This window comes from Lissotriton vulgaris, chromosome 8 (genome assembly GCF_964263255.1).
Source record: "Lissotriton vulgaris chromosome 8, aLisVul1.2, whole genome shotgun sequence".
NCBI classification, from domain to species: domain Eukaryota; kingdom Metazoa; phylum Chordata; class Amphibia; order Caudata; family Salamandridae; genus Lissotriton; species Lissotriton vulgaris.
This window is the reverse complement of record NC_141696.1, coordinates 1,545,797,242-1,545,941,420: the sequence shown is the minus strand read 5'-3', so window position 1 is coordinate 1,545,941,420 and position 144,179 is coordinate 1,545,797,242. Positions and strand designations below refer to the sequence as shown.

General features: G+C 47.4%; 2 pseudogenes across 1 annotated transcript; both read left to right on the top strand.

The window, feature by feature from the left end:
• The first annotated feature begins 38,807 nt into the window (after positions 1-38,807).
• Positions 38,808-111,581, top strand: LOC147700332 (uncharacterized; annotated as a pseudogene). Its single transcript, XR_015299401.1, has 3 exons — positions 38,808-38,932; positions 61,449-61,588; positions 106,363-111,581. The product of XR_015299401.1 is annotated as an uncharacterized LOC147700332 (transcript).
• On the top strand, positions 99,449-100,634 carry LOC147700333 (endoplasmic reticulum protein SC65 pseudogene; annotated as a pseudogene).
• Positions 111,582-144,179: the final 32,598 nt, after the last annotated feature.

Below are 144,179 nucleotides of genomic sequence, written 5' to 3'. Positions count from 1 at the left end.
GTTCCGTACTCACCACCAGAACCACCGCCAAGCCTTCCACAGGAACATCATAGCCCGCAAATGATCATGCACCGCAATGCGACTAAGCAGCGGGATGTCCACGGCTTGTGCCATGACTGCACAGGAAAGTGAAAAAACAAAGAGTACTTTGTAGCACAACTGGGTAGTAATTCAAGGAAACCGTTTTAGATAGATTCAAGCTTGAAAAGACCTATTTCAAAAATAGGTAGGTTTTTCCGACACCACCGTTTTCCGGAAACGGGAATGAAGCGGTTAAGGATTGAATGATATACTACTTGAGTGTCATGATATAAGGCCAACAACGTATGGGCGCCATGTAGCAGGGATTCCGTTCTCTTACAGAACTGTGATTAGAGATCAGGAACCTCAGTGAATTAGGGTGACCCAAAACTCATCTCAGTATCCAAAATCCCCTTCCCGAGCTAGCTACAGTGTCTCATTGGTCACAACAAACTCCCAATGACTTAGACAAACCAGAACATGAACTTAGGGTACCTCAGGTATCGTGGAACACATGAACACTCTTTCGCTCTATAATCATTTCAAACCAGAACGTGGAGTAAAAGAGGACACGTGCAATTTTGAAATATTTATTATTCAATGCAAGGTTCTCAAACGCAGTATCTTATATAATACAAGAAGACATATTATAAAAATCAGAGTTATCAGCATAGTCACTAATCCATAATAAGCAAACGGTGATAGCATATTATAATGCAAAAATCAATAGAAATTTGTATCACCTATTTTTCGCGCTCCCTATTTAGCATACTATATTATATCTAAGAAGGTCTCATTTGGGTTTTAGCAGGGCGGGCCGTTACCTCTAAATTGCAGGAGGAGACGATCACATCATCAACTACCAGCTCTCTGCATGCGAAACACCATCAAGTGTGTTTTTGCATTCTCAGTAACTCTATCTTAAACCCGCTTAGAGCCCAATGTTGGCAGCAACTGTATTTGTGTTATGTCTAGTGGTGCGAGGATCAGAGCTCCCAGCAACCTTGTGTTAGGTTATTCTTAGAGGGTTCAGCACTCACTGTTCAGACAGTGTACCAAGCACGACTGATATCAGAGCAATAACATATTATTCTCAAATAAATCACATCTTTCGTCTGGGTTGAAAGCTACAATAACAATTATGTGTTGTATGCAAACTGAAGCCAAAGGAAAATATGTTGTTTAAACACTTAATAAACTCATGCTAACTTACCACAGTATATAGAAAATCAGCATCTATATGACACTCTAATCTCATAAAGAGATTAGTAGAGAGTGTTTAGTAATAAATACATATTTTGTATAATAATACTTGTATGATTCTCCTTTCATTTGGTCATTCAGGAGGTTATGATCTGGTAACAAAAGCTGCTTTACATTCCTTCCAGACTTAGCCTGAAGGCTGCTCTCCATAGCTACCACTAGTAGAGCTTTCAATAAAGGTTATTATCTTTGACCTAAATATCAATAAGGGTTGTTTGGACTGGTGCAAGGTACCCACTTTATTTAGTGGACAGCATATACTATGCCATCTTCTCACACTGGGGTGCAGCAGTTGGGATTCAAACTTGCTATTGTTTTACCAGATAATTCCATTGAATGACTGTCTGAAAACCGCTAAAGGTATTAGGTACATATAAATCAAGACTAGACTAAGTAAGTTCTACTGAACTTGGAGTTGAGTAGTCAAGAGTCTAGCACACCCTTTTTCCAACTCCAGAGAGTTTAGTTCCCACTAGGGTAGGTAGGTACCTACACCACATAACACTAGTATGTCCTCTAGGCCAGAAGCAAGTGGGTCTCTGACAACTTGATATGACCATGTCACCTTTCAGGAATTGAGAAATATGTGTACATCTAGGAAACTGAGGACAGGGAGAAGGGCAAGCACTCAACGTCTCAAGGAAATGTTGCTTTTAGATGACCTCAGAAAGACCCCAGGATCGGATGAGGCAGGCAAGTTGGGTGGAGCAGCAAATGAGGACAGACCAGGAAGTGAACACTTCTATGATGCTGGCCAGTAGGATCAAGATGATCCTAACCTGGAAAATCCAATTCTTCCTACAGGTGGGGAAGAAGGCCCCAGTGGTCCCCTTTTTACTCCACCAGGAAGAGTATTGGAATTACCTAGAAGATCAAGATCTCCTTCTCAGGAATCCAATCATTCAGGTACTTCTGTGGGGACCTCTGTTTCTCATAAAAGGGATTCCTCTTATGAGAGGAAGTGTCAGTTTCTTGAGTATGAGAGGACCAAACTCGGAATCAAGAGGGAACACCTGGCCTTAGACAGGGAATCCCTAGCGCTCCAGAGAGCTTCCAGAAGGTAGGGGCAAAGCCCCATGGTGGCCGCAACCATGTCCTTAGAGGTAGAGAACATACTCATGACCATAGGAACTTGAACAAGATAGTCCCTCCCTATCAGAGTGGGAATGACATCCACAAATGGATCAATGCACTGGAGAGGGCCTGTACAGTACAGAGGGTCCCTCAAGAGCAGTGGCCAGCTATCTTGCGGCTCTCCTTTGCTGACAGAGGTAAAGATAAGCTTCTCATTGTTAGAGAAGAGGATGCTTATAATTACACAGTCCTGAAGAGTGCTCTTGATGGGTTTAGCTTAACCACTGAGCAATACAGAATTACGTTCAGAGACACCCAGAAAGCACAGACTCAGGACTGGGTTGACTTTGTAGATTGTGCTACTAAGGCTCTGGAAGGTTGGATACATGGCAGCAAGGTGTATGACTTTTTAGGAGTGTACAATTTGATTATGGGGGAGCAGATCTTTAATAATTGTCAAAATCAGCTTGTACACCAGTACCTGGTGGACTCAGGTCTGACTTCTCCCCAAGAATTGGGCAACAAAAGCAGGTAAATGGGTCAGAACCAGAGTAGAGCCAAAGAATCAGGGTGGTGACCAGAAGAAAGATTCTTCCAAGAACCAAGAGAAAGGTGGGGATAAATCAAAAGATAAATCCACTACAGTGCCCAAAAAGTCCTCTTCGGGGGATGGGTCCCAAACTCCTTCCTCTCCTGAAAAGAAACCTTATTGCCATGCCTGTAAGAAGCCTGGCCACTGGAAAAATGACCCCATTTGCCATAGGGCCAGCAATAGGGAAAATGTTCCTCCCAGCAATACTACCACTCTTCCTGGTGCTACAAGAGGTAATCCCCCAGGTGGTAGGAGTACACCCAACAAGTTAGGTGGGTTCTCATGGGGAACTGAGGTGGACCATAGTTTACAAAGGTCCCCCTCACAGGCCTCCTCAGTCTGTAATGGTGGCATGGGATTTGCCACTTTTACTATCAGTCCAAATTCGTTGGGCAAGTACAGACAGGAGCCACTAATAAGTGGTCGGAAAGCTGTGGCACTCAGGGACACAGGGGCTAGTGTCACCATGGTGACAGGGAGCCTAGTCCGCCCTCGACAGTTTTTACCTGCGTTTAAGTACCAGGTGACCAACATCGATGGTATCAGGACAGATCATCCCATTGCCATAGTCAATCTCAGCTGGGGAGGGGTCACTGGCCTAAATAGAGTGGCAGTGTTCCCAAACTTGCCTGTAGATTGCCCGTTGGGCAATGATCTAGAAATTTCAGCCAGGGCTGAAGATTAATACCAGGCCCATTTAAGAATGTTAGGTCTCCCTGAGAAAGTTGGTGGGACCCATATGGCATCAGCCAAACCCCAGGGAAATTTCAGAGTGGTGGAGCCTGAAAGTATGGCCCACTCTACTCCACCAGACAGCACAAGGAATGAAGAAAAGTCTTCTTCCCCCCAGACTATAGGTAAGGATCAGCTTCTACCTCCCAGACAGGCTTTAGTGTATTTGGGCTAGGTGGGTGAGTGTGACAGGACACCTTTTGTCAGGCCTTGTTCTGCTTGAGTTTCGGCCAGCAGCAGAAGGGCAGACTCGTGTCTGTGGCTGGCAGCATCCATTTTCTGATGCCCAGGCCAAGAAAGCTGGTACCGGGTGTACCGGTGTTCACATCAGTCCCTCTAGTAGGGTGGAATCATACCCCCCACACCAGTTACTGGTGTGGAGGTATGATTCCAAGCTGTTTGACTCCAAACACAACATGTTTCTAAGCAACCGTTTTAAAGTGGCATTTACCGCAAAGTTATAATGCACTTAAACATAAATGGTTGGCTGTATCACAGACAACCCCGGAGAATAGGTTCCAAATGATGCTGAGGGGTTCTGTTCATGCATGAGCACCCTCTCACACAAAGCCCAGCCATGCTTTAGTGTATTGGGGCTGGGTGGGTGCACTGCCAGCCTGCCTCCGGACTCAGCGGTTGCTCCCCCTCGCCTCCTGCAGCTTCTGGTATCGTAGCGCTGCTCTCCTCCTCAAGCGCCTCGCACTGCTGTTGTTTGATTGACTGATTGTGCCGAGTGTCTAACTTTGCTAATCTTAACCCGGATTTGGTGCCTGTGTGCTCAGCAGTGCCCACGGAGTATTTAATTTAAATGTAACATTTCCATTACAATTATTGTCTTCCTTGTGCCCAATATCGGCGTGTTAGCCTGTGTGTTGTGTATTTTAACCGATCGCCATTTGGTTGTGCCTTCAGCCCGTCCCTCCCCCCATGCTCCCGCCTCCCAGCCGCCCCGCCACCCACTGGCTATCCTCAACGTCCGGTCCGACATTGCCCTGTGACCAGCCTGTCTCCGGACTCAGCGGTTGCTACCCCTCGCCTCCTGCAGCTTCTGGTATCGTAGCGCTGCTCTCCTCCTCAAGCGCCTCGCACTGCTGTTTGATTGACTGATTGTGCCGAGTGTCTAACTTTGCTAATCTTAACCCGGATTTGGTGCCTGTGTGCTCAGCAGTGCCCACGGGAGTATTTAATTTAAACTTAACATTTCCATTACAATTATTGTCTTCCTTGTGCCCAATATCGGCGTGTTAGCCTGTGTGTTGTGTATTTTAACCGATCGCCATTTGGTTGTGCCTTCAGCCCGTCCCTCCCCCCACACTCCCGCCTCCCAGCCGCCCCGCCCACCCACTGGCTATCCTCACCGTCCGGTCCGACATTGCCCTGTGACCAGCCTGTCTCCGGACTCAGCGGTTGCTCCCCCTCGCCTCCTGCAGCTTCTGGTATCGTAGCGCTGCTCTCCTCCTCAAGCGCCTCGCACTGCTGTTGTTTGATTGACTGATTGTGCCGAGTGTCTAACTTTGCTAATCTTAACCCGGATTTGGTGCCTGTGTGCTCAGCAGTGCCCACGGGAGTATTTAATTTAAACTTAACATTTCCATTACAATTATTGTCTTCCTTGTGCCCAATATCGGCGTGTTAGCCTGTGTGTTGTGTATTTTAACCGATCGCCATTTGGTTGTGCCTTCAGCCCGTCCCTCCCCCCACGCTCCCGCCTCCCAGCCGCCCCGCCCATGCTCCGCCCCCCTCCATCCTCCATTTATGACAGCTGGACAATCGCGCAGCGTTCACGCACAGCGGTCGCGCCCCAGTTGCGCCGAAGGTGCGCCAAAGATAAGCCCGTCTACGCCCGTCCGCGCCTGGTCCGTGCCCATCGCCAGTCCCCCTGGCCCCTGCTCCACCCATCCCCCCCGCATCACATACGACGCCTCCACCCTCCTAGCCCTTAACCCCGGCCGACTCCCCAACTGCGCCCAAGTCGCTCCTGGACACACCCATGGTCCCTTCACATGCTACTCCTGCAAGTTCGACGGCACAAAGGAAACCTCCTCATCCACGAACACAAAACAGATATCTGACTCCAACCACCTAAAATGCATCCTGCTCAACACCCGCTCAGTCCACAGACACGCCATCGACCTCTGGAACTTACTAGACACCATTTCTCCCGACGTCGCCTTCCTAACTGAAACATGGATGAACGCCTCCTCAGCCCCAGACATCACCATTGCCATCCCGGAAGGATACAAGATCATTCGTAAGGACCGCACCGACCAAACAGGAGGAGGCATCGCTATCGTCCATAAGAACTCCATCCGCATCTCAACCAGCTCAGACGTCAACCTTGCCAACGCCAAACACCTTCACTTCCAGATCCACACCGACCCCAAGACCACTCTCAGAGGCACCCTCCTCTACAGGCCACCAGGACCCCGTGCACAATTCAGCGACGATATCACTGACTTTATCACCCCACACGCCCTCCCCTCCGAGGAATACATTCTACTGGGAGACCTCAACTTTCACCTGGAAAAGAGCAACGACAGCAACGCCACCTCCCTTCTGGACAATCTCACCAACCTCGGACTCAAACAACTTGTCACTACGCCCACCCACATCGCAGGTCACACACTCGACCCTATCTTCACCTCCAGCAAACATGTCTCCTTCAGTCACACCACAGCTCTCCATTGGACGGACCACAGCTGCGTACATTTTATCTACAATAAGACCACAACTCACAACCATCCTCAACCTTCTCTGCGAAGAAACTGGAACAAAATCACCACCGACCAGATCTCCTCATCGCTTCTTCAAAACCCCCCTGCCCACTCCTCAAACCCCGACCAAGCAGCCACTAACCTCACCCAATGGCTATCCAACAGCGCCGACATCCTAGCACCGTTGAAAAAACCTCAAATCAAACTAGGCAGCAAAAACGCCTCCTGGTTCAACGACGATCTTAAGAAATCGAAGAAACTCTGTCGCACCCTCGATAAGGCCTGGAAAAAAGACCCAAACATCAGCACCAGAGACGCCTTCAAAAACGCCACCCTCATACACCACCAACTAATCCGGTCTGCCAAGAAAGCCGCATTCAAAGACCGACTAGATAACAACGCCCACAACAGCAAGGAATTATTCAACATCGTCAAAGAATTTACCAACCCCTCAGCCAATTCCAACGACATCACCCCCTCTCAAGCTCTCTGCGACTCCCTAGCTTCGTTCTTCCACAACAAAATCGCAGACATCCACAACAGCTTCGACAACCGACCCGGAGACCAACCCACCCAACCTTCTGCAGGACCTTCACTCCCATTGAACATTCTTAATAGCTGGAACCCAATCTCCACTGAGGACACCATCCACCTGATGAACTCCATCCACTCAGGATCCCCCACAGACCCTTGCCCTCACCACATCTTCAACAAAGCTGACTCCATCATAGCACCGCACCTCCGAGACGTCATCAACTGCTCCCTCAACTCCGCCACCTTCCCGGAAAGCTGGAAACACGCAGAACTTAGCGCCCTTCTGAAAAAACCCACAGGGGACCCCACCAAACTCAAAAACTACCGGCCCATCTCGCTCCTTCCAATCCCAGCCAAAGTCATCGAGAAAGCTGTCAACAACCAGCTCGCCGCCTTCCTCGAAACCAACAAATCCCTCGACTCCTCACAGTCTGGCTTCCGAGCCAAACACAGCACGGAGACCGCCCTCATCGCAGCAACAGACGACATTCGAACTCTACTGGACAACGGAGACACAGTCGCCCTCATCCTCCTTGACCTCTCTGCAGCCTTCGACACAGTCTGCCATAGCACCCTTCTACAGCGCCTCAGAAACATCGGAATCCAAGGAAAAGCACTGGAATGGACCTCAAGGATCCTCACTCAGCCCCACCCTCTTCAACGTATACATGAGCCCCCTCGCGGCCATCGCACGCCAACACAACCTCAACATCATCTCCTACGCCGAGGACACTCAACTGATCCTCTCACTCACCAAAGACCCTAACACCGCCAAAACCAACCTACATGAAGGAATGAAAGAAGTGGCCGAGTGGATGTAGCACAGCCGTCTGAAAATAAACTCAGACAAAACAGAAGTCCTTATCTTAGGTACCTCCCCCTCCTCCTGGGATGACTCTTGGTGGCCAGAGGCCCTTGGAAAAGCACCCATCCCAACGGACCACGCACGGAACCTGGGCGTCATCCTCGACTCCTCACTCTCTATGAACAGACAAGTCAACGCCGTTTCATCATCTTGCTTCAACATTCTTCGCATGCTCAAAAAAACATTTCGCTGGATCCCCACCGAAACCAGAAAAACGGTCACCCATGCACTGGTTACAAGCCGCCTGGACTACGGAAACACCCTTTACGCCGGTATCACCGCAAAACTCCAGAAAAAACTCCAACGCATCCAGAACGCATCAGCCAGACTCATACTAGACATCCCACGTAAAGACTACATCTCTAGTCACCTGAAAGACCTTCACTGGCTTCCCGTCAATAAGAGGATCACTTTCCGCCTCCTAAGCCACGCACACAAAGCACTTTACGAACTTGGACCCGAATGCCTCAACACACGACTTTCCTTCTACACCCCCACCCGCCAGCTACGATCCTCCAACCAAGCCCTTGCTACCGTACCTCGCATCAACAAAACCACCATGGGAGGTAGATCCTTCTCCTACCTCGCAGCTAAAACCTGGAACTCACTCCCCACTCACCTTCGTCTCACTCAGAACCACCTAGCCTTCAGAAAGCAACTTAAAACTTGGATATTCGGCAAGTAATTCCCCACCCTCTTCAAGCGCCTTGAGACCCTCCGGGTATGTAGTGCGCTATATAAATCTTTTGACTTGACTTGACTTGACTGCTAGAGTGCCAGAAAGTCTGCACTGGGGACACATATGATGTCCCTGTGCATAGTCCAGCTCAAACTGGTTGCAGGAGCCATTTGTTCCTGCTCAGGCATGAAACCGGACAAAGGACATGGATGTAGCCACCCATCTGTCCTGACCCTCCCATAGGTGGGTCCCCAGAGTATGTCCCACCCCTTCCTTAAGTATAAAGTAGGAACATCTGACTTCAAGAATTTAGATTTATCTGGACAAAACTCTACCACAGAAACCAAGTTCTTCGACTATCTACACTACGCTGGATGACTGACGAATCTCCCTTGGAGTAAAGGAGTTACTCCCCTGCAAGGTAGGCACCTTAAACACCTCTGACCGGTTTGCATCTCCGGAGCTCCTGAGGACTCCGAAGATTTCTGCAACACAGGAGGTTGATTCCCAAGTGTCCCCGAGGTCAACTGGTGCTCTCAGCAATCCTGAGACCCACATCCCTCATGGGGACCGTGCAACCCATATCCCTGTGCACAGTGTTCATTTGCTGTAGCATATGCTTTTCGGAAATCCCTGAGGCTGTGCTTTGGGCTACTTGTAGTCCTGACCATGAGCAGATTTTGCACCGAGGATTTCCGTCCTACACTCCACAAGTGTTCCGTGGGCTGGTATTTTGTGATTCAGCTCGTGGTCCCGTCGCGATCCGTTGTCCGTTGGCCTGTGAGTCCCTGTGAAGGTAACTTTGACTTTCAGGGGCTTTCCTGGTTGCTACGGATGTGCCCTGGCTCTCCATTGCTTGGAGAGTCCCAAGGACCTTGCTAGTCCTCACCAAAGCTTCTTACTCTGCCTATATGGGTTGCAGTTGCCAAGGTTTGATGGTGTTCATTCTGGATACTGACCCCCCTAGCATTCGACATCCTTTGTCATCCTTGGTCATCGTCCACGTCTCCTGCTCCCCGTGGCTGCAGAGTCAAGCATCACCTCATCTCACCTGAAGCACCCATCGGTGGGCATTCATCTATCGTGCCCCTAGTCACCCTGAAGTGACCCAGACTCTGTCCCCTCTGCTTTCAGGCTCTACTCATCTCCGAGCCAGGCTTGGATCATACTGGACACTTTTGATCTTCCCGGCAACAGCACTTTTCCGCATCACACCATTGAAACTGACAAGGGTTTGCGACACCACTTGACCCCTATGCACCCGACTCCACTGGTATAGGTAACATGGGTATCTCAGTACTCTCAAGGGTGCTGGCCTTAGAACCTTCTATGTTGGAAAGGGTTTGCTTAAAGTCCTCTCCAAAGTGTCCTTAATCTCTCATTTTCGAAACGCGACTTTCCCATAGAGTTGTACGGAGCTCGCTCCTGTGTTCTCACACTGCACACGTCCTCCATGGGTCCCCTGTGTCACTACCTTGGGTGGTTACTTGGGCTGCCAGCAATTCTACGTGCTCTAGGCACTGTGTCTAGTCAAGTCGTGGTTGTTATACCACTTTCTTAGTCTATGGTTCAGTCTCCCCCCTGGAACCTGCTGTGTATTGTGCAATTTACTGTCGTTCTAGTGATTTAATATTGTGTGCTTTGTACTCTATTCTCATAAAGAGAGTAGTAGAGAGTGTTTAATAATAAATACATATTTTTTATAATAACATTTGTGTGGTTCTCCTTTCATTTGGTCATTTAAGAGGTTATGATCTGGTATAACAAGCTGCTTTACATTCCTTCCGGACTTAGCCTGAAGGCTGCTCTCCATAGCTACCACTAGGATAGCTTACAATAAAGGTTGTCTTTGACCTAATCATCAATAAGGGTCATTTGGACTGGTGCGAGGTGCCCAATTTAATTAGTGGACAGCATATACCAGGCCAACTTCTCACAACTACAAAAATATCAACTCGCATACCTACACAGGTAAGTACGAAAAATTTGATGTAAAAAATATCGATTTAAATATATATATATATATAAAATACTATATAATATATATAATAAATATTAATATTAATTTTAACAAAATAAATTACACGTAATTAGAAAAAGATAAACACACAAACATGGTTATTTATACATAAATATATTTTCTTTAAAATAATTAATACACTATTATCTTTAATTTATTCTAAAACTTTAAAATGATATAAAAATAAAATATATATATCTCAATACTTTAAAATATAAAAAACTGATTTAAAACATGAAACTATTAAAAGTTTCAAGTTTCAACTATTAAAAAATATTTGAACTTATATTTCCCAATACAATCAGTGCAACAGTAGGGACAGTGTTGGATAGCGGAGGGGTAAACATTACTATACCTACTCCACTGAATGCTACAGTAGAATAACTATTGGATAGCGGAGGGGTAACATTTTTAATTCCCACTCCAGTGAATGCAACAGTAGGAAAAGTGTTGGATAGCCGAGAGGTAAAAATTACTATTCCCACTCAAGTGAGTGCAAAAGTAGAGAAAGTGTTGGATAGCGGAGGGATAAAAATTACTATTCCCACTCCAGTGAGTGCAACAGTAGGGAAAGTGTTGGATAGCGGAGGGGTAAAAATTACTATTCCCACTCCAATGAGTGCAACAGTAGGGAAAGTGTTGGATAGCAGAGGGGGAAAAATTACTACTCCCACTCCAGTGAGTGCAACATTCCCTCTACGTCCCTCGTCCTCGACCCAGTCATCACTCATGAGGTATTCCACAGACAGGAAACTCTTTTAGGCTCCACCCCCCCCCCCCCTCCTGCCAGGTGCTATATCATACCAAACCACCAGAAGCACATCCTGTTTTGTTTCCTGTCGGTGATTTACTTGATGGGAGACGCTGGGGTGAGTGCCGGGCACTTACCTGCTTCATTCGTCCTGTGGGTCCTCCTCTGCTGGGTTCTGGGAGGCTCCCGTGGACCATCATCGGATTCCTTGGAGTGGGGCTGCTGGGCTTCCCTGTCTCCTCCTGGGCTCAGGAGACCTGTGCTGCTTGGCTCCGTGGGTCTTCCTGTTTTCTTTACTGCCCCGGTTTTCTGTTCGCGCTGGAACTGATTACCGGTGTCCTAGTGTCGGTCCTGCTGCACGTCAGCGTATTTGGAGGCGGTGTCCTGATACCACTGGTGTCGGAGTGCAGGTAGGAGTGTGGGGCGGTGAGCGCTTGGCCGTCTCTTGGGGGCGCTTCTCCCCGTTTGCTTCACCGCTCGCACCCTTGCCTTGCCGTAGTGTGGGGGCCCGGATGTGGGCTCCTCTGTGTGTGCTGGTGGCGGGGTATTGCTCACTTCCAGCTTTGCTGCTTCACGGGCGGCTCCTGCGATCCCCTTCGTCAGTCGCTTCCTCGGCCCTCCAGATTGCTCACCTGCTCTGTGTTGGGTACGCAGGATTGGGATTTACTCACGAGGGCTGCTTATCGCTAGAGGGGAGTTATACGGGCGCCTGGGTTTGCTCCGGGCGCGCCAGTCTTTGGGGGTGTTTCCGGGCGGAGAGTTGTGTTTGGGACCCGCGCTGGCTGTTGGGACCACGGTTTCGCTTTGGTCCCGCCTCTCCCCATTACATGGCTTTGTTTTCGGCCTCGTTGATGATTGGCCAAAAATTGGCTTGCCTCCTTGGATGTTACATGTGGGGGATTGGTCGTTTTGTACTTTGCTGGCCTCTGCAGTTTTTTCTCCATGGGGTGCTGATTGGCTGGGTGTGCCCTATTTATATGCCCTCTGGGGGGGAGGTGTTTCCTTGTATTGTTCCTGCTTCTTTGTTACTGCTACTATGAACCTGTGTGAGTTAGTTATGGGCAAGCACCATCGTAAGAGGAAGCATTCCTCTCCTGTGCCTTCCTCTTCCCCTGGGTCCAGTGGGGACTCTGTTCCTCCTGTGAAGCATGCCAGGAAGGATGATGATCGGATTAAGTGCCTTATCCTGGAGACTTTTTCTGGTCTTAAAGCGGACAAGAAGGCTGCTGTTGGACTTTCTGGTTCTGCTGCCTTTTACTCGGATATTTCCTCCTCTGATGAGTCTGATGGGTCTTCTATTGCTGCTGTTGAGCTTCAGGGCAAGTACATTTCTCGAGAACTCTTGCCTGACGTCCTTTCCCATGTGCGAGTTAACATGGGGGTTCCTGATGATTCTGCCCCCGGCTCCTCTCAGGATGTTCTCTTGCCGCAATTTAGGAAGCCTGTTGCATCTTCCCTGCCGGTACATCCTTTTGTGACTGATGTCCTGCTGAAGGAGTGGAAGGACCCGGATCATATCACCATGCCCAGGTTTATGTCCAAGCTTTATCCATTGCAGGATATGGCCTACTCGTTGCCTGATTCCGTTTCCGTGGACTCCGTTGTGGCCATTCTTGTGGGTTGTCCTTCCATGGCAGATGATAACATTCTGAAGGATGGTGTGGATAAGAAGGTGGATTCGGCTCTGAAGAAGTCGTATGCCGCCTCTCACCTGGCTATTCGTTCTGGGATTTATGGGGCCTATGTTGCCCAGTCTTTGCTGACCGATCTCAAGTCCCTGTTTTCTACGATGCAGGAGGGTGGCAGTTGTCCGGAATTGCTGGAGTCCATGGAGCACCAGGCGGTATTTCTGTCAGACATCGCTTTTGATTCTGTGAGAGCTTCTGCGATGTCCTGTGGTTCCTCTATTGCTGCCCATCGGAACCTGTTGCTGCGGGATTGGAAGACGGACATGGCCCAGCGTTCCATGGCTTTGAGGCTGCCTTTCACTGGTGCCCGTCTGTTTGGTGACTCTCTGGAGGAGAAGCTGCACAAGGTCTTTAAAGAACACAAGCATTCTTTGTCTTTTCGTGACCTTCCGCCCCGTGGGATTCCTCCTTCTCTGGTGCCAGGTCTTTCCACCAGCCTTCCAGGTTTCAACAGTCCTCCTTCAGGAATCAGCATGGCACTGGCCGGTCTTTTCCTCTGAAGTTTCAGAAGAAGTCCCAGCGGGGTGCTGGGTCTGGCACGCAGCGTTCCTGACTATGCCGTCCAAGAGGTCGTTCTCGATGGGGGTCCACCTGTCATTGGTGGGAGACTTCGCGTGTTCCTTCCGGCTTGGCGCTTAGGGTGCTGGATGTTTTGTCTCACGGTTACCAGATCGAGTTCCTCCCCCCCCCCCCTCCGGAGTGGTGGTGACCCCTTCTCCTCGGGATGCCTCCCGCCGTCTGGCCTTACTGGAAGGGGTTTGTCTTTTGGTCGGCAAGCTTGCGGTTGTCCCTGTTCCGGAGAAGGAGCTGGGGATGGGCTTTTACTCCATCGTCTTTGTAGTGCCGCAGATCACGGGAGGTTTCCGGGTGGTCATTAACCTTCGGGGTCTGAACTTGTTCGTGAAGAAGATCCCGTTCAAAATGGAAACTCTCCAGAAGCTGATTCCGCTGATCCAGTCCGGATGGGTGTTCTCCACTCTCGATCTCCAGGACGCGTATCTTCACGTCCCTGTGGCTGTGAGGGATCAGCGTTACCTGTGTTTCTGCCTGTAGAGTCAGCACTGGCACTTCTGCGTCCTTCCTTTTGGTCTTCAGTCCGCCCCCAGGGTGTTCACCAAGGTGGTCGCATCTCCATCTCTTGGGGGTGTCTGTGTTCCCGTATCTGGACGACTGGATGGTTCAGGCTCCGTCTCTGGAGGTCATGTCTCGCCACCTTCTCTTGACCATGACTACGCTCAGGGAACAGGGATTCTTGATCAACTTGCCGAAGTACCACCTGGAGCCTGCCACCCGGAGGACCTTCATCAGAGCAGTGTTTGATTCTGTTTTGGACAGGGTGTTCCTGCCGGACGCCCGGATTCGTCGCCTTCAGTCGTTGCTGAGGAAGTTGTTGTCACAGGCTTCGGCTCTCCTCTAGCAGTGGCTGGAAGTTCAGGGTCACATGGCTGAGACTGTTTTCACCGTACCCTGGGCCAGGGTTCATCTGCGCCCTCTGCTGTGGCATGTTCCCTTTCCTGTCTTGGACTATGCTGTTCCTGTGCCTGTGTCTCTGGACATTGTAGCTGCTCTCCAGTGGTGGCTGGATTCTTCCCACCTTTCCATGGGGATGTGTATCCATCTGCCTCCTCCTCTGGTTGTGACCACGGATGCCAGCGTTTCAGGCTGGGGTGCGACTCTGGATCATTGGGCAGTGCAGGCTCGTTGGCTCCCATCGGAGTCGCACAGGTCGTCCAACTGGAGGGAGTTGTCTGCCGTGGAGAGGGCGCTCCGCTTTTTCCATCTTCATCTGAAGGGTTGCCATGTCCTGGTGAGAGCAGACAACACAGTGACTGTGGCCTATATCAATCACCAAGGGCGGACCTGCAGTTCATCCCTGAATCTGGTGGCTTGTTCCATTTCAGATTGTGCGGAACGACATATTCTTGCCCTGTCTGCTCAGCACATTCGGGGTGTGGACAACGTGGTGGCGGATTCATTGAGGCAGAGGTTTCCTCAGTCTCTGTCCCTGTGTCTGGCTCCCCGGACCTTTCGGTTGCTTTCCCTGAGTTTCGGGACTCTGGATCTGGATCTGTTTGCCTCCCGGTCCAATGCCCTGGTTCCCCTGTTCTGCTCCAGGTCTCCGGAGGTGGGCGTCCGGGGTGGATGCCTTGTCTCTCCTGTGGCCTCCTTGGCTTCTTTATGCCTTTCCTCTCTTTCCTCTGATTCCTGCATTTTTGCTGAAGGTCCAGCGGGAGGGGGATCAGGTGGTGGCTGTCCTTCCACACTGGCAGAGGAGGTCTTGGTTTCCTCTTTTGCTGGGCCTAGCAGTGGACCCTCCTTGGCTTCTGCCCCGCTACCCCTCTCCGTTGAGGTCCCCATCCCCCCTTCTGGTTCCCCTCACCTTGGCGGTCTGGAGGTTGAACGGTTGTCTCTTGGGGTCCGTGGTCTGCCCGACCACATCATTTCTGTAAGGCAGGCCTCTCGTAGGCAGTCTACCTTGGCTTCCTGTTCGAAGCACTGGTCTTCTTTTTCGGGGTGGTGTTCCTCCTCTGGTCTGTCTCCTACCTCTTGCCCTGTGTCTTCTGTTCTTCAGTTTTTTCTGGATGGCTTTCAGAAGCGGTTTGCTTTGTCTACCTTGCGGGGCCAAAGGGCTGCTATCCGTGCCTTCCGGGACCCAGATTCTTTTCTTCCTTCGGATGGCTTGTTGGTTTCTCGCCTCTTTAGGAGATTCTCTCTCTCTTTGCCTTCTGTACGTTCTCTGGTGCCCCCTTGGGATCTTTCCTTGGTGTTGGGTGTTTTGCAGTCCTCCCCTTTTGAACCTTTGGAGTCTGTGGACCTTAAGTTCCTGTCCTACAAAGTGGCTTTACTTGTGGCTTTAACCTCTGGAAGACGGCTGGGGAGCTTACGGCCTCTAGTTGTTCTCCCCCATTATTGCGTTTTCTGGATGACGCTGAGGTGCTCTCTTTGGACCCTGGGTTTGTCCCCAAAGTCCGCTCTTGTTTTCATTCTTCTCAGGAGCTGGTTCTTCCTTCTTTGTGTCCTTCTCCTTCTTCTCCTTCTGAGCTCTTGCTTCATTCCTTGGATCTGAAGCGTGCCTTGTCCACTTATGTGGCTAGGTCTGAGGGCTTTCGCTCTTCTGACTCCCTCTTCGTGACCTTTGGTTTCGCTGGTAAGGGTAAGGCTGCTACCAGGCTTACTTTGGGTTGCTGGATTAAGGCTGTCATCACTCTTGCTTACCTTGGTGCTGGTTTTCCTTGTCCGGCGGGTGTTCAGGCACTTCCACTCGGACGTGTCTGCCTCTTGGGCTGCTTATCATGGTGTGTCTCATGATGAGATCTGTCGGGCTGGGACCTGGGCCTCCGAGTCTCCCTTTGTGAGGCACTACCGATTGAATTGTGCCCTTTCTGACTGGACCAATTTTGGTTGTGGGGTGTTGCAGGCTGTGGGGGTCCCCCCCCCCGCTCTGATTCTGTGTGTTTTATTAAACTTTCACTTGCTGCACTCCTTTGTGTCTGGTCTGTGTACTGCTGTGTTTGGGTTGCCAAAGGCCTGCTTGGGCATTGCTTTGGTATGCCTCATGAGTGATGACTGGGTCGAGGACGAGGGACGTAGAGGTAATGCTATGATTACTTTGGGTAATCCCCATTACTCTTAGCCCTACTCGTTTTCGACCCAGTCATACTTCCCACCCTCCCTCCCTGTCCAGGCCTTAGTTGCCTGGTGTGTCAGGATGTGCTTCTGGTGGTTTGGTATGATATAGCACCTGGCAGGGGGGGGGGTGGAGCCTAAAAGCGTTTCCTGTTTTGTTTCCTGTCTGTGGAATACCTCATGAGTGATGACTGGGTCGAGGACGAGTAGGACTAATAGTAATGGGGATTACCCAAAGTAATCATAGCAGCAGTGAAACTGCTGGATAGCGGATTGGTAAAAAATAAGTATTCCCACTCCAGTGAGTGCAACATTAGGGAAGGTGTTGGATAGCGAAGAGCCAAAAATTACTATTCACACTCAAACAGTTAAGCCAAAAATAAAAAACAACATTAACAATTATAAAAAATCATAATAATAAACACTATTTATAAATGAAAAATCAAATATATTAAATATATTTAAAAAAAATATTATAATATTAATTTCATATAAAACCTACAAATAATATATAATATAAAATAATAAATACATTAAAAAAATCTTTTAAACTAGAAAATATTTACAAACAAATTAATTAATACATAAATGTATTTATTGTATTTCCTACCCTATAACACCACACCAATAACAAAACACTTCAATATTTCTTAATAAATTTCCCACCAAAATTAACATAATTAATAATCAATTAAAAACATATTATTAATAAAATAATCTAATAAACTTCAATTGACTACACACTTAAAATATAACACAATAAACACATATTTATAAATTAAAAACTATTACTAATAACAACTACTAATAAAGTAATTAAAATATAATTAATACCCACCCTTTACTCCTTTAAAAGGAAAAACAACAGACAAAAAAATAAACAATTACTCAAAATACATACCAAATAATTAACAGTAATGAACAACTATATATTAATTACATAGACATTACATCCCACCCTTTACTCCTATAAACACCAAACCACACGCCTAAAATTAATTACACAAATACCATAATTAATTACCAATTAAATAATTAAAATTAGTTAACATCCAATTATTAATTCATCAATTAAAAATAAATTACTACCCACCCTAACACCTATAAACACCACAACACACACCTAAAATTAATTATAGAATTACCATAATTAATGACCAATTTCTTAGTTAAAATGAATTACCAACCAATTATTAATTAGTTAATAATAAATTACTTTACATATTTAACACTATAACATCTCAATTAAACAAGATCAATAAATAGAAAAATGACCTATAAATGTAATATACTTAAATGATTTCCCACCCTATTAACCTATAAACCCACAACCCGCTAATTTAACACATGTATTAAAAATACAAGCAATTCTTATACAAAAAAACATACAACACATACACATAAAATATATACTAAAATACATAACATTAATAAATAAACAATATTTTTAACAACTATATTTTTGCAATTGATATTAAGAACTTTGATATTTTTTAAATTGATATTATTTACCTTAAGTCAATATTCTTGACCACGATATTCTTGCTGTCAAAATTTCTGACCCATGATATTTGCAACTCGATATTTGTGCAACTCAATATTTTTGAATCGATATTCTGTCTCTGTACCACGTATCCCAACTTAATTGGCAGATTTTGTGTGCAACTGAAGGAGTTTTAGTGAGAAGTGGTTTTGCAGTGTTTACACTGTAGTCTTTTCAACACCGTTTTAAATATGTTTTGTTTATGTTTCCATTTTGTACTTCAAGTGTTTAACTTTCTTAGTGTATTTGTATATGGCTTTGTTTGCATTAGAATGGGGGGATGTGTTGTACGTTCACTCTATGTTCCCAGTAAACACGCTATTCAACAGTTTGGCTGTGAGTGTACTTCCAATGTAAAACAGGGCTTTAAAGCTAGCAGACCTGACCCTCGTTATATCCAGCCTCAACACTCAGAGATAGTTACTACCTATTCATTAGAGAAACTGTGCCAACAATAGTTGGAACATTCCACACTGTCTGCAGTAAAACAACCTCTTTCTCTCCTTTCGGAAGACATGGATTTGCAAGACTTCTTGCTAGGCCCTAAGTCTCCCCACTCCAAAAGATTTGCATTTGCTGCCTATAATGAAATTTGGAAAATATCACAAATGGAAGCTGCTGCACGTTTAAGACAAATAGATCAAGATAATTTAGAAGAGGTGCTTGCTGTCAATGATAATTGCGATAATATGTTATCTTCTCGTATTTACAATTTGAATACCATTATGTCATCTGTGATCAATATTATGCAAAATGACGTCTTTATTATAGTATGAGCAAAGCCAGCTTAGGTCAATTATGCAGTATGGTACTTCTAGGAGACTGGGCTGGTGGTAAAGGCAAGGAGGCTTATCATGTTTCACAATGTTGTCTGTTTTTCAGATATGTTTGCGATTTTTATAGGCATGTATGTCAAACAAAACAGAATATTCGCAAATTATGTTTTTCTTCTTTTCTACTTCTTCTATGTCTTCAGGTGTGGCTGGAATTCTCCGGGGCACTCTCGGTGTAAAGAAGAACGAGCGTTAAGTAAGGGGTTCAGATGCAATACTTGAGAGTATCCATTACCAACACCTTAGGGTTTTGGGTGGGAATAAAAGAGTTACCCCCGTAAAAATACAATCAGGGTTACAGGTTTAGCCCTCACTCTAATAACAAGAAAATATATGTTCCCCTTCTCGTTTGGTTTGTCTTGATTTCCTCCTGCCGGTGCAAAAGAGAATGGCATAAGAAAAGGAAATGTAAATATACATATGTGTTGTAGACTCAAGGCAGTTCGTTTGCAGAATCTATTTTCTGATATAGGTCTTACTCCCTTCTGGTAAGACCCACAATATGGGATTCCAATCTCCCTTGTCATTATTTAAGCAGTCTGCAGCATTATGGGACGTGTAGTCCTTCTCAAAGTTATGGCTTGAACAGTAGACAGTTAAGGCTTTCTCTTTTACCCTCAACCAACACCACCCGTGTCCTGTATCCCTCCTGCACCCTCTGCTCTCTCCTCGGTATCCCAATCCGGCTCTGGGAACTCACACACTGCCACAACTCTCTTGAGTTGCGGCGACTACTCAGAAACCTCCAGGGCAATCCAACACTCGTCCAGTTCCGACTCAACATCCTCCACCTCCTGGTAGGTTCTTTCCAGACTGCAGCTTCTGCATCGATTTTCCTTCCGGGCAGACACGTCTTCCTCTCGAAGGGAGGATTCCAGGCAATCCATCCTTCTTGCTCCAATTCCATTCAGTCCTCTTGGGACTTTGCAACCTCGTTCCCTCCTCCTCCTTCAGGGGTCTGAGCTTCCTTTCTCTCCTTGCAGGCGTCTTCCCATTATGTCAGCTTGGTGGGCCTGTTTGAAGAGACAGTCCTTTTTTATTGAATTGTGTGTTCGTTCACCATCGAAGGGACGACCAGGAAGAGGACCGACAGGAGAGGATCCCCAGGTGAGTAAATCCTCACATTCAGTTTAGTTAGACACTGCAGGTCTTGAAATCAAGTAGTGTGCTCCCCATGCGTTACTTGAACGCTACACATTGTTTCTGCCTTTTAATCTGAGACAACAATCGATGGCCAAGAAAGAAGCGACATACACGTTACACATCGAGAAGTTAGGACGATTGCCTTTCACAGTGGCTGAACCGCCATTAGCAGTATAGTTAATACACAAAGTGATTTTATTGTCAATATCAATATTCCAATTTACATCTTGCCTGAGACATTTTCCAGTTGGAAGATATGACGTTTTAGGCGGGAGTTTCATACAATGAGTTGCGGTCATTACCCTTTGATTACAAATGTGTTAGTGTTGAATGAGATGTGTTTTTTTACTGGAAACAAATGCGACTCTTCAATGGGCCACTCACTTGTTTGTAAACAAATTACATTGGGTAAGTAATACTTCAGTACCAAATTTAGCTTTGTTATTTGGGGTGAATACCAGTTCCTTCAATACGTCCAATCTCTAATTTACTTTCAAATGGAAGCTATTTGATGTTGATTATCTGGATTGCTGTGGGATGAGAGCAGGTGCTCATATGTGCTTTCTGTCTACCAGATAAAGACATTTTGAAAAAACATGCTTTGCCCTCCTGCGCACAAGTTCAAGTTCAAGTTCAGGTATTTATAAAGCGCACTACTCACCCAGAGGGTCTCAAGGCGCTTGGGGAAGGGGGGTTCATTTTATGTCGAATAGCCAGGTTTTAAGTTCTTTTCTGAAGGAGATGTGGTTTTGAGTAAGGTGGAGGTGAGTGGGGAGTGAGTTCCAGGTCTTGGCCGCCATGGTGGATTTTCGGATGCGCGGGACTGCGGCGAGGGCTTGATTGGACGATCTTAGTTGGCGGGTGGGTGTGTAGAAGGACAGTCGAGTGTTGAGGCATTCGGGTCCTAGTTTGTATAGGGCCTTGTGTGCGTGGGTGAGAAGACGGAACGTAATTCTCTTGTTGACGGGAAGCCAGTGGAGGTCTTTTAGGTGTCCGGTGATGTGATCTTGGCGAGGGATGTCCAATATGAGTCTCGCTGATGCGTTTTGGATGCGTTGGAGTTTTTTCTGTAATTTTGCTGTGATTCCTGCGTATAGTGTGTTACCATAGTCCAGTCGACTTGTGACCAGTGCGTGGGTGACAGTCTTTCTTGTCTCAAGGGGGATCCAGCGGAAGATTTTTTTGAGAATACGAAGTACGTTGAAGCAGGAGGATGAGACTGCATTGACTTGTCTGGACATCGAGAGAGAGTCAAGGTTACGTGCGTGGTCCGTGGGTATGGGTGCTGTGCCCAGAGCGGAAGGCCACCAAGAGTCGTCCCAGGCCGAGGGGGAAGATCCTAGGAGGAGCACCTCCGTTTTGTCTGAGTTGAGTTTTAGGCGGCTATGTTTCATCCATTCGGCTACTTCTTTCATGCCTTCGTGAAGATTGGTTTTGGCGGTGTTAGGGTCTTTGGTGAGGGAAAGGATTAACTGGGTGTCGTCGGCATAAGAGATGATGTTAAGGTTGTGTTGGCGTGAGATGGATGCGAGGGGACTCATGTAAACGTTGAAGAGGGTGGGACTGAGTGAGGATCCTTGTGGTACGCCGCAGATGACTTCAGTGGCCTCTGAGATGAATGGGGGAAGTCGGACTCTTTGGGTTCTCCCGGCGAGGAATGAGATGATCCAGCCCAAGGCTTTTCCTTGTATGCCGATGTTGCTGAGGCGTTGTATAAGGGTGCTGTGGCCGACTGTGTCGAAAGCGGCGGAGAGGTCGAGTAGAATGAGGGCCGCTGTTTCTCTGTTATCCAGTAGTGTTCGGATGTCGTCTGTTGCTGTGATGAGGGCGGTTTCGGTGCTGTGTTTGGCTCGAAATCCTGACTGAGAGGGATCGAGGGAGTTGTTGGCTTCAAGGAAGGCGGAGAGCTGGCTGTTGACGGCTTTCTCAATGACTTTGGCGGGGAAAGGGAGGAGGGATATGGGTCGGAAGTTTTTTAGTTCAGAGGGGTCTGCTGTGGGTTTCTTCAAGTGGGCGCTGAGTTCGGCGTGTTTCCAGCTTTCTGGGAAGGTGGCAGAGTTGAACGAGCAGTTGATGACATCACGGAGATGGGGTGCGATGATGGAGTTAGCTTTGTTGAAGATGTGGTGGGGGCAGGGGTCGGTTGGCGAGCCAGAGTGGATTGAGTTCATTAGGCGGATAGTGTTTTCAGTGGTGATTGGGTTCCAGGCGCTGAGGTTGTTAGTTGGCGGTGTAGGATCTGAGGGGGGTGGGGAGTGTAGTTCGCAGGAAGTGTTCTCGAAGCTGTTGTGAATGTCGGCAATTTTGTTGTAGAAGAAGGAGGATAACGCATCGCAGAAGTCTTGGGAGGGAGTGATGTCGTTAGATGCTGCGGTGGGGTTGGTGAATTCTTTGACGATGTTGAAGAGTTCCTTGCTGTTGTGGGCGTTGTCGAGACGATCCTTGAATGCTGATTTCTTGGTGGATCGAATCAATTGGTGGTGTTTGCGGGTGGCTGCCTTGAGGGTGGCCATGTTGTCGGTGGTTGGGTTTGAGGGTGGCATAGCTTCTTTGATTTTTTAAGGTCATCATTGAACCAGGGAGCCTTTTTGCTGCTTGATTTGATCTGGTGCTTTTTCAGGGGTGCTAATTCGTCAGCGCTGTGGGTGATCCATTGCTTGAGTTTGGGGGCCGCTTGGTTTGGGTCCAATGAGAGGGTGGGAGGGTTTTGGTTGAGTGATGTGAGGAGTTGGTCGGAGGTGATTTTGTTCCAGTTTCTCAGAGGAATAGGTTGTGGGCGGGTGTGGGTCAAGGTGGTTTTGTAGCTGAAGTGAACACAGCTGTGGTCCGTCCAATGTAGAGCTGTGGTGCGATCAAAGGAAATGTGCTTGCTGGAGGTGAAGATAGGGTCGAGCGTGTGTCCGGCTACATGGGTGGGGGTGTCAACAAGTTGTTTGAGTCCGAAATTGGCAAGGTTGTCCAGAAGGGAGGTGGTGTTACTGTCGTGTTTGTTTTCAAGGTGGAAGTTGAGGTCTCCTAATAGAATGTAGTTCTCGGAGGCAAGGGCATGTGAGCTGATGAAGTCAGTGATGTCTTCGCTGAATTGTTTATGGGTTCCTGAAGGCCTGTAGATGAGGGTGCCTCTAAGTGTGTCCTAGGGTCGGTGTGGATCTGGAAGTGGAGGTGTTCAGCGGTTGCGAGGGTGTTGTCGGAGCTGGTCGTGATTTTAATGGTGTTCCTATGGATGATGGCGATGCCTCCTCCTGTTTGGATGGTCGGTCTTTTCGGATGATCTTGTAAGTGTCCGGTATGGCTATGGCGATGTCGGGTGCTGATGATGTGTTCATCCAAGTTTCTGTAAGGAAGGCGATGTCCTGTGAAGCAGTGTCGAGTAGGTCCTAGAGTTCAGTTGCGTGTCTGTGGACCGAGCGGGTGTTCAACAGGATGCACTTCAGGTGGATAGAGCCGGAGCTGTGTTTGGAGGAAGTGGGTTTGGTGTGGGTCCTGAGGCAGGTTACCTTGCAGGTGTTGCAGGCGAATGGACCGTGGGTACGTCCAGGGGTGGCTTCGTAGCATTGTGGTGTGCGTCCAGGGTTGAGGGCGAGGAGAGTTACGGCATCATATGTGAATCTAGTGGGCTGGGTATGGTGGGGGCCAGGGGGTCTAGTGCTGGGCGCGGTCCAGGCGCGGACGGGCGTAGACGGGCTTACCTTTGGCGCACCTTCGGCGCGCATGGGGCGCGACCGCTGCACGTGACCGCTGCGCGCAAAAGCATCTGTCATATGTGGATAGTGGAAGGGGAGGGGCGAGGGAGGGTCAGCAGGGAGGCGGGGTGGAGATCAGGGGAAGGAGGCAGGACCACAACAAACAAAATGGCAGCAAGCAGTAAATCTGAAGACAACACTGGGGCACAAAGTAGGCGATCGCAATGTTAATGGCGTTCAGGCAAATACAGTATATTATAACAGGCGCTAATACAATTACAGGCAGTAAAGTACAAGAATTGCAGTCGCACAAGCGCACTTTGGTCGTCAAGCGAAACGATTTCGATGGCCTCAGCAAATATAAACAATACTGCGCGGCGGGCGGGGCAATGTAGCGCTACGCTCTAGCTAGAAGAAACATTTCAGATGTTAGTTTGTGGCCTTCCATTCCAACTTTGAAGTCTAGATTTGAGAAGCTGAGTAGACTCAAAGCTGTATTGTTTCAGTAGGAGGTGGCACTTACATCTGCCCAAGAAACCTTTGAGCTACAAGTTGCAAGGTCATCCTCCGATATAGAGTTGCTCCTGTGCACCAATCTCCCCCAACATTATGGTGAGGTTGGCCAATGCATTTTTATGTTTCAAATAATACTGGTTTCGCACAACGTTTTATTGGGAAACCTTTTTTACTATGACATTATTAACATTATTTTTTCGAAGCTTGTGAATTTTTTTGTGAATATGAGCATTTTAGTGTAGGATTTTATTTAGTCAGAAGCTAGGTTCTTTGGCAGCCAAAGGTAGGGTGTAGAGATTTTCCTTTTGGTCTCACTTTTGTTCTCCCTTAGTTTCACATTTTAGACATTTTAGGCTACTTTGTTGCAAAAAGAGACTGCTGATGTACATCACGCTGGCCGCCTGTTCACCGTATCCAGGTATGGGACTAATGCTAATCTCAGAGATCACACAGACAACACTACCATTATGCTCTCAGAGTTGTGGTAGATATAGATAGAGAAATAAGATTGCCATGGTTGGAATATTCATTCTTTTTACCATGTTTACAATGCTGGTCATCTTGTTATGTTTCATCTGCATAATAATTACAGCTCATTCTTTCTTAGCAAGATTTCCATAGTTTCAATAAATATATTGTAAACTATCTTTGTATCTTTCTTGTGTCTACCATGGGCGAGCATGAGTATACACTGAAAGGGGAAAGATCTGTTTCCATGATTCCCATGGGGATCAGAGTGTCATGTTCGAAGTTGCTGAAATCACTTGTTACTCTGGAAAGGTAAGGGTCAGGTGAGGCACTGTGAGCCTGTAAGGAATTGAGCAGGCAGATTCTGATGGTGCAGATGGACTCAGTCCCTGCATCTGACTTTCTGTCATCCTAGTACACAGTTCTATTTTTCCTAGTAGCATCCCTGCAACAAGTACATCCACTAAATTGCTAAATAGTTCTTCTGTTTTACATCAAAGGTTATTGCTTTTACTTTCTTTATCGGCACTTGAGGTTAGAGCGTGCGTAACAGGCAGAAGCCACTTTAAACTTCAGCTAGTTTTGGGCTCTTGGAGCCAAGAGGACCTCGAGCTGAGCAGGTATTAGGCTTGAGTCTGGCTCGGGCTTTCAATGGGTTGCTCATCTCTCAGCAGGACAGAAAATCATATTGCACTGGCATGTGTCAGCAGAGAAGGAGAAAAAAAGATTGAGAATCACACAGTCCTGAATGCAGTACCAATGACAATAACATGTTTGGCACCACAGAATCTGTCTACTCTAACTGCCAAGTACATCAGAGGAAAGGGGAATTACACAGCAGACTATCTGAGCTGCACATTCTCTACATCCCAGGATCTATGTATCACCTGAGCTGTCTTTCAGGAAATATGCCACAGATTCTGGAATTCCCAAATAGATCTCTTTGCTTCTTCACAATTCAAATCTCGAGTAATTTTGCTCTCTGTTTCCAACAAACGGCACATGGCGAGTGGATGTCATATCTATTCTTTTTTATGCCTTTCCTCTTTTACCTTTTATTACTTAACTGCTTCTAAAAATTTCAGAGGGGTGCAGCAAAAGTTGTGGTGGTTCCATACTGGCTGAAGAGATCTTGGTTCTGTCTTCCTCTGTCCATGCACATACAACCCCCTTGGAGGATTTCTCCTTTCTGCTCTGGTTCTATCCCTGTGGTCTCTTCCTCTTCAGAATGTGCCTCCATCTGCATGATGCTTGAAAAGTGTAGGCTGTCAAATAAGGGTATTCCAGATAATTTAGCAGGTTCAATTCAGAAATCCAGACACCCTTCCATTCTTAAGGTCTATTACAAACGATGGAAGTATTTTCAGGTCTTGTATTCTGCGAAACCTATTTTGCAAGTAGAATGTAACACCAACATGGTCATACAGTATTTGTTTGATGGCTTTCAGAAAGGATTATCTATAGCTACTTTGAGAGTTTATTGGGCAGCTATTAGAGAAACTTGGGGTGGGTTCCATAAGGATAAGGTCCAATGGTTAAGGTTTCTCACCAGATTGTCACTGTCTGGGCCTTCAATTCCTCCTTTTTTCCTCCTTGGAATTTATGCCTAGTCTTCAAAACTCTTCGGAAACTTCCCTGTGAGTCTTTGAAATCTATTGAGTTGAGGGTCTTTACTTTAAAATTGATGTTCTTAGTTACCATTACATCAGCAAAGAGGATTGGGGAACTAGGAGCTCTTTTGTACAAGTCTCCTTTTATTAGTCTTTGAAGAGGAAATTGTTGTTAAACCTACTCCTCAATTCCTTCCAAAGGTTTTTTTTTTAACTTTATTTATGTTTTTTTGTTTCAGTGTACATCTCCAGTTTAGTAAATCCAGCAAGGTACAAAGTTACATTGGAATCGCTCAAGTCATGGAATAAACCCCTTAACAATTCTAGCAATCAGACAGTTGCATAACAGTAACGAGGATATTGTAGTCCCCAGATGCCCCTTGCGTGGTCAATATGTAGTTACACGTCTTGTAAATCGTATTGAACTCAGTGAAAACTCCCTCCACCCCCTTACCCCCCCTTCCCCCAACTCTCCCCATCCCTACCCCCTCCCACTGCCGAGTCCGCAACATAATTCCTTCCAAAGGTTGCTTCTCTATCCCATAGAGCTTGCAAGGTTTTCTTCCCGATTCCTGATTTACTAAAAAAAAAGGACCTTAAGAAAGTCTGATCAACTATTTGTTACATTTGGGAATTCAAACCATGACCATAAAGCCTCTAACATCTTTATCAGTAGATGTAACAGGGAGGCTAGTTCCTCTGCTTATGTTACAGCTGAAATACCTCCCCAGAAAAAGGTTACTGGTAGATAACCAGGGGTGTTGCAGACTCTTGGGTGTATCTGTATTAGAAATTAGATGGGCAAGAACAAGGACATCTCCTCACAATTTACTGAATCATTATGAAATGCAGGGGTCGGGGTTAGATGATGGAAATTGCAGACAAAATGTACTGAAGACAGTAAATTATGGGAACTAAATGATGCTATAATTTATCTTCTACATATTGACATCGTTATTCGCTATTAAAGTTTGTTTGTATTTCACAGGGAAGACTGATGAATTATTGTACTGTGCACCAGCACAACAGAAAATAATGAGATAAGGAGATGGTATAATGCTCCAATTACTTACCAATAATTTTCATTATCCTTATGTCCTAATGTCCTCTTTACAGTCATTATGACCCACTTCCCCTCCCTGGGCTGCTGGCCTCTTTTGGCTTTGTAGGATTAGGAGGAATTGTGGGTAGTCGATCCACATACAAACATGCAGGAATAGGCGGGTTATTCTATCGGCTGCACCAACATCCTGTTTTTCCCCATAGCTGCCAAGGTTTAAAATTGCCATGTGTGATATTTTTATAATTCCGGTGTAATTATGAGTGACAAGTATGAGCGACACCCAGCTTGAAAATGAGTTCAGCCGCCCAGCCCCGCATACAGCGGCACCAACAATAACACAAGCAGGCTGTCACATACCTAGTGCTACTACACTAGGCTCCCTCTCTGCTGATTTATGTGAGGCTGCTGCCGGCAGCTCTTATAGTCATTTGCTGGACCGGCACCACTAGTACACTGTGACCCACGCACTGGGGCTAGCACCAAACAGCAATGTAGAGCAAGAGTTCACTCCATCCAGCCACTACTCACTTACATTAGTTGTTGAGCGGCAATAACAGGCTGCCTCTTCGTCACAGCCGCAACGACTCCCGAGGCAAACCCTAGCCTGCATGATTCCGAGGCTCTTCAGGCCTGGCTGCACAGGGCGTAGTGTTTACTTAACCTTTGGTGGTGAGGTGAGTCGGCTACATTCACGGCTGGGCCAATAATACGGCATTGCGAGCAGCACTAACATTTAGTCTCCCAAAACCTTGTGAATTGCAGCTGCCCGCCCTGGCACCATCGCGGGTGGCAGAAGGAAATCCCACCTGTGCGCTAAAACTCATACTGACCTCACCCCAGGCCTCTCATTGGGTGGCACTTACTCTCACGTTAGTTATCATGGATGTATCAGATCTGCCACAAGGCCTGCGGTGTCTGGTTAATATTTACAATTGTTCATTTCAGTAGCTAACAACAAGATCTGTGGACTCTGAGCCCGCCCCTCACCTGGGAGCAACGCACAAAGCACGCTTCAGTTTCAGCTTTAGTTATTCTTAAGCAAATACTAGCACTCCTCCTTGAAGGCACAGGCGCTGTGCATTATGCGTGACAATGCATTTCAGTGCAGTGATGCGGACCACCACAGCGAAATGTGTTAGTCTAACGCCTGATGTGTGGTACTTGGCAGGGCTGTTTCCCTATCATGATGTGGGACCCACCTCAATAGTAATGACTGTGATGAGGATGTTATCAGGGCTGGAACAATCTACTCGTTCGCTCGCTATTGCGAGCCAGAATTATTCAGGACGAGCAATTTTAGGGCCTACTCTCCCTTTTAGGCGAGCTGAAAATACTCAAACTTCAGTCACAGAAAGAAAAGTAAATGCAGGAAGAGAAACTGACTTTTGACCGCTGTCTCTGAAAGACAAGCAATTGTAACAAGATAACATGATTTAAAAGCATCTTTATTGCTCACCAAGTGATATTATGTTATGTTTACTTATAACCGCGCGGCTACTCAGGAGTGTCCCGGCACGATACCTTGCTGGAGGGTGGGAGTCAGCCAGAAGAGATTATACAAACAGCAGTGTGTTCAGCCATTTCCTGAAAAGCTTAGCATCTTGGATACAACGCAGTACCAAAGCGAGTGTGTTCCAGTCCACTGCAGCCTTATAGGCCAAAGAGCTGCCGCCCATTCTCACCCGGCAGAAACGTGGAATCACTGCGAGGAACCATAGACCGCAGGTTTCTCGGAAGCACGTAGAATTTTAAACGCTTCCTGAGATAGCCAGGGCCAGACTGATACAAGGCTGTGTGCACCGTGGTAAGAGCTTTAAATCTCACTCTTTCCGCAAACGGCAGTCAATGGAGATCACACAGATGTTGTCGTATACTTGACCTTCGAGGGATATTCAATAAAACCCTGGCTGCTGCATTCTGGATAGACTGAAGTTTTTTTTTAGCTGGTATCCAGGAACGCCCACATAAAGAGCGTTTGCGTAATCAATGCGCGACAGTATCAGGTCGCGGATGACCATCTCTTTGGCCGGCAGTGGTAAAAGTGGCAGAAACTTCCTAAGTGATCTTGGGAGACCAAAACATTGGCCTGCTAATTTTTTTATCTGGATTGTAAACCTGAGATCCTCATTAATCCAAATTCCCAGATTTTTTACAGGTTGGCCCTTTGAATTGGGTACTGGATATTCGGCTGTCCAGAGGAATTCTTTGAATTGAAAGATAAGGTGCCATACAGGAGGATCTCGGACTTATCCTCATTGCACTTAAGCTCCGCAGCATGAAGCCATTTAAAAACGGCCGACAAACAGGCTCTGGCCTGAACCGGAGAAGAATCACCTTTACTCCAAGTGAAAAGGAGCTGGGTGTCATCAGCGTACGCGATGACCTTAGCCCCCAGCTTCTCTGCCAAATAAATCAAAGGAGTCATATAAATATTGAAAAGGAGAGGGCTCAGGGTAAAGCCCTGAGGGACTCCAGTGGACAGAGCTTGTGGCATAGAGGCAAGCGGGGTTTTATCCAAACTTGCTGAGAGCGTTGGTCCAGAAATTAGCCAACCCAACTCAGCGCGGAACCTGTCACCTAAGTACATTAGTTAGGTCAAGTAGATTTTTCAAGTTACTACACCTGCAGGTCTAGTAACATTTTATATGATTATTCGAGCCCTGGTTAAGGATGAATAATAATGAAGGTTACGGGGTTACGAGGTGCTCGTGGTGGGGGGGAACCCATCTGTGTGGTCGTCGGCGTGGTGGCCCTCTTGCCTAGGCGAGGCTCCAACTCCCTGTCAGGAAGCTAGGAACCTCGGAGTCTGGCTTGATGCTGATTTGTCCTTTGGTCCTCAGATAGGCCGTGTGGTGGGTGTTTGCTTCAGCTTCCTAAAAAGTCTGCGGAAGGTTTTAGATCTCCTTCCCACATCTGCCCGTAGGACGCTGGTGCATGCCCTCGTCACATCGCGCCTGGACTATGGCAACTTACTGTACCTGGGAGCAACCAGTAAGGTAATAAATCGCCTCCCGGTATTGCAGATTGCGGCAGCTCGCCTCATTCTGAAGTTTCCTAAAAGATCGGCCTCTAAAGCAGCCCTTCAGACTCTTCACTGGCTCCCAGTAAAGAGTAGGGTAGAGTTTAAGGCCCTTTGTACCTGCCATCGAATCCTGAATGGGAAGGCACCAGCACCACTTCAGAGTCTGGTTACCAGGTACGAGCCTATGTGCGCTCTGCGCTCCTCCCATGGTGGCCTATTAAAGGTCCCTAGGACAAGAAAGGCTCGCATGGGAGGTAGATCTTTTCGCTACTTGGTGGCGAAAAGCTGGAATGCCTTACCTCTGGACCTTCGCCTAGAACCGTCTGAATCCGGCTTTAGGAAGAAGCTAAAAACACACCTCTATACACGGTAAACTGAGCTGACTCTGCGGCTTGCTTGCAGGAGTTTTTCATTCTGTCTTAGCGCGGGGACACGCCATCTGAGCGTAACCAGACGCTTTATAAAATTCCATTATATTATTATTATTAACTCTGCTGCTAAGCTGCACTTCATTGTTTAATTTATATATTGTTGGTCTTCCTGACAACATGGCCCACTCTCTCCGTACTCTTCATAAGTGAATCACAAACTATAAGTTTGCACTAAGTGATTCATCATTCATGTACTCGAGCACTCATCCCTACACTCATGCATCCATTCATCCAACCATTGGCTTATTCTTGTATTCACCCACTTGCTGATACACACCACTACTCACAAACTTGCTAATCAATGAAAAAGTGTTTTCAGTTGTAAGTCAGAGCTGTTGGCTTTTCCATTGCTTCTTTCTGAAAGTAAATATAATGTTAGTGAAAGGATTTGGGCAGCAGATAACATTAAAAAAAGAGGTTTATTTGGATCTCAGTTGAGGTCAAGAATAATTATGGAATCAAGGTACTGAAAGCGGATGAATCATTGGCTGCTATGATCCATTAGGTTGTTTCCCAGGTTGGTTTTAAAGTTGCAGCTGTAGTTGTCACTCCAGTCTCACCAGGCCCTTCTTCTTTCTCCATGCCTCAAAGCCAGAATTTAAAAAATGAGGTTCTCTAGGAATCAGTAGCAACTGAGGTACACATACACAGTGCCCCATCTTGATATTTATCTGATTTGTGATTCCTGGTCGGACGTTGGTGTTCTATCACTACCAGAAGACACTGGTTTGAGGGCTGGGAATGATGTCACAATTGGACGGTGTAGTACTAATTCCTCCAGAATATAAGAGCTCGGCTGAGCCCACATCTGCCACTCTTGTGTGATTAGTGAAAAGTAAGCACTGCATCTTGCCACAGAGCACGAAACACAGCTAGCAATTATTTGAAAACCTTACAATTGTATTTGTTACACTCACAAAAACCTTACAGTTGTCGTTTTAAGCTCACAGCCCTTGAAAGGAGCATGGCGTTATATACCAAAGAATCATAAGATTGTTAAGATTTCTGAGACCTCGAATGGAAGATATATATCTCTCTCTCAAATACATCTTCCCAGTTTTCCTCGGTTTCAGAGGCTGCAAATTCAGCACAAGGTCACAAGTGTCAAACCCTATGCATTGGTGTTACTGTTGGGATCCTCTTCCTTGACACCCAAAGCAGACACTTACATTGAAACATCAGTTTTTATTGATGTGGGCTCTGATGTGAGAGCAGCAGCATAGGAGATCTGTAGACTCACACGGCCAAACAGTGATTTGGATTCAACATTAAGTCCACACCTGTCTGCCTTTCCACCTGAAGGCTACATCTCCATGGATGAGTCTCAGGAGTTCCTCACAGGATCAGTACATCAGCAATTAGCCCACCTTTTCCAAAAATGCAGTTTCTAACCATCACCTTGTTGCCAGCAGCAACCGCAGTAACATTTATATGGATGCAAAGGTAAACCACATGCATTTTTGCAATTCCTGCTCATGAAATCAGATGAGGCTGTAAAAAAGCATGACTATTATACTTGACACGTCTCTTTGGTTTGCCGTGGTCCTAACTGTAAGGCTAAAATACCTTATTTTATGACAGTTGTGAAGAGGAAGGAAATTACACGAGATATGAAGCTAAAGGATTTCAGAAATATGTTGGGAGAAAAGTGTCGGATTGAGAGTCTGCAGAATAAAGTGGTGTGAAGGGGAAATCATGAGACTGTGAGGCACTGCAAAGGCCACTGCCCCTTTCCTCAGACCCAGTAATAAGAAATTCACAATCCAATTACAGAATTGAAACATTATTACTCACTGATCTGACCTGCCAGGAAGCATTGACAGCACCAATAGGTCTGGCTTGTTTTAGGCATTTGGTCATCTTGTGTGACATCTCTGGATGCAGTAACAGAAAATTCACGGAGACACTCGCACACTGGCTCTTGCTTTGATTTACCTCCCAGAAAGTTTTACTTGAAGATCACACATTTAACAGCAGAATGTCGCTTATACACCAGCTGAAACCGTAGAAAGATACTGCAACGCACAGTCCTAGAAAGGTTGTATGTATTACTTTATTGTGCACATTTTTAAATTATTTACAATAAAAACATAAGCAAAGTGTAAATATAATTTAAAACACCAAAGTTATTGCTTTCTGTATTTTACATGTATTACAAAACTGTTTAAAAACAATGTTGTGCTAAAGTGCAATCAGTGCACAGTGTGCTTGCTGTAGAGGTGCCTACCAATCCGGTGCAGTATGCGCCACACAGTCTTGTTGTTGGGAAGTGTGTGCGTGTTGGAAGCACAGTCTGTGACACTTTAAAGACGCGCATTTTTGGGAAACTGTTCAATACTTTGTGTTGCAGTGTCTCCCTCTGTCATGCATGCACATTTTTCACGTTTAATCCACCATCTGTTAGTATAGGTAAGAAACTAAAAAAACGTTCAAATGTATTTTTAAAAAATGTTAACTCGCTTTTTTGGACCAGTTTGAAATTGTTTGTGGAAAGCACTTCACAGTTTTTGGGAAAACCATTGTTGGTGTCTGAAAGAGCTTTTTTGCCTGTGCAATTTTTTTAACTCATGTTACCAGATTATCTATCTGTAAATTACATTTTTTAATGATGTTCATTTATAAAATAACAACTTGACGCGGAGATGAGTGAAGGATGTTTAACGGTATGTTTTAAAGGGTTTGTCGAATTTGTAATTTTAAGCTGATATATTCTGTTTGTCTATGTGGAAATGTGACCTTTGCCCCTGCCTGCAGGGCCGGTCGCTCCACACACTGCGCAGCTTCCTCCGTGAGTGCCGGGACCCCCTGACCCCTCCGCTGCTGCCTCGCACAGCCGTGTGCCTGGATTGCTGTTCTCCCGGCTCTTGCCTGTCTGTGTTTTATTTTTCCTTGCCTGTGCCCCTGATTTTGTATTTTATTGTGCCTTCCTGTGCCCTGTATTTTCACCATTCTTGTGCCCCTGATTTTGTTTTTGTTGTGCCTTCCTGTGCCCTTGTATTTTGCCGTCCTAGTGTCCTTCCCGCCGCTTCTTCGCCTCCCGCTCCCCGCCGCTGCTCCCCTGCGGCCCGCCCCTTTTCTCTTCTGTAGCCCGCCCATTGGCCACCCCGCTCCCGCCTCCCAGCTGCTCCTACCTCCCACTTCGCCATTTATGGAGGTCGCCGCACGGGAGCGCAGCGGACGTGCGCAGCGGGCGCGCCGATTGTGCGCCGAAGGCGCGCCAAAGGCAAGCCCGTCTGCGCCAATCCGTGCCTGGACCGCGCCCAGCGCCAGAACCCCTGGCCCCCGCAGCTGCCAGCTCACCCGCCGGACTTACGATGCCGCCACACTCAACGCACTCAACACCGGCCGGATCCACGGCTGCTACCCAGCCACCCCAGGACGCACCCACGGACCCTTCACCTACCAATCCTGCAAATTCTCCTGCATCCGGACCTGTACCGCACCCGCAAAACCGAGCACCAGCAGCAACCACCTGAAGTGCATCCTGCTCAACGCCCGCTCCGTCCACAGACACGCCGTGGAACTCTGGAACCTGCTCGACACCACATCTCCAGACGTCGCCTTCCTCACGGAAACATGGATGAACGCCTCCTCAGCGCCCGACATCGCCATTGCCATCCCGGACGGATACAAGATCACCCAGAGGGACCGCGTCAACCAGACAGGAGGAGGCATCGCCATCGTCCACAAGAACACCATCCGCATCACGACCAACTCCGACGACACCCTCACAGCAGCCGAACATCTTCACTTCCAGGGACACACCGACCCCAAGACCACACTCAGAGGCACCCTCATCTACAGACTCCCAGGACCTCGCACACAATACAGCGAAGACATCGCAGACTTCATCAGCCCGCACGCCCTCGCCTCCTCTGACTACATCCTCCTAGGGGACCTCAACTTGGAGAACAACAATGACAACAACACCACCACCCTGCTGGACAACCTCCCCAACCTCGGACTCAAGCAACTGGGGAACACCCACACCCACTACGCCGGACACACGCTTGACCCAGTCTTCTCCTCCAGCAAGTACATCTCCTTCAGCTGCACCACTGGACAGACCACAGCTGCGTCCACTTCAGCTTCAGAAGAACCACGACTCACCACCTCCCGCAACAGGCTCCCCGCAGAAGCTGGAACAAGATCACCACCGACCAGCTCACCACATCACTGAGCCAGAACCCTCCCGCCAGCTCAACGGACCCCAACCAAGCAGCCAATAACCTCGCACAGTGGATCACCAACTGCGTTGACGACCTCGCACCTCTGAAAAATCATCCCAGTAGGCCCGGCAGCAAGAAAGCCTCCTGGTTCAACGACGACCTCAAGAACTCCAAGAAAAACTGCCGTACCCTCGAGAAAGCCTGGCGCAAAGACCCGACTACAGACAACATGGCCGTCCTCAAGCACGCCTCCCGCAAACACCACCTTCCCGGAGAGCTGGAAGCATGCCGAACTCAGCGCCCTCCTGAAGAAACCATCAGCAGACCCCACCGACCTCAAGAACTACCGCACCATCTCGCTCCTCCCTTTTCCTGCCAAAGTCATCGAGAAGACCGTCAACAGACAGCTTGCCGCCTTCCTCGAGACGAACGGATCCCTTGACCACTCGCAGTCCGACTTCCGAGCCAACCACAGCACCGAGACCGCCCTCATCGCAGCCACTGACGACATCGGAGCCCTGCTCGACAACGGGGGAAACAGCTGCCCTCATCCTCCTGGACCTCTCCACAGCGTTCGATACTGTCTGCCACCGCTCCCTAGTGCAGCGCCTCAGCAACTTCGGAATGCAAGAGAAGGCACTAGAGTGGATCATCTTGTTCCTCGCCAGAAGAACCCAGAGAGTCCGCCTCCCCCCATTCAGATCCAAGGCCACTGAAGTCATTGCGGCGTACCACAAGGATCATCACTCAGCCCCACCCTCTTCAACATCTACATGTGCCCCCTCGCAGCCATCGCACGCCAACACAACCTCAACATCATCTCCTACGCCGACGACACCCAGCTGATCCTTTCCCTCACCAACGACCCAGCCACCTCCAGAACCAACCTACACGAAGGGATGAAAGACGTAGCCGAGTGGATGATGAACAGCCACCTGAAGCTGAACTCAGACAAGACGGAAGTCCTCATCCTTGGATCATCACCCTCTGCCTGGGACGACTCCTGGTGGCCCCCTGCCCTGGGCAATGCACCCAAACCAACAGACCACGGACGCAACCTGGGCTTCATCCTGGACTCCTCCCTAACGATGACCAGACAAGTCAACGCCATCTCATTATCATGTTTCAACATCCTTTGCATGCTCCGAAGATCTTCCGATGGATCCCCACTGAAACATGGAAGACGGTCACCCAGGCACTCGTCACCAGCCGACTGGACTACGGAAACACCCTCTACACCGGAACCACAGCCAAACTACAGAAAAGACTCCAACGCATCCAGAACGCCTCCGCACGACTCATCCTGGACATCCCCCGACACAGCCACATCTCCGGACACCTGAGAGACCTGCACTGGCTCCCCGTCAGCAAGAGAATCACGTTCTGACTCCTCACCCACGACCTGGGCCCCAGGTACCTCAACAACCGCCTGACCTTCTACACTCCCACCCGCCAGCTACGATCAACCAGCCACACCCTCGCCGCCGTTCCACGCATCTGAAGAGCCACCATGGGAGGAAGATCCTTCTCCAACCTGGCAGCCAAGACTTGGAACTCCCTCCCAATCCACCCCCGTCTGACCCAAGACCACCTCTCCTTCAGGAAGCAACTCAAGACCTTGCTGTTCGAGCAGTAGCGGACCCCCCCAAGCGCCTTGAGACCCTCCGGGTGAGTAGCACGCTATACAAATACCCTGATTGATTGATTGAAATGTAAATAAATAAATATGTCAATGAGAAATACTGTTCTGCCAATGAGATTCACATGCTGTGAACAGCTTTTCCAAGTCTACCATATGAAAGGCCCATGAACGATATCAGTTTTCTGATTAAACGGTTTGTAACTTAAAGCACATTTCAGTTGCTTCTCTTACTGTGCGAAGGGTTAATTTTCAGAATATTGACAGAAGATACTTGCCTGTAGTTCTGAGTCTACGAGTTATGTAGGCCAGTTGATGTTTGCTCCAAGACCATTCTTTCTGGTTCACTACTAAACCCTTTAACCAAACAACAGTGGGTATCGTTGTGTAAGAATCTACCCACATACCGCATGCGCAGATTTGTTGTAGCAGCAGAAATGTATCATTTAAAAAGCACAACTTTTAACGTTTACTGCAGAAAAAACTGAAACAAGAATGTTTTTCCTGAAATAAAATTCAACAATTATAAACACAAAGTTCAGCTAAGAAAAATGACTACTTTGCCTACTCCTACTAAGAGTAAACTAGCAATGCTGTAGCAACAAAAATGCACAACTTATTAAGAATATTATTATTTACACAAGAAACTAATGTTAAGTAGAAGAAATAACATAAAGCAAAATATAACACTTTTACACAGAACATCAGGTTCAGCAGAAAGGAACAGTTGGTATATTTTTTCAAAAAGAGAGCATGAAGGATGCAGAAGGCAAGGGAACCCAAAGAGACCTTGGTATGGCTTCACACCGATGGAACTCCTGCCAAGAACACTGCCTAAGGCAGTAAAACTCGTACAAGGCCAACGATGGCAAAGTCTTGCACTGAGACTACAAGTTTAGCAGCTGTTTGTGCATGTTTCCATTTATTTGTTCACAGAAAAACATTCACATCCCTCACCAATCACAGGACTTTATACAAATATAAAAGACACCAAGCATTGGGATCTGTATTTGCAAATGTACTGAGTAGATATTGTCCATAAGACCGGTTTTCACTGGCTCATAATTAGTCAAAACCATCAACTGCTGAAGACCATCTATGCAGTATCCAGCTTCCATCCTTTACCTTATGCTTTCAGAGGGGACAACAGTGGGCAGAAAGGCCTCAAAGAAATTTGAAGAAATGTTTGATTGGTCACAGAAGCGGTGCGAGAGCTCCTGCTTCCATGTTGGATAGTTGGGCATTGATGAAGCACGAATAAGCAAAGAAGGCGAGAGGCCCATTCACGTTGGCAATGGAGCATGGGTGAGACACAGTAGAAGAGTGGGGTTTGCGTCAGACCCCTCTGGAGCTTCAAAGGGAGGTCTGTGAGCCGTGGCGGCTGAACTGCAGCGAATGGGGGAGCATTAGCATTGTGTTGTCTAGGATCAGCGAGCAGAGCAGAAAAATGAAAGGCAGCTGGATTGGGCACTCGTACCAGGTCTGTTGGGTGAGATTATAGTTCACAGAGTCCCACCCAACATAGGATCACAAGGGTTAGCAGCTGCTACCCCTAGCCTTGTTTGACACCTCCTCGAGCCTGGGCAGTATTTTCATACCAACACAGCTATAAAAATATTTAATTAAAATCCCGTACTTTTTAAATGTAAATTGAATGCAACAAATATAAACCCGCCTACAGAATTCCAGTGCAAGTCAGTCCGAAAATAAAGGGCAAAACCTGGGACTTGGGTTTTTACACATACTGTAGCACTTCCAGAAGCACACACAACAGCCCCAATTGGGGGGAGGATGTGGCGTTACTACCAAACCTGCCGACTTTCATGTTAAGGAATCGGGCTCTAATCTCGGATTCTTGCCAAATCTTGTAATATCTCGTGCTTAAAAATGAACCTGCCCGTCTGTAATTCACCTGATGGTCGTGTAAAGCGCCCGATTCTACCAGGTCCAGATCTAGGAGCTTCAAACTACAAAATAAACACACGAATGGCCAGGTGAGAGGCCGCCTCCTACTGCGCATGACACAGGGAAAGTAGCCTCCGTCTGAGCATGCGCGAAAGGCAGTGTTTCATCCCCGAGCATGCGCATTTATAATATTTCTTGTCCGCGCCTGCGCACTGGCCCCTTCTCCATCCTGCTCTGCTGTCGGTGCTGTTCCTCCTCCTTCCTCTGAGCCGCTCTTGGGCCTCAGTTCAAGCGGAACAAATGACAAAGAAAGGACCGGAGGAATGAGGGGCAGGAAACGAGAACAAGTGAGTGAGAGTGAGTGCTAGTGTGTGCAGAGACTCTCAGGGCTGTACTGCTGAGTTCAGAGGTCTTTCAGGGGTTTTATACAAACGGTGGCACTTCTAGGGGGGAGGGGCAGGAAGGGGGAATCAATCAATCAATGATAGCATTTTTAAAGCACCCTACCAGGGGCGGCTGGTGACATTTGAAAGTGGTGAGGCGTAAATTAATTTGCATATTGCATATTGCACCACAGCGAGCAGTTGTTTTAAACAAATAAAACACTTTTTTCCACCTTACTTGCGTGTGGTCACTCTTTTGCACAGCTCGTGTCAACAGCTGCCATGTCCGCACTAATTGTTTTCATAGTTTAGACAATACTGGCGCTGCAGGGGCACAGGTTACTCTACGCCCACAGCGCGCCCATTAGGAGACCGAAGGGCTCCTAATGGGCATGCGCAAAAAAGCACGAACACAAGTGCGCATGCGTGGGCACGGGTAAAGCATTAACCCTCCGTCCCCACGCATGCGCACTCGTGTTGCTGCCTGCCTGGTGACAATCATGTCAATCAACATGACGCCTCCCAACGTCATGCTGACTGGCATGCATTGTCAGTTCTCCCTCTGTGTCTCCTGCGGGCGGGGGGGCTACGCCCCCACGCCCCTATGGACGCACCACGCATGCACCCTACATACTCGTGAGGGTCTCGAGGCGCGGGGGAATGCTGCTTATGTTCAAACAGCCAGGTCTTGAGGAGTCTCCTGAAGGTAACAAAGTCTTGGGTCTGCCGCAGCGAGGTGAGAGAATGATCTGCCACCGAAGGTCGCTCTTCGGAAGCAGGGGACTGTGGCGAGAGTCGGCTGTTGAGGTACGCTCGTCCGGTGTCGTGGAGTGCTTTGTGTGTGTGGTTGAGGATTGGGAAGGTTATCCTCTTGTTGATGGGGAGCCAGTGCAGGTCTCTCAAGTGGGGTGTGATGTGGCTGCTGCGAGGGATGGCGAGGATCAGGTGTGCGGAGGCGTTCTGGATGCGTTGGAGTCTTTTCAGGAGTTTGGCCGGGGCTCCTGCGTAGAGTGCGTTTCCATAGTCCAGTGTACTGCTGACGAGGGCCTGGGTGACCGTCCTTCTTGTTTCGGTGGGGATCCATTTGAAGATCCTGCGCAGCATGCAGAGGGTGTTGAAGCAGGAGAAGGAGACGGCGTTGACCTGCTTCGTCATGGAGAGAATGGAGTCGTGGATGACCCCTAGGTTGCGTGCGTGGTCAGTGGGTGTAGGGGGTGCTCCTAGTGCAGTCACCCACCAGGAGTCATCCCAAGCGCAGGAGGTGGGTCCAAGGATGAGGACCTCTGTCTTGTTCAGCTTCAGTCGGCTGTTTCTCATCCAGGCGGCGACGGCCTTCGTGGAGGTTAGTTTTGGTGGTGTGGGGGTCTTTGGTGAGGGAGAGGATCAGCTGAGTGTTGTCGGCGTAGAAGATAATGTTGAGGTTGTGCGACGTGGGAGAGTGGTGCCATGTAGACGTTGAACAAGGTTGGGCCGAGGGATGAGCCGATGATCTCTGGCTTGGGAGCAGAAGGGGGGAGGCGGATGCTCTGTGTTCTGCCTGAGAGGAAGGAGGTGGTCCAGTTAAGGGCTTTCTCTTTGATTCCGGCATCTTAGAGGCGTGTGCGGTGGCAGACCATGTCGAAGGCGACTGACAGGTCCAGGAGGATGAGGGCTGCGGTTTCTTCGTTGTCAAGCAGGGTCCTGATGTCATCGGTGGCAGCGATGAGGGCAGTTTCGGTGCTGTGGAACCCCGACTGGGACGGGCCCAGGATGCTGTTCTCCTCGAGGAAGCTGGTCAGCTGTTTGTTGACAGCCTTTTTGATGACCTTTGCCGGAAACGAGAGTAGTGAGATGGGTCGGAAGTTCTTGAGGTCCTTGGGGTCTGTCTTGGTTTCTTGAGTAAGGCGTTGATCTCTGCATGCTTCCAGCTCTCCGGGAAGGTCACTGTTTCGAAGGAGATGTTTTATTTATTTTTTTTGTTTTTTTTTGTTTTTGGTAGACCTTTATTGCACATTATGAATAAACACAGCGGAGTGCCTACAACCCACTGGCAGGGCCGGCCGCAATCAGTGCACCATACAGTCACAGTGGATCTCAGTAACACACATCTTTGGTACAATTGCAGTCCCAGACTGAGCTCCTGTAGGCACCATATATGTTCCAATTGCAGTGGTCAGAGCACACGATGATGTCGGCCGTATAGCCCTCATGTGATCTCGGTCTCATTTTCTGATTTTGTAGAACAAAGTCAACCGACTAACAATTCCAACTCCCTCCCACCCCTCCCACTCCTGGTCTTAGTGAGCCTTACTATTTGGACATACACAACGCTCAAGGTTTAGCTGTTGCAGGCAACGGCCCAGGGTGCGTGGCCATCGTAAGTAACGTATCGCAATTCTTACATCGTATACTCGGATCACAGCTGGGTAGCAGAAGGCAGTCTGGCCTGGTCAATCTATCATAGCAAATGTCCAGTACACATGAAGCACAACAGCACGAGCACATTGCACAACGCAGCCATCTCCACCGCTTTCGAACAACATTCAATCCGATACATGATCATGTTCCGGTAATTCAGCAATCGTATTCCTTTCGCTATCTGAATCTTCTAGAGACAAGACATACAGCGTAAATGGAGCCCATATGTCTCGCGGGCGAGACCTCTCCGGCAGACCCTCATAATAACAGTGCAGTTGGTCTCTGCAGTAAGCCATATCCTTCAGCCATAGTTGCACGTCTGGTGCCCTCCTTCCCCCCCATCCCATAGCGACTCTCCTCTTGGCTAATTGGAGCGCCAGTACCACTAGTCGTCGTGATTGTGCTGCCACCCCAGAGGCTATACCCAACAGGCAGAGCCGCACATCAAGTTTAACCTCAACTGAAGTCATAACCGTCAGACACTCAGTTACCGCCCTCCAAAAGGCATACACTCGCGGGCAACCCCAGGCAAGATGTATAAAGTCAGCATCATCCGCACCGCATCTCACGCAACGTGCAGCAGTACGAAGCCCATACCTCACTAGTTGAATCGGTGTGTAGTACCACTGATGCAGAAATTTATAATGTAAGAGACGGAAGTTTCCATTTATCACATATCCTCCCGTCATGTTGCAACACTCATGCCATTCGTCATCATTAAGAGGGTCAGGAAGACTTCTATCCCACCGTGCTCTTGCCAGGTCCGCCCCCCCTCCCTCATCCTCCTGCGCAGCCTTGTACAGTTTAGAGACCAATTTAGCCCTGTCTTTAGCTGTGTAGAGTAACTGCAATGCCCCGAGTGTCGGAGGCTCCTCTGGGTATGTTGGATACAAATCCTTTATCGCAGCCCGCAGTCGGGCATAAATAAAAGTAGGCATGCACGTGTTAGTCGATCCAGCCGTCATGGCCTGCAAAGAGAGAAACGACGCCCCGGGAAAAAGGTCCCCCATGGATTGCAATCCGGCTTCCCTCAAGACTTGCAACCCTCCGATCTCACCAGTTACTGAAATATCAGAGTGGTAGAGTAACGGCATAGCCGGTGCATATAACGGCAGGCGGGCCGCCCTTCGACCAAGGTGTTCCCAAGCTGTCGCCATAATCCGCACTGTGTCTATCTCTCCCTTCTCAAAAACCGAGTGTTCGTTAACGACCATGGCCCTCAGCGGATACGGCAGAACCGCACTCGCCTCAAGTGCCACGTGCGGGGTGTATGGCGGAGCATTCAACCAATAACTCGCAAAATGCGCCTGTGCGCAGAGATAATACAGCCTCATGTCCGGCAGGGCGAACCCTCCCAGTGCATACGGTTTGGTCAGCACCTCCCAAGTCACTCTTGGTTTCTTGCCAGCCCATGTGAGAGTTATCAGGAGCGATCTGATCCTTGCAAAGAAATGCGACTTCAACAGAATAGGAATATTAATGAAAAGGTAGAGAAATTTTGGTAACACCACCATTTTAATTAAGGATATTCGGTCCGCTAGAGTCAACGGGAGTCGAGTCCAGCGCGCTACTTGATCTTCTAGTTTAGATACGGCAACACCATAGTTGGCCCGGATAACCTCCTGACAGTCCCTGTGCACCCAGACCCCCAGATACCGAACTGACTCTGTTGCCCATTCCAGGGGGAATTCCAGCTGGGTCTGGCGGGTTGCCTCTGTGAGCGGCATGATCACAGATTTGTCCCAATTTATAGCGAGACCAGAGTGTCGACCATACTTAATGAATTCGCGTAGGATGTTCTCCAGGTGGAGAGCCGGTTCCCTAACATACAGGACCATGTCATTCGCGTACATTGACACCGCCAGAGCTCGAAGCGGGAATTTCAATGCAGCTTCAGCATACCGTTGACGCAAAATACAGGCCAGGGGTTCCATCATGATGGCAAACAGTAACGGAGACAGAGGGCACCCCTGTCTCGTTCCCCTCTGTATCGGGAACGAGGAAGATACGTGGCCGTTGACCCTGACTCTTGCCGTGGGTGCAGTATATAAGAGGGCGATGAGTGACGTGAAAAAGAACGGTACCCCCATCCGGTGCAGGACAGCCATCATGTATTTCCATGCCACCGAATCGAAGGCCTTAGCCGCGTCCAGCATGACCGCGGCTGCAGGCAGTTCTGGTTTAAGCAGGTGCAGTACGGCAAAGAGTGTCCTTAAATTATGTGTAGTGGATCTGAGTGGAATGAAACCCGATTGGTCCGGTAAGACCATGACAGGCAGCAGTAACCGTAACCGTGTGGCCAGGACTTTTGCAATTATCTTCACATCAGTGTTCATAAGTGAAAGGGGGCGATATGAGTCACACTTATCAGGCGGTTTTCCCGGTTTAGGTAGTGCCACCAGCAGTGCCTCCCTCATGGTTGCCGGCAATTGTCCGCAGTCAAACGCTTCCTCCAACACCTGTGCTAGCTGCGGGATCAGTAAATCTGCATATGTTTTATAGAATTCGGAGGGTAAGCCATCCGTACCAGCCGCCTTACCACTAGGGAGGGCTGCTATTGCATCCCTGAATTCGGCCTCAGTTACGTGATGCATAAGGAATTCCTGCTGCACCCTAGATAGCCACACCAAGGCTACATCTTCCAAATATTGATTCACTTCTTCCTCATCTGCTGTGTCCCTATGTGCATAGAGTTGCTCATAATGTTTGGAGAAGCAGGCCAGTATACCCTCTGTGCTAGTAACCACGTTCCCCTGATCCACAATTTCCTGCACTGTGCAGTGTCGTGCCCATGGCTCCCTGATCCGATCCGCCAGGCCCTTGCCTGGTCTGCCCCCTTCGCCATAATACCTAGCTGTGGCTTTCTTGGAGAGGAATTTTACCTCCTGCTCTGCCAGATCGTTATATTCGTCCACCTTCGTTCGAATGTCAGCAAGGACCGTGCCATCCACCCCCTCCTCTAGTTGCCGCTCCAGAATCAGTAACTCTCTTTCTAACCTGGTCATGGAGCCCCTAATGGACGTGAGCACCCCTGACCTCAGCCCAATGCACGCACCCCTCACCGTCACCTTGAAGGCCTCCCAAACCGTACCCATTTTGTCTACAGATCCCACGTTGTTAGTAAAAAACTCCTCAATTATCTGCCTCAGTCTCTCAGACAACACCTGATCCGTCAGCACCCCAGAGGAAAGTCGCCAGGTGAAAGGAGTGGGGATATGAGATGGGAGCTGCAGCACCAGTGTGACGGGCGCATGATCAGAGATAGTACGAGGTAGATGGTCAGCACTCACCACCCAACCACTGACATCTCGTGTCGTTAGCCAGTAGTCCAATCGCGACCATGTATCATGTGCTGAGGTGTAGCAGGTGCCCTCCCGCTTAGTCGGGTTACGTAGTCTCCATACATCCAGCAGTCGCAACCCATCCATGCCCTCGCACACCGCATCCACTGCCTTCTTACGCACAGGAGTTCTGTCTTGTTTCCTATCTAGGTCTGAATCCAGAGTGACGTTCCAATCCCCCCCACAAATGATAGCCGAAGGTGCAAGTGAATATAGCTTGTTCCAGAGAGTTACATAAAAATCAGGGTCATCCACATTTGGTCCATAAACATTGAGCAGAGTTATCAGTGTGCCACATAATTTACCCTGTATTATGATGTATCTACCATTCAGGTCAATGTCTTCATGCATAATTTCAAATGGAACATTTCTCTTTATCAGGATCATCACCCCTCTTGCATAGGAAGAGTATTTCGTAGCCAGTCTCACCCCGCCCATTGTTTGCCCACCTTTTCGGCCGCCTTACCCTGAAGGTGCGTTTCCTGTAGGAATGCCACCTGTACGCCATGTCTATTCAGAAAGGCAAGCATTTGTCTAGTCTTTTGCGGCCTATTGAGTCCCCGCACATTCCAAGTAATGCATTTAATCTTACCCCCCCTCTCCATAACACCAATCCCGCAATCCACCCTCAATGCAATAGGCTTTCCCCGGCTTCCATCTCAGAGGCCCATCCACAGCCACCATCAGCACATAAAGGACATAAGACCCTCCACTACGGAGACCGATCCAGTACCAGAAATTCCAAGCACAGTCTAACAGCAACACAGATCTCACTTCCCTGAACAGGAAAAAGAACAGTCCCCCAACATCCCCCAGAAACTCAACCCCCATCCCTCCACCCACTTCAGCGTGCCCAAAATGCCAAAGCAATCCCATTGTCCCCCCTACCCCAAACCCCAACAATACCAACAACTGCGTGTGGGGATCTCCCGTCCTGGGGGGCGTAGTGGCACTCCACTCACGCCAGGTATTGACGAGAGCGTAGACCTAACATTTAGAACTACATCCCCATACCTGCAATCCTATTCCGTGAATAAAACAGTAACAGATAATCGAGTAAACTCCAGCACATTGTTAGATTTGCTCCAGCCCGGGCCCTCAGCAAATAGATCAGAACTCACAGGTAAAGGGGTGCCGCATGCGCACCGCAGCACGTGCACACAACGCACAACCCCAGTGGTCCTCAGCCCGGCCTAGCAATGCTCACACAGGTGAAATGACCTATAAAGGGTCAGTGCCGCACAATCCACAGAGTCCCCATCAGTTAGCATGCCCCTCCATCCACAATGTACATAGTCGCTGAGCAGGGCAAAGCAGACCCCATTGGACCCCGAGTCCTAGCAGCTATAACAGCCCAAGCAACAGTGGAGGTGGCATATCGCAGTGACTCGCAGCAATTCCCCCTCCACAGGCAACTGCACATTTTTAGATCAGGCGGCTTCTTCCTGCCCGCCATCGTCGTCGTCCCGACGGTCCCTCGGCCCTTTAGCTCTTCTTTTCAGTTGTTTGGCGTAGTCCATGGCCGCCTTTGGGGAGGAAAATATCTTATTGTCCGCAGGGGGCCCGATCCGCAGGCGTGCCGGATAAAGCATGGCATATGCTACGTCCTCAGTTCGCAGCATCTGCTTCACCGCAGCAAATTCTTTACGAGCCGTCTGCACCGCCATGGTGAAGTCAGGGTAGAACTCGAGTTTGTTGCCCTGGTATTCGATAGCCCCTTTCTCCCTCGCAAGCCGAAGAATGGTATCTCGGTCCCTATAGTTTAGTATCCTGGCTACTATCGGGCGCGGTGGTGCTCCAGGCGGAGGCCGTTTGGCTAGAGAGCGATGGGCCCGCTCCACTATAAAGACTCTGGACAGTTGATCAGCCCCGAATATATCAATAATCATACGTTCCATGAAGTCTTCCATACGACCCACATTTGTGGATTCCGGCAGGCCCGTGACCCTTACATTGTTCCTTCTGGACCTCCCTTCCAACTCCTCGTTTTTGGCCTGTATGACCGCCAACACCCTCTCCATGCTGAACACCTTAGAAGAGACTGTGGCCAGTCCATCTTCCGTGGCAGAAACTCTCTGTTCTACCTCCCCCATGTGTTCGTTTTGGCGGTCGAATTGTGTCGCCATTTGATCGAGGCGGTGGTTGACAGATTCCATGGTGCCTTCAATTGATTGTAAGGTCTTTTGCATGGCCACCAGGGTGGATTCCAAGTTTGGGGCGCCCCCCACAGCCCCCCCCTGATCAGGGTCAGCAGGCGCCTGGGAAGATGTGTGCGCAGTCTTTTTATTTGCTTCAAATGTTATTTTTGGCTGAGTCCTGTCTGGCCTGCCCATGGTGGCGGTTAGTTCAGCCCAAGAAGAGATGCCAATCAGAGACGCAGCTATTTCAGGCTATGCTCACAGGTCGGGTCCAGAACACTGCCCAGTGCTATTTCCAGCCTCTTACCGTGCACTGCAGTATAGCGCTGGCAGGCCAACCGCCCTCCGTTTAAGGAAGCAGAAGCTCTCCTCGTCGCAATTTCAGGCTCTCCGCAGCTTCATGTGCTACAACCAGCACAATTTCCGATGGAGTTTAGCATAGCCCCACTATCGCGTGTACAGTCCGTACAGTCTGTGGCTACGTTGTGTAAGGCTCCCCTCTAAGGCCAAGGTCTTCCGATCTGGATGTTTGCCCCTTGAAATGGCGGACGCACTTCAGGTCGCCAGTCCTTCAGTGCAGCTCAGGGTCCCAGCGGTTCTGCTTTACACGGGACGCTCTACCGCTACAGCCCAGGGCGATAAGAACACCCCTCAGGGTCGCAGCTCTGCCATCTCTGCGCACCGCAGCTCCTCCGCCCTTCCCCCACCAGCCCTAGCTCGCGCGGCGCGGCCCAACCATGCCCGGCGCCACCTCCGCAGCCCCGGGCTTGCGTAGTGCCCCGCCCCACTCACCAACGCCGGCAGGCCGGGTCCAGGCCGTTCCGCTGCTACTCCGGTGTCTCTCCGCTGTCGTGCTCCGCCTCCGTCTCCCCTCCGCAGTCCGCCGACTCCACGCCTCCGGGACAGCTCACGCAGGAGGCAACAGTGTCCTCAGGTCGGGCGGCAGCGGGGCGTCTCCTCCACGAGGTCACCAGACCGCACTAGCGTGATCGCGGTGCAGAGCGTCCCGGCCCCCAGGGGCTCACCGAGTCACCGCAGGCACCAGAAAAAAGCGTCGCATCCGACCCCCGATGACAGTGGGGTTCTCTCGGCGTCTTTGCAGGGTGCAGGCATGAGAAATGTAAGGATAAATGGGCAAATATTACTAGGTCTCGACAGAGCCTCACGCAAGTGCGGCCATCTTGTCCGGCGCCCTCTAGCGCCCCCTTCGAAGGAGATGTTGATGGTTTTCAGGAGATGGGGTGCGATGGTGCTGCTGGCTTTGTTGAAGATGTGCTTCGGGCAGGGGTCTTCCGGGGAATCCGGAGTGGATGGTGTTCATGATCTTGATGGTGTTGTCATCTTTGATGTTGGTCCACGCGAGTATGCGGTTGGTGCGGGCGGTGGTTGAGGGGGCGGGGGTCTCAGTGGTTGCCGGGGTGGTGGCGGAGTTGAAGCTGTCATGGATGTCTGCGATCTTGCGATGGAAGAAAGGTGGCCAACGAGTCGCACAGGTCTTGTGACGGTGGGATGTCGTTGGTGTTGGAGCTGGGGTTGGAGAGTTCCTTCACAATGTTGAAGAGCTCTTTGCTGTTGTGTGCGTTGTTGTCTAGGCGGTCTTTGAAGGAGGTCCTTTTGGCGGCTCTAATGAGGTGGTGTCTGCGGATGGCTTTCTTGTGGGCTGTGTAGCTTTCCGGTGGTCATTCAAGGATCCAGTTTTTCTCGAGTTTTCTGCAGGTTCGCTTGGAAGCCTGGAGGTCTTCGGTGAACCATCTGGCTCTCTTGCTGGTTTTGGAGGGCTTCTTGAGCTGGGCGAGGGTGTTGGCGCAGTTGGCACAGGGATGTGGTGTAACGGCCAGGGTTGCCAACCTCGGAGCTGGGGAACTAGGCTCAAGGTCCTGTGATTCTGCGCAAATCACTCCATCTCCCCTGTCTACAAACAAACGTGTTGGTGTGTAATCTAACTTGTGCGCATGCTTGCAAATTGGCATTGGTTTGATTTGATTGATTTGATTTGTAGTTTTGTAAAGCGCGCGTATGCCCTTGGGCGTATTGGCGCTGAAGAAAGAGACCTTGTCCTGGTGTCGCGGGATCAGGATTTAGCGGAGGTTGAAGAGCCATGTCTTTACTGATTTCCTAAATGGCATTAGGAGGTGCAATTCTTGATAGAAAGGGGAAGACGATTCCAGTCTTTAGCAGCATGCAATATAAAGCTCCTGCCTCCCCATCTTGCCTGTTTGAACCTAAGGACTTGTACCAGTTTAGCCTGGCTTGATCTTAGTTCTCTTGAGGGAGTGTATGACTTTAGGTGGGTTCTGAGGAACAAGGGTCCCGTGCCCTAGAGTGCCTTATATGTTAGACATAGAGATTTAAACCTTATTCATTTTGCCAAAGGGAGCCAATGTAATGTATCCAGATGGTGTGATATGTGTTCTGTTCTAGGGATGTCTAGGATTAGGCGTGCTGCCGAGTTCTGCAGGCGTTGAAGTTTGTTTAAATGCTGTGCCTGTTTCCCAGCGTATAATGCGTTCCCGTAATCGAGTCTTGACAAGGCTAAGGTGGTCACTACGGTTTTACGGAAATACAGAGGAATGTAAGGCACTAGTTTCCTGATCATTTTTAGGATAAACCACATAGTAGATGCTAGTTTGCTGGTTTGGGCATCAAAGGTGAGCCTGTTATCTAGCATGATGCCTAAGTTTTTGACTTTCGTTACGGGTGACGGACAGTTTCCCAGATCCGCCGGCCACCAAACTGGTGACCAAATTTCTGCATTTGTTCCTAGTACCATGACCCCACTCTTGTCCCCATTCAGTTTTAAGCAGTTCTGCTCCATCCACTGGCTGACCTGTGTCATGCAGCTTTTAAACTTGTCTGCGGTATTAGAGCTGTCATTTTTGATTGACACAACAATTTGCGTGTCATCCGCGTATGATACTGGCAGGAATCCCGCTGCCCTGATAAATCCAGCTAGTGGTGCTACATATAGATTAAAAAGCGTAGGGCTTAATGATGATCCCTGCGGAACCCCACAGGGTGAGTTGAAGGGTTTAGCTCTTATCCCTCCAAGTTCCACTGTGAAGGTTCTACTGTCTAGGAAAGATGGCAGTAAATTTCGTGCATCCTTATGTACTCCTGCTGATGCTAATCGGTTCAGGAGCGTGTTGTGATTAACCGTGTTGAAGGCCGCAGAGAGATCTAATAAAATCAAAGCGGCCTTCCCCCCTGGCGTCCAACACGCCCCTGAGTTCTTCCATCGCCATCAGCAGGGCTGTCTCAGTACCGTGTCCCTCACGGAAACCGTACTGGGACGGGTCAAGGATGTCTGCCTCGGTGATAAACTGGGCAAGTTGTTTGTTCAAGAGCTTTTCGACTACCTTGGCACAAAAGGGAATCCTGGCAATTGGCCTGTAGTTTCCCGGTTCTTCTGGGTCTAGGTTGTTTTTTTTTAAAAGCGGTAAGACTGATGTTAATTTCCAGAGGTCGGGGTAGGAACCTGAGTTCACTATGTGGCCCAGAAGTTCTATCATTTTCTCGCTGAGCAGTTCTGGGAAGAGGTGGAAAATGTTTGGTGGACAAGGAATTGAGGAGGTTTAGGTGTTTTTCTGGGGACCGAGTTTTCGTTTTCGTTTATTTTGTCTAGGGCGGGGGTCTGTGGATTGGTTGCATTAAAGGATTCATAGACCCGAGTCACTTTGTCGACAAAGAACTGGCCCAGAGTATTGCAGAACTCCGTACTGGCTGGCAAATTCTTATTTACATTTATTTTTGATAATTATTTTACCGTGGAGAATAGTTCTCGGCTAGAGTTTTTTGCCTCTTCTATTTTTACGGTGAAATACTGACTTTTAGTTGTAAATATCATTTTTTTATAGATGTTCAGGGAGTTTTTATATTCGATTTTACTATCTGGGTCGTAGCTTATTCTCCATGTCCTTTCTAGTTTTCTGCAAACTCGTTTCTGGGTCCTTAGAGTTTCTGAGAACCAGGGTTGGGAAGGTTGTTTTTTCCTGAATGTATCTTTTTTCAATGGTGCAGCTATATTTACTGCTGCTGTTATCCATTATGATATTTGGTCAGTTGCTTTGTTACTATCTGGGTCCAAAGTAGGTACATGAGTTACAAGATGTCCTTGTAATTTAGAAGTGTCTAATTTTGACCAGTCCAGATAAGAGGTAGGTTTGTCACGATTTTGCGAGGTCTTAGTTTCCTCTATATGATTCAAAGTTATAGAGAAAATTATGACTTTGTGGTCTGACCATGGGACGGGGAGACAGTCTAAGACTTTAATATCTTTGTTAGATGTGAATATGCCGTCTAGGGTGTGACCTGCTTTGTGCGTGTCCTTATGCACTAGTTGTACAAGGGCCATATTGTTCATTGCTTCGGTCAGCGTTGCTGTCCCTGGATCGTCAATCTTTTCCAGGTGGAAATTAAAATCCCCTAAAATAGTGAAGTCAGGGTATTGTACACTAGTTTCTAGAAAGGGGTTCAGGGTGGCAGTCAAGTTGGTTTTGGCTTTTGGTGGTCTATAAATTAGTAGGCCATTGAAAGTATAATTTTGTGTTAATTTGATATTGAAGAACAATGTTTCGCAATCAGGTGTGCTGCCTAATTCGCAGCCCTTCATCTGAAGTTCATTTCTAGCAATGATTGCTAGTCCACCCCTCGTTTCTTTTTTCTGTCTGCTCTGGTTATTGTATACCCTTCCGGTCTACATCCCACTCATACCTTCACCTCTGATTGAGGAGCAGGGCTCATTTATCGCCTGTGACTCTCTATAACAGTGAAGAACCATATATAGATATGACAGTTGTTACTCAGTTTAGCTTTAGGGTCACAATAGACAAGGGTACATGGCGATGAGAAATAAATGTCATAACTTATTTACAAACTTCTTCTTAAACATTGTAACTACAACTGGCGAAAATAAAACAAATGCAAAAGAAAAAAAAATATTAAGTACATAAAGGATCGTGTGTCTAGTGTGTCCTGCGCCTTCCAACTGCAGTCGTGCCGAGGGCTATGTGTATAGACCAGATGCGGATTACTGTTTCCTGTTCTGAGTATGGTCGCATGGACACTGAGGCATCCTGCGTCTGGAGTTATGTCAATGGGATATCATGGTCGAATGTGAGGTCATTGCCTAACTCAACAGCTGCGGCCGAGGCACTCTGTGTGTATAGCTCATCTATTCCTCCCAGGTTGCATGCTAGGCATCGCTATCTGTCTGCTGTGTGGGAGTCATGTATGATGGAGCAGTAGTTTGTGTAAGGGCTTTCCGCATATCATCCCAGGTTTGTGCGATGGGAAACTTACGTAGCCCAGCCGTTTCTTCCCTATGAAGAATAGTGCTTTCCGCCTGTGCCCAGATCTCTAGGGATTTTAACCAGTGGGATGCCTCCGGGGGGTCTTTGTGCTGCCACCAGTTAGTTATTAGTCTTTTCGCGGTTATTAGACCTAAGTCACAAAACCTAGAGCTAACTTTGTTGACTTTTGTTCGCTTGTAAAATCCCAGAATGCAAACTTCCCATGTGTTTGCAGGGCTCGAAAATTCCACTTGACCGCTCGCATAGTCAAGCTAAATTTAACACGGTCGAGCTGTTTTAAGATCCTACTCGCCCTATCTGGCGAGTAGATAAACAAACCAACTTTTGTCCTCTGTCTGTGAAAACGGAGCAAATGTGACAAGATAACAAGATTTAAAGGTATTTTTATTGCTCACGAAGTTAATGAGCAATAAAGATGCCTTTAAATCTTGTTATCTTGTCACATTTGCTCCGCTTTCACAGACTGAGGTCAAGTAGGTTGCAGTTAGGTCGAGGACATTTTTTAAGGTACTAGTCCTGCAGGACTAGTACCACTTTTTTGATTTTTCGAGCCCTGGTTTGGTACCTCGGTGCTAATGCTACTCGTGAGAGTGTCTGTTATCTTATGCCAGTAGGACAGAAGTCGGGGGCAGGACCACAGCATATGTAATAGGTCAGCGTCCAGGAGATGGCATCTCGGGCAATCAGCGGTGGTGATGTTAAAGTATGCATTGATCTTATCTGGCGAAAGGTACGCTCTATGCAATATAAATGTTTGTATAAGCTTAAATCGTGAGTTGCGCGGTATATGTGTGGCACTAGCTAAAACTCGCTTCCACTCTTTATCAGTCCAGGGGCGACCTCTGTCTTCAGCCCAACGTGCTAGGAGCCGCTGTGGTGGTTTTAATACAGGAGTGAGCAGGGCCTGCACTAGCCAGTGGATCACATGTGACCCCTCCCCCATCACATGTAAATAGTGCAATAACTGGTGGGTCGGCGGCTCGGTTGACTGGTCCCCCCATGTTATTGTCAGCGACCGTATGATGGCTGCATGTAGAAGGAACTGACCCACCGGCAAGCCAGCATCCGCCGTTAGAGTTGCGAAGGGCAACAGGGCACCATCCGCGTACATGTCTCCTAGCGTCAGCGCTATGTCTGTTACAAAATCTCTACCTCTGGGTGTCCCGATAAGTGGCAATATTGGGGCATAAGGAATTATGACTTTGGTAAGTTGAAGGCTTCTCCGGTAGCATCTAAGGGCTAATTCTACGTGTATCTGTGTCGGGCGGGGAAGTTTCGCCAGTGGGTGAAACAACCTATAAATTTGAGTCTATGTCCATGATGATGACTCGGGTCGCGGTATCCATCAGGTTCTTGCCGCTCAGCCATTTTGCGACCCATTGTAATTGTGCAGCTAAATAATATAATTCTAAATGCGTAGCTGCTAAGCCCCCGCACTCTGGTGGTGCATATAATGTTTGCAGTGCTATCCTGGGCCTCCCCGCATTCTAGATTAGACCTCTGACTAACCCTTCTAGCTCTCGAAACAATCCCACCGGAACATATATCGGGAGGTTAGGAAAATAATATAACAGCCTAGGTAATATAATCATCTTGGTTAAAGTAATACGGCTCATCACATTGAGTGATAGAGTCTTCCAGAAGTGTACCTGTGCCCTCACAGAGGAAATGGCGCTTCAAGTTGCCATCCAATATGTCTATTGGAGATCTGTAAATAGTTATGCCCAGATACCTGAACATTGTTGGGTACCAAGCAAGCGTAGCTCCATTGATAACTATGTCTGTCAAGGCTATATCTTCGCGCAATGAATAGGCGCCCGATATAGCCCAATTCACCTTAAGGCCTGACACTTCCTCAAATTTACGGAATATTGTGGATATGGCAAGCGATATAGCATGTAGGTCTCGTATGTACAGCAACAGGTCGTCGCCATTGTCCAGGGGGATACCCCAATCTGTGCCACTTTCCCGCAGCAGAGCTGCCAGGGGTTCCATGGCAAGGGAGAAGAGCAATGGGGATAGTGGACATCCTTCTCTAGTTCCACGTCTGATCCTGATTGCGTCAGATATGAGCCTACCCGTACGGGCCCGTACTGTGGGTCTCTGATATAGCAATTGCACCAGTTGGAGGTACCCGTCTCCCAGCTCGAATTTGCGCAGGACTGCTGCAAGATAAGGCCATTCCAACAAATCGAAGGCCTTCTCTAGGTCTAGTACCAGGCATCCAGATCGTGGCCAGTGAATCGTTGCGTATTTCTGAACTCTCAATAATCTACGTATATTGAGAGAGGTGCTTCTGGTTGGGACAAACCCATTTTGATCACCATGGACCAGAGCCGGTACAAACCGGGCTATTCGTTTAGCTAGGGCGGAGGCTAGTATTTTATAATCTGTGTTTAGCAGAGCCAGTGGACGATAAGAGCCAAGGATTTCAAGGTTCCTTCCCAGCTTCAAGAGGCAGATCAGCGTCGCCTCATTTTGCGTGAGTGTCGAAACATCTAGGGCTGCTGAGTATACCCGCAACAGTTCCGGTATTAATGTGTCCGAGTAGGCTTCATAAAATTCAGCCGGTAGTCCGTCCGGACCCGGCGATTTACCATTGGATAGGGAGAAAATACTATCTCGTATTTCCTCTGCTATCAAAGGAGCACCCAGTTCCTTTTGTTGATGCTCTGTCAGTTGCTGCAGCGCCAGAGCAGAAAGAAACTCCCGTATGTCTGTAGCTAGCGAGCAAGATCTGTACATCGTGGAATAGTGTTCTACGAAGGCGTTGTGTATGTCCCTCTGGGTATGTACCAATTCTCCGCGTGCGTTCTGTATGGAAGTCACGGGTGTGGTGACAGCATCCTGTCGTATGAGCCAAGACAGCAACTTGCCTGGTTATATCTCCCATATGGTGGGTGCGCGCCAAATGTGTGGCGTAGTTCAAATTACGGACCGGTCTAGCAATCTGGAATGGTCCCCTCTAGTTCGCGCCATGGACTAGTCATCACCATCTAATGCCCCCCTTCCCTCCGGAGCAGGTCAGTTTCAAGGTGTGTGAGTTCTCTCTCTAGCTGTCTCCGCATACCCGCCTGTGCACAGAGGCATTCGCCCCTGACTACTACTCTAAACGCTTCCCATTCTACTTGAGGAGTCGTGGCTGTGCCAGTGTTCTCCTCAAAGTATTGCATGATATTTGTGGCTAGCAGGCTTCGGAAGGGTGCGTCCAATAACACATCTGGTTGCAACCGCCAAGTTGGAACTGGCAGCCGGGGGTGTTCCCACGATACCTCCAAGACATGCGGGTTGTGATCCGAATACGTCCTGCATAAGTAATAAACTGTAGATATATGCGTAACTCCTCTGAAAGCATGTACCGGTCCAGCCGTACATGCAATTGATGTGCACCGGAGTAGTAGAAATACACCCTGTCATAGGGGTTACGGTGCCTCCAGACGTCTCTGAGACGCCATTGTCCTGCCTAGTGGTTGAGCGCCTTCGTGGCAATGTGTGTGTTTTTGCCTGGAAGGGGTCGAAAGGAACAGTCTAATGAGACGTCAAGTACGCTGTTGTAGTCTCTCCCCAAGAACATAGGTGTATCATGCCATGGAAGACTGCCTGGTCTGTGTTGAGTGCATATAGTGATGCAATTACAACCTGCCGGCCATCCAAATGGCCCTTGACCACCACGTACCTGCCCTCCGGGTCTACTAATTAGTGTGTAATTTGAAGTGGGACCGCTGGCCACACCCAGATTAGTGCACCTCGTGCATAAGCTGAATACCCTGTGGCATACAGTTGGCCACGCCAACAACAGTGCAAGCGTTCTATTTCTGACTTGGCCAGGTGTGTCTCTGGCAAAAGAGCTATTTGTATGTGATGTCGTTTGAGGTATGAATATATCTGATATCTTCGTGATGGTGTGTGCATACCTCGCACATTCCATGTACCAATTTTAAGTGCAGACATAGTACCTATGCGTCCATAGCAACCCAGCCAGCATGTGCAGTGTAGATGGCCCGGTAATGCACAACTCCCTCAGCGCAGTGACCCGTGGCATTTTGCGCAGTGTGAGAACGGCATATAGTAAATTATATCTCATAGTAAAATCAAAACAAGAACATAAACATAGCCCGATAATGCTTCTTTTACTTGAAATGTGTGGTGCGTATCTGTGACTGTATTCACAGCTGCCATTTTGTTTCCTCTCATCTGCAGAGCATTATCAGCACCGCTGCACTTCTAATTTCAGTCAGTGACAAAATATGGCTTACCTCAAGACCTCTCAATTTTGACTTTTATGCCAGTTTTTAATGTGCTTTTCTGCTAATGAAATTATAATATGGCTTACTGTTATTATTCCTCTCTGTGTATACGGCCAGGTCTTATTACATTGTGGCACATTGCTAATGCCCTCTTTATTTGAGAGTTGGCTAGCCTTCCGAACTATAACATTATATTCTATTTTTGGCTCTTCCATCAATTTTTTATATGTATTTCCTCTCTACAATGCTTCGCAAATATAAATGGACTTATTAATATCATCCATCGCTGCTTCTACTTAATTTTTGCTCTCAAGTGCGTACAGCCAAATCTCATAACTTTGTGTCAGCATTGCTAATACTTTTATTGTACGAGTAGATGGTGAACTTTCAAGACTGTGATATTTTATAATATTTCTGTGTCATCTCTATTACTTGCAATATTGTGTCATACAACACTTGTCACAGATTTGTGCGGCTTTTGCCTCTCTTTTAGTGCAACACACATAGGCTACTAAAGGCAACTTCGATGTCCACTCCATCACCACGTGCTAAATCCACCACAATTCATACCTCAAATCCTTTTTCATTTTTACTTGGGGATATGGAGGATTTGGATCATTCTATGCATACCTCACAGAAACTGCAACCATATCGCCAACATTTAATACGTATACCACACATTCCTTCACACCAAATGGAAAAATACATCTAACATACCAATTTTTTCGGTGTTGTTATCAACCAAGAGTTAAGAAAGATCCGCCTTAGCCGACTGCATCTCCACCACCAACATCCTTAGATCTACTTCTAGAAGAGATACGAGCTCTTAAACCACATATGGAGGAAACAAACATACGTTTACAAGCCCTGGAAGATAAATGGTCTGCTCTTGACCATAACATTAATTCAATTGAATGTCAAATGGACTCTCTACAAATCTCCTCTCAGCAGCTTCACCCCTACAATTGCAGAAACAAGTGAAAAATCTCGAAAAACGAGGCAGGCTTAGCACCTTACAAATATATGGTTTTACCAAAGGATTGGAAGACTCCAATCCCATCGCTTTTTTCTAATTTTTTTTGCCACAAGTTCTTAAATTTCCTGAAAGCACAGTATTAAATATACAACGAGCTCACAGACTTGGCCGTCCACATCAGAACTCCTCTATCCGACATAATCCGAGAGGTGGTATTCTTTATTTTTTGGAATTCACAGATTTGTTGAAAGTCTTACAAGCAGCTAAACTCAAATGGCATACAACATGTCTAGGTTCTCTCCTTGTTCTTCTCTCAGGACTATGCAAACACTACAGCAGAAAAACGGAAGACTCTCCCAGCTATGCGCCCTGCTTTACGTACTCTGAACGCCAGATTTGATTTAATTCATCCATGTCTCTTTAAAGTTACTTAGAAAAACAAAACAACCACCTATGAAGATCCAGCTTTACTTCAACAATTTCTCGCCAGCTGCAGATAGGGAAACACTCATCGCATCCGGGTGAAAACATTGCGGTGCTATCCCACCGCGACTTTGACATTGCATCGTCGTTCACATCGCATGCTTTTAGTACACATGCTACGACGGCACGATGTCATTAACATCACATACAATTACAACGCATGCGATGTTAATGGCATTACGAAGCATGCGATGTTAATGGCAAAACGGGATTTTCCTTGAAAAATGCGGCAAAATGCAGACTGTCAGAGCAAAATGCAGACTGTCACATGCCATTAAAAAATGCGGTAACACCATTAAAAAATCATGCAGACTGTCACATGCTATTAAGAAATCATCACACCATTCAAAACTCATCACAAAATGCAGCAAAATGCAGACTGTCACAGCAAAATGCCATTCAACTATGTTAATGGCATTACAAAGCATACAATGTTAATGCAGACTGTCAGAGCAAAATGCCATTCAACATTGTTAATAGCATTACAAAGCATGCGATGTTAATGCAGACTGTCAGAGCAAAATGCAGACAGTTGCATGCCATTAAAAAATCATAACACCATTATGATCTGAAGGGGGAGCTGACGGAGTCGTTTGGGGTGGAGCGTGGAGTCAGACAGGGTTGCGTCCTGGCCCCCTTCCTATTCTCTCTGTACACTAACAGTCTCGAGGAGGAGATGCTGAGGGGGGCACAGGACCTCCCACAGGTAAAAAAGCACCTGATTCCCACTCTGCTCTACGCAGACGACGCCGTCATCTTGGCACGCACCCCGCGTGAACTGCAGAAGTCCCTGAACAGATATACGGACTACATGACCAAACTGGATTTGCACGTGAACGTAAAAAAAACATTTGTCATGGTAGCAGGGAGTAAGAAAGAACAAGATAGGAGCATCCACCTTAGCAATCAAAAACTTGAGATCGCTGATAAATATCTGTACTTGGGCATTAAGATCGATAGGAAACAGAACTGGCGGGCAGCAGTGGAGGCAAGGTGTCATTTATTCAAAAGAGCCACAGCGGCGCTGATTAGTTTTTCACAGAGATTAGGGAAAAGGGCCCCAGTAGAGCTACTAAAAATTTATAGCGCAAAATGTCAGTCAATTGCACTATATGGGGCCGGTCTCTGGGGCTGTGCTGACACAACTACCCTGCAGGTTGTAGAAAATTCTTTCTTTAGATTTCTCCTAGCAATACCAAGTTCAACTTCCATATACGCAATGCACATGGAACTTGGTGTCTCTTATCTAGAAGACCTCATAAAGATCCAGCCATTACTGTTGTGGGGGCGTCTTTGGACCTCCGAAAAAAACCTATTCACACAGTCAATTGTAGCAGAGTTGATGACTCTTGATAGAGCAGATAACATCCTATGGCTCCGGTATGTCAGAAATTTTCTGAAAGATCTAGGAAAGGAGATTTATTATCTCCAACCCGAAAATATTATTGACATACCGAAGAAAACATTAAAACAACTGGCTCTAAGTCATCTAGAGTCACTAAGGCTGGTTGCTGAATCCCAAAAACCCTCAGTCCTCCATGCTAATATGGTTCAGGCCACAGAAAGCATCCAGCCTTACCTAACACTAGAAATTAGTTCTTACGAATAAAATGCTGCTAACAAGATTTAGGCTAGATCTTTTTTATAGGCTGGTAGCCTTTTATGCAGAAAAAAGGTGGGAACAAACTCTTCCTGTATGTCCGTGTGATGAGAATTCAAAACAGACTAACTTACACACCATTTTGTTTTGTAAATTTTATACCCCACATCGGAAAATATGGCTATTGCCACTGTTGAGACAATGGGGTTTGAGGCAATGCCGTCCTGCAATGTTCCGCCTACAAATGTTGGAATCTGAATCTGCCTGTTACCATGTTGTGAATTTTTTGAAATGTGTCATAAGGCACAGAAAAAATCTTTAAATAACATAGCTTGATTGTGGCCCTAGAAACTATAATGAATTAATCTTCTCTAGTCCTTTAAAACGTATTGACTTATTCTGAATCAAATATCTGTATGAATATGTAGATTTTATATTTTTTAGCTTTTATGGTTTGCCAATGTGTCAAATCGAATAAAGGAATTTTATTAATATAACACCATTCAAAAATCGAAATGCAGACTGTCACATACCATTAAAAAATTATCAGATCATTAAAAAATCGTCACAGACTGTCCCATGCCATTAAAAAATGCAGACTGCAAATAATTAATGGTGCAGTATTCAAAGCCTTGGATGTATGGGTGGATGGATGCATGAATGAAGGATGGGTGGATGGATGGGTGATGGTGGATGAATGGCTGGATGGATGCATGAATGAATAATGGATGAATGCATGATGGGTGTATGGTGGGTGGATGGCTGGCAGATGAATGAATGGATGGCAGTAATTTCTGTTGGCAGCAAGAGCCCGGCACCTGCAGGAGTTCATGCTGCTTTCAGGCAAGATGCACGGGGCCCTAGGTCACCCACACTGGAGTTCATAGCAAGGGGCAATGATTGCTTGGTGCAGGCCTAGATTTGCCAGCGGTGCTGCCGAGCTTGCAGATGAACTTCCTAAAAATTGGAAAAATGCTACATATTCCCTCTTCATGTTCTTGTCTAATACGACTTGCGCCCGAAAACCCTTTTTGGATACTTCTAAAGATATTTCTTAAACACTATTACGTGGGTCAACTTCTTCACTGACAAATCAGCAATTGTACGTAGCAGCATTTACTTTATACATTTGTGGTGAAATAACCCTTTTAAAGATGTTTAAATTCTGCAGTACAATTTTGGGTAGTTCAACTGGTGACTTGCAGATTTTTGTAACAAAAGAGCATTTATTTAATTCCAGAACTTATAAAATTACATATTCACGCTTCCAAACTTTAAACAAGTCCCTATGTGACCTTTCCGTTCTTTTTAATTGTAAAACAAAATGACATGGTGAGAAGTTGGCTGAAGGGAAGCCTGCTGTGCACAAAGGACACTGACGGTGTGCGAAGGAAGCCGTTGCAATCATTTTGGCATCCTACGGTTCTGCTTGCAAGGACTTTTCATGGGACCAAGATGAGTTCTCCCACTTATTGGTGCAAGCAAGTAATTTGTTTAGGCAGCGCTAACCTAGCCCCGTCTTTCAACAGTAATTGGAAACTGAGAGGAAAAAAAGGGTTTTTACAGTTGTCAATACTTTCATCACAAGCGTGCCAGCAGATAAAACTGAATTGTTTTACTTGGAGGGTGGGAAACAGAAAAAACAAGAGAGTCCAGGTGGTAGGGCACAAACATCGCGTTTTCATGTCGCGCGATGTAATGTCGGCGATTTGACACGCGATCCAATTAAAAGGTCGCATTAGCGGCGCAACAATGTGAGATGTTAAAAATAACGGTGTGATGTCCGTTGCGATGTAACAGCCGCAAGGTACATGGGCGCGAAAACTATGTCCCCGAGATTTTGTCATACAACCCTGCAGATAGGATTCCATGGAGTTTGCAAGATCATCTTCGACTTGATCATTTCTTTTCTCTTGCTAATGTTGTTTATAACTTTACAACTGTTCTCATGATTGTCTAATATTCTCTCCTTATGTCTCCATGCTGTAGGTGCCATTTTCCCTGACCCATCCATTCTTGTGTAATCCGTTTGAACTCCTATCTCCTCGTGGTCTCTCCCGGAGTTTCGTGACTGGTTGTTCGTCTACTCTTCGTAGCTTCAACACCCTCCATACATGTTTGAGGTTTTGGTATGTGTTATTGTTTTTATCTGCTTTTTTTGTTTGTTTTTTCTTCCTTTTTCTCCTATTCTTTTTGTCTTTGATTCCCTCTCTTATTTTCTTTTCCTGTCTCTGTTTCATTATCATTCTCTTTGTATCTTAGTTCTTCCTGTTGGAGTGCTTATTTTTTTTTTCTAAATATTGTAAATTTCTTATCATACCTATGTTTTGCTGTAATACTTCACAAGTTCTACTTTATATAGTTGATTAATGACGTTGCTTGTTATTTGCTGGAATGGGAAGAGGTTGGGCACTCCCATTAAAAGACAGAGGGTACTTACCCATTTATATAACCTCAAATCAGATATTGTATTTCTACAAGAATCCCATTTATTAGCTTCAGAAGTTCTTAAGCTTAAGCGACAATGGGTGGGACATCTTTTTCCTCTCCAGGCTCTAGCAAAAGAAATGGAACTGTGATTCTTGTTCATAAGAAACTTAGTTTCCCTTCTTTCTCAAGATTCAGATGTTGGTCAATGGTTAATTGTTCATATTAAAGTTAATGATGTACCTATAACTTTGTTTAACATATTTGCACCTACTTAACCTGACAGTATTTCTGGCCACACATTTCTACTCTTTTGATGTCTATTGCTACACCATATTCTATTTTCGGTGGGGACTGTAATTTAATTGTCGACCCCTACATTGATCATACATCTAAAACACCTTTTATTTCCTCTCCAATACATCAACATTTTACCACCCTCATTACCCACAGATCCCTTGTTGATTCCTGGAGACTCTGCCATCCACATTTTACTGAATACCCATCGGTGCTAGGTTTGCTGTACTAGCCCCCAGATACTGGAACTCTCTGCCTTCAGAAATTAGTTCTTGCACAGACCTCTTGAGCTTTAGGAAGCTCCTCAAGACAAGGCTGTTTAGACAAACATATGAGTAAGTTACCAGGGTTCCGGCACCCCTTAGAGCAGCGTCATGAAACCAACCCGGTGTATGTGTGCTTTACAACTAACGTTTCACATAACTTAATATACAGCACTGACGGAAAACTGTTTTTAGTTTGAGGACCGTCCCTACCATCAAACACAAGGCACGTCAATAGGCAGTACATTCACCCCCAGTCTGGCATGTCTCTACATGTCTTACTTCGAGGCCAAGCACATATTTACAGACACATACCTCTACGAAGATAACATCACCCTGTGACGTTGTTATATTGACGACGTCCTTATCTTTTGGAAGGGCGGGCAAGAAAATATGCAAGCCTTCGTCACCTCGGTGAATGGCTTGAACCTGTATTTAAAATTCATGGCTAACATTTCTGACCAGAAATATCCCTTCCTAGATTTAATGATCAGCCTTGAGCCTGACAAACTGGAGGCATGGACATACAAGAAGCCCACAGACAGCCACAACCCTCTGCTGTACAGCAGTTTCCATCCCAAAGCCCTTCGGGAGAATTTACCTTATGGACAATGCCTTCAGATACGACAAAACTGTAGTAACCTGGGTGACTTCATCAATCAATCGTCTGAGCTCACTAACTATCTAGCCAGACGGGAATACCCATTGAGAAATACAAGAACAGAAGAGAGCCCAAATAATAACAGGGAGGCATTCCTGGAAGCACAGCCTAAATCTGAGGAAAGGAATCTAACCTGTGTGATCACGTACACGCCAGTATCGAACATGATCAGAAGGGTAATAAGAAAACACTGGAGAACAGCAAACTTGAAAGACATGCTGATCAATACCAGACCCAAAAAAAGGGAGATATGATGAGTAATTGTGGAACCAGTGCCCCGTGGCTCGCCCCTACCCATGTGGGAAATGTGTAGTTTGCCCCCTAACTAGCGCAACCAAGATGGTGACATTAACTAACACCTTCACATGAACGCAGACAAAACATACGAACTGCAATACACGTAATTTCGTCTACCTAATCACTTGCCCATGCAAACTCATATGTGGGAATGACAACACACCCTGTGAAAATAAGAATAACGGAGCACAGAAGTAATATTGCATATAATAAGACAAACACCAAAATGTGTGCCCACTTTACAGCAATGAACCACACTTCCAATGACCTAAACTGGACTATCCTGGAATCCCACCCCAAATACAAAGGAAGCTCTCTTCAGGAAGGAGCAGAACTGGATCTTCAGGCGCTCTTCTCATATCATAGGGCTGAATGACTATATCCCGTGGGATAAGCTGAACTAATCCGTATGTTTACATTTTGCCACTGACGCAAATTAATCAGAACATTTATCCCTTACATCTTTAACTGAGTACATCCCAACAATCAAAGAGGTAGGGCCGTGCTTCACCAGAGACTTTTAAAATACCATAAAACAAACTCATCCCCACACGGGGAATCAAAGATTAGAAAGGTGGTATTACACTTGAAATAACCCTCATGGGTCCTGAAGGCATACCCTCTACCCACTGACATAGCATATATTGAATATGGCTAATTTATGTATCCCAATAAAGTGGTGTAACGCCTTAAGTGTAAAAAAAAAACAGGAAACGGAGGGGCTTGCACTACTCACCAGAGGACCTCTTTGAAATCACCCTCATCGGTACTGAAGGCACACCCTTGTCCTACCTAACATATGTCGAATATGGCTTATTTATGTGTCCCAATAAAGTGGTACTACTCCTTAAGTGTAAGAAAACACATCCCTAGAGGTACATCTAACCTCCGTATGCATGTTTAGCAGTGACCACTTGAGAACATCAATGCAGAGTTTGTCTGATTGGCTACAAACTCACCCAATATGCCCACTGTTTCTAATGTTAACGTGCAACCCTGAAAAGCCCCCCTCCCGATGCTTCCCTTTGCGGGATCCAGAGCCGGGGTAGAAGCATGGATATTTTCCACGCCGTCTTCCGTGAGTCCTGAAGCACAATAATGTGGTCTTGATTGATGGCAAATTTGTGTAAATCATGGAGCTTGAAAATAGCAAAGATTAGTTGGTGATATAGTTCTTGGAGCTTGGAAATAAAGTTTAGTGGACAGTCTTGTAGAATTTGTTACACAGATTAATGGTTCCAGTGTAATGAACTTGTCAGGCCTTCCTAGAAGTAGAGAGTCTGGGTATGAGGAGGGCAGCATTTTAGGTTTAAAGCATTTTTATTAAAACAAAAGAAACATGGGGAAGGGAAGTAGGAGGTCAAGGTTACATACAGTACAATGAAAGGAAAAAGAGACATGTTGCAGCAGTTCTGGTTGAAAGGGGGGAGGTCGGTGGTCCAGGAGGGGAAGGGAAGGCATAAACTGTAAGGCAATAAGGCAGTGAGCACAACCCTCCTATATTCCCCAACCTCCCAACCAAAGCTAAGCGCGAGTAGCTTCCTGCAACACAGCAAAACACAACGCAGTCCCTCCAAGCCCCCAGGAAAAGGAAAAAGAAGGAAACAATACCCCAACATCCCCGTCCAATAGCCCGCAATAGAAACATCCGCCCCAAACAGCCTACCCCCATCCCCCAATCCCCCCAGCCCCATCCCTCCTAATCCGCTGGGGCCGCCGGTGGCGTCAGCCTAAGAAGGCGCAGGTACCTCGGACATGTGAGCTCCCGGAATTCCGTGGACAGTAGTGCCAGGAAGGGGTGCCAGAGCTCCTCGAACTGATCTACATTTCCAGCCACTGTAAGCGACATCTTCTCCATACCCAGTACCTGCCAGAGTCTATGTAGCCAACCAGTGATGGAGGGGGCAGTGGAGGTGCGCCAGTGGACAAGGATATTTTGGACCGCTGAGCCTAGCGCAATAGCAATCTGTCTACCCCTGCGGGACTTCAGTGGGTACATCAAGTCGTTGGGAAGGCCTAGCAAGACATATGCCGGGAAGCGCGGCAGTTCAATCTCAAAGTGTCTATCCACCTCATCCAAGACCTCTTTCCAGTAAGCAGTCAGTACCGGGCAATCCCAAAGAATGTGCGATAGAGTACCCTCCTGTCCGCAGCCCCGCCAACACCCCTTGTCGGTGAGTTTGTGCATCTTATAGAGCCTCTCCGGGGTGTAATACCAGTAGGTGGACACCTTAGTAAAGGTCTCCGTCAGCCCAGTGTGGTACGCAGAGTGCCTCGCCCGATATGCGATCTTGAGGGCAGCATTTTAAGGTCAGATGTTAGAAGGGGAGATCCCAGGGGCCAGGATATACTCTCCCGACCACCCCGTTGCCCACCTCTCCCAGAAGTACTGCCGAGTCCTAACGTGAAGTCCTCGCCAAAGAGGACTCCGGGTCTAAGATCGTACACACTGAGCTCACACCACACTTATGAACGGACACCACACCGTGGATTTCAGTAAGCAAGTTTTTTATCAACAGTAGAGTTTTAGGCAAAATGAACACTTATTTACAAGCGATCGAGGGATCGTAAAGTCTCGGTTGTGAGGAGTAGGGAAGCGGGACAGTCTCAGTATTAGGCCAGTACGAAGCGTACCCTGCGCACAGCTCTCAATCCTCGAGCCGGGGGATCTCTCTCTCCAGGTAGTGTTGGTAGCGTCGATGGTCCAGCTGGACCAGGGTTCTCCTCGAGCCGCGACGAGGTCAGCAGGGCTCGATCCGGAGTGAACAGAGTGTCTGTTAGTTCTCGAGGAGCCGCGACGGCGTCAGCAGGGCTCAGGGTGTTCAACGAATGTCCTTAGAGTTTTAAGGATGAGCCGCAACGAGGTCAGCAGGGCTCCGAGGTTCCAGTTCCTTTTTTACGAGAATGAGCCGCGACAGCGTCAGCAGGTCTCGATAAGTTCCAAAGTTCAGTCTTCTCCCCAAGGGGTGAGCCGTGATCAGATCAGCAGGGCTCTCTTGTCCAGGATATAACTGCCCGCTAGTTTTTGGGCGGCCCTTGATATAGCGCAGTGGCCCTTTGATGTCCGGACCCTCGCAGGCGAAGATCTCATGCGTCGAGGCTAGTCGTCGGAGAGTTCCGTCGGCTGGCCCTTTGATCCTTTCAATGCGTCCGGGGATTCCCAGACGCCCAGCAGGGTCTGGAGCCAGCTCTCGGGGAGGCCAGAGGTGCGATCGAAACCAGCCCACAGGGGAAGGCCAGAGGTGTGAGAGAAACCAGTCCCCCTGAGGAGGGCGGAGGTGCAATTGAAACTCTTTGGTCCTATCTCACTCAGGAAGCCCTCTACCCCCCAGCCGGGCATGGCGTTTCTGCAGCCTAAGTTTCGCTGGGACCGGGGTCGGCAAGGCTATGGAGTCAGGGACCTCGGGAAGGGTAATGGCGGCCAGTGGCCCTGTGGGGTGATGCAGGTTCAGGGCGCCCAGTACCGGGAGGAGCATGCGGGGATGGTCGTCCGTTGATAGGGTCGTGTAGGGAGCGGGCGGACAGGGAACGGGAGGACCAGGGGTTTTGAGGTGCAGGGCTGGGCTAACGGGACGCTGAGGGACGGGGGAACCACGCCACGAGGCCAGGTCCAACATCAGAACAGTGGGTAATGGCATCTCTGCCTCGCATATGATCTATTGGTTATTATGAGTTTACAATTTTCAGTTATGCAAATAGTTAATTGGCAATATGATGCGGAGCGGGTGATGGGGAAGAAGGGGGCGGCCATAATGGCGACCGAAGCAGTTGTGTTCTCAACTGCTCCGTCTGGGCCCGCCGAAATATCTTGTTTCCTCATGCATCCTCCCAACCACACATGGGCGGCTAGTACTGAGCTACTGGTGGTCCGACCGGAATAATTAGAAGCAGCTGAAGAAAGATATGAGCAGAGTGGGCTCGCAACCTGGAAGCGCGGCCCGATTGCAAATTCCTGTGATGGGCTTTGTGTGCACTGACTCAGCTGTCCTCATTGCACGATCCCGGAGTCACGCGCCGGGGACAGAGGCTACGGGAGCACCCCTGCTGTCTGCACAGATGCAAAGGAACTACCACTGGTAGGCTAGGAGTCGACTGCCCTGGGGGGGTGGTTGAGCCCCCACTACAGAGTTCCCGAGGATGCCGGGAGCAATCGTAAACAGGCAGCATGTTGCGGCGGGTCTGACTCCTGTACCGAAAGACCCACACAGACTCCCAAAGTACTGGCACCATTCTACGGCAGTCCTGGGCCCGGTATCAGAGACCACCCTCACAGGCCCTGTGAGTCAGTAGCGCGGTGTGGGGCACCTGAGTTATGTGCGGTAGGTGCTGCCCAGGCCCCTAAAAACTGAAGGTGTGTTGCAACGGACCTGGGTCCCACACCCAGAGAGCAGACTTAGACCTCCAGAAACCGGAACCACACTGAGGTAGTCCTGGCCCCTGAGCTGTGGGAGCCGCCCAGGGCTCCATGATCTAAGTATGCATGGCAGCGGACCTGGGCCCAGCACTGTAGGAGCTGCCCAAGACTTCAAGTGTCGTCGGTGCATCGCGGCGACTCTGAGCCCTGTGCAGTGGGAGCCACCTGGGAGTCAGATAATTGGCATTATTTAGCAACTGGACCCTGCCCCGTGGAACCAATCTAGGACTCTGGGAACTGTCGACACCCTTCTATGGGGTTGTGCTCTCTGCTGGAGGTGCCGTCCGCTGCCGAGATCTCCGAGAAATTGTGACAAATCACAGCAGGCCTGGTCCCTGTATTGAAGGAACCGCCGGGGGCTTTTATGAACGTCGTTGTGGTCTCTTTGGGGCTGCCCCTGGTAGTGGTCAACTGGTGCTACGAAGCAGGCCTGCGCCCGGGAACACCATAGCCGTTCCAGCGCAATACTTCCTAAGACATAACACTGTCACCTGCAATCACTGAGGGGAGATTTGGTTCTTCACCTGTGTGGTAGAGGCGCACACAACAAGCTTCCCACACCGAACAGGGTAAAGTGACTGTTCCAGGAGGAGAGGTGTATCTGGTCTGGGTTTGTAGACTGGTGGCCCATGGCTTTGAGCAATACAGGAACATAATAGACAGGGGGATCTACTGTCCGGAGCAGCGACTTGACGCAGACGTCCTCCCCTCAACCTACTGCCATAAAGGGACACTCAACTGATACGGCATACAGCAAACCTACAGGGCCATACAGATATAATACTTCAACACTATCTGCTTGCTTTCCTTTCTGACCCTCACCTCCTCCTTCCTCCCTATAACTAGGATGGGCAGAACTAAATTAGACAAGCCTCAAGGGCAAGTAGGAACCACGTCTGACTTAGTGGACAGATCATCAGAGGCATCTCCCATAATGGGACAACACCAGGGAACTTCATCCGATCATGCAGATTGCTTTGACGCAATCATGGCAGCCATATTGGACATTAAATCCAACCAAGGCCCCAAAACAACTTGCTTTACATAGAGTTGGGACTCTTGCAAGAAGATCAAAAACGCCTAAAGGCACGGGTAGAAAACTCTGAATCAACCCTGGCGTCTTTAAAACCCACGGTTAGGGAGACGAAAGAACAACTCAAGTCATTGCAAAAAAGAGGTGGAATATATGTGTGACCGAGTGGAGGACCAGGAAGGTAGATCGCCGAGAAACACCGTCTACATAGTAGGCCTCCCAGAGCGGGCAGAGGGACAAAGTATGGAACTGTTGTTGGAGAAGTGGTTTGTAGAAACTATTTTGGAGGGAAAGCAAGCCCAGTTCTTCTCCGTGAAAAGAGCCCACAGAGTACTCCGGGCCCCTCCCCGCCTGGGGGCCTCAGCGTATCCGGTGGTGGCCCATTCATTCAATTATCGCAACAGGGACAACATCCTGCGGACCCACGAGCACGCGGACCTTGGACAATTGAAAATGCCACAATCCATACTTATCCAGACTATACCATGTCGGTACAACAACGCAGGTCCTCCTTCCTCACAATAAAGAAAAACTTATGTAAACACAGCGTCAACTAAGCATTGCAATTTCCGGCCACCCTGAGGATTGAACATAATGGCATAATGGCATGACCACCTTTTGCACTACACCAGAGGCCGCCTGGGACTTGACGGAATAAAAACGGTCTGGCGGCTGCTAGAGATTCGACCTCCACACCCCAAGGACAGTGGCAGATGCAAATGCGATGAGCAGTGCTCCAGGTGCCACCCACAGGGCCCCACCAAGGCGTAAGCGGCGAAAGAAAGAGCACAAGCGATGAAGAATGCCGAACATCACACAGCACTTCAGTCCGCCACATCCTCAGGGTCTGTCTGAACCTGACAACCCACTAGAGGACACCCCCTCTGTGACAGACTCTCAAAGGGCAGCTGTGGAAGAGCTTTGGTCCAGAAGTCATGCCTCGGACGGCAGACGATCTCATGTAACAAGACTTAAACAGTGCTGACCAGGGCAGGCGCACCTACCCACTCCCTCGTTAAGTGCACCCATGTTGGGACCCAGAAATGGAACCTATGGAGGTGGGCACATGAAAACAATATATGGCTCATGTATAGCACTTACAAAGGAGCTTGTGGATCTGGAGGAGTAAATAAGCAGCTGCCTACGGGCCCACAGGTTGCACACAAATTAGTTCAAACCCATTTATCCCATAAAGAAACAATAAACCAGTTATGTGCATTGGATTATAAAAGATACCTAACGAAAAAGCATGCAGAGAGAGACCAGGCGAGCAGGACACTGGCCTAGCTACTAAAGACAGACAAGACCCACACACTGTTTACCACCATATATCACTCAGGGAGTCACTTGGTCAACACACAAGCTGAGATAAACGTAGGCTTTCAACAGTACTACGCAGTCCTCTATAGTACCCCCTCACCGCAAACGGGGACATATACGCTAGCATTTTTTGCGCAAATAACACTCCCTCAAATCCCGCCCAACATCTATGAAACATTGGAACCCCCAATCACAGCTAGCGAAATAACAGAGGTTATACATCAGCTGGTAAGAGGGAAGACCCCGAGGGCAGATGTCTGGCCCCTGGAATTTTATACCACTTGTAGCACTCATGTATACATGGATGCATATGACTGGGGCATACTGCCACCCTTGATGCAAGAATCCGTACTGGTAGTACTCCTGAAGCCTGTCAGGACCAACCACGAATGGATCCTATCGCCCACTGTTATTACTGAATACAGATTACAAGATACTGGGCAAGGCTCTAGCCAATAGACTGACAGAGGTAATACAATTATTGGTACATCCTGAACAAAATGGGTTCATACCTGGCAGAAATACCAGCCTAAATTTATGGTGCCTTTTCCGATTACTATGCTGGGCATGTACATAAGAGGAACAGACATGGATAGCCTCCTTAGAAATAGAGAAATCTTTTGAGACACTGGGCTGGTAATATCTGGGTATGGTACTAGTACAGAGCTACAAATGGACCTGCTACACACAATAGCAACACGCCTATCTGAGCTGAAAGGAAAAATGGACTATATTGCAAACCAGATTTCCAACTCACAAACTACCTGCTCATGCTCATGCGCTGCTATCGTGGACCAATGGGCAAATCTACCTGCCGTTCTGACTACCTTAGCTGACTCAGTTTGCTCTTCAAGATTCCCTACTGGACCTTCCTCCTCAACGGCGTCAACCAACACACACAAGGAATCAACTAACAACTTAGTCAACCGATCCAAAGATCTCACCGTCAGTCCAACAAAAAATACCAGCTGATCCCATTTTCCTTCCTAGCCCAACACTCTCAACGCAGACTATACCCACTGCATCACATCCACCAAATAGCTGTCAAACAATAGAAGAACTTGAAGTAGCCTTAGTGCTCAACCAAAAGGCAGCCCCACTTTCAAGGAAAGCAAAGAAAAAGCTAAAGGGGAAAATCTAAAAACCGAGTAGCATCTTTTACCACCCGCACACATACAACTAACCCAGTCACCAGCTCAGCTAAACTGTTCCCAATCTTCATGAAAAAAACATCAAGTAGGAAAGACGAAGAAGTGGCACCAATTAACTTACAACCAAAATCAATTAAGATCAAGAGCCCTGCTGAAGATCCAACCAGAGAGGCGCCTCCTCTCACCGCCTCCCTGATTCACTCCCACAATAAACCAAAAGGCGAGGCCTGTTCTACGCCTATAGGTCCTGAACCCGTTGTAGTTATAGGCGCAGGGGAAAGCCCTGTTCCCGGACTACCAACATCAACTACCCTCCTAAGGCCTCATCCGGAAGTCATTGAGCAACCATCCTCAATTACTACACATAATACAAATATGGAGAACCAACAGACGGCAACATCCGCCCTCTGACCCACGGCCATCAGTACTCTCTTAATACACAGACCAACATCTGCGCCTGACAGCCAAGCTACATCGGGCATCCCAAAGAACAGCAGACGCCTAAAACCAGAAGAGGTGTCTGCCTTACTCCAAGATACCATGCTAAAGGCAACTACGACGTCTTGAACAGAGGAAATATTTTGCGTCTGTTTAACCACATCCCATCTCTGAACCATATACGATCTGCTGACATCGCCTGGTTGAAATTTTTAAGTTTGCCAGGCGATTCCCACGACGAGTCAACAGTGGTGGGGTTAAATCAACAGAAACACCTGACAGCAATGCTACGTGAAGCAAATCAATTTGCAGACTAGGGCATAGAGATCAGGCCCCAACCTCAAGATAGATACCCTCATGTCCTAGCTGAAAATTCCAAAAACACTTATTCCATCCTAAAGTGCGGAGAAGACCCGGGCCCGGACACTATCTGGCCAATATTCCTCATCATCAAGAACATCTGAGGATCACTTGCTCAAGTAACGAGAGAAGGGTCCTTTCCAGCTTTCAGGCCGTCAACTACCAACTAGGACATCAGGTTGCAAACGGTCAACAGTCAGCCCAACTGTATCTTTGACTCCCTCGAAGATAAAACAGATTACACTTGGAACAATCAAATTAACGGCCTTACAATCATATCTTGGAATGTGGCCGGGCTCCAGAAAATGTTTAAGAACATCCCAGCTGTAGAGTACCTTCAAAGTGGCGACCTAATCTGCCTTCAGGAAACATGGACAACCACCACCACCGCCTTTTCCGGATATTACGAATTCCATGTCCCAGCCACGAGACGGAACATCTTTGTGCGGCCAATGGGCGGACTCTCGGTTTACATTAAAAACTCTTGCAGACTGGAAGCAACTATGGTAGGATCTGATCCATCCGGAACACAAGTAGTTTGCATTAACGGACTAAAAAACTATAACAATTCGCTCTGTTTGCTTCTCTTCAACTGCTATATCAATCCTGCCCTACACCCGAGAAACCAAGCTCTGGACGCCCTGGCCGCCACAATCGGAGATTTTCTCATTAAATACCCCAACCACAACCCTCTCATAGCTGGGGACTTCAACAACAGATTGCTTGATAAATTTGCAAACGAAAACAATCTCGCCAAAGAGGTTGCGCACCTACAAGCTCTATTTAAAGCCAGCGCTATATCATCTGCTTCCAACCTAAGAAAAGCAAATGACCACACATGGGCACCCCCTCCAACTTATAGAAACATCTCCACTATTGACTATCTGTTCATCGGAAACACGCTTTCCCACCACCTAACTGATTTTAACATCGATCATCGAACCGAGAGCGACCATAGGCCTTTAAGAGCTTCCTTTTAGTCTTTCCCTCACCGCATCCTGCAGATTTACACCAATAGGTGAACCCAAAGGCGAGGAAAATTAGCAATTTTCACGCAGGTTTAAATGGTCCATCAACGTAGACACAAAACTGGCCGATTAGGTAACGAAAAACGCACATCTAAAAAGCGCTATCGGCCCAGAAGCCATTCTAAATCACTGGCCCACTCTTTTGAGTGACTTGCATCAGGCTCTGGGGGGCTCATCCGCCGTTCAAAAAAAACGGATGACCAAGGCTATCAACCAACCCTCTAATGAGGAAACATCTGAAAACAAACGAAAGAGGCAACACGGCCTAAATAGTAGGAAAAAAGCAGAAAGAGCTGCCCAGCAAAACACAAAAGGGCTACACAGAGCAGCTCGCAAGAAACGCGCATGGGCCCAACGGAACAAACGTATAGAGGAAGCCTGGCTAAAAATGTTCTTCCTCTTAAAGGAAAGAAATCCGGCCCAATTCTGGAGGTATATCAACCAGCTCAGTAACAACGGCCACACCGGAGAAAACGGAGTTCCTGAAAACGTATGGGTGGAGCACATTAATCAACTTTATAATGGCAGGGCACGGGAGAGCTCGTCCACCCCTACGCCCCTAGCCCCACTCAACGGAAATATCCCTGGTCTGGCCTTACCTGAAAACGTAGTAAGTAAGATCATCAGCCGCATGAAGAATGATGGAGCACCAGGGCCAAACGGAATACCTGCAGCAATCTTCCAAAAATTCCGGCAGTTTTGGGTAGAACTCCTTTCACCCCTTTTTGCACATGCTTTTCTCACAGCCAAAATTCCACCTTCCTGGCAGGGCTCAATTCTACATCCAATCCACAAAAAGGGCAACTTCTCAAATCCGGCCAATTACAGACTAATAGCCTTGCTGGACATTGAAGCCAAAGCATACGCCCGGGTTTTACTGGCGGAACTAGAAAACTGGGCCAGCGAAAATAACATCCTGCCTCACTCCCAGTCAGGCTTTAGAGCAGGCTGCTCCACGATGGACAACATAATAGCACTGTCCTACATGTCGCGGAAAGCTACCCTGGCTGACCAGCTACCTTTATTCTTCTGCTTCGTGGACTACAGCGCAGCCTTCGACAGAGTCAACCGAGGGACGCTGTGAAAAAAACTAAATTCCTGGGGAATACCACCTCCTCTTCTCTCAGCCTTGATATCCTTGCACCACAATACCTGGGTCAGGATTAAAACTAGCGCACAAACATTATCCCAAAAAATTGCAACCGAAAGCGGCCTAAAACAAGGCTGCGTACTTGCCCCGCTACTATTTAACCTTTACACCGCTGATCTACCAAAGGAACTGGCAGACGCAGCCCTAACTGCTCCAAAACTGGGCGGGCTACGCCTACAGACAATGCAATATGCCGACGACATCATCATCATGGGCCATACTAAAATAGGATTGCAAAGATCGCTCACTGCTCTCAACAAATATAACACAAAGAACCATCTTGTGATGAACGAATCCAAAACCCAAATTTTGATTTTTGGGAGCTACAAAAAGAAAAATCTTACCTGGAGAGCAGGGGGATCACAAATAGCGACCTGTACCAGCTACAATTACCTAGGAGTTTGGTTCAACGCTAGGGCAAACCAAGCAGCACACCGTAGATACTTAAGGCCTAAGGGTATGGGGATCATTCACAGCCTGAGGCGTTTAAATCGTCACTTGCACAGCCCTTCAGCCGAACCAATCCTAAGGGTGCTATGGGCCAAACTACTACCTGTAGTGACGTATTTCTGGAAAACCTACAAATCAAAGCTTATAAGAAAATCTTCTCCGGTCCGCAGCACGCGAGGAGGTCGAGGTTGAGACTCGAGCTGGGCCTGACATGAGCAAACCTCTACTGCCTGGGAGACCAAATCAAATACTACATACACACCTTACGAGCACCAGGACATTCCCTGAAAGAGCAACTACAAGCTGCGTTTAAGGACGAACACTCCCTTTGGCATAAACAGCTGCACCTCGCTATCTCCACATTAAAGATCGAACCAACCTCTCTCACTAACCCAACTATCCCTCTGTCAACGTGGAAAAAAACAATAACAAAACAAACCATTTTAGTTTCATTTCAGACTGACGTTGCCGGGCTATCTAAAAACGAACTTTTTACCGCCTTGAATGAATCGTATATCAAGGGGAAACCTCAACTATACTTTAACTACTCCCTCAACCCCCAAACTCGCAACAAAATATTACACATGAGGCTGCTAGCCCTACCAATATTTGTCTCTGGTGCCGGAAGGTCGATGCGGTCCATCGGCGGAACCCCCTCTACAGACTGATCTGCTACTATCTAAGGTAGCTTTGTGCGAAGCTCTGCACCCTCCCTATAGCGGAAAATACAGTGGCATTTCGTCTTGTTCCCTAACGCCATCTACTTACCTGATTAGCGACGAAATACGGCGGATACACACCTTTATCACCCGTGAACCCTGCCTCATTAAGCCTATGTGATCTGTGACTAATAGCGTCGCACCCGCTCTTACTTATTCGGATAGCTGGAAGTGTGGCGGATTCACATCATAGACTGCTGAGTCCGATTGGAACCGGTTCCCCTATTCCTTGCCACCTGAGAACCATCTATTTTAGATCTTTGTTTACTCCCCTCCCAGTCAACAATCCCCAGCCCTGACGAAGGTGTGGCCCTTCTGGCCTGTCACCGAAACGCGCGTCGGCTTGTGTTTCCAGAAATACGGCACACTGTCTTATAAACATCATATGCCGTATTAATGTTATCTATCTGGAATAACATTCTGATCTATGTAACAAATTCACCATCTCTGTGTTACATACGCCAGGACGATAGAAATGAATGAATGCATGGAAGAATGAAAGTTGAATGAAAGGACATTAGGTAGGTTATCTTGAAAATCTGTGAACATGAGAGTATGATTGAAGTATGCTTTGTTACTGGGTAGGCAGAAAAGTAAGACTAGTTTCTCTTATTTTTATCCCTTTTTTGCACTAATGTATGTTGTTTGATACTTTATGGATTTAAAATGTTATCTATTTTTGTATGATCTTTTTTACATCAATTCGAAGAATATATAAAAAAATAAAAATATATATATATTTTCCAAATAATTTTTGTTGAGTATAATTGGATTGACTATATTTTGTCATGTGCACTGCTAAACTCCTAGATTAATCACCCCACATATATTGGGATCCTATTGTTAGGACCATTACATCATTAGGCGGGGTTACGTTCCTTGTTCTATATTCTCAATCTTTGACTTTAACCCACAGTGGGCTTGGTGGAATGAGCAGCCAATTTGCAGGTTTTGCAATTACGTACATGAGTCCTGGCTCCACCTGCTTTGCTGCTGCCCATTCTTTGCTACGGATCATCGCTGCCTACTGATCCCTGTCTTTCGGGAACAATCACTGAGACACTGTAGGGAAGCATCGACTTTGTGTTTTAGCAACAATTCAGCCCAGGCCCTAGCAAGAGCTGGGAAGTTCGTTAATATTATTTTAACCACACTGCCTAAACTTGGCATTAAGAATCTGATCATGATTTTATACATTTTAAAATGTTATTTTAACATGCATTGCTATGTTTGTACATTACGGTTTTTATTAACTGTATAATAAAGATTCAGATACTAGTACAGTATAGCATTGGTCCCAAGTTCATGAAATGGATTACATTGTTATATAGCGCACCACAGGCCAGGGTAAAATCTGTCCACTACATCTCAGATCCGTTCCACATTGAGCGCGGCACCAGACTAGACTGCCTCCTCTCCCCGATTATTTTTGCTCTGGCGATAGAACCCCTGGCATGCACATTGCGTAACCGTGCAATGGACTGGGGCATCAAAGTACATACTCTATGGCGTATATCTCATATCAAGAACAACACACAGTGTTTGATGACCTGATGTCACTGCTGGAATCTTTCGGGTGAGCCTCTGGCCTCAAAGTAAATTTGGAAAAGTCCCTCCTGTTCCCAAAAGTCACCCAATCCGTGGAGCAACAGACTGCTTTCCCGTAGGCTCCTCTTACCCCCAAAAATCAAAATCAAAAATCTTTATTTCTTGATTAAATAAAATCATACAAATAAAATCATCAGTTATACCGCCATCAAAAAAAGTTTATCATTTCCCAAGAACAAAAATGTGGGCAAATATAATTTCTCAATATTACAAATCTACAATTCTTTACTTTTTTATAAAAAATGGTGTTGTACTCCATAAAATCATAAATTATGTGTAAAATGACCTGTGCAAATTACGTTTCTAAATTACCCCATTGAAACTACCAGATTTACTCTGCTCAAGTCGCAGGCTTTTAATTTCTCTTTTGTTAAATTCAAATATTTTATAAAATTTGCATTCATAATTATATCTGTTGGCTCAGAACAAATTACCAGAGCGTATCTACAGGTTCGTACCCCTCGTATGTTCAAATAGTTTAAAAAATATTTCCTTCTTTCATTTCTGGACATTAATAAACTAAATAGAGTTTTCTACCCATTGATTGCACAGTCTGCAAGGGGTCGGCTGGATGGTCGCAGCCATGGCATTGCATGCGGTGATCCTGGATGGAGTCCAAATGTTTGTTTAATAAATACACTTTTTAATTTTACAGAGCACGTATCTCTAAATAAGGCTGCGATTTGAGCATCTTGTACTCATTTATGAGCATCCATGCATGTGCTCTTTTAGTAAGCTGCTCTTTGTCTTTCAACAGCGACAACTGTTTTGTTAGCCCATTAATTGTCTTTTTGAAGGATGCTGATGTTATGGCCATTTGCCTAACCCCGTGTGCCGATAGTTCCTTCAATGCAATTTGTAAGTACTTCCAAAATGTTAACTTTAAATTCTGCTGTATTTCCTGCCAAAGTAGGTGTAATGGCCTTTCCCATCGCGTGCCTTGCGCGATAACACTGAATTGTGCTGGCCTCGTGCTGCCTGTGCGCGGACTTTAGGCGTTCTGTTGACAGTTGCTTATGACAGTGATTTTATCCCTTTCTGTGAGCTGTGCAGCCGCGCTTCCGTTGCTCCTGTTGGAACTTAATAAAATATTTTGTATAAATACTAATCTTGCCTTCGAGTTATTACACTCGATATTGGCGACGGAGGTTATGTGTTCCCACGTGGAACCCACAAGGAAAGAATGAAGAAATTTTAAGGAAAAAAAAAGAAACTAGACTGTACTCCCCTGAAGGGAAGCAGTACCAGGCGAAGCCATGAGAAGAGACGCGTGAGTGTGGGCCCTCATGGTTATGTGCATTTGGTGAAAGGGAGGAGCAGTATTGTGAAGACGCTTGACAGCGTAGTGAGGCGTTCCCATCACCATTGTTCACCGAAGCTGTTTAGGCTGCATCACGTGCTGTCTGGCACCGCCCTAGTCAGTCTATGCCCGTCAGCTTAACCCTTTCAGTGGTGTAGAATAATATCGAGGAGCATGGACGGAAAAAAAAACCTGAAATTTACTTTCTATGGAAAAATTGTATCTGTGTAAAGTGCACTGGAAGAACAGGTACAGAGTGTAACTGTCATTTAACATTATTTACGGCGTGCAACGGAAAACACGGTGACGCACACCTTAAATATATATATTATAAACTTAAAAGCAGTATTTTAACAGAGTATGATCTATATATATCTATAAACAAAAGCTCACTAGTGTCATCATGTTAAAGGGAGAGCTGTTCAAAAGGAAAAATAAATAAATAAAAGAAGATTCAAGTGTGTAACTCCTCAGTTCCTTCCATACAAAGTTTATTAACTATCGCCCATTTATAGCTTCCCAACACAATATGAAATCTGTCCACCCTCCTCCCCCATTTCTTGATGCGCCGGGAGAAATGGTTTGACGCTTTTGAGAACTACCTATGGGCAATCGGTGCGCATCGATTCAGACCGGAACGGAAAAAGTTTCTATTGTTACACTCCTTAGGGTTTGAAGGAAGGGACACCCTAAAACATTTACCTGAACTTGAAACTGTTGGGGAGTAAGAAATGGATGAATATAAAACCACAGTGAAAAAATTAGAGAAAAGATATGACAAACAACCCAGTATAGTGGTGTTGAGGCACAAATTCTTTAAAAGGGCTCAAAAGAAAGAGGAGGACGTTGACACATACTTAACTCCGCTTAGAAAAATGGTAGCAGAATGCGAATTTGAGAACTTCAGTGAACAATTAGTTTGTGATCAATTTACTAGCAAATGTAATGACAATACCATTAGACAAAAACTATTATCTCTTGAAAATCCTTCTTTGGATGAATCCATTCACATTGAAAAGAGCATAGAAATGTCTCAGACATCCATCAAAGAACTGGAGAACAAAAACATAGAAATGGTCACTCCTGTGCGCCTATCAAATTTCAAGAAGAAAAAAGACTTCCAACTAAATAATTTTTTCAAAAGAACTGATATTTGCTTCAGATGCGGATACCTGTTTCACGCAAAAAGTGGTAGACCTTGCCCTGCAAAAAATGCTGTATGCCGTTCTTGTGGCAAGGTGGGACATTTTGACAAAGTGTGTCAGACTCAGAAAAAAGTAAATGTTCGGGTAGGATGTGTAAAAGACTCAAGTGACAGCGAAAATTATGACACTCTTAGTGAATTGAAGGACATGGTGCTGGTGGTAAATGACGGGGAAGTTAAAAGAGGGGATCCTAATGATTGTGTTGATCCTTATGCAGTGATTGATGTTGGTGACAAGAGTTTAAGGCTCCTCGTAGACTCTGGTTCGCTCATCACCATGATAACGGAATCTCTTTTTAGAGAGAAGTGGGGACAAAGACCTCTTCAACCACCGGATCGAGAACCATTGTCATATGAAGGACGTAAAAATGACCTTCTTGGATACTTTGAGGATGTCATGGTATTTAAAAATAGGCACATTCATGGAAAGATATATGTGGCTATACATGGTCTGAACATACTTGGTTGGTTCCATCAGGGCCTGTTTAGTATGATGTTATGTCCTGGTGCAAGAGAGCAGGTGTTAGCTATACGTGATCATGACCATGTGGAAGACCTACTAAACAGATACCACAAAGTATTCTCTGGTGAATTGGGAAAAATCAAAGGGTTCAGACACAAAATAAAAATAAGAGATGATGCTGTTCCCTGTCAAACCTAAAATCTGAAGTGTACTCTTCAGTATTAGAGATGATTTGGAAAAAGAGCTCAAGTCTATGCAAAAGAGGAGTGTGATTGAACTCATTGAATCCTCAGATTGGGCTTCATCTTTAGTGATAGCAAGAAAGAATAATAATGAACTGAGAATCTGCATTGACCTACGCAGCCTCAATAAGGTGATTTGGGTGGACACACACCACTTACCCAACATTACTGAAATGCTTGGTGTAGCTGCAGGGGCAAAAGTGTTCACTAAGTTAGACTTAGCCTCTGCCTACCACCAAATAGAGTTAGATAAGTATTCACGGCATTTCACAGCCTTCACCTCACCGTTGGGTATGCTTCAATTCTGTCGTATGCCTTTAGGTCTGGCATCGGCTGCCTCAGTCTTCCAAAGAGTAATGGTCAATTTACTCAAAGACATAAAAAATGTAGCGATCTTTCAGGATGATGTCCTGATATTTGCCAAAGATCAAGCTGAACATGATGTGATTTTAAACAAAATTCTCTCCATTTTCCAAGAGCACGGAGTGGTTCTTAAACGTGAAAAATGTGTGTTCTCTAAAGACAAAGTGGAGTATTTAGGTCACACCATTTCAAGTGCAGGGGGCACACCTAAGCCCAGTCTGCTACAAGCCATTCTTGATGCGTCTGCTCCAAAAGATAAAGCGGGCGTCAAATCCTTGCTTGGTTTGACGGAATTTTATGCCTGGTTCATTCAAGATTATGCCATTAAAGTACGTCCCATCTCAAAATTACTGAAGGAGAAAAATGAATTTGTGTGGGACACTGAGTGTGAACAAGCATTTCTATGGCTCAATGAATAACTGAGCATGGTCAGAGCTCTGAAACCGTTTGAACGTTCTCTTCCATGTACACTGACAGTGGACGCTAGCAGGTATGGGCTGGGAGCAGTCTTGACACAGGAAGTTGGTAATCAAGAACATACTATAGGCTTTGCATCAAGGGAAATGAGGGATACAGAAATGCATTACTCAGTTATAGAATGCATGTTGGTTGGGCATTGAAAAGTTCAGGAATTATCTGTGGGGCAAGAAATTCACTTTGCAAACCGACCATAAAACTTTGGTTACCATTTTAGGTAATGTAAACAATAACAATGCTACGCCACTTATAGCTCGCCTGGCGTCTAAACTTCTGCAATTCAATTTTGAAACTGTACATATATAAGGTGGGAAAAATGTGAGAGCTGATCCTTTGTCTTGCTTACCTCCTAATTCAAGTAAATCTCTACAGGGTGATGATATTGAGTATGATGACAAAGAGGACTGTATAATAGCTAGTATTGAGTTGAAAAATGTGTGTTCAGTGATGGAAGGTAGATGGTATGCAGCTATGGACAGTGACATAATTTTAAATGATGTAAAGAAATACATAATACAGGGATGGCCTAAAGAAAGGAATGTTGATGTTGTATTACAACCTTTTGTAAAGATCAATGATGAACTGACGTTAGAGGATGGTCTAGTGTTCAGATCAGACAAGTTAATACCTCCTGTAAGCATTAGAGCCACCATTCTTAATAAAGCACATGAGGGACACTTGGGAGCCACTCTCACCAAACGCAGAGTGCGAGAATACTTTTGGTGGCCACATATGGATAGGGACATTGAAGCCCTTGTGTTGGAGTGCCCTATTTGTGCAACCAGTGACAAGTGCCTCCGCATATCTGTTCCCCCTCTCACCCCCATACCTCTCCCTGAAGCCCCTTGGGAAAAACTAGGCATTGATATTCTAGGACCCTTCCACACTTTGCCGCATCAGTGCAAATTTGCTGTAGTGATGATCGATTACTACACGAAATAGCCGGAAGTAAGGTTTGTAGCCAGAGCTGGCTCACAAGAGATTCTGGACTTCTTGTAAGAAATGTTCATGAGAGAAGGCTTCCCCAAATCCATCGTTTCGGATAATGGGGTTCAATTTGTCTCTGCTGAAGTGGAAGAATTCCTTAGAGAATCTTCTGTCACCCACCTCAGAAGCTCCCTGTACCATCCCCAAACTAATGGATTAGTTGAAAGGCTTAATAGGGTTGTGGGAGATTGTGTAAAATGGGCCGTTACAGTATGGACATAAAGGAGACACAGTTTTGTCTCCATCTAGCTGCACAACCTATTTTAATGAATTTAATGAATTAAATTTGTAATCCATAAGTTTAAATTTTCCAAATTTTCACCATTTTATTCATCATTTCTTTACTCTGTTTTATCTTCAATCTATTATATCCATTTCTTCAATCCTTAAGCTTTTGCACAAAACACAGGAGAATCCTTGTTTCCTTATGCCACATTTTATTTTCAGTCACCCAATGCATTTCGGGAAAAATCCCTTCTTCGGGGGTTTCTAGAGTATAAAAAATACATTCCAATCAATTGAATTGCACTCATGTTGTGCGCGAACACACACTATAAACACAGGCATTTTGTGGATAAAAACAAACTGGCATCTGCCTTATTTCCTGTGTACACTGTAAGTTGCTGTCATTATTTATAACCTTAAAAGTGCTTCAAACGCTCCCCATACTGAACTGCTTCTCCAACCGATCATTTTAACATTCTATCATCACTGTAGGTTAACCCGTTTCTGAAATGTGTACTCCCCTGCCACCTTCAATATTACAAATCACAGTTATTTTTAGATAAACGCTTACAGTGGCACTGATTATTTCAATCGCATGCCTACATCTAGGCTGTGTATTGATCCCACAGCTACACTGTCTTCAGCTCCCAGTGAAAGCTTTGCTCTATGCTGCCGTCTGCTCACCTAAATCACCGTTTCAAGCTCAGTTGCATATCCACGTGACCTTTTAATTAACCGTGAGCTCTTTGCCAAACTGCTGGGGCCTTCCTACCTCCCATGCTCACATTTCTGTGCGGTACAACATTTCCCAGAACCCCTCTGTATTTCAATCATGAATACTGCAGTCCAAAATTCCTCCCTTGCAATTTATATACTGCTCTATGAAGCCCTGAAGCTCTTAAAAAATGCCATTACTGCAATTAAGACATTTCAACAAACTTTAACATGATACGTTATTGCCACATCGATGTTCATAGCTCCAACCGTAATGTTCTTGTGAGAGTTTAAATTAGATGTTTCAAAACACTCTCGAGTGTGGCAGGGAAACGCACCTCCTACATTTACAAAATTACCAACATTAGTCCCGTGTGTCCTTTACTCCTTGTACTTCATCTTTTGGGTGCGACCTCTCCTTTAGGGCGGGGAGTTCGTTCAATGAAAATAATGGTGGAGAGATGCACACCTATTTCTCTCATATTTGTCCAACATTCCTTTATACTTCCATTTTACTCGTTGTCGGCGTGCTCACTCTTCGTGCTCCGCCCATCCGCACTGCAAATGAATGAAAGAACGTAAAGGAGACACAGTTTTGTCTCCATCTAGCTGCACAACCTATTTTAATGAATTTAATGAATTAAATTCGTAATCCATAAGTTTAAATTTTCCAAATTTTCACCATATATCCATTTCTTCAATCCTTAAGCTTTTGCACAAAACACAGGAAGAATCCTTGTTTCCTTAATTTGGTGTGCATCTCTCCATGTACCGCAGAGAAGTGTGAGCATAGGAGGTAGGAAGGCCCCAGCAGTTTGGCAAAGAGCTCATAGTTAATTAAGAGGTCACATGGATAAGCAGCTGAGCTTGAAACAGTGATTTAGGTGAGCAGACGGCAGCATAGAACAAAGCTTTTACTGGGAGCTGAAGACAGTGTAGCTGTGGGATCAATACACAGCCTAGATGTAGTCATACGATTGAAATAATCAGTGCCACGGTAAGAGTTTATCTAAATATAACTGTGATTTGTAATATTGAAGGTGGCAGGGGAGTACACATCATTTCAGAAACCAGTTAACCTATACTGATGATAGAATGTTAAAATGATCGGGTGGAAAAGCAGTTCAGTACGGGGAGCGTTTGAAGCACTTTTAAGGTTATAAATAATGACAGCAACTTACAGTGTACACGGGAAATAAGGCAGATGCTAGTTTGTTTTTATCCACAAAATGCCTGTGTTTATAGTGTGTGTTCTCGCACAACATGAGTGCCATCCAATTGATTGGAATGTATTTTTTATACTTTAGAAACCCCCGAAGAGGGATTTTTCCCGAAATGCATTGGGTGACTGAAAATAAAACGTGGCATAAGGAAACGAGGATTCTCCTGTGTTTTGTGCAAAAGCTTAAGGATTGAAGAAATGGATATAATGGATTGAAGATCAGGCGAGGTCGCCCCCACACACCCCTGCTACTGCCTCCATCAGCTGTGCCCTGTTGCTGCCTTCGTTGTTAATCTTCGTTTCTCCCCTCTCCTAGCTGCCTAGCTCTGCCCTTCTCTGCCTGTTGCTGCCTTCGTTTTCTCCCCTCTCCTAGCTGCCTAGCTGTGCCCTTTTGCCACCTGCTGCTACCTTCGTATTTCTCCGTTTTTTCCCCTCTCCTAGCTGCCTAGCTGTGCCCTATCTGCCTGGTGCTGTCCTCGTTTTCTTCTTTTCCCCCTCTCCTAGCGTCTGTTCACAGGGCGACCCAGCCGCCGCTGAGCCGCCCTCTGCCCTCCTTCCCGCTGCTGCCTCCCTGCGGCCCGCCCCCCTCCTGCCCATTCGCCGCCCTGCTCCCGCCACCCAGCTGCTCCTCCCTCCCGGCTCCTTCTTAAGGAGGCAGCACAGAGGTGCAGGGAGCGACCGCTGAGCCTGTAACCAGGCGAGGTCGCCCCCACACACCTCTGCTACTGCCTCCATCAGCTGTGCCCTGTTGCTGCCTTCGTTGTTAATCTTCGTTTCTCCCCTCTCCTAGCTGCCTAGCTGTGCCCTTCTCTGCCTGCTGCAGCCTTTGTTGTTAATCTTCGTTTCTCCCCTCTCCTAGCTGCCTAGCTGTGCCCTTCTCTGCCTGTTGCAGCCTTCGTTTTTTCCCCTCTCCTAGCTGCCTAGCTGTGCCCTTTTGCCACCTGCTGCTACCTTCGTATTTCTCCGTTTTTCCCCTCTCCTAGCTGCCTAGCTGTGCCCTATCTGCCTGGTGCTGCCCTCGTTTTCTTCTTTTCGCCCTCTCCTAGCGTCTGTTCACAGGGCGACCCAGCCGCCGCTGAGCCGCCCTCTGACCTCCTTCCCGCCGCTGCCTCCCTGCGCCCCCTCCTGCCCATTCGCCGCCCGCTCCCGCCACCCAGCTGCACCTCCCTCCCGGCTCCTTCTTAAGGAGACAGCACAGAGGTGCAGGGAGCGACCGCTGAGCCGAGGTCGCCCCCACACACCCCTGCTACTGCCTCCATCAGCTGTGCCTTGTTGCTGCCTTCGTTGTTAATCTTCGTTTCTCCCCTCTCCAAGCTGCCTAGCTGTGCCCTTCTCTGCCTGTTGCTGCCTTCGTTGTTAATCTTCGTTTCTCCCCTCTCTTAGCTGCCTAACTGTGCCCTTCTCTGCCTGTTGCTGCCTTCGTTTTCTCCCCTCTCCTAGCTGCCTAGCTGTGCCTTTTTGCCACCTACTGCTACCTTCGTATTTCTCAGTTTTTTCCCCACTCCTAGCTGCCTAGCTGTGCCCTATCTGCCTGGTGCTGCCCTCGTTTTCTTCTTTTCGCCCTCTCCTAGCGTCTGTTCACAGGGCGACCCAGCCGCCGCTGAGCCGCCCTCTGCCCTCCTTCCCGCCGCTGCCTCTCAACGGCCCCGCCCCCCTCCTGCCGATTCGCCGCCCCGCTCCCGCCACCCAGCTGCTCCTCCCTCCCGGCTCCTTCTTAAGGAGACAGCAAAGAGGTGCAGGGAGCGACCGCTGAGCCTGTAACCAGGCGAGGTCGTCCCCACACACCCCTGCTACTGCCTCCATCAGCTGTGCCCTTTTGCTGCCTTCGTTGTTAATCTTCGTTTCTCCCCTCTCCTAGCTGCCTAGCTGTGCCCTTCTCTGCCTGTTGCTGCCTTCGTTTTCTCCCCTCTCCTAGCTGCCTAGCTGGGCCTTTTTGCCACCTACTGCTACCTTCGTATTTCTCAGTTTTTTCCCCACTCCTAGCTGCCTAGCTGTGCCCTATCTGCCTGGTGCTGCCCTCGTTTTCTTCTTTCCCCCCTCTCCTAGCGTCTGTTCTCAGGGCGACCCAGCCGCCGCTGAGCCGCCCTCTGCCCTCCTTCCCGCCGCTGCCTCCCTGCGGCCCGCCCCCCTCCTGCCCATTCGCCACCCCGCTCCCGCCACCCAGCTGCTCCACCCTCCCGGCTCTTTCTTAAGGAGACAGCACAGAGGTGCAGGGAGCGACCGCTGAGCCTGTAACCAGGCGAGGTCGCCCCCACACACCCCTGCTACTGCCTCCATCAGCTGTGCCCTGCTGCTGCCTTCGTTGTTAATATTCGTTTCTCCCCTCTCCTAGCTGCCTAGCTGTGCCCTTCTCTGCCTGTTGCTGCCTTCGTTTTCTCCCCTCTCCTAGCTGCCTAGCTGTGCCCTTTTGCCACCTGCTGCTACCTTCGTATTTCTCCGTTTTGTCCCCTCTCCTAGCTGCCTAGCTGTGCCCTTTCTGCCTGGTGCTGCCCTCGTTTTCTTCTTTTCCCCCTCTCCTAGCGTCTGTCCACAGGGTGACCCAGCCGCCGCTGAGCCGCCCTCTGCCCTCCTTCCCGCCGCTGCCTCCCTGCGGCCCCGCCCCCCTCCTGCCCATTCGCCGCCCGCTCGCGCCACCCAGCTGCTACTCCCTCCCGGCTCCTTCTTATGTCGCCCCCACGTACGCGCAGCGGGCGCGCCGATTGTGCGCCGAAGGCAAGCCCGTCTGCGCCCGTCCGCGCCTGGACTGCGCCCAGTGCCAGAACCCCTGGCCCCCGCCGTTGCAAGACGACCCGACAGACCTACGACGCCGCCGCCCTCATCGCACTCAATGCCGGCCGAACCCCCGCCTGCTGTGGACCCACCCCGAGACGCATCCACGGACCCTTCACCTGCAAAGCCTGCAAATTCACCTGCCTCCGAACCTGCACTGCACCCGCCAAGCACCAGCAGCAACCACCTCAAGTGCATCCTGCTCAACACCCGCTCCGTCCACAGACACGCCGTGGAACTCTGGAACCTCTTCGACGCAACATCACCAGACGTTGCCTTCCTCACGGAAACCTGGATGAACGTCTCCTCAGCCCCCGACATCGCCATCGCCATCCCGGACGGGTACACGATCATCAGGAGGGACCGCATCAACCAGACCGGAGGAGGCATCGCCATCATCCACAGGAACACCATCCGCATCACGACCGACCCCAACGACACCTTCGCCCCAGCCGAGCATCTCCACTTCCAGATCCACACCGGCCCAAAGACGACCCTCAGAGGCACCCTCGCCTACAGACCCCCGGGACCACGCACACAATTCAGCGAGGACATCACAGACTTCATCAGCCCGCACGACCTCCCCTCCGCTGACTACTTCCTCCTCGGAGATCTCAACTTCCACCTGGAGAACAACAAGGACCGCAACACCGCCGCCCTGCTGGACAACCTCGCCAACCTCGGACTCAAGCAACTGGTCAACACCCCTACCCACTACGCCGGCCACACGCTTGACCCCGTCTTTTCATCCAGCAAGCACATCACCTTCAGCCACTCCACCGAACTCCACTGGACCGACCACAGCTGCGTCCACTTCAACTTCAGAAGAACCACGACCCACCACCACCCGCTCCAGGTTCCCCACAGAAGCTGGAGTAAGATCACCACCGACCAGCTCACCACCTCCCTTAGCCAGAACCCACCAGCCAGCGCAACGGACCCCAACGAAGCAGCCCGCAACCTCCCCCAGTGGCTGACCACCTGCGCCGCCGACCTCGCACCACTAAAGAACCCTCCCAGCAGACCCAGAAGCAAGAAGGCATCCTGGTCCACCGACGAACTCAAGAACTCCAAGAAGACCTGCCGCACCCTCGAGAAAGCCTGGATCCTCGACCAGACCACTGACAACATGACCGCCCTCAAACACGCCACCCGCAAGCACCACCAGCTCATCCGCACCACCAAGAAGAAATCCCTGAAGAAACGACTGGACAACAATGCCCACGACAGCAAGGAACTCTTCAGCATCATCAAGGAGTTCTCCAACCCCAACACCGGCAACAACGAAATCCCTCCGTCACAAGACCTCTGCGACTCCCTCGCCTCGTTTTTCCACCCCAAGATCACCGACATCCACAACGGCTCCAGCGCACCATCCACGCACCCCGCCGTCGAACCAACGCCCTCCACCACCACCACCCTCCGCACCTGGACCACGGTGACCACCGAGGACACAGCCCGCACGATGAACACCATCCACTCCGGATCACCGACCGACCCCTGCCCACACCACGTCTTCAACAAGGCCGACTCCACTATCGCACCCCAACTCCGGAACATCATCAACACCTCCTTCAACAACGCCACCTTCCCGGAGAGCTGGAAGCACGCCGAGCTCAGCGCCCTACTGAAGAAACCAACAGCGGACCCCACCGACCTCAAAAACGTCCGCCCCATCTCGCTCCTCCCTTTTCCTGCTAAAGTCATCGAGAAGATCGTCAACAGACAGCTTGCCGCCTTCCTCGAGACGAACGGATCCCTCGACCCCTCGCAGTCCGGTTTCAGAGCCAACCACAGCACCGAGACCGCCTTCATCGCAGCCACCAACGACATCCGAGCCCTGCTCGACAACGGGGAAACAGCGGCACTCATCCTCCTGGACCTCTCTGCAGCGTTCAACACTGTCTGCCACTGCACCCTAGTTCAACGCCTCAGCAACATCGGCATCCAAGAGAAGGCACTGGAGTGGATCACCACGTTCCTCGCCGGAAGAACACAGAGAGTCCGCCTCCCCCCGTTTCGATCCGAGGCTACCGAAGTCATCTGCGGCGTTCCACAAGGATCTTCACTCAGCCCCACCCTCTTCAACGTCTAAATGAGACCTCTTGCAGCCATCGCACGCCAACACAACCTCAACATCATCTCCTACGCCGACAACACCCAGCTGATCCTCTCCCTCACCAGAGACCCCGACACCGCCAGAACCTGCCTACACGAAGGGATGAAAGACATCGCCGAGTGGATGAAGAACAGCCGCCTGAAACTGAACTCAGACAAGACGGATGTCCTCATCCTGAGACCTTCGCCCTCCACCTGGGACGACTCCTGGTGGCCCCCTGCCCTGGGCACCGCACCCAAGCCTACCGACCACACACGCAACCTGGGCTTCATCCTGGACTCTTCCCTCTTGATGACCAGACAAGTCAACGCTGTCTCCTCATCGTGCTTCAACACCCTGCGTATGCTCCGAAAGATCTTCCGATGGATCCCGACCGAAACCAGGAAGACGGTCACCCAAGCACTCGTCACCAGCCGGCTAGACTACGGAAACACCCTCTATGCCAGAACCACAGCCAAGCTACAGAAAAAACTCCCAACACATCCAGAACGCCTCCGCCCGACTCATCCTGGACATCCCCCGCCGCAGCCACATCTCCGGCCACCTGAAAGACCTGCACTGGCTCCCCGTCAACAAGAGGATCACGTTCCGGCTCCTCACCCACGCACACAAGTCTCTCCACGACCTGGGCCCCAAGTACCTCAACCACCGCCTGACCTTCTACACGCCCACCCGCCAGCTACGGTCCACCAGCCTTGCCCTCGCCGCCGTACCACGCATCCGAAGAGCCACCGCCGGAGGAAGATCCTTCTCCTACCTGGCGGCCAAGACATGGAACTCCCTCCCCATCCACCTTCGGCTGACCCAGGACCATCTCGCCTTCAGGAGACAACTCAAGACCTGGCTGTTCGAACAGTAGCAAACCCCTTCCCCCAAGCGCCTTGAGACCCTCCCGGGTGAGTAGTGCGCTATACAAGTGTTATGATTGATTGATTGATTGAAACAGAGTAAAGAAATGATGAATAAAATGGTGAAAATTTGGAAAATTTAAACTTATGGATTTCGAATTTAATTAATTAAATTCATTAAAATAGGTTGTGCAGCTAGATGGAGAAAAAACTGTGTCTCCTTTACGTTCTGTCATTCATTTGCAGTGCTGATGGGCAGAGCACGAAGAGCGAGCACGCCGACAACGAGTAAAATGTATGTATAAAGGAATGTTGGACAAATATGAGAGAAATAGGTGTGCATCTCTCCACCATTATTTTCATTGAATGAACTTCCCGCCCTAAAGGAGAGGTCGCACCTAAAAGATGAAGTACAAGGAGTAAAGGATATATGGGACTAATGGTGGTAATTTTGTAAACGCTGGAGGTGTGTTTCCCTGCCACACTCGAGAGTGTTTTGAAACATCTAATTTAAACTCTCATAAGAACATTACGGTTGGAGCTATGAACATCGATGTGGCAATAACGTATCATGTTAAAGTTTGTTGAAATGTCTTAATTGCAGTAATGACCTTTTTTAAGAGCTTCAGGGCTTCATAGAGTAGCATATAAATTGCAAGGGAGGAATTTTGGACTGCAGTATTCATGATTGAAATACAGAGGGGTTCTGGGAAATGTACCACAGAGAAGTGTGAGCATGGGAGGTAGGAAGGCCCCAGCAGTTTGGCAAAGAGCTCACAGTTAATTAAGAGGTCACATGGATATGCAGCTGAGCTTGAAACGGTGATTTAGGTGAGTAGACGGCAGCATAGAGCAAAGCTTTCACTGGGAGCTGTAGACAGTGTAGCTGTGGGATCAATACACAGCCTAGATGTAGTCATACGATTGAAATAATCAGTGCCGCGGTAAGCGTTTATCTAAATATAACTGTGATTTGTAATATTGAAGGTGGCAGGGGAAGACACATCATTTCAGAAACCGGTTAACCTACAGTGATGATAGAATGTTAATATGATCGGGTGGAGAAGCAGTTCAGTACGGGGAGCATTTGAAGCACTTTTAAGGTTATAAATAATGACAGCAACTTACAGTGTACACAGGAAATAAGGCAGATGCTAGTTTGTTTTTATCCACAAAATGCCTGTGTTTATAGTGTGTGTTTGTGCACAACATGAGTGCCATTCAATTGATTGGAATGTATTTTTTATACTTTAGAAACCCCCGAAGAAGGGATTTTTCCCGAAATGCATTGGGTGACTGAAAATAAAACGTGGCATAAGGAAACAAGGATTCTCCTGTGTTTTGTGCAAAGGCTTAAGGATTGAAGAAATTGATATAATGGATTAAAGATAACATAGAGTAAAGAAATGATGAATAAAATGGTGAAAATTTGGAAAATTTAAACTTATGGATTACGAATTTAATTCATTAAATTCATTAAAATAGGTTGTGCAGCTAGATGGAGACAAACCTGTGTCTCCTTTACGTTCTTTCATTCATTTGCAGTGCTGATGGGCAGAGCACGAAGAGCGAGCACACCGACAACGAATAAAATGGAAGTATAAAGGAATGTTGGACAAATATGAGAGAAATAGGTGTGCATCTCTCCACCATTATTTTCATAATTTCCATTACAGTAAGGACCGCGTTATGGTTTTACAGGACAACCCTCCACTCATCCACAGGTATTTCGCCATTTGAACTTCTCAGAGGCAGAAAACCTTGCATAGAATTTAGGCCTGCTTGGATGTCAAAATGGTTCAGATCCAACAGTACTCCCCAAGATCTGGATGAAAGAGTCCGACACAAGGTTGGTGAAATTCAATCCAAGTAAAAAGAATATTTTGATGAAAGGAAGAGGGTTGTCAGCAGATAATTTGCAGTGGGTGATCTTGTTAAAATAAAGAAACAGGGCTTTGTGAAAAAGGGTGAGTCCAAGTTCAGCAAACCCGTTATGGTAGACAAGGTGTGAGGTAGTAGGTAGGGACACTCCCGGGCAGCCATGCGCTATAGAAATCCCAAATTCATTCATTCATTCATTCATTCGTAGTGCTGTCCGCGTCAAGGGACGCAATTGGTGGAACATGAACAAGATAGTAAAAGCCAAAGATGTGAATAGCGAGGTGCGCAACATGAATTGTGATTTTGATGGTTCATTCAATGTTGTACCAGGTGACAATATAGTTCCTGATTCATGCAATCCTCCTGCTGTACTTAGGAGGAGCTCAAGAGAGGTCCGCATGCCGGCCAGATACAGGCGTTCGAGTTTCCTCTTCCTTTATTTTCTGCCTATCACCTTTCCGGCCTGTTTTCTCTTCCTTCCTCCACTTCTTTCCTTTTCTTTCCTCTTTTATCTCCTTTCTTTTCTACCTCATTTTCTCTTCTGCTCTCTCTCCTCTCCTTTTCTCTTGTTCTTATCTGTTGAGGATAAAAGATATATGTAATGGCCTTTCCCATTGCGTGCCTCGCGCAATGACAGTGAATTGTGCTGGCCTCGCGCCGCCTGCGCGCGGACGTTAGGCGTTCTGTTGACAGTTGCTTATGACCGTGATTTTATCCTTTTGTGTGAGCTGTGCAGCCGCACTTCCGTTGCTCCTGTGGGAACTTAATAAAATATTTCGTATAAATACTAATCTTGCCTTCGAGTTATTACAGTAGGCAACACATAGGATTTAAGGTATTCGTTTTTATTACTTTCCATACTTTTGCAATTTGCTGATTTGGTATACCAAATTCCAATCTAATTTGTTCAGGTGATGCATTGGCAGGTAGCCGAAACAAAATGTTTTAAACTTTGGTAATGGCATTATTTAAGAGTGTATCGTCCTTACCAAAGAGTGCTTCGCTGCCGTATGTGAGACTGGGCTGGTAAAAATGTTGTTTTTGCATTTGTCACCCCGAGTGGTATGCTCAGACGTGAGTCCCGTGCTCTCCATGCCACTGGAATCAAGCTATGCAGGCTGATGAGGGCTGAAAGCCCGAAACCGGTCCTTGGATGCTTGCTTCCAGTCCAGGGAGGACCTGGCTTGGCAGTTCGGGCTAGACTGTTACCATGGAGCACAGGGTCAATACTGATTTGCATATGGCTGGGTTCAAACTGGAATGGCATGGTGAGCAAAAAAACGATGGATTTAGGCCCAGATCTCTGTACTGGGGTGAATGTATGACATTGTTCTGCATTCTGCCCATCAACTATTGTTGTATGTGAGACTGGGCAGCATTTTTGCATTAATTACATTTAGCAATGGAGGATAACTAGGATCTATCCCACCCCAAAGAACTCTGCAGTGTACAAAATGTCATTATTAGGGAATCACTTCTCTTTTTCAGCCCTGTTTTATGTAGGCAAAATGAGCCCCTATTGTCAAACAAGACACCCAGGTATTTATCGATTTTCACTTGTTCTACTTTTCGGTTTTGCAAATACCATTTATATTTATTGCATTTCGATGCCTTGTTATCGACTTCCATTACTTTTGTTGTAGCTTCATTTATTAACACCCTGTTCTCCATAGAGTATCTTGATATGGGTTTTTTTCAGGCGTTGTAATCCTATTTTTGTTTGGTTTAAAAAAATAACATCATCTGCATATAGTAGATTTGAGATTGGTCTGTCTGCCAACTTAGGTGGATGAGTGATCTCCTTCTCTAAAACTCCTGTTTAATCAGATAAAAACAGATTAAATAGGTGGGGTGCTAATACGCACCAATGTTTTAAACCCTGGGATGTTTCAATTTTTCTAGATAACTGCGTGCCTTTACCTAATTGAACCCTAGACCATGTCTCATTATATAGTAATTGAATTGCTTTTGGGTGGCCCGGGCCGATACCTTTTTTTCTAATTTTTGCCAGGGAATTTCCCGGTTTACAGTCAAAAGCTGACTTAAAATCCACGAAACATAAATATAACAGTTGTTTCCTCAGTTTGTATTTTTCAATTAAAATTGTAAATATTAAAATAATGGTTGCCGTACCTTGTCCTTGTATGAAGCTCGATTGGTTTGGTGGAATTATCAGCATTTTAGTTACCCATTCTGTTAATTCAGACAGGAGCGTGCCGGCAAAGAGTTTGACTTCCGTATCTTGCAACCTTTTCAGTCGATAGTTTGTTGGTAGTTCCCACTCTCAACTTTTATAGATAGGTGACACTATCAAGCCTTTCCATGACTCCGGAATGATCGACATTTGCAGTGCTTGGTTGAAAACTCTTGTTAGGTACCCTGCCCAGAAAGGAGCATTCTCCTTATAAAGTGTATTTGGGATCCCATTGGGTCCAAGGGCTCACTCAGGTCTCTGTTTACAGATAAGCTTACATACATGATGCAATTAATTTTCCTTTTTATCCGTCACTCTTATCCTATTATTTGGACCTGGGTTAGACTCCATATCTGGGTTATAATTCAAATGAAGTTGTAAAAACCTAACCCAACCAGATTCAGTTATTATAGAGCATGTTGCTGTCGTACTTGCTTTATTTGAATTATTAATTAACTTCCAAAATTCTCTTGTGGTGTTCTTTTTACTAGTAAATAGGGCTTTTTCCCACAGGGTCTGTTTTAATTTCTTTTCCCAATTTAGTTATCTCGCATCTGTATTCAATTTCTTTAATTTACAGCGATAATCTTGGTAGTTTGGCCACTTATTTACCTTTCTCAATATTTAATTATGCTTTCTCCTTAGTAGATGCCTTCCGAGGACCGATTTATGAGTAGCTGTGATCTTTTTTTATTTTGCTGATATTTATTCCTTTCTTTTTGAGTGTAGTTTGTCATTCATTTTTTTGTAAAAGGGGCCATTTTCCAACTGCATTGAGTGTCATTTTCAAAACAATGAGTACTCCTGCTGATTGCGCTATTTTTATAATCTAAGTTTTAAAAATTTCCGACCAATTAAGTCTCTTGTTGTTTACTGTGATTATGTCACCTGAAAGCGTAACATAATTTTCATTATGTGCACAGTTTAGTATTAACTCAATTATTTGTTGGTTATGTTCACTCCTATTTGCTTCTGCATTCTGGTAATTTCTAATTTCTAATTTAAAATGCTTGTAAAGCGCAGCATACACCTTGCGGTTTCTTGGCGCTGAAGGTTCAGTGACTGAGGGGAAGGAAGACCGGGGAGAAAATTTAAGCGGGGAAAGCCTGACTGAATAGGAAGGTTTTCAGGTCTCCACGGAAAGAAAGGTACTGAGTTGCGAAGCGGAGGTTATCAGGGAGAGAGTTCCAGAAGGAAGGGGCCAGAGTAGAGAAATTGGATCCACCCCATTTTTTGCGCGAGAAACGGGGGATCAGGAGAAGGGACTTGGAGGAGGACCGGAGATTTCTTGCGGGGACGTAGGGTTTGATAAGTGAAGTGATGAAAGCGGGGGCAGTGCCCTGACGGGCCTGGAAAACCATGCACCCGATTTTGAAGAGGGAACGCTGTTTCACGGGGAGCCAGTGGAGTTTCTTTAGGAGGGGGGTGGAGTGGTGATAGCGTGGGAGGCCAAATATCAGTCTGGCCGCCTGGTTCTGGATGGCTTGGAGTCTACGCAAACTATAGGCAGGGATGCCATGGAAAAGAGCGTTGGCGTAGTCCAAACGCGAGATTACCAGGGCGGCCATGATGGTCTTGAGGGCCTGAGGGGTGAAGAAGCGGGAGACAGAGCGGATGGTTCGAAGAGTGAGGAAACAGGAGGAGACCACAGAGCTGATGTGTGAGTGAAGAGTGAGCTGATTGTTCATTTTAACACCCAGTGTTTTGACAGTGGTGGAGGGGGAGGGTGCAGGGCCAAGAGAAGAGGGCCAGAAAAGAGAGTTCCAGGGACTGGACGAACCACCAGTGAGAACCAGCTCAGTTTTGTCAGGGTTCAGTTTAAGGTGGTTGTGATTCATCCAGTCCCTGATGAATGTCATAGTAGACTGGAAATTGGAGACCGAGAGAGAGGAGGGGGACAGATCAAAGATGAGCTGGAGGTCATCCGCGTAGTTGAAGACGGTGACCTCCAGCTGCTGGAGAGCAAAGATGAGAGGAAAGATGTAGAGGTTGAAGAGAAGGGGGGAGAGAGAGGAACCCTGGGGAACACCGCAAGTGACAGGGAGGGGAGTGGAGGTGAAGTCGCCTAGACGGACCGCCTGGGTGCGGTCCCTCAGAAAGGAGGAGAGCCAGACAAGGGCTGATCCCCCAATGCCAGCCGCCTTGACACGGGTGAGTAAGATGGTATGGTCCACCGTGTCAAAGGCGGCGGAAAGATCGAGGAGGACCAGTGCCTGGTGGTTGTTGTCATCCATACCCTTTCTGAGGTTGTCTAGGACGGCGACTACGACCGATTCTGTTGAGTGCCTGGGGCGGAATCCTGCCTGACGAGAAGCCAGCCCCCCATTCGCCTCAATGTGGGTGCTCAGAGCCGCGGTAACATGGCGTTCCATCACCTTGCCCAGAAAGGGCAGCAGGGAGATGGGGCGAAAGTTGGACGAGATAGAAGGGTCCGAGCCGGGTTTCTTCAACAGGGGTACTATGGTGGCTGCTTTTAGTACCGGGGGCACCACACCCTGTGCCAAAACGCTGTTGAGGAAGGCAATCGGGGGATCAGGGCAGCTAGAATAGATTTGCTGTAGGATGCGAGCGGGGCAGACATCCGCCGGGGACCCAGATTTAACTTTGGGGAGAATCGACAGAAAGGATTCCTGAGTGAGGGGGGGGATAACAGTGAAATGATTTTGTACTGGGGAGGGGGAAGGATCGACGAAGGTAGGCGAGGGTAAAGGGATATTGGCCTTGATATTGGTGATCTTATCCACGAAGTAGTTGTTTAATTGGTCGCAGAGAAGCTGGGAGGGAGGGATTTGGGGCGAGGCTCGATCTGAGAACGCCAGGTCGTTTACGATGTCAAAGATAGCCCTGGGCTTGTTGGCGGCCGACAGTATTCTCGTGGAGAAGTAGTCGGTCTTTGCAGCTAGAATTGCTGATTTGTAATCAGCCAACAGTGTCAGAAAGTGGGTTTTTAATAACGGGCAGTAGTTCTTCCTCCACTGCCTCTCCGCCCTCCGGACGCTCAGCTTAAGTTCTTTTAGATGGTCGTTAAACCATCGGTTAGAGTCCTTAAGCCGGCGGATGGAAATGCGTCGTAAGGGGGCCTCAGAGTCACAGGCTCCAGCCAGCCAGGTGTTAATGGCCTTGGCAAGATGGTAAGATGATATCTTCTGAAATAGATTGAGGGATACAACTGAATAATTGGAACATACTTGTCCTCTTAACGGGACATACGAATCCTTTAAAATATTGGTGGTGGAAATATATCACTCACAAGCGAATGTTATAGAAGGCAACTTAGGGAGGGCAATCACTAGGGCTCTCTCCTCCATGTCATTCTGGATGGAGTTACCTCTCTCCCCAATGAGAAGCATAGATTTGTCCAAAATGCTACTAATTCCTCGCCTATTATACTACTTTGCGACACTACTATTCCCATTGCCCAACAAACTGAAATAAATCCTTACGTCCTTAGTTTGGGGGGGAAGTCTAGAGCTCAAGTGCCCTCACGAAACTCTACTCTCCAATTACAGAGAGGGGAATAGGGGTGCCTGACTACGAGAAATGTATGCGGCTGCTCCCCTGCACTGGCCAATGAGATGGCTAGCGAATCATATCTCTGAACTGGGACAATGGTCACCACATAACAATCAGACAACACTACTGGAGTAGAAGGGTGGATCGAATGCGACGACCCCAAAGCACCCTGACAACATTTTAATGTCCACAGCATATAGCTGCTGGACCCGATATGTGCGGTCTACACACTCACCTCCGCCCTATACCCCAGCCCTATCTATAGGATGCTTCCCAGCTTGCAAGTAGGTGTCCGTCATCTGGAAATGGCGGAATGGCACACTGCAGGACTCCCAACCTGAGGGGGAGGGGGTCTATTTGCTGAGGCCATACTCTATGAATTTACAACACGTGCAGATGATTTAGGAATATCCCCTGTAATATTCCTACTATACGCATCACTAACACACCGGTTATTCCAGATGTGGGGTATACTAGGCAAGCTGAGCCAAAAACTTCTGACATACTTCAAACTCGCAAGGTCTGCCATATCAAAAAATATTATCAAACAAGGCTCGGATCAAATTCACACAGTTTGACTATCTACATCATACCTACTTAAACCGACACAAACTAGCGAGGATGTTACACTGACATCTGCCCCAACTGTCGGGGCACCAAAGCCACGCTCCTACCCATGAGGTGGGACTGCCCAAACATAAAAACGTATTGGAATGAGGTGGAAACTACTTTATCAGAAGCCACTGAGACCTCAGTGACAGCAAATGGGCTGTACTTCCTGCTGGGAATTACCAAACGCACTACTGGAAGGAAAAATATCAATACATTTTTAGGGCTCGCAAAGCGAAAAGCCCTTTTGTATGGGGTTTAAAAATGGACCTTGAAATTCCACACAGCTCGTGCGTGTGCTTTTCCAAGGTCCATTTTGATTGGGCTTTGCGTGCGTGCTGTTTTTTAACAGAACACGCAATAGGCCATAGGCAGTCGAGTAGCTCCGCCTATGGCCTATCGGTGTCTGTTACGCGCACCAAAGCCCATGTGTCTTCAAATATCACAGCCGCGATAATTGAAGACATATGCTCGCAGTGGCGCGCACACCTCGCTGGCTTTTTTTTTTTTTTTGATCCATTTCACCGGCGAAGCAGCTCTGAGCAGTGAGTCTCCAGACCCACCCTCGCATTCAGGTGGCCAGACCCCTCTCACATTGAACACTCAATTTTCTCTGGCTAGGCCTGCTTATGAGTGTCGTATATGTAATACTTTGAGGCCTTCTCACTTCGAGCAGTGATGCCTTGTTGCAGAATGCATGCCTTATTTTACCTAATGTGTTTGGAACTGCTGTCATTATCCTGACGTCCTAGGCTTTAGCACCATCTAGTGACGATCGCATGTGTGCACTTGGATTACCTGATTGATTGAGTTGTTAGCTGGAGAAAATCATTTCGGAGTGGGCTTTTCTTGCCACTGTAATTCATTTGATCCCTAAAGTAAAATTCGGCATTTCAATTTTAAAACTAGTTTTTAATTCCCGGAGTGAGCCTGGGAGCAGGGGGGGCCCCAGCAGGAGACCCCAGAGCATGGCATTGGCTAGGCAGGCTCTTCGGGAGGAATGTAGCCGGCTGTGGGGGTCCATGGCAGCTCGCGGTGGGGGCATCACCTTCATGAACCTAGGGTGCCCTGTGCAGCCCCCAGGGGCTCGGACAGCAGCTCCCCCTAGGGCCTTCCCACTGTCCACCTGGAGCTGGCTCCTAACTCCAGACCCCCTTGTGCTCCCCTTACCCCCAGTCACTTCCTCTGCTCCTTCCGACCCCGGAGCCTGTTGCCCCGGCCCTGCTGCCTTCTGTCACTTTTGATGCACCAGACGCCCTACTTGTTCTGCCCTGATGTGGAGCTTGCTGTCACTCATTATGACCTGGGTGCCATTGCCCCCCTGAGGCTTCTGCCGCGGTCCAGCTGTACTGCCCGTGCTGCCACTGCTAGTTCTGCTGCTGCCACGACCCCCTGTGGCCGCCCTCCTGCTGTGCCCTGTCCTCTGTCTTCCCTCTCTTGCCCCTGTCTCGAGCACACGCTAAACCCTGTACATAGCACCCGACCCCTGGAGGGCTGGCACCAGGAACTACTGCTATTCCGCCGCTTGCTGCAGACCGCCGTCTGCCTGAGGAAGTGCAGGAATGGCTTGCCCACCTTCCAGGTGCCCTACCCCGGCCGGGACACGCTGCAGGACTTCCAGCGGAGGGAGCCCTACCAGTACTTGCACTATGTGCACTTCAAGGAGAACAAGATCGAAAAAGCTGTCTCAGCAGCGCACACCTACTGCAGAAGAACCCCAAGCACGAGATGACCTTGAGGTACATGAACTACTACAAGTCTTTGCTGGACGTCGACGAGTTTCTGATAGATATCGAGGCTCACGCCTATGAAGCGATCTTCTTGAAAGCTGTGAAATCCTACAACAGCGGTGTCTTCAGCAGCAGCACCAACAGCATGGAACAAGCCCTGTCCAAATATTACAAGGCCTACGAGAACTGCTCAGCGGGCTGCGAGGCTCCTACGAGGTGAAAGAGATGAAGGACTTCTATCCAGCCATTGCCGATCTTTTTGTGGATGTCCTGAGGTGTAAAGTGGATTGTGAAACCAACCTGACCCCGAATGTCGGCGGCTTTTTTGTGCAGAAGTTCGTAGCCACTATGTACCACTATCTGCAGTTCGCCTATTATAAGCTGAACGACTTCAAGAATGCGATGCAGTGCGTCTCCAGCTACATTCTCTTCGACTCCAAGGATGACGTCATGCAGTGGAACCTGGTGTACCACCGCTTCTACAAGGAGCAGTCGAACCTGCAGGAGGAGGACTTTGATCCTCGAGAGGAAGCTGTTTGGTACCACAACTGGACCACCATTCAATGGAGCATGCTGGAGTTTGCTGAGCACCATCTTCAGCCAGATGATGAAATGGAAGATATGGCAGACGAAGACACACCTTCCGACAGTGAGTTCGAAGTGGACACCTTGCACCAGTCCAGACATCCCTTATGGTGATTTAAGAGTTCTTAGACAACCTTAGAAAGTCTCTTAATTGGTAGTTATGGAGAGCAGCCTTCAGGAAACCGGGTGCATACGTGTGAAGTGGCGGCGGAAACCGCAGTCGAACCCAATGGAGGACTTCAGGAAAGTGCTGCTGTTGAAGGAGAAAGTGTCCGGTGGAATTCAAGGAAGGATTCTAGATGAGCGGTACATGCAGCAGAAGGGACAATCTGTCACCCTTGACTCTGCAACTGTGAGGGCCAGGCGAAGCTGAGGATCACCAGAAGCCGGGCACGAGCTGTCCCGCAAATTGATGTTGAGTGCTAAGGGGTCGGTGTTCAGCAGGAGCACCAACAAGGTCCAGGGGAGTCAGGGCAGGCCCTGAGCAATCAGGGGAGCCCAATAGAAACAAGTGTGACCCTCAAGTAGACCCACAATGCAGATGCACTGGAGTCACGAGAGGACCTCAAGCAGCTCACCAAAAGATGCAGGCCACAATGCACACAATGCGGTGTGGCTGAAGAGTCTGGTAACTGGAGGTGCTCGAGGTTGGGGCTAATTGGAGCCCAAAGATCTTCTTGGGGAGAAGCCAACAAACCTTTGCAACTGCAAGTTGGATGCGGTGCCCATGGGTTCGGTTATTGCAACCCTCACGAGGGTTACTGGCTTTAAACTTGGTGAGAGGACAGGGCAGGCCTCATAAGTGTGGAAAACCACCACCTGTGTTGCAGAGCCCAAGGAGTCTGGACGAGCTCAGGATCTGCAGACCGGCCTACTTAGTTGTGGCACCTGCAAATGCAGGGGAGTGGCTCCTTCACTCCAAGAGAGATTTCTTCAGGTGTCTTTATGCTTCACAGGCCTTGGATGGTTTCTGTATGATGCACAGGCACAGACTATGCAGCAGACTGGAAGGGAGACAATGTCAGGCCCACACGAAGTCAAGCGAAGTCCAGAGTGCCCAGACTGTAGAAGAGCAATGGTGTCTGGTCTGAATCTTATCCCACTACGTATCTAGGGACCTACACCCAGGTAATCCCTTAAGTACCCTGGGGAAAGGGTTGGGAAGATTCAGGGGAACCTCCCAGGGGAGGGTCTGGACAGGGGGATGGTTACCCCCATGTCCTTTGTCCAGTTTCGCACTAGAGCGGGAGCCAATGGCTCCCAGGACTGGTTTTACTGGACTATGCCAGGAACACCAAATTTGCCCCTCATGCAGACTGAGTGGCGCTTTCAAGCGCACCAACCCCATCCCAATACACTGAATCCTGTATGGGAGGTGGTCACACCTTCCTGTGACAGGATGCCTATTCTGACTTCCCCTGCTCAAGCTTGGCTCAGCAGCAGGAAGGAAGAATCGTGTGTCTGGGCTGCAGCAACCATTTTGTGCTGTCTGGGTCAAGAAGGCTGGTACCGAGAACACTGAGAGCCTAACGGAGGGCTCTTCCAGTGCTTGGAATCATTCTTCCCACACCGTTTACGGTATGGGAATATGATTCCACCATGTTTGATTCCAAACATGATAGGATTCATTGCAGCCATTTTTTAGATGTTCATCGCTTAATTACACGGTGTCCCTCTATATAGTATATGGCTGCTTCACTGACAACCCAAGAGAATAAACTCCATTGGCTGCAGGAGTGTACCCTCTCACTTTGAACATAGCACTTTCTCTTTAGGATTGCAAAGCCTGCTATAGGGGTGACTTATAGATTTTAAGTTCAGAGACTCTTGATATGGGAAACCTATATCTTTAGTAAGTGGTGCTAGCACCAACTTACACAAGCTTCAATGGCAGGTCTATGGTTCCATTTTGAATGGTCTTTCATAGCTGGCATAATACATGGTTCAGATGAGAGAAAACAAGGACCCCCTGGGTATCAGTAATACACAGACTCCTAGGGCAGGGTAAAAATCAATGTGGAAAAAAACTCCTAGGCCATCAGCTAAGTATGTGAACAACTAGTCTAAGACCAGTAGAGAAAAGAAATATCAAAAAATGAAATGTATATTAAAAAATATATATTTAATTAACATAGATAAAAATCATATAGAGACTCGGACACATAAGTCAAACTATATGATACAGTAAAAATATAGTACATTAAAATTCATCAACAGACTTCAAACACGATAAATACAGGGCATATAAATCATACTCGCATATAGATCAGACAAGTAACAGATAATAATACATTCAAAATCATCAATGACATAGGGAACATTGTAGAATTATTTATAATTCTATGATATATTTTTATCTATGTTAATTAAATATATATTTTTTAATATACATTTCATTTTTTGATATTCCTTTTCTCTACTGGTCTTAGACTAATTGTTCACATACTTAGCTGATGGCCTAGGAGTTTTTTTCCACATTGATAATACATGGTTCAGCCCCTGGGAGACCTCTGGGGTCCCTATGCCCTGGGTACCTTAGTACCATATACTAGGGACTTATAAGGGTACCCCAGTATCCAATCATGGATGTACCTAAGTACTGAAAACAACAGTTTAGGGAGACAGCAGATATACTGGGGTCCTGATTAGGAGGACCCCAGTCAGACTAGTCATAAACAGCTTAGAATCGGGCAAAAAAGTGGGGGGAACCATAGAAACAGATCCTACATTCACCACACAGTAAACCGACATGAATTACGCCCATATGGGTAACTTATGCAAAGGGTCAGTTCAACAAATTAATAGGGCATATACTGTTAATAAGTAAAGTTGTTCTTTTATTCGTAATGGTTTTATTGTGCAACAATGGTACAACAGTCAATATCTGTATATATATACTACAAATGTGTAACTTTGTAACTCTGTACTAAATGTTGTACTTAAACTCATGCACATCCTCATCTGTATTGTTGTCCAAGTATGTTGAAACAAAAATCAATAAATATTAACGAGAAAAAAAAGAGCAGATGATGGGGAAAGTAAATGGGAACGAGTCACTTGAGAATAAGAGCGGACAGGGGCAGCTCTTCCCAATGAATGCAGTTGCTCAGAGGAGTAAGTATGAAAAGCCAGCTTACCTCATAAGAAAGAGGCAGCATTTTAGGCAATGACCAGCGGCATACAAGTGCAGAAAGGCTTACCTTTGGCACACAGGAGGACTCCTTAGCAGCAGAAGACTGTTGTTCTGAGGGCCTTTTGCTCATGGTCAGTACATGGTTCAGCTCCCTTTAATGTTTCTGGGATATTAGAGGAATTGGAGAAACGTGAGTCATTACTGGTTGTAACATGAGCAGCATTTCATTTTAGAGTGTAAAGTGGGACACCTTTAAAAATACTAAGCATTTAGTCACCAAACCCAAGGAATAAATGCACTTATAGAACTCACTGAGGGTTGCAGTATATCAGTTAATGATGAAAGCTTTTGTAGAGGGAACTGCTCTGGGTATGTTTTTTTCTCTACCTTGTTATTGAATTTGTTTGGTAGACTTGAATTTGTGCTAATTTTTTTACAGTTTGTATGTCAAAGCATTCATTTAATAGTGAATAAATCTAATTTGTATTCAGTTTCTGTGCCACTAACTCATGAGATTGTTAGGTAAAGAGTAACTGCTGTTGACACAATGATTGCTTCACAGATGTCTTGGTTTCTCAGTAGTTCAATTCTGTGCACATTTGCTCACAGGTATCATATAACCTGATTTAAAGTTGGGTGAAGCGAGATTATTTAACACCCAAAAGTGACGACAACCCTTTTCCCCAAGCCAACGGTCCTCCCTCCCTATTTAAAGTCAGGAGAATAGACATCTTTCCTTGAACAAAGGCCTTGTTGGCTCTGTTGATGGAAAGCTTCCTCACGCAGCACAACACAGAGTATGGGCTGCCTGATGAAGATCATAGCACAACCCACCTTATTTATGGTAAATATTGTGATGTGTTTTTTTTACTCTGATACCTGGCAGTATAACTTGGCAGTGAAAGGACGAAAAAAACACATAGTGACAATCACACTGAGGGGAAAAAACTCCCTGAATTTTGGCGGTGAATTGTTATCGTTTCCAATAACAAACTCACTTTTTGAAAAGCAAAAACTGTAGTAAATTTTGGAGAATGACCATCAAAACTAACAGCTGCTGTCCACTAAAAGTTTAGTACCTTGACAGTAACTGATGGGCCAGGTGTGATGTCTAAATTTGACGAATGGTAGTTCATCTGCCAAATACAAGCTCAGGTCCTTAGTTTCTGATCAATGGTTAAGACGGTATCTTTGATTTTGGCATATCCATGCTCTGCTAATTAGATCACATGTATCTTTGTTTTAGTTTTATATTGTGCATTTGGGACCTTCAATCTGTCATAGAAATATACATGGGAACATTCATCAAGGAGTTGTTTTACTTGTACTCTCTGGCCTGAACTCTTAGTTCCTCTTCAGCCTTCCCATTGCAAATCCCAGAAAAGTGGGTGGGCCTTTCAGTCACTGTTGCCAAACTGTGGAATTCTCTTTCTTTATATCTCCTATTGATTCCTGATAGCCAGGGTTTTAGATTTTTTGGACAAACAAGGCTATTTGTTAAATAAAACCTTAACCTCTAGCTCCAGCTCCCTCTACCTTAGCACCAGAAAACTGCAGTTGGTATTGCTGTCCCCTAGAATAAATAAAAAAATGTCTTTGAAGCTTTCTTATTTATCCCAATAAATGCTGCGGACATCACCATTTAATGATAGATCTCTTTATGCCAGTGTCAATTCAATTCAAAAAAGCTTTATTAGATTTTAATAAAGTCATATAAGCACATGAAATTGCATGATTTTTTAAACAATTAAAAATTAAAAATCAAGTTAAAATACTAACCCCATCATAAGGTAAAAAAAGCCTTGATGTATGTATGTATGTACCTTTGGAGAAATCATCTGCCAATAGTTTTTCGATATTTTATTGCACATTTCAAGTATCCAACTGTAGACCATGTAATGTTATGTCGGTGTCAATTCATGCTGTAATTATTGGATTACACACCAAGGTTTTGGTTTTAATCTATTTTGTTACTTAAGTCTTTTTATTACCATTCGCTCAGTGCTTCTGACCTTTCACAAATAGTACAACAAATTAGAACACATGTTTTCCATACCATCTTTTCCGTATTCTGTTAGTAATTTCCCATGATATCTTAGTCTGGTGGTGCTACACCTATGGGAATTAGAGGGCTCCATTTTTATATATTTATATATATATATATATATATATATATATATATATATATATATATATATATATATATATATATATATATATATATATATATATATATATATATATTATTTCTCAACACGCTTTGTTTCCTCATCATCCTCTCTATACTCTGTCTTAATGTCTCCTGTATTCGTTCCAGCGTCCCCAAATTTTGTCCCATATTCATCCATTTTGTTAGCAGAGTCATGTTTACTAATTTTACCTGTGTTTCCTGCTGTGTGTTAGGTAATTGGATTACAGATATCGCTGTGTCTATTATAATTAGTGTGGTGAACGTTGTTAGTGGATGACTAAGAACGTGCTGTGGATCTCGTTACAAGGTTGCTAATGTTTTGGTCCACACGTGAAAAAAAACTGTGGTCATTAGATTTTTTTGTAGTATTTCTGTGCTAATGCGCTGTGACTATAACAATTGTGTTCCTGGCTTTTGTTACTTCATTTCCATTTAAGAAAACAAACTGATTGTTTTTAATGCGGATATTTGTATTTTTTGGCTCATAAAAGACTAATGCTTATCTTTTTTTTGTCCAGTAAGTGAAAGAAATCCAGAATAAAACAATGGTCAGAGGAATATCGCTGACACCAGGAATTGCATTTCAACTTTTGAGACACTAACTCCCTGAAAAGTATGAAACCGTTTTCAGAGACTTTACTTCACTAAAGAAGCTTTGCAATTGTTACAGATGTGCGCCCCTTGCACAGCCATTTTCTGTGCAGAATTGGTAGCAGACACCATTGGAATGATGCATGCCTGATGAATGTGACATAGTACTTCACAACAAAGGAGTAAGGAGTATCTCATGAGTATGACTGCATATTAACATTCCAAGGAACTATAATCCACCAATTAACCTTCGAAGGTGAAAGACCACACAAATGTAGACAACTTAATAAATCATTCCAGGCTAAAGTAACTCTGAAAACAATAGAAAATGTATACTCTTGAAAGTACTAACCTGGACAGACACAGGAGAAGCTACATGCATTTACTCAATGTCTCTGTGTCTAAATAATTACATCCTTGTAACAAAATCTTAATGTGTGGATAATGGAGGAGGCGCACAAATGTTCTATATGTGACCGATTTCTATAGAACTACCCATCTGGAAAAACATCAAGAAGATTGCAGCATATTAAAACAATCAAAATCTACAGTGTTTACCAAGAATTTTATTAGAAAAAGTTATTTGATGGCAGGCAAAGAAAACGATACTGAAGAAAAAACATTTCAATGTCTTGAATGTAAAGGTTATATCCTAAACGGCTCTCTTATTGGACAAAAGTCAGGCTATTCTGAACCAAGACCTTATAAATGCAGTGAGTGTGACCAGATGTTCACCACAAAGACACAGCTGTTGATAGATGCACCAACTCATACTGGTGAGAAACCATGTAAACGTTCTGAATGCGACAAGGTTTTCAATCAAAAGGGTGAACTAGTACTACATCATAGAAATCACACTGAAAAGAAACCATATAAATGTTCTGAATGTGACAAGACTTTCAAGCAAAAAAGTGATTTATCATCACATGAGAGAATTCACACTGGGGAAAAACCATATAAATGTTTAGAATGTAATAAGGCTTTTCAATACTCAACTCAGCTGATAACACATAAGAGAACACACACTGGTGAGAAACCATATGCCTGTTCTGAGTGTGATAAGTGTTTCATCACAAAGGCCAGACTAAGAGTACACCAGAGAACTCACACCGGTGAGAAACCATATAAATGTTCTGAATGTGAGAAGGCTTACAGTTCAAAAGAAAATTTAAGGCTACATCATATGTCTCACAGTGGTGAGACCCCATACAAATGTTCTGAGTGTGAGAAGGGCTTCAAAACCAAACGTTATCTAATAAAACATCAGAATGCTCACACTGGAGAAAAACCTTATAAATGTTCTGAATGTGACAAGACTTTTAAGGAAAAGAGTGGATTATCATCACATGAGAGAATTCACACTGGGGAAAAACCATATACATGTTCTGAATGTAATAAGGCATTCCGTCATAAAACAGTTTTGATAACACATCAGAGAACACACACTGGTGAGAAACCATATAAATGTTCTGATTGTGACAAGTGTTTCCGCACAAAGAGCCACCAAGTAATGCATCAAAGAAATCACACTGGTGAGAAACCATATAAATGTTCTGAGTGTGACAAGTGTTTCTTAATAAAGAGCCACCTTGTAATGCATCAAAGAAATCACACTGGTGAAAAACCATATAAATGTTCTGAGTGTGACAGGTGTTTCCACACAAAGAGCCACCTAATAGTGCATCAAAGAAATCACACTGGTGAGAAACCATATAAATGTTCTGAATGTCAAAAAGCTTTTAAGGCAATATATGAACTAATCCACCACCAGAAAACTCACACTGGTGAAAAACCATATAAATGTACTGAATGTGAGAAGGCTTACAGTGCAAAAGAAAATTTGAGGCTGCATCACATGTCTCACAGTGGTGAGACTCCATACAAATGTTCTGAGTGTGGCAAGGGTTACAAAACCAAACTTTATCTAATTCGACATCAGAATGATCACACTGGAGAGAAACCTTATAAATTGTGACAGAGCTTTCACTCAAAAATATGGGCTGTCATATCAGAGAAGTCGCAAGGGAGAGTACCATATAAATGCTCTGTATGTGGCAAAGCTTTCATTCTGAAGGCTGACCTATTAGTACATCATAGATGTCACATTGGAGAGAAACCCTGCAAATGTGAATGTAACAACTCAAACATTCTGAAGAAATGGCTGACAACCAATCGGAGAACTCACTGGGAGAGAAACCTTATAAATATTCTGAATGTGAAAAGGCTTTCAGGCTAAATGATTATCTGTGCACACATCAGAGAATCCACACGGGGGCACCATATAAATATATTGAATGTGACAAGGCTTTCAAGCAAAAGAGTCCTTATCAATTCATCAGAAAATCTACACAGGGGAGAAACAATATAAATGTTCGGAATGTGTCGAAACTTTCATTACAAAGAGTATGCTGGTAATACATTAGAGTATTCACAGTGGTGAGAAACCATATAAATGTTCTGAATGCTTCGAAGCGTTCATTCAAAAAGGTATTCTGTTGTATCATCTTAGAAGACACACACCTTTACTAAATGTGTAGATCCAGAGACAAATAAGATAATTTGCAACAGAGAAGCCATGTACATTTTCTTAATGTGTCAACGCTTTCAAGGAAAAGGATCATCTATCACTCCACCTGGGAAGCATAAAGGAAATGAGGTAGTGGCAGATGCACATCAAAAGTGTAATTGCAGTTTAAATACTTAAATTGATATTCTACGTGAGGCCAGGGTTTTGCTGACTGATCCAGCGTTATGGCAAATAAAAGTAGAAGGCGTTATCCCACCGGGTAATGCCCCCCGATTGCACAGCCAAACTCCCGAAAGGGGTTCATCCGATGTTATTCAGCAGATGGACAACGGTTGAAGTGAAGTACTGTTTATTCAAATCTATTGTTTTGAGATCAGATTCAAATTCCCTTCAAAAGGATAGTATTGTCATTGTTGAATAAACAGTACTTAACTTCAACCATTGTCTATCTGCTGAATTACATTGGATGAACCCCCTTTCAGGAGTTTGGCATGTTTTCCCCTGTTAAATTTTGTCAGGTCTGACTTGACGAAATTTAAAAAAACGCTGATATATTTTTTCACAAATTGAAAATATCGGATGAGTTAAATACCTTCAAACTCGTAATTCCGACCCATGTGTATACAGGGGTTAATATTACGAGCAGTATGACATTCAGCGTAGATTGAAATCATGTAAATAATCTGAATGCAACAACATAGAGATATCACTAATAATACACAAATTAACTCAAACTAATGTGAAACTGTATGCATTTTCTGAATGTGGCAAGATCTTCAAGTAAAAACGTCCTCTCTCATGGCATCAGAAAGTTCACACTGGGAAATCAGGAAATCCTCTAAGTAGTTTGCATTTTAACAAGAATTTATACCTGATACAAAGCTGATGGAGGCCCAAGTATTAAGGAACCTTGCATGCTACAATAAACCATCCTTCATCTACAGAGGCACTGGCAATAGGAGTAACCTTAATGATCAGATTACTGTACAGCATGGGAAGATGGGAATAAGTACCGATTTTATCATTTAATGTGGCTATCCAATGCACATTTCAAAACTATTATAGAAGACACTCGGTACATGGAGATAAATTGGGGGTAGACGCAGAATAACTAAATAACCATTTAAGGAACAGAGCAGGCAGAAATAAACTAGACAATCGAGCAGAACGTAACATAGGGTGAAAAGTACATGGTACTACAGAAACCTCAGTGATTAAAGTAGAGGGATAAATAGGTATATGTGGTCATGAAAACACAAAATGAAACCCAGGAATGGTAGAGTACTCTCAACATACCAGGTTAGTTGACATTCTACTACATGATTTACCAAATGTGTAGAGAAAAACTGAATGATCAGAAGTATGCAGAATCTGCCAGACAAAAAAAGTACAGCAGACTGTAGCCACTTTACCAGATTCCAGTATCGTCCTATATACTATATTACAGGATGGCAGAAACACTGGGACCATGAGCTGGAGAAAATGATAAAATTACAATTATTTCTAAACTGCTGTTTCACCACCACATTCTGCAGTGTAACTAATTCAAATATATAACATAAAATGCATCTAGGTTCTTTAAGAATGGTTGAGGATTTTCACTTCAAGCTGCTACCTATATTTTGTGAACATGGATCAATTTTGAAGACATTATTGAATTAACAGAAAATCTTTAATTGGATCTGAAAGCCAGTCAATGCACCTATGAAGAGACTCCCTTCTTTGCAGTCCCTCATTTGCATGGCCACTTGTGGGTCTTGGGCTCGCAGTAAGGAAATATATCTGGTACAAAGAAATCTGAAACAAAGGGACAAATCTGTTCCTGGAAATGTTTTTAAAGTGAGTAATTCCCTCCATTCACCTGAGGGTGCTTGAATTTATTTATTGCATCACTGCATTTTGACAGTTGTTTCTCTGAAAATCTGCCTTTTACACAATTTCAAACATTCAGAGAGCTACTCTATATGCAAGTATTTTCCTTGAGGTGTAATTAGTGTAAAAAAATCGTGGACATGTGGCAGTAATACTTAACGCAGCCTCAGATGTGTAACAAGATCCATGTCAAGTTATATTTTATACTTTGTAAATGCCTCCACCTTGGAAGCGGAGTATAGGACCCAGTTTACAGAGAAGGGGCTGAAGAGATGCTGAAAATTACAGAATTGTTGCATGGTTTTTTACTGGGTAGAAGGTTGTTGGTAATGAATACATGATCAGATGTATCTGAGAGATGTGAAGGAACATTGTGTTCTGCTGCAGTACAAACATATGCATTACAGTTGTCCCTGACAAGAACGTAGACACCAATAATTCTGCAATAGAAAAAAATGTTATTCTACACAACAAATATGTTGGTAATATTTGTATTGAGAACACATTGAGACACTTCAGAGAGAATAAACATTCAAAGAAGATTAAAGTATACGCAGTGGTGGATTAGTGCAACGGGGGTTCACTGCATATGTTATTTTGTTTTACATAACTATGTTAATGATAATGTTTAACTTAACTGTCAATGACCATCATTTGCTATGTCTATTATGGCAGATGTTTTCTGGGTTAAGCAGCTCTGCCCTGTACTTGTCCATTGACACAATAAAATCTGTTTAAAAAATAAAAGATTCAAGTATGATTTCATTTGGGCGCTGCTGCTTTCTGACCTATTTTCGGCAACTTTTCTATGGTGGTTATAGCAAGGATGAATCTTATCTCAGGATTTGGTTAATCTGGCCATGCCATTAGTGAACAGAACTGAGGATCACTTGTTTTTAATTCCTTTTAGATTTATTTATACTTGAATTTCCTCCAATTTGCAGAGTGACAGAATTCAACCATGAAGGGCGGTTTTTCTCAATGTTTCTTCTGATACATTAAACAAACTGTACATCATTGCTGGTTTAATTTTCCTCACCAGAGCTTTCTTCACCCACAGCCATATTGAACTTTTATGAGCAGCATTTCAAATTCTATATAGCATGAACTGGATTCTGAGCAGTATCTGTACACGTGCATGGCAGTTGCCTGATGAGATGTCCCTGGCATAGAAGAGACGTGCATTTGCATCTCTTTGCTTTATGCATAGCCTAGATCTTTTACGAACGCGGCATTGATTGTCATTATCTTTATTTGGTGAGTAAAATGCTATAAAAGTACAATAAAACGATATACATTATTTCAGAATGAATGAATGAATGCTTATTTGTCTCGCGCAAAAAGAACTTAGCCCCCAAGGGCGTCAAGGCGCTATCAGATGGAAACGACAGAGACATAACCTGAGGCAGAATATCAAAAAGAGTGGAAACGCTCAGAGTATCAGAATTAATAAGCTAGGGAGAACAGCCATGTTTTTATAAGTTTGCGAAAAATTGTCAGGGATGGTTGTCTGGCAATTTCCGGCGGGAGCAAATTCTATAGTTTGGAGGCCAACAAGGAGAATGCTCTACCGCCCCATCTCGCCTTGTTAACCCTCGGAACCATGAGCAGATTTTTCGAAGCAGATCTAAGGCATCTGCTGGGAGTGTAAGGTGTCAATAGGGATTTAACCCCTTCTGGGCCTGATCCAAAGAATGCACTCTGGGCAAAACAGAATCTTGAATGATATTCTCCCCTGAATAGGCAACCAATGCAGTTCTCTTCTAGCTACCGTCGCTGACGATCGCCTAGGCAGCTTCAGAACTAGCCTGGCGGCCGCATTCTGGGTTACCTGAAGTCTTTGGATCGCTTTCTTATTTATACCACCATAGAGAGCGTTACAATAGTCGATCCTGGACAATACCAGGGCTACCGTAGATTGTTTACGCACCTCAGGGGAAAGGAAAGGGGCGATCTTCTTTAGGGTCCGAATAATGGTACAGCAGGTGCCAACCGTTTTGTTAACCTGTAGGGCAAATGACAGGATAGGGTCTATTGTAACACCTAGATTCTTGGCGAATTTGGCCGGACGAGGGCAATCGCTCAAGGAGGTAGGCCACCACTCCTCACTCCACAGATCTTGATTCCCACCAAAGACCAGAACCTCAGTCTTCTCACCGTTGAGCTTGAGAAAGTTCCTTATCATCCATGATGATACTGCTTCCATACAGGTCTTGAATTTTACAGCACAGTCTTGCCCCGACTGAGTTGTCGAGACAAACGATCTGCGTATCATTGGCGTAGGATAACACCTGATATCCAAAGTCTCTTATTATTTTTGCAAGGGGGGTCCCGTAAACGTTAAAAAGAACCGGGCTAAGCGCCGAGCCCTGTGGGACCCCACATTGCACCGCGTGGGTAGGGGACATATAGTTGCCAAGTTTCACTCTTTGCTGTCTCTGGTGCAAAAAAGAGGACAGGAGACTCAGGGCACTACCTTCGACCCCTATCCTCCTCAGTCTGTCCACCAGAATAGAGGGGGATAGGGTATCAAAGGCTGCTGTTAGATCCAGCAAGACCTACAGAGTGGTCTGGCCTTTATCCACCTCAGATCTAATATTATTTACCACGACCGTAAGGGCAGTCTCCGTGCTATAGGCCGCGCGAAATCCATGTTGAGAGGAGTCCAAACGGTTCTCCCTCTCCAAAAATGCTGTCAAATGCCGATTTAAATGGGCTTCAATAATTTTTGCAGGTGCTGGTAATAAAGAAATTAGCTGGAAGTTTTTCAGCACCTCAGGGTTCAGGGAGGCCTTCTTCAGAAGGGGATTGACCACAGCGAGTTTCCACACTTGAGGGAAAATTCCCTTTGTGATAGCGCTATTTAGGATCTCAAGAAGAGACGGTAGCAGGGTACTTCTACAGGCCTTTAGGATTTTCAAAGGACAAGGGTCCAAGGGGGAACAGGATTTAGTGGCATCTAAGATGCGATTTAGCTCTTCCCAAGATAACTCGGGAAATTTCAAAAAGAGGGAAGTAGAGCTGGGTGCCCCATCTATATTCATGTCAGCCGACTGCACTGTAGGAGCCTGGGAATCAGCTTCACTATTCAATTTTTGGTTAAGGATTTCCAATGAAGAGTGAATGTCAGCTATTTTGGTTAGGAAAAAGTCAGCAATGTTGTTACATAACATCTGTGACTCAGTCACAGAGTTAGCCGGCTTAGGGACAGAAAGGGAGTTAATGGTTTTAAAAAGCTCCCTAGATGATCTCAGCCCAGAGGTGATCTTATTAAAGTGGTTCCTTTTCACCTCCATTATAGCTTTTTTGTACTCCTTAAGCGCTAATTTATGTTGTATTTTCTTCGAGACATTGGGCATTGCAAGCCAGGCCCTCTCCTTTTGTCTGCAAATCTGCCGCAACGCTCTAAGTCGCTCGGAATACCAAGGGGCCGACGGGCTCTTTCTGGCAACATAGTGCCTTTTAGGGGGTGCTAAGGTGTTCATAGCTCTCCCCACCCTATTAGACCAGTTCTGAGGCGGCCACATTTGGGTCTGATCTCGAACAGATGGTGGCCGGTTGTAGCAAAGGAGCTAACGTATCATTGTTTACCTCTCTAAAATTTCTTCTAATCTCCCATGAATTTCCTCCAGATACAGATGCCGCAGGCATATTCAGATTAAAAGGGACGGCCAAGTGGTCTGACCACGTAAGAGGAATGGGGGTCTCTATAGTAAGCCTATAAAATTCCAATTCTTTTTTGAGGTGGGTTTAACATATATTTTTTTAAAACAGAGGATTCAATCACTAAATATTTAAAATCAGTTAGCCATAGAAAGGGTGACTGGGAAATTCTAAGCCCAGCAACTACTTTTCCTATTTTGTAACTTAATAAAAGCACCAGTATAAAAAAATCAACGTTTCCTATATGAAGGAAGCTGGGTTTAGGCTGTCTTGTACTAACCACAACCTTAGTCTCCACATTATCATAGGAAACGAGATGCACCACAGACAATTATTTGGCTCACAACAGGCCCCAGTATTCGAAGATCACGTTTGTGGGATCTAGTGCCCATTCACCTGCATATTACAGTAAGCCACTTTTTCCTGGGTAAGAGATATGTGGGGCAAAAGAAAAATGCATGCCCATTAGTTTCCCGCAGATGCAAAATCTGGGCCAGCACAGGTTTAATTCCATCAAGGAATTCTTCTAAACTATATTTTATTTTGACTTGAAGGAATCGTTCCGTCATAGGACCAATGGTGGAATCTGAAAATAACTGGCCCAAGATGTACTGGTGGTAACTTTCATTAAGCATGCATTTATTGAGGACTTATTTAAGCCGGGTCTGGTGGCTAAGTGGACTAATGCATCCACTGCAGGAACCTGTGTTCAACCTCATGGTCACAGGTTCAATTCCTGGTGGGTCCACTCAGCGTTTCATCTTTTCTGAGGTCGATAAAATTAGAAGAATTGAGTTGGGTAACAATAAACATCTGTTATTCAGCACCAAGATGCCCCTTTCTGGGTGAACATGTGCTTTACAAATACATTTTTTAGGATATATGACAAACTTCCCACAAATCACAATACCCGTTTCTTGCACCTGGAATCCTCTACAAATCTCTGAGGCCATCCATATAAGACGAAAGAGCTTGTGTAGACTGTGAGAAGTTGGCCTAGTATATGCTGTCAACTAATTAAAGTGGGCACCGTGCATGTATGAGGTCAAAGATAACCTTTAGAAAGCTATCCTAGTGGTAGCTGTGGAGCCTGAATCTTGAATGTAAAGCAGCTTGTTTTTACCAGAATATCACCTCCCAAATGACTAAATGAAAGGAGGACCATACAGTAGTTATATAAAAATATGTATTTATTAATATAACACTCTACTGTCCTCTACACGAGGATAGAACACAAAGCACACATTACGAGATCAGTAGAACCATTGTAAATAGTACAATACACAGAGGGCTCCAGGGGAGTACAAACCATATAGTAAAAAGAAAATGGTATAACAATCACGACTTGAATAGACACAGTGCCTTGAGCACGTAGAATCGCTGGGAACACAAGGAACCACCCCAGGTGAGTCAATCAGTCAATTAGGGGTTTATAAAGCGCACTACCCACCCGTGAGGGCGAGTGGGGGGGGGGGAAGAGGGCAACTCCAGATCAGTCCAAAAGCAAGGTCTTGAGGTTCTTCCGGAAGGTGTGCAGGGTTGGCAAGCGTCTGACGTTCACGGGGAGCTCATGAGTAGATCGGGACCCCAGAGAGGATGGGTGCAGTGTGTATACACACTTTTTTACAAGTTATGGACACTTCAAGCAAACCCTTTGGAACTTAAGAGGTTCTAAGGCCGACCTACCCATGGTAACCGAGTTACCTATATCAGAGGAACCAGGTGCATAGGGGTAAAGTGGTGTCGGAAAGCTCTGTCGTTTTCAGTGGAGTGCTGAGAAGTACTACTGCCGTGAAGGTGAAAAGTGTCCGGTGGAATCCATGCCTAGATCCTGGAAGAAGGGAACCTGAAAGCAGAGGCGACAGTCTGGGTCAGTTCAAGTGACCAGGGTTTCAGTAGTCAAATTCCCACCGATGTTGGATGCTTCAGGGATGGGTTACTTGACTCTACACCCACGAGGAGCAGGGGACGTTGAGGACAACAAGGATCTGGAGGTGAGCTGTCCCACGAAGGATGACGAGTGCTGAAGGGTCAATGTCTGTCTGGAGCACCAACATGCCTTGGCAAATGCAGCCCACGTAGGAAGGACAAACAGGTTACAGTGTGGACTAGCAAAGTCCAGGGGACTCTCCAAGCAATGGAGAGTCGGGGCACGCCTGGAGCAACCAGAAAATCCCAAGAACAAACCAGGTGACCCTCACCAGGACCCACAGGCCAATGGACCAGGGATCGCGAAGAGACCTCGAGCAAGTTCACAAAGTAACAGCCCACGGAGCACTCGGTGCAGGGAGGCCGGAGTTTTTTGGTGCAAATACTGTTCGGGGTCAGGACCACACGGAGTCCAATTCACAAGCTCAGGAATCGCCAACAAGTATATGCTACTTCAAATGAATGCGATTCACAGGGGGTTGGGTCACACAGTCCCCACGAGGGATATTGGCCTCAGAATTGCTGAGAGGGTAGATCGACCCCAGGGCCCTTCGGAAACCCACCTCCTGTGTTACTGAAACCTTCAGAGTCCTCAGGAGCCCGGGATGCGGCAAGCCGGTCAGATGAGCTTAGGTGCCTTCTAGCGCAGGGGGGTAACTCCTTTACTCCAAGGGAGATTCTTCAGTCATCCAGTATTGAAACACTTGGTATCTTCGTTGTAGAATCTTGTCCAGGTGAAATCCAAAGAGCCTAAGTTAGGTAAGCCCTCTTATACCCAAGTGAGAGGGTAGGACAGATTCAGGGGTCCCACCTATGGGAGGGGCAGGACAGAGGGATGGCTACACCCATGTCCTTTGTCCAGTTTCATGCCAGAGCGGGAGCCGCTGGCTCCCTGAACTGGTTTGAACTGGACTATGCACAGGGACACCAAATGTGCCCCTTAGTGCAGACTTTCTGGCACTCTGACTGCACCCACCCAGCCCCAATACTCTAAACTCTGTCTGGGAGGTGGTTACACCTCCCTGTGACAGGATGCCTATTGTCATGCCTTCCTCTGCTCAAGCATGACTCAGCAGCAGGAGGGCAGAAATGTGTCTGTGGCTGGCAGCATCCATTTTGTGCTGCCTGGGTTAAGAAAGCTGGTACTGGATAGACCGGTGACCCATGAAGATTACTTCTGAAGGGTAGAATCCTACCTCCGCCACCGGTACCAATTTGGAGGTACGATTCCAAGGTGTTTGACAACAAACACAACATATTTCTAAGCAGCCATTTTAAAGATAGCATTTACAGCAAGGTTATAATGCACCTTTACCTATATATCTGGCTGGATCACAGACAACCTGAGAGAAGGGTTTCCGAAGGCTGTAGAGGGGCCCTACTCATGCAAGGGCACCCTTTCACATAAAAACCAGCACCTTGCCTTCAGGATTGACAAGACCTAGGGGTAATGTAGTGATTTAGATAGATATAGTGAACCTATATCTGTGTCAGTGTCAAAACTCTTTCTTTCGATTAATTAAAATCATAAAATACAGAATAAAAAACATGCTACATAAAAGTTTAAAATGTTAGAATAAATATATGTACGAATATTACGATCAATATACAGACTATTTACAGTACATGAATTCATCATTATTTTAGTCAAAGTCAAATAAATCTAATAAAACAATTTATCCGAGTATGGGACCAACAGAATATTTAAACGCAGACAGTCTTTTTGTAAATGTCACGTGTGCTACTAAGCATTTCCAAATAAAGCAGGGCGAGCCTTACTTGTACAGAACCAGCCTCTCAAATTTTAGGGTTACATTTTTTTTCCGAATCTCAGAATAAAACTCACAAAACATAACAAAATGCAGGGTGTCTTGTGTGGAGAAATTATTGCAAGAACAGGGCGCATAATTTTCTGGTTTTCCCCAATTTGAAAAAGCACCTAGGGTGAGGTGAATTAAGTTAAACCGAAATCTGACCAGCAGGTAGCGATGTAATGGCTTGGTTACAATTTTTAGGTAAGGTTCGATGGAGGGGGAAGTTAATAAAGCATAATTAGCTTTAACACACGGTTTCATTAACTCCCGCTCCTCCCACTTCATTTCTAGCATGTTCAGAAAGTTGTACCTAATCCAGCCTATATCCTCTTTTTTTATACATTCGGGTGATGTGTACAATTCAGGTCGTCCGAGCTTGATGAACACCGCTCTAACGTACATCAGCCAAGGGACCCTGTGTGCCTTGTCAAGAACTACACAATCACTTAGGATCTGGTGATTCAGAGTAATTTCCTCATTTAACCACGTTTTCACCCAACAGATCAATGGTGCCATTTTTAATTGATCTGTGAAATAGCCCAATCCTAATTCTGTGTGTAAGGAATAGATTGGTGTCGACTGGGGAACAGTCAGAAGAGATCTTAAAAACCTATTTTCTGCGACTTGTATCTTGTTCTGAGATGCATAACCCCATAGAGATGCACCATTGGAGGCAATCTCCAAACATTCAGATTTATAGATCTTCAATATTGCCTCAATAGGTCTAGCTCCCAGCCCCTTAGAGAAACCCAGGAGAGCTGTTGTTGATCTTGCTACCGCATTGCTCTTAAGCTTCTGTTGTGGTCTCCAGTTTCCTTTTTCATCAAAAAGGACCCCGAGGTAAGTAAAAACCGGGACCTTCGAAAGTTCCGCACCATTGCAAGACAAAGATTTTATCTTCGCATTCCTGCTTCTTGTCCTGGCCACAATAACATGCGACTTTTTGAAATTAACTTTTAGATCCAAGGAGTCCATGAAGCCGCCGAAATGATCCAGCAGCCTCTGGAGGCCCAGTCCCGTACGTGCCAGTAACACTGCGTCATCCGCGTATAGGAGAACTGGATAACCAATTCCCCTATACGGGGAACATCCAGAGTAGCCACTCCCAGGATCTTCTCCAAGGCGTTAATATAAATAGTGAAAAGGAGGGGTGCCAGAATGCATCTTTGCCTGACACCCCTCTTTGAGCTAAAGTGGCTAGTGCACCGTCCTTCCCGGGTAACCCTAACTGATGAAGAGAGGTCCTGGTGCAAGTCACTTAGGAAATTAACCAGTGATGGTTCTATACCTATTTCCCGAAGGATTAGCCATAATTTTGAATGATTAACTAAATCGAAAGATGAGGAGAGATCCATGAAACCCATGTATAAAAGCCCTTCCTTAGCCACTGTGTATTTACTTATAAGGAGATGTAGGTTTAAACATTGGTCCAGGGTACTCCTATGTTCTCTAAATCCATATTGGAGGTTAGAGAGGACCCCCCTGCCCTCTAGCCAATCCCTAAGTTTGTGTAAAATAACTACCCAAGATTTTCACTGCAGAGTCTAACAAAGAGATTGGCCTGTAACAGGCGGGGTCCCCTCTAGCCCCCTTTTTAAATATCGAGACTATGATTGATTTTGCCCATGAGGATGGAAAGCCCATTATGGACGAGGCATTAAAAACATTGGTCAAAATCTTGGCCCAAAAATTGGGGTAAAGACTATAAATCCGCAGTCACCCCATCGGGGCCTGGAGCTTTATTTTTTGACATGTCTCTTTTTTTTTTTTTTTTGTAAACTATGTATTTATTGCAGAGTCATGGGGTATAGAAGCAATCATTCCAACATGTTAGCCTCTGGCAGCTGCCGTCCACAGATCATAATTAAAACATCACACAGCCATTTAGCCCACAACCCGGAGGCCGGGCGGCGTCAGCCATAAAATGCCACGGACATAAGGAATAATGGAAGAAAAGAAAACACATGAAAAGGCAATTCTTTCCAGTCGGTATAATAGTCTGTCATCCGCTTTTCTGCATCCCCATCAGTCACCCTTTTCAACATTTATACTCTTAAAGGAATCCCCAACTCCCCCTCCCACCTCCCTCCCCCGTACTGCTGTTGGTGTGGGCCTCATTCAAGCATAGATAACCATATTCAGAAAAGATCCGGGGGTCAATATTCATTCCCGATTGCGTCTCACGGAACCTCTTACAATAGTCCCTCACCCTACTCCTCATCTTCAACCAAATAGTCTTTTAGCGCTTGCACTAGTCCCTCCCACGCCCTTGCCATCTCCATACTCTTTTCATTAGCCGCCTGAGTGGCCTGCCGGAGCCTAATCGTACTTTCACTACGGGCCCATTTCTGTAGTTCATTCGTCCACCTCCTGCTGGATGGGCCCTCCCTCGATTTCCAGTGCCAGGTGATCTCCCTCTGTGCTAATAAGAGGCCTAGGTCAATGAATTTACTAGTGATTTTTGTTTGTGCCGTGGGGGGGAACCAAAGCAGCAAACAGGTCGCCATGTCATATTCCACTTGTCGATCAGTAACTACCCTAAGGAGCTCCCCCACCTCCGACCAATATAGCCCCAGTTTCGGACAGTCCCGTAACATGTGGTCTAGTTCCACATCAGGTGCTAGATATCTAGGGCATGCCCCCATGGACCTGGAAATGCCTCCTGATCTTCCCCGGGGTAAGGTAAGCTCTATGCACTACAAAACAGTGTACCAGCTGAAACCGAGCATTTCTGCTCCCTTTCCAAGTTCTCCTTAGAATGTGGCCCCATGTCGCATCCGGTATGGGTTTCCCAATGCTCTCCTCCCACTTCTGTTTCAACACTGTAAGTGGTTCTAGACCCTCATTCAACATTCGGGAATGGAGGCAGGTGACCGCCTTGAATGTGCCCGCCGCCACTACCACGTATTGGCAGGCCATGGTCGTGCTGGGCTCCGTCTGTCCAGTTTTCCAATGTTTGCGTATCGCCGTTGTCACAGCTGCATACAGGAGGAAACTACCATCCGGGAGGCCAAAATGTTCCTGCACCGTCCGGAATGGCAGTAATTTGCCATCAGCATATAGGTCGCCTACCATGTGGAGTCCCAAATCCTCTCAATCCATGAGCGGGGACCAGTCCCCACCATGCGGCAGCGCCGTCAACATACCTAGTGGGATTTCGGGAGCATATGGGTGATCCACCCCCACCCTCTTCTGGCTTCTGTTCCAACACAAACGCAGGGTCTTTTCCTCTAACGTTAAACCTCGTAACTCAAGTTTCTGCTGCATGATAATATAGGACAGGTTGTGCCTCTGTATTCCCCCCCTCTGGCCTGGACCGGGCCTCTTAACTCCTTCGCTAGGTTCTGTGTGAGGATCTGTAGCTGCGCCGCCAAATAATATAATTCAAAACTAGGAACCGCTAGTCCTGCCTCTGCTTTTGGCCTCAGCAGCGTATCCAGTGCTACTCAGCGCTTCCCGTGGCCCCACAAAAAATCCGTCGTTTGGGTGCGTAACTCTTTAAAGATCCGTTGTGGAATCCACAGTGGCAGCATGCGAAAATAGTAAAGCAGCCGAGGCAAAGCCACCATTTTAAGCAGCGCCACCCTGCCCTGTACCGAGAGGGGAAGAGTCGCCCAGAACGCCATGCAGCCCCTCAGAGCTCATATGCAACGCCCTATGTTCCCTTCTAACATACTATCAGCCCCGTGGTAGATGCGGACCCCTAGATAGGTGAAGCATGAGTGCTCCCAAATGATGTCATCGGTCAGCCGTGGCCAGGGCATGGTCGCCCGTAACAGGAAAAGGCAAGTTTCACTCCAATTGACCCTAAGGCCTGACAGCCTCCCAAAGTGCAATAACATTGCAGTCGCTCCATCCAGAGCCTCAGCCGTGTCTTCCAGGAACACCAGCAAATCATCCGCGTAAAGTGAGATGTATTGTGGGATTCCACCGCACACAATACCAGCATAAGCCCTCCCTGCTCTAGCCTGGGCAGCCAGCGGTTCTATCGCCAGCGCAACAGCAGCGGGGAAAGTGAACACCCCTGCCTCGCCCCTCTTCGCACCGGATAGTCGGAGGATATGACCGATCCCAGTCTCACCCTGGCTGTTGCCAAGGAGTAGAGGACTTTCGTCCATCGTCCAAATTGGTCGCCCAAGCCTAACTTCTCCAGCACCCTATCAAGGTACCCCCATTTTAAGCTATCAAAAGCTTTTTTAATATCTATGGACAGCACTGCCGGCATCTGATCTGGGTCCAAGGAACTCTCCAGCACCCGTATAAGGCAGCGGATATTAGTCGAGGTATTCCTAGTTGGGATAAACCCGGCCTGATCGTCATGGACCAGTGTGGTCATGTGTGGCAACAGTCTGGTAGCCAGAATACGACTCAGAATTTTATAGTCAGCATGGACAACGGCCTATATGAGGTCACATCGCTACTCTCCTTCCCTGGCTTCAACAGTGGAATGATCAACGCCTCCCTCACCGACTGAGGCAGGTGTCCCAGCTCCACCGCCTCGGCATAGACCACTAGCAGATGGGGCGCCAAAATATCAATATATTTAGCATAAAATTCTATTGGTAGGCCATCTACTCCCGGTGTTTTGTTCCGAGCCATCTGCTTGATCGCCCCTCTTATCTCGGGAAGTGTTATTGCGCGGCCCAGATCCTCAACGCTATCCTCATCCAACTGAGGGAGCTGAATCCCCGCCAGATAACCCTCTATGTCGGAAGCCTCAGCCTCCAGTTGACTTCGGTAGAGGGTCGTATAGTAGCCCAAGAAGCGTGAGAGGACTGCAGTCTGGAAATAGACCATCTCTCCCATTGCCTCGCGCACGCTCATGATCGGGCAGCCCCTGGGCACCGGATTCTCCAGTTTCACCAACAGCGTGCCCACCTTGTCCCCCTCTGCATGCACTTTTGTTGTGTAAGGTCGATTGTCATAACTCCTCAGTCTCTCCGTCGCTGCAGCAACTAGCTCCCTTGATTCCATTAACCGTGTGTGCAGAGTCGGCTGTTCTGGCCGCCGCTGCTCTAGGTCCCGCAGTGCTCCCTTCGCCTTATCCACGTCAGCAATGATTACCGATTGCTCACCTGAGTATCTTACAATACATAGCCCTCTCACCACCACCTTGAACGCGTCCCATTCCACAGCTCTAGTGGTAGCCGTTCCGTTATTCTCGGTAAAATAACGTTCAATGCCTTCACGGAGGTCAGCATTGAAATCCTTATCCTCAAGGGTTTCCGGCCGTAACCGCCATGTGGGGACCGCCGTTCTCACATGCTGCCACTTGATACACACCAACTGGGGGCTGTGATCTGATATGGTCCTAGTCAAATACTCCGAGTGTGTCATCAGGGCTGCCATCGCGCCACTACATAGGATTGTATCAATTCGAACATGCAGCTCATGGAGTGCAGAAAAGAAGGAGTAGTCCCTATCAGTGGGGTGCTGCCCCTGCCATACATCTATGAGGCCCCATCTGTCCTGCCATGCTGTCCTCCGCATAGCTAGCCTGCGAACCGGGGAATCATTCAATGGTGGATGCGACCTATCTAGCAATGTGTCTGTGATCGAGTTTAAGTCCCCCCCTAGCAAGACCTGTCCTGCAAGAAAATGTGCCAGGGACCCTGACAGTCTTTCAGAAAAGCGGGTCTGATCCGTATTTTGGGCATAAATACTGCAAAGTACCACATCACGGCCATACAACCTCCCCTCCACCACCACATATCTACCCTATGGATCTGCAACCTGGTTCGTGGCCTGGAAATGGACCCCGCCCATACCCACACCAAGACCCCTCTGGCAAACGCAGAGTATGTTGTGCCAAACACCTGGCCACAACATCTCTTCTGCAAGGCAGTACATTCCTGTTTGGTAAGATGGGTCTCCTGAAGCAGCGCTATCTGGATCCCACGTTTCACCAAGTACGCATGCACCTTATGGCGTCTTGACATAGATTGCAAACCTTGCATGTTCCATGTGAGACACTTCAAATCAGGTAACGTCCCCATTGCAGCTGCCCCTCAGCTTCTCCGTCTTCCCATCCCGTCCGCCCACACCAAAACAGCTCTGACTCCCAATCACAACACCCCGCACAACTCCCCTAGCCCACCCCCCCAGAAAAGGACCCAATAACAAATTATTAGTCCCCATCCAAACTCCCATAACAATACACACTATTCTAGTCTGTGGTAGCCACCACAGAGAGCCTTAAGGGCGATAGGAGGGTGGGTCTAGGCCAACGGGCGGCATGCTTTGCCACTACCCCTAGCCCTTGATCCCATGCGATAGTGCGTCACCATAAGTACTGTTCTATAGTATACCACGGACATCCGTTCTGCTAGGACCAGTTCACAGGAGGCATGATCCTGAAGGGGTTAGTCACCCACGATTTCGTCTGCCATTCGGGGTGTTACCACCGGGCCTCTGGCACTGTCGGCATCGGAGAGCTCCTCGCCCGACTTTCCTTCTTCTTTGTCTGATTCCGACCCCACCGCCGATCCACCTTTCTGCGATCCTGTGATCACCGCCGTCGCCGCCAGGGCTCCCCGTTTGTTGGCGGCCATTTGGTCGGTCTGTTTCTTCAGCTGAGTTTTGTTCCGTTTGCAGAGGCGTTGCGATTTGCGCACCGGCATCGGTTTCGGTTTACCCCGTTCTCCCCTACCTCTGTGGTCCGTACCAGCTCTATATGATTCAAGCCACGTCCAGGCTTCCTCAGGCGTCAGAAAAAAGTGTGTTGACCCATCCATGATGACTCTCAATTTGGCTGGGAAGAGCAGAGAATATTGAATGCCTTCATCTCTGAGTTCCTTCTTCACCAATAAATACGAGGCCCTGCGCTTTTGAACGTCCTGAGTGTAATCCGGAAAGATCGTGACAGTACCGTTCTCAACTTGGAAAGGCCCCGCTGAACTCGCTCTCTGAATCAGCAGATCTCTATCTTTAAAGTGTAGAACCCTGGCCACCACCGGCCGAGGAGGGCGACCCGGCAAAGGCGGCTTGGCCGGCACTCTATGCGCCCTCTCAAGGGTGAAGAAGGAGGAGAGGCCCTCCGGGGCAACAACTGTTTTGAACCAGTTCTCCAAATACGCAACCATATCTTCCCCCTCTGATTTTTCCAGCAGACCCACCACTCGGACGTTATTGTGTCGATTGCGGCTTTCGTAGTCCTCAGCCCTCTTCTCCAAGACCACGAGGCGGTTCAGCACATCGTTCAACCTGTGTTCCGCCGTGACCACCGCCGGTTTCAGGTCCTGAAGTACCAGCTCGGTTTCTTTCACCCTGTCTACCAATTTGGAATGGTCCGCTCTCAGGAGCCTCAGCCACGTTGCTACCTGCGCTATATCCTGGTGCAATGATTCCTTTGTTGCTGCTATTGCGTCCAGGATACTGTCAAGGTGCTTTTTAAGCCGTTGTTCCTGTGCTGACTCCTCAGGGTCCATATGGGCATCCTGGCTGTCGTCTCGCCCCATCTCGCCCTCTGTTTTCGACTTTGGTTTCATCACACCGTCAAATGCGGCCACCCGCACCTCCCAGACCACTTGCTCCGTGGGAGATGCACCGAGCTCGTACCCCGTGCACCCAATGGACACTCTGCGCCATGCCAACAAGTTCAGGCCAACACCCCGGTTCCCCTTGGGACGATCAGCCCCGCCTCTTGGTCTTGGCCTACTCGTGAGGGTGAGCCGCAGACTGTATTCTACCGGCTGTCCGGCCTGAAGCACCTCAGCCACTTCTCGTTTGATGCGGGTCTCTTTCAGTCCGCCCTTCCCTGCTTGCCTGCAAGTGGTTTAGTAGGCCTCTAGTCAGCCAGCACTCATCCCGGCCGCAGGAGCCATACCATCGGCCGCCATGGGGTGCAGCTATCCTGTCCGCTCACACCCAGGCAACCAGGCGCAGGTCCAGGCGATCAACCCCACTGTCACACTTATTGTGCCCTATTTAATGGGGGACTGCCCCAGTTCTCTGCCGCCACCCTCGCTCAGGGGCCGGTGGTATTCACAAGCCCTTCTGCAGTGAACCGCTACTCAGGCACAGGCGGCACCCCTCAGGGGTTCAGGCACGGCACCACGGGCACCCCAATCCGTTTAGGGGCCCTCAGGGCGCTCATCGCCGGCAGACCGAGTGGCACAAACATCATCCGTATTCAAGTAATGACAGTCACTGGGCGCTTTCATCAACTACGGGGCCGAGCAGGAGCCCCCCCATCACCCCAGCCCTATCACCCTCCTGCGCCGCCATCCCAGGTTGCACGACCGCTCCTCCGCACTCCTATGCCGCAGACCCGCCCCTGCTCCTAGCTCCACAATACCGGGCGCAGGCCCGCAGCGCAGCACTCACCGGGGTCTCCAGGAATGCCACACCTCCTCGCTATCTGCCACTTGCAGATGCGTGCCCGGGGTCTCTGTGTGCCGCAGTGCTCTGGGGTCTCTCTCGGTCCAGGCCAGCGTCGCGTCTCCGTCTCCACTCGTAGTCCCGCCGCGGCTCTCCTGCTGAATGCGGGCCTCCGATCACCAGTTTCGGCTCAGGGGCTGTACCTCTATGCCCAGTGTCCGGGGGCTCCCCTGACCGCCAAAGTGTCCCGCAATCGCCGGCTCAGGCGCGGTGTGCATCCCAGGCCGTCCCACCGGCCGCCATCTTAAACCACCGGCCCGGATCATTTGTCTCCGGCAATGCTTCCATCGGGGGGCCTCACTTCCAGCCCGTCAGTCCTCGCCTCCGCATAGCGGGTCACTCAGCAACCCGGGCATTCGTTATGCTCCGGTTCCACACCCCCAACTGAGCCCGCAGTGGGCCTTTCCGCTACGGTCTCACAGAGCGTCCGGAGGCCGCCGCCATCTTGCCGTCACCTCAGAGCTCCCCGGTCAGCTTCGCCGGTTCTCACTGCGCAACAGAGCCTTCCGCTGCCTCAATGTTGGCCGCAACAGTTGCCCCAAGCAATCCGCCCTCTGGTCCTGTACTGTAGGCGACGTCCAGGGTTTTTTTCAGGAGTATATTCGGGATCGGGCCCGGAGCTACCGGCTCACGCTGCCTCTCCCATCGGCGTCCAAGCCACGCCCCTTTTTGACATGTCTCTTATCGCTTTTTCCACCTCGCTCACTTCAAAATTTACAGGGTGTGCACCTCGAGAGGTAGTATTAGCACCTTCCAGCGGCTCTAAGCAATCCTTATCATACATTTCCTTAAAATGTTGCAGCCAACATTCATCAGGAATGACGCAGTCCATGTCTAAGTTCTCCTGCTCAGAGAAGAACGGGGGGTTTATGGTTGACCAAAACTTCCTACTATCCCGCAGAACTTCAATTGAGAGGAGATTATCCCACGCCTCCTCTTTGATTTGTTGTTTGCGTATAGCAATGGCTATTTTGTATTTCTTCCGAAGGTTAGCAACAAGGGCTCCCTAGGCCTAGTTTTTAGTGCCCGGAGAAGGGCTCCATGCGCCTTAGAGCAACCACTATCGAACCATCTTTGTGCCTTCCTAGAATTATCTTTATTATCTACCTCTAATTTCTTTGTAATCTGATCACAAACTGCCACATAGGCTCCTAAGATCTCCCCACTCGGGGCCCAGCTATCAAGGCAAACCACTAGATTAGCCTCTGCCTTAATAGCAAGGTCCTCAAAAAAGGATTCTGGCACCACCCTGTCCCATTTGATCCTTCTCCCTTGGTCTTTAGTTGTCAGGCTTCTAGGCTCCCCTCACCCATTGCCCTTAGGGCCACTCAGTTCCTCTAGATCAACCTCTAAGAGGACCGGATTATGGTCACTAAATGTTGAGATCACCACTCTATAGCCTAAGGTCTTGACCATTACAGCAGGAGATAGAAATATATAATTGATAACTGTGTTAGTCCCTCTTCCTATAAAAGTGGGTACCCTCTCCCCTCCTTCATCAGGACCTGGTTCAAATAAATTTGTATTGGCCAAAAATTCCTCAAGTGCCTCTCCCTGGATACTGTTCTCAAAGTGAGGCACCACTGCACTAGGCGGCCCACATGGGTCACCTGAGTAACAGTCCCATTTACACGGATGAATATTAAAATCTCCCAAAAGGATCACCTCGAAAACGGAGTTCTGAGTAAGTTTATAGACTGACAAAAACTGGTCCAGGGCCCTTAGGTGCTCATTATGCTGTGAACCATCTTTCGAATTATAAAAATTACTTAATAGGTACTTCTGCGAAAAGGTCCCACTCCACTCTAATATCATAATATTACTGGAGTCTAGATCCAGTTTTTTTACGACACCTATCAAATTAAGCGAAATGGGAAAAATTAAACCACCCTTAGACCTCCCAACAGTTCCTTGGACAGCTGGGATGGCAAAGCTTAGGTATCCATCCATACTAAACTACTTGCAACATCCCACGTTTCCTGCAGGGCAATAATATCGTACTGCTTCACAAAATCCACCCACAGGTCATCAGTCCTCCTAGGCCTAATACCCGCCACATTCCAGCTCAGAATCCTACATGGTACTGTCTGATTAACCCCACCATCTAAATCACCCTGATATTGGATATTAGCGGATTGTCAATCGTTTGATTCCATTTGTGACAGAGGAGAGAAACGAATTGAGAGGCCTATCTCCATGTTTGACTGGTGCGGAGGTGAGTGAGTTGGTAATATAGCCTGGGGAACCCTTTATGTCCTCTGTGATGGCCCCACCTCTAGCCCAGTCTGAGCGGTATCCTCCATTTTGTGTGGGGTCCTCGACAAACTACCCCAGGTAGGCAATAACTGAGGTTTGATCGAATATTTATGGTATGGCCTAACTGGGGGATAAAAATAGCCCAGAGTGACAGGTCTAATGCCCGTGTTATCCAGCTCCGAGGCATCCCAAAATAATCTCTCAGCAATTAACCGGGTATTGAAGTTCACAACCACACAGTCCCCGGTAATACATTTGGGACACAACCAACCCAATCAACTCTCCTTGCCATAATAATGGATCTTGTAATGTCTAAACCTCCACTACTGTGATGTGTGCACCAGTGACTGGATAACTTCAGGAGATCCTGAGTTGATTCCTTCATGCCATCCAGCCACCAGTGGGGCAGCATCTGGCGGCAGATCCAATTCAATTCAATTCAATTAGTTTATATAGCGCGCTACATACCCAGAGGGTCCCAAGGCGCTTGGAGAAGGGTGGGGGTTATCTTGTCGAATATCCAGGTTTTAAGTTGCTTTCTGAATGCTAGGTGGTTCTGAGTGAGGCGAAGGTGAATGGGAAGTGAGTTCCAGGTTTTAGCCGCCAGGTAGGAGAAGGATCTTCCTCCCATGGTGGTTTTGTTGATACGAGGTACAGCAGCAAGGGCTTGGTTGGAGGAACGTAGCTGGCGGGAGGGGGTGTAAAAGGAGAGTCGTGTGTTGAGGCATTCGGGTCCAAGTTCGTAAAGTGCTTTGTGTGCGTGGGTTAGGAGACGGAATGTTATCCTCTTATTGACGGGGAGCCAGTGGAGGTTTTTCAGGTGACCAGAAATGTGGTCGTTACGCGGGATGTCTAGTATGAGTCTGGCTGATGCGTTCTGGATGCGTTGGAGTTTTTTCTGAAGTTTTGCGGTGGTACCGGTGTATAGGGTGTTTCCGTAGTCCAGGCGACTTGTAACCAGTGCGTGGGTGACCGTTTTTCTAGTTTCAGTTGGGATCCAGCAAAATGTTTTTTTGAGCATGCGAAGAATGTTGAAGCAAGATGATGAAACGGCGTTGACTTGTCTGGTCATCGAGAGTCCAGGATGACGCCAAGGTTCCGTGCGTGGTCTGTCGGGATGGGTGCTTTTCCAAGGGCCTCTGGCCACCAAGAGCCGTCCCAGGCGGAGGGGGAGGTACCTAAGATAAGGACTTCTGTTTTGTCTGAATTCAGTTTCAGACGGCTGTGCTTCATGCACTCGGCTACTTCTTTCATTCCTTCATGTAGGTTGGTTTTGGCGGTGTTAGGGTCTTTGGTGTGTGAGAGGATAAGTTGAGTGTCATCAGCGTAGGAGATGATGTTGAGGTTGTGTTGGCGTGCGATGGCCGCGAGGGGGCTCATGTATACGTTGAAGAGGGTGGGACTGAGTGAGGATCCTTGTGGCACGCCGCAAATGACTTCAGTGGCCTCTGACTTGAATGGTGGGAGGCGGACTCTCTGGGTTCTTCCGGCAAGGAACGAGGTGATCCATTCCAGTGCTTTTTCTTGGATTCCGATGTTTCTGAGGCATTGTAACAGGGTGTTATGACAGACTGTGTCGAAGGCTGCGGAGAGGTCGAGGAGGATGAGGGCGACTGTGTCTCCATTGTCCAGTAGAATTCGAATGTCGTCTGTTGCTGCGATGAGTGCGGTCTCAGTGCTGTGTTTGGTTCGGAAGCCGGACTGTGAGGAGTCGAGGGATTTGTTGGTTTCGAGGAAGGCAGCGAGTTGGTTGTTGACAGCTTTCTCGATAACTTTGGCCGGGAATGGAAGGAGCGAGATGGTACGGTAGTTTTTGAGTTCGGTGGGGTCAGCTGTGGGTTTTTTCAGAAGGGCGCTGAGTTCGGCGTGTTTCCAGCTATCCGGGAAGGTGGCGAAGTTGAGGGAGCAGTTGATGACGTCTCGGAGGTGTGGTGCTATGATGGAATCTGCTTTGTTGAAGATGTGGTGAGGGCATGGGTCTGTGGGGGATCCTGAATGGATGGAGTTCATCAGGCGGATGGTGTCCTCAGTGGAGATTGGGTTCCATTCGTTAAGGATGTTCAAGGGGGGTGAAGGTACGGCAGAAGGTTGGGTGGGTTGGTCTCCGGGTTGATTGTCGAAGCTGTTGTGGATGTCTGCGATTTTGTCGTGGAAGAACGAAGCTAGGGAGTCGCAAAGGGTTTGAGAGGGAGTGATGTCGTTGGAGTTGGCAGTGGGGTTGGTAACTCTTTGACGATGTTGAATAATTCCTTGCTGTTGTGGGCGTTGTTGTCTAGTCGGTCTTTGAATGCGGCTTTCTTGGCAGTCCGGATCAGTTGGTGGTGTATGCGGGTGGCGTTTTTGAAGGCGTCCCTAGTGCTGGTGTTTGGGTCTTTTTTCCAGGCCTTCTCAAGGGAGCGACAGAGTTTCTTGGATTTCTTGAGATCATCGTTGAACCAGGGGGCCTTTTTGTTGCCTAGTTTGATTTGACGTTTTTTCAGGGGTGCTAGGTTGTCGGCGCTGTTGGTTAGCCATTGGGTGAGGTTAATGGCTGCTTGGTTGGGGTTCGAAGAGTGGGCAGGGGGGTTTTGAAGAAGCGATGAGGAGATCTGGTCGATGGTGATTTTGTTCCAGTTTCTTCGCAGAGTAGGTTGGGGATGGATGTGTGTTGCGGTCTTATTGTAGATAAAGTGAACGCAGCTGTGGTCCGTCCAATGGAGAGCTGTGGTGTGACTGAAGGAGATATGTTTGCTGGAGGTGAAGATAGGGTCGAGTGTGTGACCTGCGTAGTGAGTGGGGGTATTAACAAGTTGTTTGAGTCCGAGGTTGGCGAGATTGTCCAGAAGGGTGGTGGTGTTGCTGTTGTTGCTTTTTTCCAGGTGAAAATTGAGGTCTCCCAATAGAATGTAGTCCTCGGAGGGTAGGGCGTGTGGGGTGATAAAGTCTGTGATGTCTTCACTGAATTGTGCACGGGGTCCTGGTGGCCTGTAGAGGAGGGTGCCTCTGAGTGTGGTCTTGGGGTCGGTGTGGATCTGGAAGTGAAGGTGTTCGGCGCTAGCGAGGTTGGCGTCTGAGCTGGTTGAGATGCAGATGGAATTCTTGTGGACGATAGCAATGCCTCCTCCTGTTTGCTTGTTGCGGTCTTTTCGGATGATCTTGTAGCATTCCGGGATGGCTATGGTGATGTCTGGAGCTGATGAGGTGTAGGAGAGTAGGGTCTGCTATCCTATGGTCACCCCAAATTTTTGCTTTTTGCTTCACTGGTTTCTGACTTAATGTGGCTGTGGGCCTGCTAATCAGACCCACAGCCTGCTGTTCTCTCTCTAAATTGATGCCAATGCACTTTAGGTGCATTACGAATTGGAACTGGTTCACCTTATGAGCCCCTGTAATAGTGCACCCTAGGTGCCCAGGGCATAGGTGTATCCAAGGCCTACCAGGGGCTGCAGCACGTATTGTGCCACCCCTGGCCTGGCCTCCATATTTGACACAACTGGCTGATCACTCAGCTGGGGTAAGTCGGTGTAACCACCTCTTACTTAGGTACAGTATGTCTGTGCCTAACCCTAAACTGGACACATATGTTCCTATCAGCCACTCCTATGGAAGGCCTCATCAATCCTGGAGGCAGAGTGCTTGGAAATATGTGAGATGGTGCTCTGGCATGAGCTGAGCCTGTCTGCAGCTGTCGGGAACAACTCCCTAAGCTGTTTCGGGATATTGCCATACCATATACTCTTAAGTGCATTATAATCCTCGCGGTTAAATGCTATCTTTGGTTTGGCTTTATCAAAACATGTCGAGTAAGGTGTCATACGAATTGGAATACTATCCCCTCGCCAATTCTGGCGACGGGGATAGCATTCCACCCTTCTAGAGGGCCACGACATGTGTGTAGCCTTAACCCCGGTTAAAGTTAAACAGAGCCTCAGCTTCACAAAATGGACGCTGCCACCACAGACACAAGTCTGGCCTCCTGCTGCTGACCGAAACTCGGCAGATGGTGGCCTGGACAAAGGGTTTCCTGCCTTGGGAGGTGCGAGCACCACCCCAGACAGGATTTTGTGTATTGGGTAGGACAGGGCTGAATAGAATCAGACATGCCCGGGGCACACAAGGTGTCCCCGTGCATAGGCCAGTCCAAACCGGTTCTGGGGCCTTCCAGCCCCAGTCCTGGCGCGGAGCTGGACAAAGGAAAGGGGGTGTAACCACCCCCCTTCCTGGTTCCTCCCAGAGGAGGGACCTAGTAGGTGATCCACCCCCAGTTTGGGAATAAGAGGGGGAGCAGTGCCATTGCACAGCAGATCATCCCGAAATCAACTTTAAACAAGAAGAAGACTGGACTTCGACATTCTGCTGCACAGAAGACTGAAGAGAATCTCCCTTGTGGCCTAGGAGTGGCCACCCTGTGAACACAGGTACCAACCAGCAACTCGACGTCTGCTTTGCCGCCGCCTCCCGCCGGAGACCGAGCCCAGAGCCCGACAAGAACCAGACTCCCAGACCTCTCAGAGCCCGATCCACAGTCCCTGCGAAGAAGGGACCCGTGGAGGCACCGAGTGACGTGGGACCGGACCTCTTGGAAGACACTCGAAAAGCTGACTGCGCAGCTTCTGAGGTATCCTCGACGTTGTGCTTTGGGGATTGAGAACCCCCACCACCGAGCAGCCCTTGCACCGAAGATCAGCCCTCCAGCATCTCCACGATCTGCGTGGGGCCCTTTTGCATTGTGCCACTCGACGCGCCATCCCGGCCACTAGCCACGTGGTCAGCGGCCATCTTGGCGACGAACCCGAAGATTTAAACAGCAGGTCTGGTTGCTCCAGACCTACCCAAGCTCCTGTGAAAAGGAGCACCCGCTCTGACCTTGCTGGTCCGAGTGAACAGCATCTTTCAACTTCTGCGTGGCTTGCATTTGCCAAGGCCTGTTTGCTCCGATCAGGTCGCCGACACCGCCAACAGCGAGAAGCCTACGTGGGACAGCTCGTGACCGACTCCTGGACGTCCTCGACCCCGGGTATCCACGTGGCTGCAGAAAGAAGCTACCCGACAACGCCTGTTTGCACCCGACATCGCCTGGTTCCAATCTGGTTCCACGGTAGTCACTGGCTAGTGACTTTGAACACTGTCCCCTCTGCTTTCAGGTCTTCACATCTTCCGATCCACCCTTGGATCCACTGGAACTCTTCTCATCGAGCCGCCTGCAGCATCTTCAGCTCCAAGCACCATCGACCAGCGTGACGAAACCCGACACAACTTCGACCCTGTGCACCCGCTTCCTGTGGGTGAGGTAACTCAGCTCCGTCGGTGCTCCTGCACTGGTACACATCCCAAGGGCCTGTGTTTTAAGTTTCAGCTCCGTAGGTCACTCGGAAGGTTCCTAACTTTCTAACTTTGTGCTTTTTACGCACCATAGACTTTGTATTGAGAAGTGCGTGCACTTTGAACACTGCACCCGAGTCCCGTGGGCCTTTCCCGACTTAGTTAACTCCAGTCTCGAATAGCTCCAGCGATTCCCAAGGCCCTAGGCCTCTTCACTTTCCTCTAGGTATCTCTTATACCACTTTCTTAGTATATGGTTTAGGTGGCCCCTAGGGCTCATCCATATTGTGCAACTTTTGTGTATTTTAAACTGTCTTGTGATTTAACGCTTGTGCTTCTGTGCTCATAAAGAGTCCAGGGGATTTTAATAGTTAATAAATCAATATATATTTTCAATATATATCTGTGTGGTGTCCCTTTCATTTGGTATTCAAGGGGGTTGTGTATGGTATAACAGCTGGCTTCACATGCCTTTCAGAGTTTAGCCTAAGACTGCTTTGTCCACGTTACCACTAGGATAACTGGTCTACAAGGTTGAATTACAACCATCATCATAAGGGTTGCTTGGCATGGTACAAAGTGATCACTAGAATTAGTGAGCATTATATACCAGGCCAACTTCTCACATTGGTGAGCAGCGGATTGGGATCTGAGCTTGCTGTTGTTTTACCATTACAATCTTTGAGATTATCATTTGAAAGATCATACAGGTACCTGCTAGGTACATATAAAACAAGACTAGTATACTTAAGTTCTACTGAACTTAGTTGTTGTAGAGCAAAGGGAGTAGCACACCCTAGCTACAACTACTAGATAGGTTTAGTAGGTAAACACCAGTGTAGGTAGATTGCAACACATCCACCCACACTAGAGCAATGTCGGGAACAGAGGGGTCCAGTGGACTTACTCCTGTTGAGAGTGACCCTCCAAGGGCACCATCCCAATTTGCTATTTTTCCCTTTAAGGAATTAAGGCAGCTTTGTGTCTTAAGGGGTCTGAAGACAGGGCCTTCCCCTACTACAGACCACCTAAGAGAGCTCTTGGATCAGTCTGAGGCTCTAAAGACCTCTAAAGCAAACCCCACAGGGAATGCTGAAGGAGGCCATCCTTCAGAGGATGACACTGTAGACACCCCTACCCCTATCATCCTAGTAGATGAGGAAGCCTCCACCAGTGGAGCTCCTCAAGTAGATGTAGAGGAAGAGGAAGAAGAAGAGGAGGAGGAGGTGGAAAGCAGTGAGTCAGATGATGACAGAGATAGTCAGGTGCTGGTCAGTAGACTGAACCAGGCTAACTTAAGTCAACTTGGGAATGAATCAGGTAACAACCCATTCAGACCCCCAGGTGGACTTAACCAGGAGCCTAGGAGGAGAAGGATTCACTCAGGTGACTCTGACAACTCCTATGCTTCTAGAGGTTCTCATGGTCACTCCAGAAGGAGGATGACTAGCCCTCAGAGAAGGGAACATGAGACCAAATTGAGAGAATCTCAAATTAGAGAGGCTGAATTGAGAGTCCAGAGACAAGAGTTAGAGATTGCCCTGGCCCAAGAGAAACTTGCTAGAGCAAGACAGCCTAGAGAGAGTGGGGTAATAGAACCCACTGGTGGCAGCAATATCCACAAGGATAAAGACAGGTCTTTTGATAATAGAAACCTGAGTAAGATTGTGCCCCCCTACAAAGCTGGGGATGATATCCATAAATGGATTACTGCAATGGAGAGGGCCTGCAGAGTACAGCAGATCCCTCAGGAGCAGTGGGCAGCAATCTTGTGGCTCTCCTTTGAAGGTAGAGGCCGAGACAGACTCCTCACAGTTAGTGATGGGGATTCTAGAAACTACCTGGTCCTGAAGAGTGCTCTGATTGATGGGTTAGGCTTAACCACTGAACAGTACAGGTTAATGTTCAGAGATACCCAGAAGACACAGACTCAGGACTGGTCTGAATTTGTTGAGTGTGCCACTAAGGCTCTGGAGGGATGGTTGCTGGGAAGCAAGGTTACAGACTATGAAGGATTGTATAATTTGCTGATGAGAGAACAAATTTTAAATAATTGTCAGAACCAGCAGTTGCATCAACATTTGGTTGACTCAGATTTGACCTCTCCCCAAGAATTGGGAAAGAGGGCAGATAAATGGGTAAGAACCAGAGTTAAGCAAAAGAACCAGAACCAGAACCAGGGTGGTGACCAGAAGAAAACAGACCAGAAGGGTGGGGAGCAGAAAGCTAAATACCAGAAGTCTTCAACAGGGCCCCAAACTGAGACAGAGGGTGGGTCCCAAACTTCCAAGAAGAAGAAGAAAGAAGGTCAGAAGAAACCCTGGTGTAAAACTTGTAAGAACACCTCTCACTGGACAAGTGAGTGTAAAAAGGGTGGAGCCCCCAGCACTGCAGCCCCTAAGGCACCTGCACCCACTAGTACAGTTAGCAGTGTTGGTCCCCAAGCCAAGGGATTAGTGGGAATCACTTTGGGAACTGAAGGAGATTCTGACCTAGTCAGAACCCTTACACAGGCTGTTCTGGTTTGTGAAGGGGACATAGATTTGACCCCTGACATAAGTCCCAGTAACCTGGGCAAATACAGACAGACGCCTTTGATTAACAACAAAGTGGCTCAAGCTTACAGGGACACATGTGCCAGTGTCACTATGGTGACACCTAACTTTGTGGACCCTGGACAATACATGCCAGGCGATGATTACCTGGTGACCAATGCCAGCAATGTCACTACTACACATAGTGTGGCACTTGTTAACTTTTCCTGGGGAGGGGTAACTGGCCTAAAGAAAGTTGTGGTTAGTGCTGATCTCCCAGTAGAATGTTTGTTGGGCAATGACCTGGAGAACTCTCTATGGTCAGAAGTTGAGTACAGGACTCATGCAGAGATGTTAGGGATATCATCACATGTCCTTGCTGTGACCAGGTCACAGGCCAAAAAGTGCCTCTCTGAACCTCAGGTCTTGGATCCTGGAACAATGGACCAAGTACCTCCCAAGAAGAAGAACAGGAGGGTTAAGGCTGCGCCTTCCCAACTGCCTACAAGTGAGGATCAGGCTTCACAGGAAACTGATCTTGAGACCCCTGAAGGAACTGTCCCTGAAGAACTTGAACCTGATCAGGTTGAGTTTCTGGGGACAGGGGGACCTTCTAGGGCAGACTTGGGGCAGGCTCAGTTAACCTGTCCTTCTCTTGAACCCCTCAGACAGCAGGCTGCTGCTGAGGCTGCTGGGAATGCTCAAGGTGCCCATAAAGTATATTGGGACGATGGACTCCTTTATTCAGAGGCTAGAGACCCCAAGCCTGGTGCTACCAGGAGGTTGGTTATACCTCTGCAATTTAGGGGCTTCCTACTCACCTTGGCCCATGATATTCCTTTAGCAGGACACCTAGGCCAGAACAAGACTTGGGACAGGCTTGTCCCTCACTTTCACTGGCCTCACATGTCTGAAGACACCAAGGAGTTTTGTCGCCCCTGTGAAACCTGCCAAGCCAGTGGTAAAGCAGGTGGAACAACAAAGGCCCCCCTGATACCACTACCTGTGGTGGGGGTTCCCTTTGAGAGAGTGGGGATTGATATTGTTGGTCCAATGGATCCCCCTACAGCATCTGGGCACAGATTCATACTGGTGGTAGTGGATCATGCCACCAGGTACCCAGAGGCAATTCCCCTTAGGACCACAACAGCTCCTGTTGTGGCCAGGGCCTTACTTGGAGTTTTCTCCAGAGTGGGGTTTCCTAAGGAGGTAATATCCGATAGAGGTACCAACTTCATGTCTGGATATTTGACAGCTATGTGGAAGGAATGTGGTGTAAACTACAAGTTCACCACTCCTTATCACCCACAATGCAATGGGCTTGTTGAGAGATTTAACAAGACCCTAAAGGGCATGATTAAAGGATTACCTGAAAAGCTCAGGCGAAGATGGGACATCCTTCTGCCCTGCCTTTTGTTCGCTTACAGAGAGGTCCCTCAAAAGGGGGTTGGCTTCAGCCCCTTTGAATTGTTGTTTGGGCACCCTGTAAGAGGACCCCTGTGTCTTGTGAAGGAAGGATGGGAGTTACCTCTCAAAAAGCCTAAACAGGACATAGTGGACTATGTACTTGGTCTCCGCTCCAGGATGGCAGAGTACATGGAAAAGGCATCCAAAAACCTTGAGGCTAGCCAAGAATTACAAAAAGCTTGGCATGACCAAAAGGCTGTCCTTGTTGAATTTCAGCCTGGACAGAAGGTATGGGTGTTGGAGCCAGTGGCCCCAGCAGCACTCCAAGACAAATGGTCTGGACCCCATACAATTCTGGAAAAGAAGGGAGAGGTTACCTACTTGGTGGACCTAGGAACTCCCAGGAGCCCCCACAGGGTGCTCCATGTGAACAGATTGAAGGCATATGTCAGCAGGGCAGACATGGGCTTGCTCATGGCTACAGATGAGGGACAGGAGGAAGAGAGTGACCCTCTCCCAGACCTGCTCACTCAGAACCCTGAGGATGGCTCAGTTGATGGTGTGGCCTTAGGTGGCAGCCTCACTGAACATCAGCAACATGACTGCAGACAAGTTCTACAGGCATACAGGCATATGTTCTCATTGACACCCAGTCAGACTAACTGGTGTACACATGTGGTGGACACTGGTGACAGTCTTCCTGTAAAGAGCAAAATTTACAGGCAACCTGACCACGTCAGGGACTGTATAAAGACTGAGGTGCAAAAGATGCTGGAATTAGGTGTCATTGAGCCTTCAGAGAGCCCCTGGGCTAGCCCAGTGGTTCTGGTCCCCAAACCTCACACCAAAGATGGCAAGAGAGAGATGAGGTTCTGTGTGGATTACAGAGGACTCAATGCTGTCACCAGGACAGATGCACACCCTATTCCAAGGGCAGATGAGCTCATTGACAAGTTGGCTTCTGCCAAATATTTGAGCACATTTGACTTGACAGCTGGCTACTGGCAAATCAGGTTAGCTGAGGAGTCTAAAGCCAAGACAGCATTTTCTACCCCTAGTGGGCATTATCAGTTTGTGGTGATGCCCTTTGGTTTGAAAAATGCACCTGCCACCTTCCAAAGGTTGGTGAACCAAGTCCTCACTGGGTTGGATGACTTTTGTGCAGCTTATCTGGACGATATTGCTGTCTTTAGCTCCACCTGGGAGGATCACCTGATCCACCTGAAGGAAGTGCTTGAGGCTCTGCAGAAGGCAGGCCTCACTATCAAGGCAACAAAGTGCCAGATAGGGCAGAGCAAGGTTGTATACCTGGGCCACCTTGTAGGTGGAGGCCAAGTTCAACCACTGGAGAGTAAGATCCAGACCATCAAGGACTGGTCCCCTCCAACTACCCAGACTCAGGTCAGAGCTTTCTTGGGCCTGACTGGGTACTACAGGAAGTTTGTTAAGAACTATGGGTCCATTGTGACTCCTCTTAATGATCTGACATCCAAGAAGATGCCCAAAAAGGTTCAGTGGACAGAAATCTGTCAAAAGGCATTTGATGACCTGAAGAAGGCCATGTGCTCTGCACCTATCCTGAAGAGTCCTGACTACTCAAGAGAGTTCATTGTCCAAACAGATGCTTCTGAGTTGGGAGTGGGAGCAGTGCTTTCACAGCTTAATGTAGATGGCCAGGACCAGCCCATTGCTTTCATTAGCAGAAGGCTGACCCCCAGAGAGAAACGTTGGTCAGCTATAGAGAGGGAGGCCTTTGCTGTGGTGTGGGCCCTGAAGAAGTTGAGACCATACTTATTTGGCACTCACTTCAAGATTCAGACCGACCATAAGCCCCTCCTATGGCTTAATCAGATGAAGGGTGAAAACCCCAAACTACTCAGGTGGTCCATTTCCCTACAGGGGATGGACTTTACAGTGGAGCACCGCCCAGGGACTGACCATGGCAACGCAGATGGTCTCTCCAGGTACTTCCACTTAGAACATGAAGACACAACTGGTCAAGGTTAGTCTAATGTCCCTGCGTTTGGGGGGGGTTATGTAGGAGAGTAGGGTCTGCTATCCTATGGTCACCCCAAATTTTTGCTTTTTGCTTCACTGGTTTCTGACTTAATGTGGCTGTGGGCCTGCTAATCAGACCCACAGCCTGCTGTTCTCTCTCTAAATTGATGCCAATGCACTTTAGGTGCATTACGAATTGGAACTGGTTCACCTTATGAGCCCCTGTAATAGTGCACCCTCGGTGCCCAGGGCATAGGTGTATCCAAGGCCTACCAGGGGCTGCAGCACGTATTGTGCCACCCCTGGCCTGGCCTCCATATTTGACACAACTGGCTGATCACTCAGCTGGGGTAAGTCGGTGTAACCACCTCTTACTTAGGTACAGTATGTCTGTGCCTAACCCTAAACTGGACACATATGTTCCTATCAGCCACTCCTATGGAAGGCCTCATCAATCCTGGAGGCAGAGTGCTTGGAAATATGTGAGATGGTGCTCTGGCATGAGCTGAGCCTGTCTGCAGCTGTCGGGAACAACTCCCTAAGCTGTTCCGGGATATTGCCATACCATATACTCTTAAGTGCATTATAATCCTCGCGGTTAAATGCTATCTTTGGTTTGGCTTTATCAAAACATGTCGAGTAAGGTGTCATACGAATTGGAATACTATCCCCTCGCCAATTCTGGCGACGGGGATAGCATTCCACCCTTCTAGAGGGACACGACATGTGTGTAGCCTTAACCCCGGTTAAAGTTAAACAGAGCCTCAGCTTCACAAAATGGACGCTGCCACCACAGACACAAGTCTGGCCTCCTGCTGCTGACCGAAACTCGGCAGATGGTGGCCTGGACAAAGGGTTTCCTGCCTTGGGAGGTGCGAGCACCACCCCAGACAGGATTTTGTGTATTGGGTAGGACAGGGCTGAATAGAATCAGACATGCCCGGGGCACACAAGGTGTCCCCGTGCATAGGCCAGTCCAAACCGGTTCTGGGGCCTTCCAGCCCCAGTCCTGGCGCGGAGCTGGACAAAGGAAAGGGGGTGTAACCGCCCCCCTTCCTGGTTCCTCCCAGAGGAGGGACCTAGTAGGTGATCCACCCCCAGTTTGGGAATAAGAGGGGGAGCAGTGCCATTGCACAGCAGATCATCCCGAAATCAACTTTAAACAAGAAGAAGACTGGACTTCGACATTCTGCTGCACAGAAGACTGAAGAGAATCTCCCTTGTGGCCTAGGAGTGGCCACCCTGTGAACACAGGTACCAACCAGCAACTCGACGTCTGCTTTGCCGCCGCCTCCCGCCGGAGACCGAGCCCAGAGCCCAACAAGAACCAGACTCCCAGACCTCTCAGAGCCCGATCCACAGTCCCTGCGAAGAAGGGACCCGTGGAGGCACCGAGTGACGTGGGACCGGACCTCTTGGAAGACACTCGAAAAGCTGACTGCGCAGCTTCTGAGGTATCCTCGATGTTGTGCTTTGGGGATTGAGAACCCCCACCACCGAGCAGCCCTTGCACCGAAGATCAGCCCTCCAGCATCTCCACGATCTGCGTGGGGCCCTTTTGCATTGTGCCACTCGACGCGCCATCCCGGCCACTAGCCACGTGGTCAGCGGCCATCTTGGCGACGAACCCGAAGATTTAAACAGCAGGTCTGGTTGCTCCAGACCTACCCAAGCTCCTGTGAAAAGGAGCACCCGCTCTGACCTTGCTGGTCCGAGTGAACAGCATCTTTCAACTTCTGCGTGGCTTGCATTTGCCAAGGCCTGTTTGCTCCGATCAGGTCGCCGACACCGCCAACAGCGAGAAGCCTACGTGGGACAGCTCGTGACCGACTCCTGGACGTCCTCGACCCCGGGTATCCACGTGGCTGCAGAAAGAAGCTACCCGACAACGCCTGTTTGCACCCGACATCGCCTGGTTCCAATCTGGTTCCACGGTAGTCACTGGCTAGTGACTTTGAACACTGTCCCCTCTGCTTTCAGGTCTTCACATCTTCCGATCCACCCTTGGATCCACCGGAACTCTTCTCATCGAGCCGCCTGCAGCATCTTCAGCTCCAAGCACCATCGACCAGCGTGACGAAACCCGACACAACTTCGACCCTGTGCACCCGCTTCCTGTGGGTGAGGTAACTCAGCTCCGCCGGTGCTCCTGCACTGGTACACATCCCAAGGGCCTGTGTTTTAAGTTTCAGCTCCGTAGGTCACTCGGAAGGTTCCTAACCTTCTAACTTTGTGCTTTTTACGCACCATAGACTTTGTATTGAGAAGTGCGTGCACTTTGAACACTGCACCCGAGTCCCGTGGGCCTTTCCCGACTTAGTTAACTCCAGTCTCGAATAGCTCCAGCGATTCCCAAGGCCCTAGGCCTCTTCACTTTCCTCTAGGTATCTCTTATACCACTTTCTTAGTATATGGTTTAGGTGGCCCCTAGGGCTCATCCATATTGTGCAACTTTTGTGTATTTTAAACTGTCTTGTGATTTAACGCTTGTGCTTCTGTGCTCATAAAGAGTCCAGGGGATTTTAATAGTTAATAAATCAATATATATTTTCAATATATATCTGTGTGGTGTCCCTTTCATTTGGTATTCAAGGGGGTTGTGTATGGTATAACAGCTGGCTTCACATGCCTTTCAGAGTTTAGCCTAAGACTGCTTTGTCCACGTTACCACTAGGATAACTGGTCTACAAGGTTGAATTACAACCATCATCATAAGGGTTGCTTGGCATGGTACAAAGTGATCACTAGAATTAGTGAGCATTATATACCAGGCCAACTTCTCACATGAGGCGTTCATCCATGTTTCTGTTAGGAAGGCGACGTCCGGAGAAATGGTGTCTAGTAGATTCCAAAGGTCGATGGCGTGTCTGTGGACCGAGCGGGTGTTGAGCAGGATGCATTTTAGGTGGTTGGTGTCAGGTCTCTGTTTGGTGTTAGTGGATGAGGAGCTGGTCTTGGTGCCGTCAAACTTGCAAGAGTTGCATGTGAAGGGTCCATGGGTGTGTCCAGGGGCGGCTTGGGCACAGTTGGGGAGTCGGCCGGGGTTAAGGGCAAGGAGGGTGGAGACGGCGTATGTAGTGCAGGTGGGGTGGGTGGTACGGGGGCCAGGGGGTCTGGCGCTGGGCGTGATCCAGGCGCGGACGGGCGTAGACGGGCTTACCTTTGGCGCACCTTCGGCGCGAATGGGGCGCGATCGCTGCGCGTGAACGCTGCGCGCAAATGAATCTGACATATGTGGATAGTGGAAGGGGAGGGGCAAGGGAGGGTCAACAGGGAGGCGGGGTAGAGATCAGGGGAAGGAATCAACAACAAACAAAATGGCAGCAGCAAGCAGGCAATCCCAAAACAACACAGGGGCACAATGGAGGCGAGCGCGATGCAAATTAAAAGCACATTTGCAGGCAATAATGTAATTTCAGGCAGCACGGTGCAGGAGCTGCTGTCGCACAAGCGCACTATGGGACTTAGGTGCTGTGAGTGGTCTCGGCGGATTTCTACAGAAATGCTCGGCGGTCGGGGCGATCTAGCGCTAAGCACTGACTAGGCGCTTCTTTTTAATTATGCAGGCTCAAGCAGGGAGTGAGACCGGGTCTCAGCGTTTACAATACCAGATCCAGGAGGCAGGGAGCAGTGTGTGGAGCGGCCGCTTCTGCTGAGAAAAGCCCTGCCGGTACTCCTGTCCAGCTCTAGGTGGGCATGGTCTCCTAGTGTTACCAACTCCATAATTAGTGTTCCCTACTCCAGCCTTATTAGTGGTAAGGGGTGTGCTTCCTACAGTTGTTTCCGGGCACTTCTCCCTAGTGAGCCCATTCTCCTTATACACATTTTCAACCCTAGGCTTATCGGGGTGGGTTGCTTGAGCCTGAGTTGGGCGCCCTTGTCGGCCTATATACTGTTTCAAAAACAAATCAATTTTTTTGCACTTCTTTAACAGCCTTGCTACACAGATAATTAGGGTGTCCACAATGTCTTTAGCAATGGCCACTAATGAAGGTTCCAAACGTGCTGTAAACAGTTCCTCGTCCATTCCCCGACATAGTCTCTAATATTAGGTGTCAGTACAG